Source organism: Halichoerus grypus, chromosome 4 (genome assembly GCF_964656455.1).
Source record: "Halichoerus grypus chromosome 4, mHalGry1.hap1.1, whole genome shotgun sequence".
NCBI lineage: Eukaryota > Metazoa > Chordata > Mammalia > Carnivora > Phocidae > Halichoerus > Halichoerus grypus.
Window position 1 is genome coordinate 125,822,467 of NC_135715.1, and position 110,039 is coordinate 125,932,505.

The window sequence follows — 110,039 nt, forward strand, 5'->3', positions numbered from 1 at the left end:
CCCTTCTAGCCAGGATGTGGTCATGGGACACATATCTGGTCAGCAAGACATGATTGAAAAGCTGGGGATTTTTGAGATGTTTCACTTTTTCAAAACTGTGCATTCATTCTTGATTATTAGTTCTCATTTCCTATATGTCTTATTCTTTTTTTTAAAGCTTTTTTTTTTTTTAAGATTTTATTTATTTATTTGACAGAGAGAGACACAGCGAGAGAGGGAACACATGCAGGGGGAGTGGGAGAGGGAGAAGCAGGCTTCCCGCGGAGTAGGGAGCCTGATGCGGGCTTGATCCCAGGACCCTGGGATCATGACCTGAGCTGAAGGCAGACGATTAACGACTGAGCCACCCAGGTGCCCCTCCTATATGTCTTATTCTTGTTTTCTTCCTCTTCCTCCTCTTTCTCCTCCTACTCTTTTTTCCTCTTCCTCTTCATCTTCCCTGGAAAATGAACAGGAAACTGGGAGGTGGACCAGTCATTATTCAATCTTAAGGTGACCATGGGAGGAAAGCCATTTGTTAATGATGGCAAAGCAGGAGGTTAAAGACTATGTGCTGTTGCTGACATGTTTACTTTTGGACTCCCTGCCTCTGGACTTCTTGTTTTGTAAAAAATATAAACACCTATGTAGCTAACTCTCTGTGACTGGGTTTGTATTACATACAGTTAAACATATACATAACTAATAAATTGAACTTCATTTCTACACTCACATGGCTTCTTCCTTAGCTTTATTTCCCACTGTCATCCCTGAGTTTGCCTCTTGAACTTAAGGGAAGATTAATTTTCTTTGCTTTCGACTTTTGGCATTCCTTTGGGCTTGACTCTCATTCTCTGTCGTATCCTCCCCCTTTCCATTCATCTCAACCACATGACAATTTTCTTAGCTGACTACTTCTCCTTCTTTGTATGAGGACATCCCATGGTTCTGAAGGCTGCTGCTTAACTGGAACATACAGAGATGGTCTCAAGCTTTTGACTCTGATATAATGAGAATACAGTTTCTAAACCAAATTTCAGTTCCAAATGGAGCTTTTTAAGTCATTCATGGGTACATTGGTTCTGGAGTGGTAAAGGCAACAATTTGCATACAAGAAAACATGGTAGACATTCCCCCCATCAGGTCCACAGGCACTTTCAATGCCCCAAGTGCTAAACCCACACCTCCCTCAACTCTGCCTGGTCCCTGGTATGTGCTCCTTAGTGCAGTGTGTGGGAGAGCCAGCTCTGGTAAATGGAGTGCACTCAGAAAATGAAACCAGGGTCTGTGAGCAAGGGAGAAATCACAAACCAGCTGTAGCGCCACCTTTTGGAAAACAAAAGCTAGGTTTTCAGTAGCCAGCCTGGTGAATCTTAAGAACCAGAGAAGACACAAAAGCTTAAGAATTCTTCCACAAGAGGAACTAAGAAGTGTGGAGGGGGTGTGCCCATAGAAGGTCAGAGAAGCCCCTCATATAATAGGACCAATGAACTATATATCCCCCCTGAAGGCAACTAGTAAAAATTTGAGAGTGTGTCTACTACCTCGAATGTGAAAGCAGCAATGCAAAACTCTAAAAGCATGAAGAATCAAGGACACATATCATCACCAAAAGATAATAATCCTCCAATTGTTGAGAACTCAAAGACACAGAATTTTGCAATCTAGATTATAAATTATTCTAAATTGCTGTTTTGAGGTAACTCAATGAGCTACAAGAAAACATGAAAAGACAATTCAACAAAATCAGGAAAGCAATATATGAACAAAATGAGAAATTTAGCAAAGAGATAGAAATCATAAAAAGGACGAAACAGAAATTCTAGAGCTGAAGAATTCAGTGAATGAAATGAAAAATGCAATAGAAAGCATCTACAGAAAAGTAGCTACTACAATTTAACAAATACAAAACATAAAAAAGGTAAATTGTGACATCAAAGATATAAAAGGGGAGGAGTAAAAGGGTAGAGCTTTTGTGTGCAATCGAAGTTATCAAGTTATCGCTATCAAGTTAAAATAGACTGTTCTTTCTATGAGATGTTTTTATATGAGCCTTATGGCAACCACAAAAACCTAGAGTAGATTCACAAAAGATAAAGAAAGGGGAATCAGCAGAAAAAGAGGACGAGCTTTACCTAATCCAGAATGGCTACTCTGATCTTTGTTGTTAAGTAAAATGGTGATCCAGGTACCTGTGTAGCTCCCAAGGATGGGCTTGAATCTGGACTTTAGTCAGAGCCTTAGATGGGAGATTTAGGTTTCAATGCCACATGTTGGCAAAATGTAATGATAGTAGGATACATAATACCCAAATTTCAACAATGGGCAGATTATCCAGACATATAATCAACTAGGAAGGGACTCCTGGGTGGCTCAGGCGGTGAAGCATCTGCCTTTGGCTCAGGTCATGATCCCAGGGTGCTGGGATCGAGTCCCACATCGGGCTCCCTGCTCAGCAGGGAGCCTGCTTCTCCCTCTCCCTCTGCTTGTGCTCTCTTTGTCAAATAAATAAAATCTTAAAAAAAAAACAAAACAACAACAACTAGGAAATGTTGAACTTGAACCATACATTAGACTAAATTGACCTAAGACATTTCTAGAACATTCCATCCAACAGCAGCAGAATATACATTCTTCTCAAGTGCATATGGAACATTTTCCAGAATAGGTCATATAATAGGCCACAAAACAAATATCAGCAAATTTAAGAAGACCAAAACCATATCGACTATAAACTATCCTCTCTGGCATGAAACTAGAAATCAATAACAAGAGGAGAGCTGAAAAATTTACAAGCATGTGGAAACTAAACCACACATTCCTGAACAACCAATAGATCAAAGAAGAAATCAAAAAGGAAATTAAAAAAAAATCATGAAACAAATGAAAATGGAAACACAGCACCCCAAAATGCATGGGATGCTGCAAAGGCAGTTCTTAGAGGGAAGGATAACGTGACAAATGTATATATTGAGAAAATCGAAAGATCTCAAATAAACAACCTAACTTTACATCTCAAGATCTAGAAAAACAAGAACAAAGTAAGCCCGAAGTTGGCAGAAGTAAGGAAAACAAAGATCAGAGTGGAAATAAATGAAATAGAGACCAGAAAAACAATAGAAAGATCAACAAAACTAAGAGCTGTTTTGTTTTCTTTTTTAAGATAAACAAAACTGACTAAGAGCATGTGACTCCTCAGAAGGAGGGAGCTGGTACTTAGCTCCAGAAGAGAGTTGTCTTGTAGCTTTAATATTGCCTGATGATCTATTTTTTTTTAAAGATAAGCCAGAAGTCAATATATTTATATAAAATACATCAATTTTTCAATGTTGGCCCAAAATGTTAAAGCACTGTGCAGCCATTCAAATCATGAAGCCATGTCTGAGCACTAGATTTGGCTCATGGGCTATGAGCTTAGGAAGAAGGGGTGTTTGGAAGGAGTGGGGTCACGAAGAAGGAGAGAAAACAGACAATGGTAAAGAAGCTTGAAAATTTTATTTATCCACCTTTGATATATTGAAAGCGGAGCACTTTTATGACAAACGTTTTAAGAGGAATGTCTTTCCAGTTTTACCACTGTGGCTACTAGTCCTCCCTTATCCTACCATTACAATGCAGATATATTGTGATTGAAATAATTTATATGTACAAATTATACCACAGAAAAATAATTTCATTGTTGATGTAAGCAGGTTAGGGTACTTCATCCAAAATAAGAAAATGAGAGAATTCTGCATTTTCATATTTTAAAGTTGGTATTTTAGCAATATTTTGACAATGGTTTATTCCATGTACAATCTTTGGCTACACAACATTAAAAGAAAATTTATTTATTGGCATGCAAAGCAATATGGTTTCAGAATACACCTCTTAAATTTACAGAACTTAAAATTTCAAATATCCCACGTGGCTGGCAGGTGATGTGAAGATGATGTTGAAGAGTGACATACTTACTTCCTAGAAATTAAAAAAAAAATGGCAGTGATTTAGCATAGCTCTAATACTGAGATGATATAGTTAATTTATCCAGGAAATATTTCAGTGATACACTTTGATAAAACTTGTTTATCCATCTTTTCATCTTACAAATCCCTTAGTCTTTTGAACTCTTCAAACATTTGCATTCAGAGATGACTTATCCTAAAGTCCCCCTATCAAAAATATAAAGTTTATGAATAATTATCAAAAGCATTTATAGCTTATCAAGATAAGTGGTTAAGTTTTGGTGTTTAGATTTTTACTACGATGCTTATTACATTCAGTATCTAATACCGTGCATGCTGGTATTTTACTTTGTGCTACAATGTCAACATATATAGATAGCAATTTTTAATGTGACATTGATATGCGAATGACTTAACATCTCCATGTTTTATTCATATCTGTGTTCCTGATTCCTTGCCCCTTGTTGACACACAGGAAATGTTTTTGGAATAAATGGGTGAATGGAGAAGACTGTAATGGTCAAAAATGAATATAGTAATGTTTTCTTAAACGACTCCTAATTTTGATTATATACCAAGAGACTAAATAAAGACCCTCTCCCCCACATAGGGAACAACCCGTGGCCTGTCTGATACTATTTATGGAAGTTTTGATGGTTTTCAGAATTAACCAAAGTACAGTCACCTCTCGGTAATTTTGGTCTGAAGCAGCCAGTTGATAAAGTCGCGGGTGGCAAGATCATCAAGAACTGTGTTCATCTCATCAGAAAAAGAGCCGTCGGCGTGTCGGCGGCGTAATTCTTCAACAATGGCGACTTCTTCCGGGAAACTGAGGAAAAAGGGGTCAAATGAGTACTTGGTTAAATGTTTTAGGGTAAGTCCTTATTGATTGCCTATCCCTGGTAACTCGCGTGAGGATCACCGAGAAAAGAGTTTCTATTTTCCAGGGTCCTACTAGGAAAAAGCCTCACAGAAACCTGCATGTGGGAAAGGGAACGATTTAGGTCGGAAAGAGCAGAGCTGAGATCTGAAACCAAACCTGTGTAGCTTCATACCCTTTTCAATATTCCAGGCTACTTCGAATGGCAGCACAGATATTATTACTGAGACTTAGTTTGTCTATAATTCAGAAAAATGTATTATGTCTCGTAAAACTAGTGATTATTTGAAGAGCCCTGCAAAGTGCAGTATGAAGGGATTAAAACTTAGTCTATGTAACATTTTCTTTTTGAATGGTTTAGTATAGCAGAATTTTTGGCATTATGTTAAAACACTATAAAATATCCTCAAGTATAAGCGACTATTTTACCATTAGTTTTATCAGTTTGATCATTCATGTTTTAAAAGTCAGCGACAATACTAGTTTCCTTTTGTCTTAAGATCTCTTTAAGTCTCAGTTAGCTTGTTTTAAATCTCACTAAAACAAAACAAACCAGAGTCGAACATGAATTCCCTGCCTCTCATATTTCAAGTGTCAATCAAAATGATCAGGAGAAAATGAGACGGTTCAGGAATCTGTTTGGTTGTGGTAAGTTCCAAGAAAGTCCCAAAAGGCTTTAGCTTCATTTTCAACTTTGACGATTTAGTGGTTGTCTATATGACAGCCCTATTAAAAAATGGGCATATTGTTAAATCGTTGGGTGTTTCCACCTACCCGTACCTTGAGTGGCATTTCATTACACATCTTAAGTTTTGTTCCCTTTTGTCTTCATCACGTTTTTACCTGAATCCTGACACACACATATATGTGATCCTACAGGTAAATATTTACAGTCAGACTTTCAGTTTTCACTGCTATGTCTTCTTTTTCCTTATCTCCAGTTTTCCCAAGACAGTTCCAGTTTAAGCTTGTCGTCCTGGTACAGTTATCAAAAGCATTCTCTTTGTTATCAACAGTGTCCTGGGTTGACAAATGAATACCCTAATTATAACACAACTATACTAGAGGATGATTATTAATTATAAATATTATTAATATTTGCTATCAAAAATAAAACAAGACGACTTTTGTAGACTGTCTCCCACCAATTCAAGTTATTTCCTCACTTTGTGAGACTATACTAATTGCTTCTGTAATCCAGATCCATATATAGATAACTGTAGTCTAAGTTTTCAGCATCATGCAAAAAAAAAAAAAAAAAATGTTAAATAAGAATGTACAGACTTACTCTCGCCTTCCCCGGCCTTTCACCAGCCAAGCAATGAATTCCTTGGCAGCTTGGCCTTCCAAATAAGAACTTACATCACTGGTAAAGGTCCCTTCAGCATGTCTCTCAAATTCATCATGACGTTTGGCAATGTTATTCCTGAAAGAAATGTGAAAGTTAAGTTGAAGATCTGTCTCTTTAGCAATATGGTTCTCACCTTTAAGCAGTGCAGCTTTGGGTTCGGGATCCTATGTAGAAGGGGCTTAGGGAGATCCGGGAGATGAGGGTGGCCAGGGGATCATTTTGAAGCTACATGAATTACCTGGATCCAAGGTTGATGGGACAGGGCTAATAACAATTGAGGAGGCCTAGAGCCCCTCCACTCTACCCAGCACACCAATTTTCGCCTCCCCTGCTTGTCTGTGCCATTGATTATTAAAGCTGCATTTACTTCGGTCTCGATATATGTGGGCTCTGCACTGTGCTGTGCTACTTGCAAGCGAGGCAGCTGTTTGTTATTAGTCCATACGGGGTCAGAGTTAATGGAAATGATTCAGGGGAAAGCAGAGGACTATTTCAAAATATTGTCAAAAGGACCACATGATAATGGATTAAAGGAAATGGGTGATGGGCCGCCATGAAGAAAGCTGAGAAGAGGACTCCATTTCACCTTCAAGCGTGTGCAGAGAGCTTTGTGTAGGGGGTGACCAGCTGCCCTCAGTTTCCCCTACATATATTGCCCCAGAAGGTTGATCTTAAACACCCAACAGAAAACCGCCTGAGAAAAAAATTGTTTCCCGTTAGTTTATCACTTGTGGCATTCCCTTTCTAGAAATGAGGACAGTTGTTTTCATTTTCTCAAACTTGTGATTTCCCACATTTTACCAATGGTCTTATCTGTAGTCCTTGGCAGGGACTTCTCCCAGTGTCTGCTCTGGCCGTGACCGCCATCTTTCCTGCAGCTGTAACTTCCACTTTAAGAACTTTAGGTCAACCACTCTGTCGCTCCTGTTTCTCCTGCTGGCTCTGTTCACTCTCTTGCTCTCACCTCCTCTCTCCCTTCTCTATTCTATCCAGACAAATCTATGCCCTTTTCCTGATTTTTAGATTCCTTTAGCTACTTTGTATGCATAACTCCCTTCCCTTTGTGGGCCACCCTCCAAAGAAATTGTGAAATTCCACCATCTCTGTGAAACCCTTGTGGATGATTTCTTCCAGTAGCCTAGATGTAGCAAAAAACCCAACACTGTCAAAGAAAATCCAACATTAAAATGTATGCCTTACGATAGGCTTGTGTTCTTATTTGCCTTCTTCTCTCTTTATGCTGTGCAGCTAGGCTGTGATTTTAAATGTGTATCTTGGATTGTATTCTACAAGAAAAAGACTGCATCTGTTTCCAGTCCTTACCATGGATTAACTTGGCTAGAGGATACTTTGAATGTGATCACAGTCGTGAGTTTGAACCCTACAAGGGAATGTTGAATTTGCTCTATCTTTTGGTCAGAAATTAGATTCCTAACCTTGCAGGTCCACAGAAGTCAACTTCCGATTTTAAAGGGAAATGGGCCAAGACACAGTTGGGAATATCATTTAAAGTCCATGTCCCATTGGAGGGTGGGTAAGAGGATTGGAGGGGTGGGGGGACATTCAGAGGAATAATACCAAGGATAGCATCACCAACCTTGAAAATCATCAAAGTTGGAAGAGTTTATGGGCATGATTTGATGAGCATGATAAAAAAAAAAAAAGGAGAAATTTAAGACATATTTATGTAGTACATTTGTGTGCAACTTTTGGACCAGGTTCAGACCCTTACTTGTTCCTCTTGGTGCTCATCAACCACTGCACGAAATCCTGAGCACGCCTGGAGTCCAGATACTTGCTGTAGTCACTGGTGAATGTGCCCTGAGAATGGCGCTTGTCTTCATTCATCTGATCCGGATCATTGAGCGGGTCTGTCTGAGGAGCTGGGAATGATCTGTGAAGAACAGTAATTGGTGCAAGTAAATCTCTTCTCAAGAGTAGAATCACTTGAACAGCATCTTCTCTACAAAATACAGCACTTTATGAAGCTGGAAGGCAGGTGCCTTGAGTATTTCAGTGGGTAGTTCAGAGACACCTTTAGCTTGCCATGGGAATTCCACAGTTTTATTGGAATTGAATACACTCTGATTCTGAATTCTAGTAGTAGATTTTTCAACTGGCTTCTTTTTTTCTGAAATGGGACTAAAGAAATTTTTTTTTTCACTTAATGCATCTACTCATGATTATGCTAATAATGACAGAAGAGATCAATATTTTAAAAGAGTAAAACTCTCCACCTCATTTGTTGGGCAGCAGCAGATTTATGTCCCTAATTGTGTTTATGCATATATTAATATAAAGAAGAAGCTCAGTTACCTGGTTATATGGTAGCTAATGGTGGAAGAAAGACAAACACTCAAAGACAAGAATAAGTGTACTTGGTAATTTGAAACTGTATAGTGGATCATATGCATGCCAATAATCAACAGTTGGTTGGCATGGCAAATATGGGGAAATATTCAATGTGATTAATATTCAGAAATAGAAATGAGATACTATTTTTACCTGTCAAATTAGCAAAGATTAAACACTGGGGAGGATAGTGTGAGAGAAGTATTTCTATACTGCTGATGGGAGTGTGTATGTGTGTGACTTTTCTGGAAAGCAAGTTGGCAAGATAATATAAAAAATTTAGACTCATTCAAAACCTTTGACATAGTAATTCTACTACTAGAAATCTATCCTTAGAAAATGGTAAGAGATGTAGGGGGAAAATGTTATTTGCAGCATTCTTTGTGGGAAAACTTGAAGAATTCTTAAGTGTTCAATAAAAGAGGAATAGCTAAGTAAATATTATACATTTATGAGATGAAATAGTATGCAGCCATTAAAGGGTCATACATTTAACAGATATTTTTAATGATGTAAGAAAGAACTAACAATATAATGAAAGAGAAAAAACATAGTATCTGGGATATATTTATATACAGTGCACATAAAATACAGGAAAGTAATACACCAAATTTTAGAATGATGAATAGTTTTCTCTGAATAGTGAAGCTTGAGTACTTGAAAAAATTTTGCATGTTTTAAAATATTTTCTATCATGAACACATATGACTTTCCCAATTAGCAACTAACCATTATTTTTTAAAAGGAGTAAAAGAGACACAAAATTGGTATGAATAATTAAAATAATCTACTCTACAATGTGTAATGAATGGATAAATAGGATCAGCTGAAGATTTAAAGAGCCGTCATTTCCTGTGTAACGGATTTTCAACATTGCCCACCCCTTTGGTTATGAGATAGCACATACTCTGATCTATACTGCAATAAAGACTTTATCACAATGATACCTTAAACATTTGGAAAAACGTACAGAGTATTTTACTGAGACCTAGTCACGATCATAGTTTTTACAGACTCTATTCTAACATTAATGTTATGTTAGTTCAAGCCTAGGGATTGCATACCTGGATTTCTCCTCTGTGTCTTGAAGGGAACGTTGCCAGCTACCTTGTACCAGCATTACAAACAATCCGGCCACAAAGTAAATGCTTTTCATTTTTGCTGCCTGTGGGAACACAGAGTCAGGGTCCGGGGTTGGGGTCAGGGGGGAGGCCAGCAACCATATTAAACCTGTCAGATTAAATTAGTTCGATTTTGACTAAGTAAATATTACAAATAGAATAAGCTAGTCATCGATTTTACTCTGACAATTTTTCCAGCTTAATTTCAAATAGTAGAGTATATCTTTCCCCAGATTTTGTTTGGTGACAAAAAGGATACAAAAGATATGTTCCCCCAATTAAAAAAAAAAAAAAAAAAGATACGTACCACCAGCTAAGCTTTTTTATTAGTGTAGGACACTTGTGTTAATGATTGGAAGGCTCATTTCCAGACTTGAAATTAAAAATGTCCATGATAAACATTTAAAATATCTCCTGTAGATGGTATGCTACATATGGTTGCCTGAATGGCACCTTCCATAATGCCACCCCCTTCACTATCAGTCTGGCTTTCAATTAATAGTCCTCCTCTTCCAAGCATTTACATTATACTGCATTTCAACCATCTTAAAGCAGCCTCAGGCTACAACTTGGCATACCAGCTGTCGGTTCAGATGTATTATTCATTTATATTTTAAATAGTGTAACTTGGTCTAGACTTTGTAATTATAAAGCGACCAACAGATTTGAGGTATTTTAGGGTGCTTTGACCTGTTCTAAATTAAAGGGAAAAATCATTTTAAAGACAAGCAATTTGCAACAAGAACTAATGCTTCTGGCAACTTGAACAATCACAACCAAGAAACTAAGAGATCACTGTCATAAAGAAAATTAACGCTCTCTTCTGAAGTCTTGGAAGTCCCCAGGTTGTTTTATAATTGGACTTAGTCCAGGACATGTCATTCACTGCTACTGACACCCTAGGCCTGGTTGTATGATACACCTGATTGCTTGTCTTCATAGCTCAAGCAGATGCCCTGTGAAGCCACTGGATGCCAAGGACATGATGATGAAGCGTGGATGGGGTGGGGATCAATATGAGTGCGGGGCGGCCACATGCCCCACAGGGCAAGCTCCTCTGTTCACTGCGTGGAAACTTTGCACCCGGTGTTTGTCATGGACTTCTCTCTGCTACTTTCAAGACCAACCGTGTTTACTTTGAGAAGTGGGGAGTTCAATCCAAGTTTGATTATGCTTATCCATAAATAATTTGAATGAATATTTTTAGCACATGGCATTTGGTTTGAAATAGGATTTTACAAACATTATCATTTTAAACTATTAATCTTTTCTTTAACATCCTCGCCATATTTACTATCTGTCTTTGGCACTAAAACGTGGAGACCGTAGTACCTGCAGTGGTATTTTTTTTTCTTTCTTTGAAATAGTGTCTTTGTGGATTAAGTGGTCAATTAGACAAAGCAGCACAGTAGGAATTACATATTTGCCCTTCTTCATTCATCAGTATTAAGTTACTAATTTGACATTTTGCTCTGCTTCAGCTTATCTAGTCGGCAAACTTTGGAAACTTTGTCATATTTGCAGACAGCGTCTTCTGATGATAATTCTCAACTGTAAATTCAGGCTTTGGGGAATTTAAAAAAATTAAAGCAAGCATTTCTTTTTAGGGTTACCTTACTTTTAAAAGGTCAGTTTAGTCCTAAATAATTCCTTCTATGCCAAGTTCCTAAAGATTTGACAGTATTTTCTAGTATGTTCTACGGAGGCAGATTTAGAACAGGTGGGATTCTGCCACTGTGGGAACTAACTGAAAGAGAAGCAACTGTATGGAAGTGAATATTTGAAGTCCTCTACAGGCAATAAAATGAGTGCTACTGCAAAAGGAACTGATTTTTTAAAAATTTCTTTTATTCATTTAGTGGAAGCCTATGGAATTGTGAAAATTTTAAGAATAAGATTAATTGTTTGAAATCCACTACTGAGAAAGCAAATATTTATGTTATTTTAGGTCAAGCTCCTACTCAGTAAGAGAAGAATTTTAATCACCGCCCCCTTTCGGTAGTCTAAGGAGAGAATCTGCAGTTTTTTAAGAACCACACATTTCTACGCAAATTTAAAGGAAAATACCATAACAATAGTATTCTTTGTGTAGGAAGTCCTTTAGGAAGATAAACCTTAGACCTCGGCAAGGTGACATTTTATTATATCCCCAAATATATTGGTGTTGTAGGCCAAAAAGTACTTTTCAAACTGGTTGGCTCATTTCCTCTCATAGGTCCTTCCTATGTGGGGCAGAAACACACCACTTTATCATTTTTCCATTGAGGATCTTTATAAAATTGTTCTTTGTCCTTAAGAACTTAAATAGGTACTTTAGAACATCTGGTTTTTTCTAAAGAGATTTACTAAAATTTCATTTCAGAATGTGTACATTTTAGATATATTATTTATTATTATTGGTCTTTAATACATAGTAAGGAGTTATTAATCTGTGGTTTTACTCCGTTCCATCCAAAGGCTTCCCAATAATTGACTATATTTTTCTCTGCACCAGATATGCTATGTCTCGTTTACAAAGAGCTGATTTCATGGACTTCGATTTTTTTTTGATAGACTTATCAGAAATTTGAATATTTGAAAGATGATGTTGATTCTGCTCTTTTAGAAAACCGTAAGTTTTCATTGGTAAGGAGCAATTGCTGTTATAGCTTCTCTAATGGACACATTTCTGCTGAATTTAAAAGGCGCCTTCTGTTCAAAGTAATATACACATTTATCAAACGCAAGGAAAATATTTATTTTTCAAAATGTTACCACTTAAAAATTCAGTTCTCATAACAGTTAAATCTTGTAACAAGGGCATTGATTCGAATCTTTGTTTTTCTTTCTATTTTATATCTTTGCATTGAATTATTTATCCAATTCACTTTTCAGCATCACTCTGTTGAAATAAATATATGTAAATGCATTTTTTATCACTTTTTCATTTCCATTCTGCCCCTTGAATTATTAGCAATAAGGTATAAGATGAAAGAACAGGACTTCATTCATCATACTTTGCTTCCTTAAAAATACCTAACTGTACCCCAAACAGGATTTACAGTCTTGCAATCCCTCACTAGTAATCTTACCTTCTGACACCGTGACTGGAACAGAGCAGGTGGAGAGAGAGTGAGCCCTCTTTTCGGACCTCTGGATGTGCTTTGTCCTGAGCTCTGTACTCTACAGCAGAGCACACTGCATTTATATACTCTCAGCGTTGTTCAGACTCACAGATATTATGCTGACAATATAAATTTCTCATCTGTAAATAATGAGTTTTTGTTACAAACGATTTCACTCGCCCACTCACTTTGCTCATCCGCATTCTATGCTTATATTGGGTGGGGCCTCTCAGACCAGGAAACTTTTTATTTACTCTCCTGCTTTTTTTTGTTGTTATTGGGAATGGAAAGGGCAGTTTGGAAATTCACCCTTCACTCTCAGTCAGGCATGAAAATCACTTAAGTACTCTAAAGTGAATTCTGATGCCGAAGACAAAAAAAAACCCTTGAAATTACATAGTTCATGGCTAACCCCACTTTGAGCAAGGCCTCATTTGAGGGTCTTACAAATCCTTCCTTTTGCTGTCTAGTTATGATGACTTTATCTGAATGCAATAATTAGTTAATTCTGTCACCTACCCAAATAATAAACCATTCACTGAACACACACTTAATAAGAATCTTCTCATCCCCACCCTATGGAATTAATTTGTATTATTTTGGAGGGGAATTTTAAAAAATATCAATTAAGACCTAATGTATCCTGTTGTAGTAAATTGGATTCAGGCAGAAAGGATAAAGTAAAATGAGGATTAAACATTCAAGATAGGTGATGATAATAAGACAGGGACTAGTATTTCTTTTTTCTTCTAATGGATATATAAAGACTAACTGTGTTGATAAGAGACCCAGACACTAATTCGCAAAAGAACGAATTTGAGGAAAACTCTTGACATGAGATGCATACTGTCACATTTCCTGAGTTTTGTGATCCGTCACTTAGGACTTTAATGATCTATAGGATTTAGCAGATGTGAGTTTGGCCATCTTAGAGAAAGAGAAAAATGCGAAATGACCTGGACAGACAGCATGAGAACAGTGTCAGTGTAATTAGATTTTGGTCTGGCTGCTATCAACAAACTGGGTGACCATGGTCAAGTCACACACTCTCCTTGTGCCTCAGCTTTTTCACCTGCAAAATGAGGGGATTGGTTACATGACTCTTGTAAGATGAAACTGTGATTCCATATGACAAAATCATTGCAATATCTCCTAGCTAGATTCCAGTATTTGAATACCATCAACTGCATGACAAAGCTGATGACTTGTACGGAAGTAAATCATGGAAGCAACCGGAGAAACATTCCTAGTGAACTTAAACTCTTCAATTGTGGATTGGACCCACTGTTGGATGTAGAGCCAGTTAAAGGCCATGGAGATCAGTTCTATGTGAAATTGGGAGACCCCAGGAAGAGGGTTTGTGCTGGTGGTTACTGATGGTGATTCAAAGTGTGGTCCAAAAACCGACATCACCTGGGAGCTTGCTAGGAATGCAGACTTCTCGGGCCCAAGCCCAGACCTACCCAATAAGAATCTGCATTTTACCAAGATCTCCAGGCAATTCATATGCATATTAAAGTCTGAGAAGTATGGTTGCATAAAATCTATACCTCGTTTTCTTCATCTTCTCCCCAGTGCTTGCTGGTATTTTCACCTGAGGATTTCTTCTTAGCACTGCCAGCAGGGGGGGAGAAAGAGCAGAGAAAGGTGGCCTTCCTCAGGACAGTATGGATTAACACTTTTAAATACAGTAATGGCTTGAAAGTGTGGATAAGTTTACTATCGAATTGTTCTTCCCTCTTCCCTCAATCCTCATGAGTATACTGGCTATATTTGTATTAATTGTTTGACATTCAGTTCTATTTTTTCTCTTTGCCTATTTGAATAGATGTCTCTTCACCCCTCTGTGTCTGTCTTCTTTTCAGATGTTATCTGCTTGTGGAGCAGTGCTAAGAGGGGGGCTCTGTGGACGATGTATATAAAGCCCTTAACACAGCACCTGGCTTGGCTCTCCCCCAATATCTTACTACAAAACTTGTTTCCCTCCACTGCACTTGCTTTCTGTTATTTCAGAAGGGACTATTCCAAGTTCTTTGAGAAATTTCCTCTAGCTTCATCTCCAGCCCACCAACACTGATTCTTGGCAGTCCGCAACACCATTAATAATAAGCATTCTGGAAACGCAGAAGCATTCCAAACCTCATTGTACAGAGCACCGTTCTCCTACATAGCAGGGGCAAAGCAGGCTCCTGAATGGACATCGTATTATCAGAAATTGAGGCAAACATCAGTGCAATTGTGGACTTGTGGATCTTCTTCCAAAGACTGTCCCAACACCAGCCTCCACTTGGCCTTCAATTCCCATCATTGTAGTTATTTGGTCATTCAGATATGAGGCAGAGAAAGTGGGGTCCTTGTATTTAAATGACTAGTGTTAAATAGTTTGTTTGGAAGAAGGGAAATTCTGGGATATGTCATCTAGAGTTCTCCCATCAGACTATGGGAGGTATCTGGTGGCTGCCAGGGAGCACTGCCACATAATAGCTATGATACACCTTCTTGAAAGATGAATTTGACTTGATATAAGTAATATAAAACATAATTATTCTATGGAGTAGTACAAAAATGTGCATCAAGTTTTAAGGTAAAATAAGGTGTTTATTCAAAGATTTCTTGCTTTCTTTATGATGCTTAGGACCAGGGATAACTTTTACGGGCTTAAGACCTATGCTGTTACATGAGGCCACATGTTTAGAAGGGACCTGTGCTTGGCTTAATACTCTACTCTGATCATCTTGAAATTCTTAATAACTTTTTTTTTCTTAAAGATTTTATTTATTTGACAGAGAGAGACAGCGAGAGAGGGAACACAAGCAGGGCGAGTGGGAGAGGGAGAAGCAGGCTTCCCGCCGAGGAGGGAGCCCGATGCGGGGCTCGATCCCAGGACCCTGGGATCATGACCTGAGCCGAAGGCAGACGCTTAACGACTAAGCCACCCAGGCGCCCCAGAAATTCTTTTTTTTTTTAAATTTTTTTTTTTTAAAGATTTTATTTATTTATTTGAGAGAGAGAGAATGAGAGACAGAGAGCATGAGAGGGAGGAGGGTCAGAGGGAGAAGCAGACTCCCTGCCGAGCAGGGAGCCTGATGCGGGACTCGATCCCGGTACTCCAGGATCATGACCTGAGCCGAAGGCAGTCGCTTAACCAACTGAGCCACCCGGGCGTCCCAACGCGCCCCAGAAATTCTTAATAACTTTTGAACAAGGGCTCTGCATTTTTGTTTTGCATTTGGCCCCACAAATTATGTAATGGGTTCTTCTTAGGACTTCACCTGACAAAATCATGGAGTATAAGATATTTGCATGTTTATTTTCCTCAGCTGCTCAGAATAGTTGGGTTGAAATGTTTGAGAATGGCAAAGATCACTACACTCTGGTAGTAAGACTATGGACAAGGGGATCTCTCTTGCATTGCTGTTGGGAGTACAACATGTTACAGCATGTTCGGGGGCACAATTTGACAATATTGCAAAATTACAAATACCTATAATCCTTGGCCTCATAAGGCTAAAACACCATTCTGAAAGTTTGTCCCAATTTTATTACTACATATATATGTAATGATGGAGGTACAAGGCTCTTCATTGCAGCATTATGTATAATAGTAACAAGTTGGAGCTAATCCAAAGAACCATCAATAGAGCAGGGTTTAGAAAAAACAACGAAGAAGCTTTTTATTCACCAATATAGAAAGACTCTAAGATATGTTGTTAGGTGAAAATCGGGAGGTGATTATGGATATATATAGTAGGCCACTTTTGTGTTAGGAGAGAGAATGGGACAAATATATGTTTATTTAATCATCACTACATTTAAAATAATTGGAAGAATGCACAAGAAACTAATGAAAGCACTTACTTGCAAGAGGCAGTATGGAACAGTGAGGTAGAGAGAAACAGGGTGCCAAGAATACTTCTCAATATATACTTGTTATACTTTGGGTTTTTTTGTCCACTTGATTTAATTATCTATTCAAAATAACAAAAAAAATATGATATAAAAAGAAGTGACAGCACAACCACTTTGGGAAGAGGTTAAACTTTAAAGCTAAATGAACAACTACCCTTTGACCTAGTAATTTTACCCAAGAGAAATGAAAACATTTATCTACAAAAGGACTCATACAAAAATGTTCACAGCAGCTTTCGAGCTATCACTAAAACTGTAAACAACAGAAAGTAAAATATTAGACAAGTTGCAGTATGGAATTTATACAGTGGAATACTACTAAACCACGATAACAAAAAAAGAATGAAAAACTGGTACTGGCAGCAATGTGGATGAATTTCACAGGTATTGTGCTGAGTGAAAGAAGCTGGACACAAAAACACTGGATACAGTATGAATCCATTTTTAGAAGTTAAAGAACAGGCAAAACTAAGGTTAAAAAATCAGATTCATATAAATTTGATTTATATAAATTTTAGCTAAAAGAAAAAAATTATATAATTTAAAAAGAGGGGGTGCCTGGGTGGTGTAGTCGGTTAAGTGTCCAACTCTTGGTTTCAGCTCAGGTCATGATCTCAGGGTCCTAGGATTGAGCCCTGCATCGGGCTCCTTGCTCAGTGTGGAGGGTGCCTGAGATTCTCTCTCCCCCTCTCTGTCTGCCCCTCCTGCTAAAATAAAATAAATAAATAAATAAATAAATAAATAAATAAATAAATAGGCAAGCAAGTAAGTAAATAAATAAAAGAAAATCTTTAAAAAAAATAAAAAGAGCTGTTGGTGGAAGTATAAATCATACTAGCATGGCTGGATATTTATAATTGTTGAGTTGGCTGATGAGTAAACAGGGTTTATTATGTGATTCTGCTTATACTGTATAAGTATGAAACTTTCCAAAACAATAAGTTAAATGAAAACTGCAATAAAGTAAGTTGTGGGGTGGGGCATTAGCACCAATTAATCAGTTACTTTGAAAGTTAAAGAGTTTGACCCTTTACCCTGTAGGACAACATCACGTGAAATAATATCCACATTATAGTGGTCCCAGAAGAAGAGGAAGAGAGAGAGGGATAGAAAAATTATTTGAAGAAATAATAGCTGAAAATTTCCCTAAACTGGGGAAGGAAACAGACATCCAGCTCCAGAAAGCACAGAGAGTTCTAAAGAAGATGAACCCAAAGAGAGCCACACCAAGAAACGTTATAATGAAACTGTCAAAGTTAAAGAGAGAGATTGAATATTAAAAGCAGTAAGAAAAAAACAACTTGCTATATATGAGGGAACCCCTGTAAGATGATCAGCTGATATTTCAGCAAAATTTTGTAGGCCAGAGGGAGTAGCATGATATATTCAAAGTGCTAAAAAGAAATGTTCCATGTACACTAGAAAAGAATATATATTCTGCTGCTTTGGGATGGAATGTTCTGTATATATATATTAAGTCCATCTGGTCTAATATGTCTTTTAAGGCCAATGTTCCTTATTGCTTCTCTGTCTGGATGATCTATCCATTGATATAAGTGGGGTATTAAAGTCCCCTACTATTATTGCATTGCTGTCCCTTTCACCTTTAAGGCTTGTTAATATTTGCTTTATAGATTTAGGTACTCCTATATTGGGTGAATAAATATTTACAAATGTATATCCTCTTGTTGGATTGACCCCTTTATCATTATGTAATGCCCTTCTTTGTCTTTAATCATAGTCTTTACTTTAAAATCTCTTTTGTCTAATACAAATATAGCTACACCAGCTTTCTTTTTGCTTCCTTTTGCATGGAATACCTTTTTTTTCATCCCTTCACTTTCAGTCTGTGTGTGTTGTTAGATCTGATGTGAGTCTTTTGTAGGTAACACATAGATGGGTCTTGTTTGTTTGTTTTGTCTACTCAGCCTTTTAATTGGAAAATTTAGTCCATTTACAATTACTGACAGGAATGTATTTATTATCATTTTGTTGATTGTTTTCTGGCTGTTTTTGTAGTTCCTCTCTGTTCCTTTCTTCTTGTCTTGTTTTCTTCCCTTGTGGTTTGGTGATTTTCTTTAGTGTTATGTTTGGATTGCTTTCTCATTGTCATTTGTGTATCTACTATAGATTTTTGGTTTGTATGTATGTATAGATTTTTATTTTGTTTCTTAACTAATTATTATACTTATAATTTTACTATTTTCTGTCTTTTAACTTTCATATTAGATTTATAAGTGGTTAATCCACTAACTTTATTAAATATTTGCATTTACCAGTGAGATCTTTACCTTTATATGTAGTTACTAGTTTGTGCTTTTTCTTTTCAGCTTAAAGAAGTCCCTTTACCATTTCTTGTAAGGTCATTTTAGTGATGATAAACTCTTTTATTTTTTTGCAGAATAGATAATATATTAGGTCAGAAAACAAGTCTCAATAAACTTAACAATATTGAAATTATATCAAACATCTTTTCAGACCACAATGGTATAAAACTAAAAATCAATTAAAGGAAGAAAACTGGAAAAATCACAAATATGTGGAGATTAAACAACATGGTACTGAACAACCAATGGTTCAACAAAGAAATCGAAGGAGAAATTAAAAAATACCTGGAGACAAATAAAAATGGAAATACAACAGTCCAAAATCTGTGGAATACAGCAAAAACAGTTTTAAGAGGGAAGTTTAAATATAAGCCTACTTCAACAAACAATAAAAATCTCAAATAAACAGTCTAGCTCTACACCTCAAAGAATTAGAGAAAAAAGAATAAACAAGGCACAAAGTTAGCAGAAGGAAGGAAATAATAAAGATTAGAGAAGAAATAAATGAAATAGAGACTAAAAAGACAATAAAAAAGATCAATAAAACTAAGAGCTGGCCTTTGAAAAGATAAACAGAATTGACAAAACTTTAACTAGATTCACCAAGGGGGAAAAAAAAAGAGGGCTCAAAAAAATAAAATCAGAAATGAAAGAGGAGAAGATGTAAGATACTAAAACAAAAATGAAGATACAAATAAATGGAAAGATATTCTATGCTCATGGACTGGTAGAATTAACATTATTAAAATGTTCATAGTATCCAAAGCAATCTACAGGTTCAATGAAATCCCTATCAAAATTCCAATGGCATTTTTCATAGACCTAGAAGAAATAATTTTAAAATTTGTATGGAACTGTAAATGATTCTGAATAGCCAAAGAAATCTTGAGAAAGAACAAAGCTGGTGATATCATGCTCCCTAATTTCAAACTATACTACAAGACTATAGTAATCAAACAGTATGGTATTGGCATAAAAAATGATAACATAGATCAATGAAACAGAATAGAGTCCAGAAATAAAATCACGCATATACGGTCAATTAATCTATGACAAAGGAGGCAAAAATATACAAATAATGAAAATACAGTCTCTTCAAGAAATGGTGTTGGAAAACTCAATAGCCAAATGCAAAGAATAAAACAGGACCACTATCTTACACCATACATGAAAATTAACTCAAAATGAACTTAAAACTTGAATGTAAGACCTGAAACCATGAAAATCCTAGAAGAAAACACAAGTGGTAAGCCCCAATATCTTGGCAACAAGTTTTTTTGGATCTGACTCCAAAGGCAAGGGCAACAAAAGCAAAAATAAACAAATAAACTAAATAAAACAAATAAAAATAAACTAAAAAGCTTCTGCACGCTGAAGGAAACCATCAACAAAACAAAAAGGCAACTACTAAATGGGAGAAGATATTTGCAAATCATATGTTAATATTCAAAATATACAAACAACTCACACAACTCAACGAAAGAACAACTCGATTTAAAAAATGGGCAGGGGATCTGAATAGACATTTTTCCAAAGAAGACATACAGATATTCAATAGGTACATGGAAACATGTTTGACATCACTAATCATCAGGGAAAAAGAAATCAAAACTATAATGAGATATCACCTCACATCTATCAGACTGGCTATTATCAAAAAGGCAAGAAACAACAAGTTTTGGAGAGGATGTGGGAGAAGGGAACCCTTGTACACTGTTGCTGGGAATGTAAATTAGTGCAGCCACTATGGAAAACAGTACGGAGATTCCTCAAGAAATTAAAAATAGAACCACCATATGATACAGCTATTCCACTTCTGAGTATTTATTCAAAGAGTATGAAAACACTAATTTGAAAACATACATGCACCCCTATGCTGACTATTAGTTACAATAACCAAGATATGGAAACAACCTAAGTGTCCATTGATAAATGAATGGATTCCACACACAGTGGAATACACACACACACACACACACACACACACACACACAATGGAATACTACTCAGCTATAAAAAAAGAAGAAAATCTTGCCATATGCCACAACATGGATGGACTTTCAGGGTATTATACTAAGTGAAACAAGTCAGGTGGAGAGAGCAAATACCATATGATTTCACTTATATGTGAAATCTGAAAAACAAAACAAATGAACAAAGAAAATAAAAACAAATTCACAAATATAGAGATTATATTGGTGATTTTCAGAGGGGGAGGGGATTGGGTTGGGGCAGGCGGAGGAGTGAAGGGGCTCAGTTGTAAGGTAATGGATGGTAACTAGACTTGTGATCACTGTGTAGTGTATACAAATACTGAATTACACTGTTGTACGCTTGAAACTTATATAATGTGAAATACCAATTTAACCTTAAGAAAAAAAAAAAGAGTTTGACCCCTTAGTTCCTAAGTATGAGCTAAGTAAAATAAATGTGGTTTGGAGACAGATGGTAGCAACAAAACCTGGAGGTGAAATGGTAGCACAGGACAGGACCTGGATAACAAACACCTGCAGGGAAGGCAGGGCAAGGGAGCCACCATTCACAGGTAAGGAAATGATGATTACAGCTCCCTCCTCCTCTATCTTCTCCCAGGCCTGTCCTGAGGGTATGTATGCCTCTGCTGTGTTATATAAGACTCAGGAGTGACGGATAAAATTGCCTTGAGTTTGAGGTTCCTTTTTGCTTCTCAGCATATGCCACGCTCTTCCTAGATGAGAACAATCTTTTCCACAACAAGGGTCTTCTGAAAATAGGTGTGAGCCTTCAAAAATAAATAAATAAATAGATAGATAGATAAATAAATAAAGTATACTACATGAGAGAAAAGTTCACATTGATTGAGGTTTTTTTTTAGCTTTGGAAAAAAAAATGTATAGTCATTTGACCATAGCCTTTGAAAATGTAAACATTGAGTACATGGAATGTGATAATCAAATGTCTTTACCTGTTTATGAGTGACTTGATGGGCTCGGGCATCCAGGGGCCGTAAAGGAAGAACTTCCAGGGATGTTCTGAGTTTGCCAGAGGATGTGAGAAGTATCCTTACTGAGGAACATTGAAGAAACAGTTTGTGACCCATCCATCTGGAAGGATTCAGAGGAAGCCTGCTGGGTCAGGGAATATTCAGTAATAAGATCATCGGACAGTCTTCCTGCCCTGAGGCTCGGGGACCCTGTAGAGAGCCCCCGCTCACAAGTCTGAGCAGGGGACTGTGCATACATGGCTTTGCATACATTGATTTTATCTTTTGCTGGATCCCTGGTATAATGAGATGTTTAAAATTGTTCTAAGTTTCAGTTGTTATTTTTATTCATAAAGGGAACAAGAAAGAGAAAGAAAACAAAATCACATTTGTACAAAATAATCTTATCTCATAATTTATAAGCAGAATATATATTTATATGTATAAATACATATATATCATTGAATACATGTGTTATGCTTCTATTTTTCGCATATTGTAGCTATAAAAAACAAACCATATGTCATTACATTTATCCAACCTCTTGCTCATCTGGAAAGACTTTTTTCTTCAAGCTTCTAAGAGTCTTTAATGTGAACCAATTAAAACATTGCAATTTTTCAAAGGCTTCTGTAAAAGAAAGTAAGTTCAGCCATTAGAAAATTAAAATTTGAAATCTGTATCCTAAAAAAATGCATAGAATGCAAAATGGAGTTATAAACACTTTTTTCTATCCATTATGCCTTATAAGCAGACTTGCCCCCTGCCTGAAACTTGCTCAGTGCTGCCAATTCACATTTTATCTGATGTATTGTAAAGATATGCCCTGTTTTTTGGTGATACGAAAATAATAAAATCAGAGTGGAGGATAATTTACAAAGCCCTCTAGGCTATTATCCTATTTTAAAATGAAGTTTTATTTACTTTATTATAATTTGTTGTTTAGCTATTTTATTCTTCAATCACAAAGAATTAATATTTACAATTTCTTTTTATAAGAAATTACCAAAAATAATTTGTTTCTGTGCCTAGAAACAGTTCTATGACCCAGAAGTCTTCAGTACTGTGTTCTAATCCTGACTCTTTCTTGGTGAAAAAGAAATCATTTCTTTGTTGGCACATTATCAGAGGAAGTAAAGACTGGTTTTTTACTTTTACTTTAATGAAAATCTTTTTGTCTTCATAGAGCCTACCAGAGTATTGATAGTGGATGCTTTCTAATGCTGCAGAAAGATGAATTCTCCCCATGTCATAGATCTGGTCCACGATCACTAGTATCCTTCTCCCTAAACACTGATCTGCTAAACTCTGGAAGTGAAAGACCCTGGCTCTTACACCTTTTTTGGGCATCTTTCCTCTCAACACTAGGCACGAGGCATAGCAAAAAAGGGGATTCAATGCTATCTCAAAATTTGGTTTGATTTCTTAAGCACATTAAAAACATTTAATGTTTTGGGTGCCTGGGTAGCTCAGATGGTTAAGCGTCTGCTTTCGGCTCAGGTCATGATCCCAGGGTCCTGGGATCAAGTCCTGCATCGGGCTCCCTGCTGAGCAGGGAGCCTGCTTCTCCCTCTGCCTCTGCCTCTCTCTCTCTCTCTCCGTGTCTCTCATGAATAAATAAATAAAATCTTTAAAAAAGAATCTAATGTTTTTTCTGGGCACTTGTCCTATATAAATGTATCATTTAGGACAGTTGATGTTTATGAAAACAATCAAATATAAATTAATTTCAGGGCTACATTTGACTGAACACGTGAAAGTGTCGCAGCCATTCCTTCCAGTGGTTTACCATGTAGCACCAACCGCCTTATTAGGAGATAACTTTTTTTTTTCATTTTTCACTTGGAATTCATATAGCGTCTTAATTGTAGGCAATCAATTTAGAAAATGACAATACTATGAATGAAATAGAAAATATTTCTATTGTTTAAAGTCAGTATTTTAGACTTGAGAAATGTGGGGCAAGTCCCTTAATATAACAGAAATAGTTGCCATGTACCAAATGCCGACTATGGGCAAAGCTCTCTGAATATATTATTGTCTAATCTTTACAAGACACAGTAAGTTAAATTTGTTTGACTCTGTTTTACAAATAATGAGATGGGGGCTTAGAATAAGCAATCAAGTTGCTTAAAGCCACATCTGGATCTGACTCCAGACCACACTGCCTTTCTAGAGAAAGACTGAAAAGAAGTGGTGGGAGTCCAGGCAAAATCTTGTAACCTCAGCAGAATCTGCCTGGACTGCTGTCTGAAACCATTCACAGCTACCAGGTTGGCTAAAATAGCACGACGTCTAAAGATTAAACAATTGGCAATTCCAGGTATTTTAGAGTTTAGCTTTTAAAGTGTATGAGTCAGTAGTTTTTAGTGCATTCACAGTGTTGTATAACTATCATCACTGTCTACTTCCAGAACTTTTTCATCACCCCCAAAAGAAACCCTGTGCCCATTAGCAGTTGCTCCCATTGTCCCTTTCCCAAATCTTAATGACCACTAATCTATTTTCTATTTATATATTTGCATACTCTGTACATTTCATATAAATGGAGTCACTCAAAATGTGGCCTTTTGCATGTGACTTCTTTTACTGTACTTCAAGATTAATCAACATTCGGGAACCTGGGTGGCTCAGTCAGTGAAGCGTCTGCCTTCAGCTTGGGTCATGATCTCAGTGTCCTGGGATCAAGCCCCACATCGGACTCCCTGCTCCATGGGGAGTCTGCTTCTTCCTCTCCGCTGCCTCTGTGCTCACTCACACTGTCTCTCTCTCTCAAAAAAAAAAAAAATAATAATAAAAAAAGATTAATCAGTGTTGTAGCGTGTGTCAGTATTTCATTCCTTTATACGACTGAATAATATTCCATTAAATCTCTATATTACATTTTGTTTAACTATTTGTCAATTGATGGACATTTGAGTTGTTTCCACTTTTAGCTATTATGAATAATGCTGCTGTAAACATTCAAGTATGCAGTTTTTGTCTGGACTATGTTTTTAATTCTCTTAGGTGAAGCAGAATTCTAGAAGAATTCTAAAGAAGAATTGTAGAAATAAAATTCCTAGGTTATATGATAACTCCATGTTTAATATTTTGAGGGCCTTCCAAACTGATTTCCAAAAAAACTGGACATTCCACTTTTTTAAGAATCAGATCCATAGTTTAGGATATGTCACACAATAGAATTTCACCCTTTCAAAGTGCTGCAGATTTCACTTTCTGATGAAGCTGGGAGTATGAAAAGAGCATGGGATTCAGAGCAAGACATAAGAGTGGGACAGGTCTTGGTAAGGAGAAAAGCCCATTCTTACTGTTTTCCTGAAAACTCATGAGGAGGCAGGAAGGGAGGGACCAAGAAGGTGGCATCCTGAGATTAGGTATTTGAAAATGTTGCTTTGGAAGAGCCGCTGTGCCTAGAGCAGTTGAGCAAGAAGTTGGAAGAACAGAATTTAAAAGTCAGACAAGGGAATTTCTATTATTTGAGAGGTCTAAATGTTTTGATTGCTCGGGGTACCTGGGTGGCTCAGTCGTTAAGCGTCTGCCTTCGGCTCAGGTCATGATCCCAGGGTCCTGGAATCGAACCCCGCATCAGGCTCCCTGCTCCGCAGGGAGCCTGCTTCTCCCTCTCCCACTCCCCCTGCTTGTGTTCCCTCTCTTGCTGTGTCTCTCTCTGTCAAATAAATAAAATCTTAAAAAAAAAGATTATTAAATATTTTGATTGCTCATGAGGTGTAAGGTATGGGTTTGTAATGACTGAGGGTGGTAGTGAATCTTACGGGTTTCCTCTCTTCTGTGTCCAGAGGTGTGGTGGTGCGAATGGCAACTGGTTAAAATAGATTTAACAAATTTTAATTTTTCTTTAATTGAGAATGAAAATATTCCTTGCATTAGCAATGGGGATGGACCAAAATAAATATTCATAAAACACCCAAGAGCCTAGTTTCCTGGAATATCCTCTTCTATCGAAAGCTTGAGTCTACTGATTCTAGAAATGATACCATAATTATTATAAATTACTTATACTGAAAATTATTACAAATGAAGTTTTCCAATTTTAAAAAAATTATTGAGAGGAAATTCACGTAACAAAATCAGATCTTTTATAGTGAATGATTTAGTGGCATTTAGCATATTCACAATGTTGTGCAACTAACCACCTCCATCTAGCACCAAAACTTTGCCATCACTCCAAAATAAAACTCTCTATTATTAAGCAGTTTCTCCTTATTTCCTCCTCTATCCTCTGGCAACCACCAGTCTGCATTTTATCTTTGTGGATTTACCCATTCTGGATATTTCATACAAATAGAATCATACAATAGCCTATTGTGTCTGGCTTCTGTCCCTTAGCATGTTTTTGTGGTTCATTCATGTTTGTAGCATGTATCACTACTTCATTCCTTTTATAACTAAATAGTATTCTATTGTTTATAGCTACCACAATTTGTTCATACATTCACCCACTGATGGACATTTGAGCTGTTTCCCCCTTTGACTGTTGTGAATAGTGCTGCTGTGAATGTGTTTGTACATATATTTGTTTGAGAACTTCAGTTCTTTTGGGTATATACCTAAGAGTGGAATTGCTGGCTTGTACGGTTGTTCTACGTTTAACGTTTTGAAGAGCTGCTAAGCTGTTTTCCACAGCAACTGAACCACCAGCAAAGTGCATCCTTGCCAATGCTTCTTTTCTTTTCTTTCTTTCTTTAATAGTCATCTTTGTTGGTGTGACGTGGTACTTCATTGTGGTTTTGATTTGTATTTCCCTAATGACTAAGGATATTGAGCATCTTTTCATGTGCTTGTTGGCCATTTGTATGTATTTTTTGGAGAAATGTCTATTCAAGTCCTTTGCCCATTTTTAAATTGTTATTGAATTTTAAGAGTTCTTTATATATTCTAGATACTGGACCCTACAAATTGTTATCTACATATATATTGTATTTATATTCAGAGCATATATGTATATATGTATATATTGTGTTTATATATACATATATATGCATATGTATATGTAAACATGTATAGAATACATATAAAACATATATATGTATATAATATATAAAATTCTTTTTCAAAAAAGAGTAAAATTCTGATGAAAAAATTTAAACATTTTAATAAATTACACATCTTAACAATTGCATTCATGGTTTCCATGACTTATTTTCTGGGAAACATGGCACATGGGTGATGTGAATATTGAGTAGCTATTTATAAGTTTTTCCATAAATTTTTAACACTTTGCTAAGGATAAATTCTTAATATTCATGAAGAGGAAATACCATGCAAAAGGGTCTAAGTCTACATCAAAGAACTGATAGGAGGGTTTCCTATAACGGGTTTCACTGGGCATGGCTTTTTCTTCAGAGATTATGTAAACAATATTTTATGGCTCCTGATACTGTATCTTGAAAAAGTAAATAATAAAAGTACTCCAGATATGCTGACAGTGCTTTGGCAACCCGGAAGCACACAGGATTTTTTTTTTTTTTAAAGCATACCATTGATAGCTACCAACTCAAAACAGGGGAGAGATACAAAATACTTATTTTACATGGACTCTTTTAAATTTTACTTTTTGCTTTTCTAAAAACCTAATCTGGAGGAATAAAGCCTTAGGTTTACACGTTCATTGTTCTTTATTTCTGGAGCCTCTGCTTTGGCAGCCTCAGTACTGTTGGCAAGACACAACTGATGCCAACTTGGAGACCATTCTTGTGTGATATTTTAGAAGCTTCCCCATCATCCTGCCCCCTTCTGTAGCTCCGTGGCCATGGTGTGGGAGTTGGTAGGAGAACAGGTGTGGGAAGACACAGAGCAGGGGTAACATTAGAGAAAAGTCATCTAGAGTGGAGACGAGGTGATGGGAAGATTGGAAAGCTAACATCATTCTGAGTCCAGACACGAATTAGATTTACATATTGGATGGCTTGCCTGTACACACACAAAACTTTACGAGGGCCAGAAACAAGATGCAAACCCTGTAGAAGTCACTAAGTTAGAGAGGGAGGCACAGAACTCCATTTTCAAAGCCACCCTGCAAATATTTACTTAAGCAAGCACTTAAAGGCTACTTCATTAACTGCACTTAAATTCTAATAATGACCAGTAAGAGCCCACTACCAGGGTTGTGTTTATTTATACTCTATATTGAACATTTGATTAATGATGGCCATGTTACAAAAGAAAAGGCATTCCACATCCTCCTTCTGGAATGGCGCCGCCCGTATTACATGGAGGTGTGGAAGTGGTAGGGAGACTGTGGTTGAATCCACAGAACCTTGGGTAAGTTCCATAACTTTACCTCATTCTCCGAAACAGAAATGCATATACTTTAATTTCTAATTTACAGGGTTTGGAGATTTAAATGGAATAATGTGTATGGAGTACTTGGTATATAATTGAAATCCAAAAAAAAAGGCAATTAAATTATGACTTAAAATAGAAATTGATATCCATAGGCCAAATCTGGCACACAGATAAGTTTTCTTTACTCATAAATTAGTTGTTAAGGGTTCAAAATTGAGAGGGAGTTTCCATTTAAATACCCTTTTTTTCTGGTTTCTCTTCACAAGAATCAAGCTGGGAAGTAATAGGCCTGTATTTCCACATGGCAACAGTTTGAACCAGTGGTTGTTATGCCTTCAAATGTACTCACCAGCTCGCCAGAGTCCCACCCTTAGGTTCCCAGAGACCTGGCTAACCCCCTCCTTGGTTTGCTTCATTCGTTCTGATGGCCTTGTTGGCCTCAGTGGGTGCATGAGACTGGGGACTCTACTCCAAGGCATCCATTACATTTGTCCAGTACAAGATTCTCAACTATCAATTTAATTCATATAAAATCAGTCTCATCAAAAAAGATGTTGGATGGTAATGGTGATGACAATTCGTTTGAGAATGCTCTCATACCAGCATCGAGCAAGGTATCATGGTGGATCCCTGGTCTCACTTTCACCATCTGAGTCAGGGAGAACTCTTCAGCCACAGTGTTTCTAGGGGATCTAAGATTGTTATTCTACCCCATCTCTAAAAATAGTGCCCAAGAGACCTGTGAGAGAGAACTCTATATTAAACAAATCCTCAGCGTAACCACTACAATCCCAGAAGATGATGAGATACAGAGGAGAAAAGAGTGAATTAAAACGTGGGATTAACTCCTATTATCTGACCTGTGGATCTCAGTTTTTGGAAGATGATTTAGGGCTTAGGAATTACCTTGGCTTATTGCCCACTGGGACACAGAGGAATTCTTAGGGCTTGTGAAGCCATGAATCTAGCCCAGTAAGTGCAGCACACAGAGGGAGTAATGGAATCTCAGGAAGATAAAGAGCTTGCCAAAATCACAAGAATTAGAATTCAATTTCCTTGATTCTGTTTGTCAATTTTGCAGATATATAAAGCTACACTTTGCTGTAACAGTGAGATCCTAGAAAGTTCAGTTCGTCCATGTTGAGTTGTCCACTAGAAAATATGATCTAAAGTGTTCAACTTTTGAAGATATATTTCACTGGCTTATTTTTGATGACTGCAAGTTGATATTCTTGATTTAAAAGAATCAACCAACTTCCAGGGTTTGAACTTATGACCTATCTAACCAGGAGATAGAAACAGTATAAAGCATGGGCATCCTTGTTTTATTATGTGAGAGAAACTATTAGTACTTGAAACATATTTAAGATAAGAAATATTTTATTTATTTATTTTTTTAAAAGATTTTATTTATTTATTTGACAGAGAGAGACATAGTGAGAGAGGGCACACAAGCAGGGGGAGTGGGAGAGGGAGAAGCAGGCTTCCCGTGGAGCAGGGAGCCCAACGTGGGGCTCGATCCCAAGACCCCGGGATCATGACTTGAGCTGAAGGCAGATGCTTAATGACTGAGCCACCCAGGCACCCCAGGATAAGACATATTTTAAAAACTACTGTTTTTTTTTTTTTTTAAATAAAAGCTGCTAGAGTAATCAATAGCAGTCCAGAGAATTGTATGACTTTTTCTGGCTGAACATTTTGTGCCAAATTTCCTCATTCTGCAGTGTCCTGGTCATTGATCTCAAAGCAGTGATATCAGGGGTAGGGCAGTGCAGTGGACTCTGTTCCATTTCGTGACCCAAATTATTTTTGTTTCATAGACCAGCCTCTTTTAGATCTCTGGCTGAGGTGCATGTCTTTCCTAACCCCATTCTCCTGACTGTGCGCTGCTTGGTGCTCAGGGATTTTTCTTTCTCTTTACTTTGAGGGGGATACAGCAAGTTCTTATCACATGCTAAGTTCCAGAAAGGAAGTGATCTGTTTCCATTGTGAGACCACACATAAGAGCGCTGGTTTCATGGGCCCTTCTATCCACAGAACATGGGAACACATTCAGCAAATATTTACCAAGCTCCTCCTACCTTATTCCAGGGCTATCTAGGCCCTGGGTGCAAAGAGGTAAAAAGACAGAGTCACTGCTCAAAGGGAGCTTATATTCAAACGGGAGAAATATATACCAGATGAACACATCCATAAATAAAATAATTTCTGATGCTTATAAGTGCTATCGAGAAAGCAAATTTAGATAATGTAGTTGGAAGTCTCTGGTTATGGTAGAAACAACATTAGATCCAGTGATGAGAGTTCTATTCCAGGCCCTGAAACAGAAATGATATTGGCCCTTACAACAAAACAAAACAAAACAAAAACAAAACAGAAAGGAGACTCGTGGGGCTGGCGTTTGGAGGACAATGGGAGCGTGGTGGAGACAGGACCAGGGTGGAAGGCCTGTGTGGTGCTTTGGAGGCTGTGCATGAAGCTGGGTGAGCAAACCCTTCCTGTCCTTCAACTGCACGTTTCCCAGGCTGTATGTCTTCCCCAACAGTGTTTCCATCACTGCTGGCAAATATTCGACTCCTCAGACAGGTAGTGAGATATGGGGTTGAATGACTCATTCAAGAGAAAGTGCCAAGGTCAATGAGCTTCCTTGGACATTCAGGATTTCTATATTAGTTATTCCCAAAAGGCCACATTGTTTCAGAGAACATAGAGATTCCTTTACAAGTGACTAATGATTCTCACACTTATACTAAATTCACTGATATGGAAAAGAAACTACTGGCTTCTGATTTAGACTATTGATTTCTTTATTTTTTAATTTTAATTCCAGTATAGTTAGCATACAGTGTTAATTTCAGGTGTACAATATAGTGATTCAACAAATCTATACATTTCTCAGTGCTTATCAGGATAAATGTACTCCTAATCCCCATCACCTATTTCACCCATCCCCCTGCCACCCCCTTCTGGTAACCATCAGTGTGTTCTCTATGGTTAAGAGTCTGTTTTTTGGTTTGTCTCTTTTTTCTTTGTTCTTTTGTTTTGTTTCTTAAATTCCACATATGAGTGAAATCATATGGTATTTGTCTTTCTCCGACTGACTTACTTCACTTAGGATTATCCCCTTTAGATCCATCCATGTTGTTGCAAATCGCAAGATTTCATTCTTTTTTTATGGATGAGTAATATTCCGTTATACATACCACATCTTCTTTATCCGTTTATCTATCAATGAATACTTGAGCTGCTTCTATAATTTGGCTATTGTCAATAATGCTGCAATAAACATCATACTATTAATTCCTTGAAAATGAATGAAAATGCCAACTAAAAAGGGGTTTACCTTATGGATCTAGCAAACTCTTAACAAAGTGCTTACTATATGTCAGACACTGTTAGCTCTATGAATAGCAACTAATTTAGACCTCCAAACAACCCTATGGGATAGGGCCTATTATTATCCTCAACTTCATATATAAGGAAGCTCAAGCAGGAAGAACTTATAATGGCTGAGCAACATTACACAGCTAATATGTTCCTGAGTTGGGATTCAAACCAGGTAGTGTACTTTTGGATCTGTGCCCTTACCTATCAAAGCCCACTATCTCTAAAATGAGCTATAATGAACATATTATATTTAAAAGAATTGACATATGAACTGTCTTGTCTTTTATTTGATAGGAAGGAATTTGTAATGTTGCAAAATATTGCTTCAATCTTCAGACAGTAGCATTGTTTCTTTTGGTTATACAACATGCTTGTATATAGTAAAGCATCATTACTTTTTATCATTTCTCAAAGCCTGAAATTCAGCTTAGTGCTGGTGTGATATAAACACATTTTATGACATATTTAATATTTCTATTATGTCCATGAATATTGGAAAGGATGTCTCAATAACAAACAATATGTGTGAATGGATGGTAGTTTTGAACATATGAATGATTTTTCTACCATCTTAAATGTTTCATTAAGACATATATCTCAAAAATTCAGCCCCTGCAACAGTGAGAAAAATTCCTGCCCCCAATAATTAATGGCTAGCAAAGATGCTCCTGTTTTTGCTTGCCAGTGGACAGTACTTAAGAAAGAAGGGAGATGAGTTGTCAAACCATGGCGTCATGCCCTTTGCTTCATTTTTGCTCTCTCTTATTCACAGGATGTAGATTCTGTATAACCACAGTGTGAGGGATGTAATGCTGTACCAACAAATATTTGTTAAAACACATTCTGTCAAAGCAATTTTTTTTAAATAAGTAGAGTAAGTAATGGAATATTAATTAGAGGCCAATAGAGTGAAATTATACTGTGCTAGCCTGTCAAAGATATTACCTGTGTGTCAAAAAGAAGAGTTTATGACTGGCATGTTAGTATTACATGCCAATATTCTGAGCAGGTGGTCATTAGAGATTTTGCTAGGAGCCAGATCGTTTTCCCCATGAATAGCTTGGTAAGGTCCAAGCACTTATTTTTCCCTGAGTTAGAAATCATTCCACTTCAAATTGCCAAGGTACCTGTCCATAATGCCAAGGGAGTTGTTTTAGCAGTTCTCTCACAAGCTGAGAATGATTCACCAAGTTCAGAATTTTTAAATCTGTTTTATTGGATAAACTCAAAATATCTGCTTTATTGGATAAATTTAAAATATCTGTTAGGTGTCTTCTTTCTTCTTTACAAACAGCATAATTGAAAGCATTGTTTTGGTAAAATCGTCTCAGAAGACCACATAATCACCATTTAAATTAGTCCTAATTCATTTTACATTTGCTTATTTTACTGTTAACTTTCCCAGAACTGTAATTTTTTTTTTTTACAATTAGAACATCTGAATTTTAATTACATTACCATCAAGAAGCTCATTAAAGTCACTTAATTGGCAACATTTCCAAAAAAACCTTAGCTGGGTTTAATATATTTTAAAGAGTTACTGTCAAAGTATAATTTCACCATTACAAACAGCTTGGCAACAACATTTGCATAAAGATCTGTCAGTTTCTGAAAAATGCTCAAATGTTGGGAAAATCAGATTCGTTAAGTCGCCTTTACTGAAACAGTCTAGAAATGGAGAAATTGTACATACATTCATCTTTGTAAGACTCTTGTCCCCTGCAGGACCCAGAGTACTGCCAGGCACAGTATAGGTATTCAGAAAATGTTTCTTGAAGGAAATAATTCATACATTTTAGGCTTTGGGGCAGACTTAAAATTTTTTTTAAAGCTTCAATACAAGTTCCTTCATTTATGTTAAATTTAACAAAATACCCATTTTCTTACTACTTTCTTATTCACGTTAGGATATAGGAGATGGTCACTTAGAATTTTGAAACCACTTAAAATAGCTCTAAGGTTAGCATTGCAGGACTAACATTGGAGATTATTTTGAGATGATAACATTTTTTACGGTTTCCCTCTTACCCATATTAGAATCCCACCCCTATATGACTGGTGTCATTTGAATTTGCATTGTAGTTACATTCATTTTTCACCTATACAAGACTTCAAGTTTTGCTTATAGACATGTATTTTGTTTAATATACATGCATTTTGGGGAGGTGGAGGGTCACCTCTAGTACCTAAAACAGTGGCTTATATTTGTCCAATGGACGAATGAAAATCTCAAGTTTGTGAGAGATGAAGCATGATTAATTAGGGTGCTGGGACACCCTCCTCCCCAAATGTCATATGCAAGAATAAAATGCAGTTAAAGGATAGTTATTGTTACAATTTTCCTTCCTACAAATAGAAAAGTCAGATGTTTTTAATCATCCCTTTTGGTTTGGCATTTTTCTATTAAATATTTCCCCTTTGTAATTTATGTATCTTTTATCCTCCATGCCAAAAGAAGAATCTAGTAAAGCGGTACAAAATGTGAACATTTAAAAAAAAAAACAAAAAACTGCCTCTCAAGTTGCTGCCTTGCTCTTCACTATATCCTTAAAGTCTTGCACAGTGTCTGCTATACAGACAGACTCAACAAATACTTGTTGAATGAACGAATAAATACATAAACACATGCTGAATATCTGAGGCGCACCTGGATGACTCTGCCTGAGGAGGTCAGGGGAGGCTTTAGCAACAGTAATGTAGAAAAATGAATCTTCCACAAACACAGATGCATTCACTCATTTATCGATCGCTGAGCTTCTACCATATGCCATGTTCCAAGATATGGTCTGTGAAGATTGCTAGGACAGCACCATCCAATAGCACTGTCTGTGATGATGGGAATGTTCTACATCTAACATCTACAATATTATTTTGTAGACCGTGGAGAAGACTGGAGTTTTTTACCTGGAATAATGGAACATTTCGATTTGTCTTTTAGAAGTTGCCTCTGCAGCAGTGGGAACCAGAGGCGTGAGGCTGGAGACCTCTTATTGCATGCTGATATTAAACAACAGCTTTGCAGAATTCCACAAAGGCAGAAAAGACGTTGAAGGAACAAGATTTTCTTATTATTTTCACTTGCCCTGTTGTACCCCTTGATAGAGGATTAAGAAAGAACTGTTGCTTATTCTCCTCTCCCCAGCTGGAGAGAGTGGATGATGAGAATATTATGAGGACATCTGGACTTGCTTCTGAGGCTGCTCCAGGCAAAACAAAATGGGAAAGAAATAGCTTCTCTCTGCCCCGCAGGACATCGGCAGTTGCATAGATGTGGGGAGGGGGGGCTATGGCCAGCCCTGAATCTGTGTGGGTGCTGCCCAAACTTCCTGACAGAGCACCCCTTCCTGACAGGTGTGGTGGGGCCATGTGGCGTGAGTGGGAGGCATGATTTCAGAAAGCGGTGGTGGAGAGAGCATTGGACAGAGAAATGTCTGACAATTCTAGAGGACGCTGTGGTCTCTGATCTTAGAGGCCCCTTCCTGCCGTAACGCTGCATGCCTGGATGGGTTCTTCTGGCTGTAGAGCATGAGAGATCTGAAGAGAAACCAGAGCATGAGAGAAGGCACGAGGGTCTTCTAGCTGCAACTAGGAAGGATCAAGCTAGGGATGGGAAGAAATCGTCCAGAGCCACCTCGGGCCAGGAAACACATCAATGAAAAGTCCCCTAGGGAGAGGCTTCATGGATACTTCCAACATTCATTTAATAAATATCTTCTGGTGACCTGGGTCTTTTTAATTCGGTGGCAGTTACAGAGATGGAAGTTGCCCATAAGTTTCTAATTGATGGGGACCCTTACTGTCAGAGAGTCACCTTCGGGGTTGCAAGCATTATGGCTTTTTTTTTTTTCTTTTTCAAAATGAGCTCAGTAATGTCAAACTCAAACCCCAGAAAAATCTCATAGATACAACATTTTTCCTTTCTAGCTGTGGATGTCCTTTTTATTTAATTGTTTTGCTTGCTTAGTTTGGTGTGGCTTAGCAATCTGAAGGCAGTTACCATTGCTAATTCTTGAAAGGGATACAAAATAGGAATGTTTCTAAATTTGAAGCATTTATTAAAAGGAGCCTGAATTCAAAATTCTGATTTTATCCTTGTTGAGTGCTTTTGGCTACGTTGAAGAAATCTGGGAGAAATTTCATAAACATTTCTTGGAGGTCCAGCATAGAGTGCAAACATCAGGACGCCTCTATGAAATGCATCTCGAACTTGATTTCTGAACAATGCTTTTTCATACTCTGAGCTATTCATTCCAGCATTTGGAATCCTAATTACAAAAATCCAAACTCTTCTAGATTCTTCTTCTCCATCCCCATCTAACGTGACTCATGTGCTTGCCTAGCACAAGCGTTTATTTTCTGTGATAAAACCGGAAGTTGAAATTAATGCACACAGACAAAATAACAGCACTTTAACTTCTGACTTTATTATTTTCCTCAAATGAACAGGTGATAAAACACTGTGTCCAAAGCAAAAGGCACGGTTCCCTTTTCTCTTCTTTCAGAGAGTGCCAGAAAATGTAAACAATATTTGAGTTGAACTTCTGAGTCTTAATCTTCCGCCAACCTTTAGAACATCATTCATTTGTTTGTTTGTACCAGGATTTAACAGCATAAAGAGTAAAACAAGCAAGTGGTGTGAGGCATTTATACGAAGTGTTCCCACTGTGATACAAGCTTGCGTCTGCGTCCTTTTTAGTCGGACAAAGAAAAACACTGCTTTAGGAAGTGGGTCATGTGGGTGTATAGGTGCTTCGTGGACAGGCCGGATATGCCATGGTTCTGGTCCGAGTACCACTGCAAGGCAGAGAGCAGATGCCGGAGTCACTCCCACAGCCACACAAGGCACCCAGCTTTGACACTCTAATGCTCGCAGGTCCGGACAATTTTTCTAATATTGTGATTGAAATTCTACTTAAGAGCACTTAATAAGATAGCTCACATGCAGACATTTAGAACAGGAAGACAAAAAAAGGTCTTTTATTAACCGGGACTATTCTTTCCCATTCTTTAAGCTTGTATTTTATTTTATTATTTATTTATTTATTTATTTATTTATTTATTTATTTATTTATTTATTTTCAGCTTATATTTTAGATCTCAGTGGCTGAGGTTTCACAATGGCTAGCATCTTGGGGGGTCAGGAGGCAGGTACGTGCTCCAGAGCTGGGTCTATTACTTTGCGCCTCTGGAGCTTGGTTTCCTCATTTGAAAAAATAAGGAGTTTGGATTTGATTTTCTCTAAGGCTTCTGCTAGCTCAAAAACTCTATGAGGCTTGTAGCCTCTGAAATCCAATTCCTCTCTGCTGCAGAAAATCCACAACACATATAACTGTAAACACCTTTCATAGGAGTTAAACATAGTATCATTAAAGTCACCCAGGAAGATGACATTATACATTTAAACTTCATTGTTGGAGAGATGCTGGCGAGATTATTGTTTTTACTGAATAAAGGTGGATAGTGGTCATGATGGAATGCTATACACTTAGAAGGTGAATTTACGTTGGGGGGGGTCACGATTAAAAAAGATCAGAAAAATCTCCCATCCCCCTTTGCAAATTATTTTAAAAAGGCCAATTTCCAAAAGTGGGGGTTTCGTTTTCGAGGTTCTCATTCAGGAAAAGCAAGTGAGGGAGAACTTCTGCTCCCTGAGGAGGGGAAGTTGCTGTCAGGGGTTGTCTCTCTTGCCGTGGTTTTCACCTTCCTTTTCTCTCTGTTGTCATTTCCGAGTCCTCGTGCCACCCACCCGGACTCTCCGGCTAGCTCATTCATTCATTCGCTCGGGGAACACTCCAGTTTCTGTGCTGGGCCAGGCTTGTGTCAGGCACTGAGAACACACGGGTGAAAGGGTTCCCTAACTCTGAGTGGGGCTGCCTGACTTCAGGGAGCCTCTGTGGCCGCTGATAACATTCCCCAGTCGCTCCTTACCGAATACACGGAAGCTTTTCGCTGCTTTGGGACTCCCAGCTTCTGTGAGGACGCTAAGCATGCAGCTACATTATGTAAGCAGGATCACAGAACTATTGGATGTTCGAGCTAGAAGATCATCAATCTCACGGATGTCTTTATTTCAGATAGGACTCAACCGGGATCCCCAGAGGTGACATGGCTCACCTCGTGTCCTTCAGGGAGTTCATGGAAGATCCAAGACCTACTTGCTAATGTTCTGCCTACTCTACCCTACAGCCCGTTTGCCAGGTTTTTGTAAAAAAAAAAAAAATAATAATACTAATGAAAAAATCAGATTCCTCCTTTGAGCTTACGGGTCTAAGGCCGTGAACGGGAGTAAAACGAAATTATGTACCATTGCCTGGAAATCCACTTGTGCATTAACCAGAGCTTTAGCAATCTGTGCTGAGTTTTGAAAGTGCACATTATCTGCAACAAAGAGAGAGAGTTAAAGTGCTGCTAAATACCAGAAAGCATCGAGTGACAATGTACTGCCTGCAAATGAACACCGACAATTATCTAGTCATGCGGTTGACATTGTCAGCAGTGAGTCATCGCACTCATTTGTGGAAATGTCCCTGACTCTTAGGTACTGACCCTGAGCACAGGCATAGGAGGATGCTTAATGTTTCTTAAACAAAGTGATGTTGGCTCAGTATTTTTATGTGTAAGAGTCTTGCTTAAACCTCACCATCTGCTGTTCCGTGGATGAGAAGATAGTCTACATTTCTGAAATATTCTGCTCTTGCCATCACAGTTGAATTCTGGAAAAGAGGAAAAATTAACATTTTAGTTGCTGCAAGTTCTAATAGAAAACTAGCTAAATCATTGTGCGATGGACTTAGCACCAATACTGAAATTATGTATTGCTTTGGTTGATAAATATTTAAGAGTCAGAGCAACACATTTTCATCATCATTTGCATTACTTCCATCTGATTCTTCGTTTGAAAAACGGGAAGTTTATGTGTCATATGTTACATATGAGTGAGACCTTAGGCATAAATGATGCCCGCTCAAGCTGTGTAGGGGTTGGGGGTGGGCAGGAGGATGCGGAAAAGGGAGGTGAGGGAAGGGAGGATGGGGAAAGAAAGAAGAGAATCCTAAGAGAGTAAATGTCTTCCTAGTGAGGTGTTTTGCAGCTAACAAAAGATCAGCGTATTTGCTTGGGGAGCCAGCAAAAGTATAAACTCTGAATGACTGCTTCAAAATTATGTAGCGCGTTTGCAAGAAGTCAATGACCTAAATGAAACAGAAAACGCTTACTTTATAGTGCTTGAGGTTATCGTTCTTTGTTGGGAGGCCCATGAAGCGCTCTGTGTAGATAGATGCTATAAAATATATGAGAATATGTTGTTTACATGTGATATGGGTCATTCCATTAACCAACAAGACCCCCCAGTTTGAGAACTGCTCGTCACCTTCCCCCGTGGAGCTGCTGAGGAAGGTTCCTGCTTGCCTTTACTGTAATGCTCCACCCAAGTCATTTGCTCTGCGATTTGCCTCAACAGGGCTAGAGAAGCAAAGGAGGAGACAGGCACAGCTAACATTAGAAAGGACTGATCTTAAGCTTTTTCTCTTCCACCCTTTGGTGGGGGAGATGTTTAGCTAGGAAAGACCTTATGGAATGACCTCATTGTATTTTTTAAAAAATCACAAATGCAGCCACCTCTTGTACTTTTATTGGTGTCTTAATTAATCTGGGATGGAACTATATGCCCCCAGTCCTCCTCTCCCAACACACACACACACACACACACACACACACACACACACACACATTTTTTTTTTCTGAATAAAGATTGCCTGAGAGTTATAGTTGTCTCATTTCTACCCCAACCCAGGGATGAGGATCTGATGAAAGCTAATTTTTGTGCAATTATTAGAGTTAATTCCAAATAATCATCCTGCATTAATGTGAATCATAAAAATAGGCACCCACGGGAGGTGTACTTCTTAACAAGTTTTTTTGTGGCTCTGGTTTCTGGAGCAATGGACCTGGCGGCTGCAAACTGTGACTTGGAGGTGAATAGTTTGGCTCCGCCTGACTTTGCGTAAAATGTATTTACAGGCCACCCGTGTGCCTGCAAAAACACAGACTCGGCTCTGGTTTTAAAGGTTTGGTGTATCAGGAGGCACCAGGTTTCGGGGAGAGGATCACATACATTGGGTTTTGGAAGAGTCCTCCCTCACTCTTAAGATTTCTTTGATTGTTGCAACATGATTACAATGCATCATATAAACCACCTCGCTTCTAGATTATGCTTTCCCCAGTGAAGCTGGGGTGAATTTTACTGCATAATTTGTTTTCCTAGCAACCTCAAATATAGAGTAATTATGTGTTAAATGTTTTCGCAGCCACAGTTATGAAATGTTTCCATACCGTAATATTCCCAGCTGGAGACAGGAGCCACTGCTATCCCACATTTGAAAAGACCGGTTCCTGAAGCAAGGGCCAGGGATGAAACATAGCCTCCGTAGGACTGTGGAGACATCATTACAAGTCAGTCCCAGATTTGCTTTCAGAAAGTCTCCAACATCGTTTTACAGCAACTCTGCTCACAATAAGTACTGATGGGAGCTGGGGATATGCATGGGGCAGATTAAATGTCTATCTTGTACCCTTGGCAGCAAGCTCCACCTGACACAGCATCATTTCACCCCCAGTAAACTAAAAATACTTGGTGTGCTGATTGGAGCATGGTAGGGGCAGTTGAAGAGATATTTATAATTGCAACTTTTCTGCCCAAATTTTTTTTTCCTCTCTATTTTTCCAATGAGGACCTTGCCAGAGCAAAACCAGGATTTTACTTGAGGGCCTTGCCAGAGCAAAACCAGGATTGTACTTGAAAGAAATGCACAAAGAAAGGAGATTATTCCCCAAATGTAAAAGCGGGATACTTCCCACACTCTGCAAAAGTCCTGTAAGACAATACTCACATCTGTGTATTTACTTATTGGTTTTCATAATAGAACAACAAGGGTAAGACGTAAGAACCTTTTGGATGGTTAAGGACATGGCCAGAGTTTGTGTATAATGTAGTGTTACATATTCTGTTCTGAGGGGGGATTTCTGGCATAGCAGCTCAAAGGAGGAAAAGCCATTGGTGTTTTTAAAAGTCTTACATAGCCCCCCACAAATTGAATGGAAAAACAAAGAAATACAAAAGGAGTCAGGAGTAGGGTTAGCTCTCATCAGTTTTCTTCCCCAAGGAATCAGGGAGATGATTCAGAAATGTGACCCTGATAACAGGAGCTGTCTGCCCATGTCACTTGGAAATTTGAACCTTGTCCTAAAAGTGAAGAAATGAACACAATAAGGTGGCATCTCCCCCGGAAGTGAAATTTGGGCTGTGGAAACATGCTTGAGAGAGAGGCTTCTCCTGGGAATGTGGACTAAACAGTGCTCTGGGTCCTGAACCCCCAAAATGTGTGTGCTAGATCAGGAAGTGATTCTCGGTGCATATTCTTGCCCCAACACAGGAACGTTCCCCACAAGTCACCAGAGGACAGTGGGACTTTCCAACTAGGAATGGGCCTTGTATTTAGGACCTTATTGCCACAAACCTCTGGGAGCCATTTTCCCTTAGGTCAGCAGAGATCATATCACCCTTTGCCACAGAAAAGTCAGTCTTCAGAGAGGGTGAAAGAGTGAGAGGGAGAGTTCACAGAGTGAGAGACAGATAGGCAGACAGAGGACAGACATGCTAATGAGGGCAAATCAGTGGGAGGGCTCTATTCTTAACCCACGAAATACATGGAATGGGGGGATAAGTTAAACAATCTTGCTGAATTCATGAGGTAAAGGAAGAATTTTTTAACTAGTGTACAGTTGTATGTTTCCAGTTCTGGGGAATTTTATTGAGGACCCTTGGTGACAAAACACAGAATAGAAGAAGCAGCTCCAATTATATCATGCCCTCCTTTTATTATACTTAGAGAAGAACTAAAACATGTTCTAATAGGGGAAAATATATTTTAAAAACGGAAGGAACAGTGGGTTTGAAAATCATTTTGGTAAGTGAAAATTTTCACTTATAAAAATGATTTGCTTTGATTCGTAGGTTAGCAATGACTATTACTGAAATGGAAGTCCTCTCCTTCTTTCTTTTAGGTTCAACTGAGAGGAAAGTAAGCTGAGTTAGAAATATTATTGTTTGTGGTTGTGTTGGAAAAGCGTGTTCACTACCAGTAACGACGGTGGGTCCCGCTGAAATAGCATGAAGTGAGATTTGAAATGGAAAGCATTTACACATAGTAAAAAGGGTTTTCAACACTTCTGTGCGAAATCTTACAAATTATTAACCTGTATCTACTCAGTGATTAGAGAGTATTGCTGTCCCTAAATACAATTTCCGTGTTTCCAGGATGAATACGAATTGTCTCTAGGAATTTGTAAGAGCAAAACTAGTGTAGCAACAGCACAACAAAAGTAGGTGTTCTTTAAATTCTCAGGCGGCTTAGAAAAGCGATTCCTATTGTAGAAATGAAGAGGAAATAAAATAAACCCGCGTTGACTTTTTTCTGCTCTCCCATGGGTGGGGCTCCAAGGCAGAGTGGGTGGCTGTCGCAAGAAAGGAACCCACGGAGCAGATTGGCCATGAGAATTCTAGAATTTTGTCCTTTGCACTTAGATGCCTTGCCATTTTGTTTAAACGAAGGATATCTTTAAAAACATTCTTAGAAGGGCACAGAATTTTGAGGGGTTTATAGAACGCTCTTATGTGAGCCATAATGCACACTGGAACATTTTACCTACAGGCAGTTATAATGAATAGCTAATGTTTGTACGGCCAAGGCTCTTGCAACCTTCTTGGAGGACCCACACTCTCTGTTTCCCTTCTCCCTCCTCAGATGTTCCCCTGCTTGTCGGCTCTCCTGATGTTCTCTGGACTCTCCAGGCATGATCTAGCCCCAGGACTTTCACAAATGCTGCCGCCTTCCGCCTAGAACCCTCTTTCCCCAGGATACGGCCATGGCTCGCTTCCTCCCCATTTCAAGTCTTAACCCAGAGAGAGTCGCACCTGTCCTTCTCATCTACGATGCACCAACCCTGCATCATGCTCCTATCTTGTTGTGTTTTGTTTTTCACCAGAGCACTCGTCATCGTTTAACATCCTGTTCATTGTACTTATTTTTCCTGCTTATTGTCTTCCTTCCCAACTGTTCCCAACTCCATAAAGGTAGACATTTTCATCTGCCTGGTTAATGAATGTATCCCCATCACTGACAATGTGGCGTAGAACACAGAGGGGAATAGAATCAATATTTGTCGGGGCGCCTGGGTGGCTCAGTCGTTAAGCGTCTGTCTTCGGCTTAGGTCATGATCCCAGGGTCCTGGGATCGAGCCCCACATCGGGCTCTCTGCTCAGTGGGAAGCCTGCTTCTCCCTCTCCCACCCACCCTGCTTGTGTTCCCTCTCTCGCTGTCTCTCTCTGTCTCTCTCTCTCTGTCAAATGAATAAATAAAATCTTTAAAAAAAAAATCAATATTTGTCAAATATATCACTTTCCTGTTAACTCAGCTCATCCTCACAGGGCCCCGGTCAGGAAATCACGGCTGCCTTTCACGACAAGGAAGCCGTGACTGGAGGGAACTCAGAGGGCTCTGGGAGTCAGGAAGCAGCAGAGCTGGGACTCAAAGCCAGGACACTTGCCTCTACAACCCATGACTTTCCTCTCTGTCCTTGCACTGGGGCAAACCTCGTCGGGGAACTTTAAGTTTGGAGTCTAATGTAGTCTCATTAGAGGTGCATTTGTCCTACTTTTACATCGTTGATCGCACATAGCAATTCAAATTGCTTATAATTAGTCACTGGAAGAGAAAGGAACTAAGATTAAATCATGAACTAATGCTTATTCAACACCACCTGGCTAGGCCTATATTAACAAAGCAAGGCCCACGAATGAGGTTGTTATTCTAATAATTTAGGCAAAACCCCTGCTGCTCTTCAATTGTCAGAATAATTACTTCAATTTTTCTTTGCATAAACCAGGGTTTTGCAACCTCAGCACGGTTGACATTTTGGGCTGGGTAATTCTTTTTTGTGGGGACCTGTCCTGTGCATTGTGGGATATTTAACAGCATCTCTGGCCTCGACTCATTAGCTGCCAGTAGCACTCCCCCAGTTGTGACAACCACAAATGACTCCAGACATTGCCAAATGTCCCCTGAGGTGCAAGATGGCCTGGTGAAGAACCGGCTCTAGCAGACACATCCTAGGCATGGTGCTGGGGGCCTAGTGGATATCTAATAAACAGCCAAGAACAGAGCTACTGCATTTTGGTTTGTGTGAGCCAGAAATATAAAAGGGTAAGATAAAAACGCTTCATTTCCCCTTCTTAATCAGGATTATGGAGGCAAACATAAGATTTGCAGCTTATTTGCCAACTGACTACCAAAAATGTATGGGGTCAGCTTTAGTATATGTCTCAGACTGCTAACCTGCCTAACGCTTCATGGAAACAGATACTTTCTTCCTTGATATGAGACACACTAATGGCTAAGTAATGCTCACGGTCATTCTCAACAGCTTCCTCTTCCACATCTCCAGTTTCCCACAGGTCCCTGTTTATTATACTAGAAAACAACACTTGAAGCTCTGACCTCTTCCCACCTCCTACTTCACTGTTTGAATTCAGGCCCTTGGTATTTGTGGCCAATATTACTGCTCCCTAGATCCTTCGCCCACTCCCTCCCCCACCTCAGACCATCCTTCACCCTGTGGCCAAGAGTATCTTTCTAAGACACCAATTCTATTCCCTATTGACTTCAAGAGCACGTTTCAAAAAAGGATCCACGGAATCAAATACCTTTTGGTAATACTATATTAATCAAAATTTAACAGGATTCTTTACTGTTCTTTCACCAAGCCAATATACACTATTATGTAGAATTCATGATTTACCGTATTATTAGACCCAGAGGACCTTTTCCTGAAAAAGTCCTTGGTATTAATAAGATACATTTGGGGGAACACTGACTTATGGGATTAAATTTAGTTTAAATAACATCATTGGTGTATGGGATGGCCAAGTATTATGCTAAACATTTGAGAAAAAAAATTAAAAAAAAATACAAAGTCCATTCCCTCGGTGAGCTTACATTCTCATGGGAGAAATCAATAGATAGACAAAATAAAACATGATAATTCCTAGAAGAGCAGTATAAAGAACTACTGGAGCACAAAGAAAGTCATATCTGAGTTGGGTTTTAAAGAGTAAGTAGGAGTTTTCCATTTTGGAGGCAGAGGAGCAGAATGGGAGAAGATGGACACATTTCAGGTTGCAGGGAAAAGTCAAATTATTCATAAGGCGTGGGGGAAAAGTGGAAAGAGATGAGGCCAGAAAAGCAGGTTACAGCCAGATTGTCAAGGGCTTTGCATGCAAGGAAATAAGTTTGGGCACCAGGTCAGGGTCAATATGTGGCCTTAGAAAATATATAAGCATATAAGCAGAAAAGCAGCATGGTAAGAATTGTGTTTTAGAATAGCAACTTCATTAGCAACATTGCAGCTTGTGAGGTCAAAGCAGGAAGGCTAGTTAAGAGGCAACTGGAATAGTTAAACTGGTACCACCCAATGGTCCATGGGCCAAAAGAATCAGCATTACCTGGGATCTTGTCAGAAATGCAAATCCTTGGGGCTCACCCTGGACTACTGAATCAGAATCTCTAGTGGTAGGGCCCTGGAAACTGTTTCAACAAGTTCTCCACGTGATGCTTATGTAAGCTAAATTTTGAGAAGGTCTGATCTAAATTACATATGAAGAAACTTGAACTAAAGCACTGGCAGTGGGGATGATGAGACCAGATTTAGATGTTTGAAGGTAGAATTGACAGAACTTACTAAGCAATGGCATGTTGGAGTCAGGGAACAAGAGAAGTTGAAAATAGCTCTGAATTTACTAATTTGGGTGACTAGGTGTGTGGTGAGGTCCTTTAATAAAGATGAGGACTTGTTTTAAGTAGACTATAACAAGTTTAGCTTGTGTAGGTTAGGCTTGAGGCTCCAGTCAGACATTTGGGATAGATGGTCAGTGAGCATTTGGAACATGGAGCTCAGAAGAGAGATGGGGGCTAGTGACAGGGATCTGAGAGTCAGCACCATCTTTGAAATTACATGGGTTTTCCCAAGGAAGTGAAAAACAGTGAGATTCATGGCCAGACCCTGAAAAACACTGACATTTAAAGAATGAATGGAAAATTTAAAAAATAAATAAATACAAAAATAAAGAATAAATGGAGTGTAATGATCATGGAGACATAGAAAAATAGGAGAAATGTGTCACAGATCCATAGATAGAGCCCATTCTCCTTTATGCAGTCTAAAAGGCCTCCTGTTAATCTGGCTAACTCCCTACCCAAATTCCTTTCCTTCACCTTCCTCACTACATGCCTTACATGTCTGAAGTTTCCAGCATCCAGACCAACCACACCTTACTCATTGTTACCTCAGGACCCTGTCAAGGCTGTCTTCATTCTCTGGAATGCACCATTATTGACCTATCTTCACTACCTCATTTCTGAATCTCCCCTTAACTCTCACAGCCAGGATTAACTACTCTGCTCCCTCGTGTTTTCCACCACAAGTTGTATCTGTCTTAACAGTTGGAACATTGCTGAGCAATTGCTTTTTTGCTGTTTTATCTAATAAAGGGCCAGAGCTATAACTTATTCATCTTTTCATCTTCCAAAGAACCTAATATAAGACCTAGTTGAGATCCAATAAAAATTTACTACATTGGTGTAAGAATGCATCAGTCAGTGATCAGATGGATGGATTAAATAAATCATAAAGAATTGATAAAAAAAAAAAAAACAAACCAGTATAGTATTAAGGTCTTTTTCCCTCAGGATCTTCTGGGTCCTGCTGATTTAGGGGCTGCTCGAATGTTGCATCCATTGGCAGTTCACTTATTCCTTCTTCTGTGCATGCTCTCTGGATTTACCTCACAATCACTGCCTTGTTGGAAAGTAAGCAATAAAGGGGACCTAATATACAACCTCTCCTAGAAGCATTTGCATAGACATGGTGAGAATCTCTTATTGAAGAATTTCAGACTGATATGGATGTATTTTGGGGTGCTGAGTGGGTTCTTTAAATCATCCCACATAAATGGTTCTCTACCAAACTAATACCAGGATGTTCTAGAAATGAAATTAAAAGTTCCACTTTATGGTTATTTCAAAGCCTGCAGTAAAAGCAAAGTAAAACTGTAAGAGAAATGTTAATGATTATATGTAAGTGTTCAGCGTGAAATCTGAATCTTTCAAAAATTTACTTTAGGAAATTTCATAAAAATGGATGGTAGAAGAGATCTTATCTGAAATATTTCACTATAAAAATATTTCATTTATTTCCACCCATTTGAATTCCATTCTGTTTAGATATTTAACATTTGATAGTTTTAAGAAGGACCAAATGGCTTGAAGTAACAACTTTCCACAAATTCATAACAGCTCTTCATCTGGTCACTGAGCTGAGAGCTGAGCCGAAGCCTACAGACTCCCTTCAATATTGGGTTTCATTCCCTCCATCTTGTGCAGGCCGCTCTCAGAGAAAACAGCCAAGAAAAACAACCCAAGCACAAACGGCTGCAAATTGACTTGCAAATGTACAAATTCAGACCAAAAAGTGAAACAGGAAATCTTCTTTGAAGGGTAATTATCATAATTTATAATGGGCAAATCTAAACTCTTTCCAATATTTCTCTAAACTTTCCAGTGACTTCATTGCCCATGATTGGGAAGTTTTGCCACTTCCTTTTTATGTGTATTTTGAAAAACTGCTTAGCTCCTCAAATATGGGCAATTATCTCCATGACCTATAACTCAGAAACTAAATTATACTTCTCTCCCATTGGTACAAATTAATATCAGGCCTAGTAAAATAATTTGATTACAAAAAAAAAAAAAAGAAAAGAAAAAAAGGAATCAAAACAGCCAAGATATGCCTGCGGTAAGCTAGGTACTAGGGAATTTATATTTTAAAAGTTCCTGTGATTTCAAATGTTAGCTTAGCTTTTCATAAAAATGAAAGGATGAAATAGAAAAGATATATATTAACTCTAAAATAACAAAAGAAATTACACCTCTGATGAATATAGTTCAGTTCAGTATACTATAATACAAAAAAAAAATAAGTAAAAATGTGTCAATTATGAGTTAGTTTGCTATATGAGGAAGAAACTAAATGATTGGAAAAAAGGAACACTTAAAGCCACCACTTTGAAGCCTAGATTATCCAAATTGACTGTTTCCATTGACAGATTAAATGATGTTGCAACATTAACATTTCATGAGAAACCTTATAAGCACACACTTTAGAAAATTATGATTGCTGAACTGAATAACAGGCATAAAACATATAAAACAACTCACCCAGCCCCATATGGCTATTCTTTTTTCATCAATGAAACCCATTTCTATGAATTTTCTAAAGTAAAAGAAACAAATTTTTAGAATTTTAAGTGTGTACACATGACATTTACTTCATTACACAAGCATATTTAATCCAAAGATTTAATAGAAATGCTCCATTTTCTTTGTTTAAACACATGCATAATAACACTGCACTTACAAATAATTAAAAGAATATTATCGTGTTTTCTGCAAAGGATAAAATGGATCCTTTAGACTCTACTGTACATCTGTTGAGTAGTACTTCTAAGGCTGCAGGTCTAGCATCCTGATTGTGTGAGCGAGTTACTTGGGACTCAGAGAGGTCAAGGCCCAGGCTTACAGTAACACAGGAAGTCATAGCACCACGACTAGGACCAAATTTCCAAATCCCCAGATTTGAGGAAAAAAAGATTTTTGTTGTTGCTGCTTTAAATTTTATCAATCTTAAATGCTTAGATCTTAATGATAATCACCACCTTGTTTTGGCATCCATGGAATAATATCCATCCCTCTCCCATTTCATACTTAGGGACCCTCAATTTATCATGGTATGGATAATTATGCGTGTCTTTTAGGATATGGACATGATTAATTTGAATTCCATCATAGAAGAGCCTTCCTTTGAAAACTATTTTGAAAATAGATACCTTCTTAGGAGCAAGGGACCATGCTGAAGGGCAACCTTTAAAAAGTCATGGGAAGCCCTCAGAAATGCAACTTTGCAAAGCTGGTACGAGATAGGAATGTTTTAGGCTAATTTATCCCAGGCCTCCTTGAGGGTTGGTGTTCTAGAGCAATTGTGATTTATTTTGGGAATGGTTTGATTCCCAAAACTCAGGGAACTCTAAGAAAAACAGAAGCAGTGGAAGAAAAAAAAAATAAGGTGGATGAGCCATTGCAGAGACCCGGATGCGACAGTAGCAGGAAGGAGGGGAGGAGAACAAAGTAACACACAGGGAGCCAGAAAGATACGATTTTTTTGTTCCCTTTAGATATGTTAATGCCCTTTCTCATTCTTCTCTGGAAGTAAAATGGAATGGTTTTATTAGTTGAATAATGGAGTTTCTTATAGGGATTTCACAGCAACCATTTTGCTCGTTGCATTGATTCAACATGCACGTTTCCAATGCACAGAGGAGTTGGGCAAATGCCCGGGACCAACAGATGGGAAGAAGCCCCGTCAGTCACAGCTTACCCTACACCGATTCTGAGGGACACTGAGGAGTCTACGGGGAAGAAATGCAGCAGCAAACGGAGAGTTGTTACCTGTGTGGATGCTGTTCATGGTAAAACAGAGAAAATGTGCAGCAAACTGTGGCATTTCAGCAATTCTTCCATTAACTTCAAAAGCCAAATGAAAGAGGGAAAGGTTCACTTTCTTTGTTAGGAAAAAAAAAATCTTTCCACTACTGCTGGAAGACAGTTCTGAGCCATAAAATCAATTTCGATTTTATGATCTCCCAGAAGCTAGCAATCATATTGCCTTGCACCTGGGGTAAAAGCAAATAGCAGGTGATACATGGGAGCAGGAAATTCTTAACAGCTCCCTTCCTCGCTTTATTCTGGAAGGATGACATTTACAAGAAATGATAGTGCAATAGTTAACATGGAAATGAAACATTAACACTTAACGTGGCAGGACTAGGTTAAAGGTTAGCTAGATAATCTGAGCACTTTGAGGCCAAAAAGGCTCCATAAAATTTACCTCCAAATTCTGAAGCGCTCTCAGAAGGGTTATCAGAAACACCGTTGATAATGTGGTTAAATAAAGAAAAATGTTAGTAACAAATGAAAAAGCATTTTGGAGCCTGGACTGAACTTTACAACTTTTCTCGCATAAGAACGGCCCTAGACCAAAGGTCAATTTGGAATCCTAGGGATCAATTATTATTCTATTTTGGAATTGTTCTTATTGATACCATGTATAACAGTATGACATGATATTTTCTCACCAGCAACCTTCTAGTTATTGTGGGAAATGTGGGAATGTCAAAAAATGCCAAATATACCCCAAATGAGTAGAACTGACCCTATAACTAACAAAGTTTATGGGTCCTACGTATGTACCATTTGCAGGGAAGCCTGATGAAAGCAGTTCCCAGTTTCACTTACGCTTTGACCTCACAAGCATCTCCTTTGAAGCATTCTCTTTTGTGTAGTCAAAGTTGTGAGGTTGTCTGGCTTCTGCTGCTGCTTCTTCTTCTTCTTCTTCTTCTTCTTCTTCTTCTTCTTCTAACCCTGCTTTGCTTTGTTTAAATCTATTTATTGATCCTGACTAGTATTTACTGCTGTTTCCAAATATGCACACATGATTTCTTTTTGGTATGTAAAAAATTTAGCCAGATTGCATTTTATATGAGATTGAAGGGGATACATTTTATTCTTTTGTGGGAAGGTAATTTGAGGGCGACCATAAAGGGATGACAATCCCAATTCCCATGTCAGACATTCAGTGTCTCATTCCTAAAACACTCCTTGGCAGACATGTGGTTGAATTATTCCCAGGATAATCATTATAAATCTATCCTTTTTAGCTTTTGTTTTCTCAAAGCATCGGGTTCCAAGGTGTCCCTTTCACTTTTGCAGAATGATGCTTTCAAGCAAAGCAAGGCCAGCCCCCAGTGCATCTCCACTGCTCTGTATATGCTTTGCATGGGCCACACAGCCTCCCCTGGTTCACCAGGCTGTTTACTAAAAGTCCCATCTGACAGCAATGTCATCCCTTCAGAGTGCGGGGTGTGGGGTGGGGGTGTTAACCCTTTTACGAGGATTGTAAGTGCACTGAAAGTAGAAGTTGTAAGTTGCACAATTTCATGCAGAGTGGATTGCAATGGCATATATTAATATTTGATCTGTTGTTGTTCAATGGCTGAGCAAATGAGTGAACATATGCCTGCTCTATAGCAGGAAGACTTCCTTCAGATTCCATCCTAAAAATGGCTCAGAGAAGGTAAAGGTAGCCAACTACTGCCTCTGGTCTATCTTCAATTTTAAATGCCAAAGACATTTATATTATTGTGAAAATTGGTACAATTTGTGGCTTCATGTCCTATATATTGAACATCAGAAATAACAATTTTCGTTAAGGCCTCTCCATGGGTTTCAGGTTTAAATTTTCATTCCATGCAAGAAACACGATAAGAAGCTATCTGTTCTGTTTCTTGAGGTATTCTTAAATTCAAATGCTGCAATTTGGGTAGTAAATAAGTGCCCTCAAAGGCATGATGATGTATTGTGCTGTTATTAGTAGATTGTGATGATGATGATGATGATGATGATGATAAGTTTGTTTTTCAACCAGTGCCAAAACAAACCACTTTTTAGCTCTACCAACTTTGGAAAAATCCAGTTGAATTACAAATGAGGTGTAATCCACATCTGGCTTTTGATGTAGTCCCACGGTTGCATGCCCTTGGTGTTTATTGCATGGTTTAAGTACAAATAGATGTGACCCACAGTGCCGAAAAAAAAAAAAACCTCCTTAAAGAATTAGGTCCGGGGCGCCTGGGTGGCTCAGTCGTTAAGCACCTGCCTTCAGCTCAGGTCATGATCCCAGGGTCCTGGGATCGAGCCCCACATTGGGCTCCCTGCTCGGCGGGAAGCCTGCTTCTCCCTCTCCCACTCCCCCTGCTTGTGTTCCCTCTCTCGCTGTGTCTCTCTCTGTCAAATAAACAAATAAAATCTTAAAAAAAAAAAAAGAATTAGGTCTATAACACTGACAGCGGTGTTCATATTTCCATCAAGGCACACCACAGTCTTTATGTGAGAAACTGATCTCTTGGTAGATTTTTCTTTGAGCTATCTCTTCTATGCCTCTCCATCAGCAGAAGATTCTCCTAAAAAGGTTAATAGCAGACAGGCCAAAAATCTGGATCAGCAAGAAAGATGGAGCCTCCTAGAAATCAGGCATGAATAATGCCCACAGATTGTGCAGTGTTATTTAATAATCTACTTATTTATTTGTCAGATTTTACTCAAATAGACTGGTTTTAATTGAATATTGTATATAAGTGTGTGTATATTACTGTTCACAGAATGGAAGGAAGATTTGAAAACATATGGGTTATGATTACTTTTCCATTTTTAAAAATAATTACTTGTGAGTCTAAACTCTTCTGCTGTGATTAGAGACAAAAATACAGAAAAGTATTGTCTGGGCCTGGCTCCTAGCTGTCAAATTCAATCTTCATTGAATGTGTTATATTGAAATCAGTAACTATTAATGACATTAAGATGATCAAAGGAATTTACTAATGAATTTTCTAAATTGCTCTTTGCTGTGAAACAGTGTTTGACCTTAGGCCGTTACACACACATATACATCCATGACTAAGGGTGCAACTGGCCTGTGTTAGCTTTTACATTTATAAACTACTGTTCTCTAACTTCACGTATGCACAACATAATAACAGAAACCCAACAACTGTAGAGAAATATCCAGAAGAATCCTGCAGAGTACTTCCAAATAAACAATGATTTTGGTGACTATATTCTTTTTGTTTCAGAAAAGATGGTGGAGACACGAATTATGGTTGAGAATGTAGTTGGATAAGAACTCAGATTATGAGTCTGTCTTTCCTATGAATGTTTGCATAATATAATTTGTATTACATAAAATGAATTTTTTTGTCAAATGAAAACAGGAAAACACTTTCATACTAACACAGCCAAACTTCACAGCTAGCTTAATTACAAAAGAATGCCCAGTATCTATAAGGACAGAGTGTTGATGAAATCTTGAGGCATTTCTAAATTCATGAGCTAGAATCCACAACGCTTGAGCAAATTCAGATGTTTGATTGCCTATAGACCATCCCTAGAGTTATACAATTTTTTGTGTGTGAACCATGTGAATAAATGAAAGGATATCAGAATGACTGAAATATCGAAAGAGAGTTATTTGTCATTTATCAGTATAAATCATGTTTCTACACATTTATTAGCTCTTTTCCATTGGTAATTCTTTTCTCATATTGGGACAAAATATCTCTTTAAGATTAATGGTAACTTCAGATGAAGTGAGGAAAATAGACAAAAAGAATGAAATCATTAAAGATGGAGAAACCCAACAATGATTGCATGACTTTTGTTGCACACCAATTTCTGTTTGAATGAGAAGTGCTCACCTGACAGCTGTGATCTGGTCCTCAACTTCATAAACACCCAGCTTTCGATATACTGCATACAGGAGTCTGTCACCTTGGAAGGCTGTTCCTCGGCCATCCACCAAGGCAATGACTATCCCCTCCTTACTTGCAAGATAAGAAATCCAACTAATAGCGAATACAGACCTTACGCTCTGACTGCAAGGACCACCATACCTAAAGGAAAAAAAAAAACAAAAAACAAAAACACAACAAAAAGAATCTTGGATTCCTTGGTAAAACTCAACTTCACATCATGGCTAAGAATTGCCTTTAGTATTTCCCAGTACATTTGCATGATAAAATTTCAATAACAGTGGCATTAGAACTGGCTCAAAATCAAGAGAGGACCAGGCTTTTCCCAGAGGTTTGCTACAAGGAAGTTGTTTTGGGACACAGCCTCTCCTATTCCCCAAAACGGATACATCTAGGGTTGGCATTTCAAGGAATATGTGTGGGTTTTTCGTCATTTCTGCCACCTGCCACTTGCTAAAAGCAGGCATAAGATATACTAAAAAAAATGCATGGTGTTTTAAGCAAATTGTGTGTAGGTCAGCACTGATTTTGGGTGTGATTCCACTAAATGTATTCCATTCCCTTATTTCATTTCTAACTCACTTACATAAGACATTAAGATGATTTACAATATTTTTTGGCTGCAATTTCTCTATCTCAAAGGTATTCTGACACATTCGGCAATTTGCCATACAAAGGAAATTCAAGACAGCGAATGCAAGCCAGTCCATCTAAAACCCCCAAACTTCCTCAATCTATTTTAAATAGCCATATTTTATTTACTCTGATTAGTTGAGGAATATATAAAAACAGCATCAATAGGAACTGTTACCAAGGAGAATGGTTCATTCTATCTCATAAATGTGTATTTAATTCAACATATTTTCAGTAAATAGTTTTTACACCAAAGAAAATATTACATACACTTGAATTAGCAAGGGATACTTCTTTGATCTGTCAAATTGAGGAGGAAGAATCATCTTGTACCATAAAGCTTAGGGGAAAAAAAAAAGAAAAATCTTCATTCTACTATATTCATAGCATTATTTATTTTCTTTAATAACAAGATAAGATAAAATTAATTCATAACTAGTAAACTGTAAAAAATCAAGACTATATTTTAAGTTGATTTTTATTACATATTTTTGCCAAATTTATAAATTACTAGCAATCTTGAGTTATTGTTTCTCTAGAAGCGCACATTCTAAAATTAAAATTAGATAAACTTTTTAAAAAAAAATATCAGTGTTGAAATGGAGCTACAGCAAAGTATAAGATCAACTCTATTTACAAACATATTAAAGATCTTTTGTGAAACTCTATTGTTACAGTAAGATTGTTTTACTTAAGACCTTTAGTATTATAGGGTTTGGACTATATTTACCCTATACTTTTTTTTTTTAGAAAGGAAGATAAGTGTTCAGTCTCATATTTGTAAATGAGAAGTTTTTAAAAGATCTTACTGATGTCATCCACTTCAAGTTTCTTAATTTCCTCTTTAGGCAGCTGGATATTTTTCAAAGCATTTTCCAATTCTTTGTTTTCTTCCAGGATTCTAATTTCTTTAAAAAAAACAAAATGTTCATTTTCAATTAATAGCATTCCATAAGAAAATTCCTTTCTTAAAATTCTTTTGGGTTTAGTATAGATGAAACAAACTGTATAAAGAACTGTATAAGAAATTTTATATTGACAAGCATATTTTTAACCCAGCCTTTAAAGCAGGTATGAGTTTATGAGGACATTAATCATTGCCTCCTGAACTGATCTTTATGGCATCAAAACACATTTTGAGCAGAATCACAGAGGCAACAATGTTTATTCACCATATTTTCCCATCTCCAGCTTTTCTAACATGAAGCTATGACCTGAGTAGGTGACTATTTTTTATCATCTACTAAGAAAAAAAAAGTAAAATCTATATTGCTGAAACCTCAGATTAAAATAGCGGTGCCTGGGTGGTTCAGTCGGTTAAGCATCCAACTCTTGATTTTGGCTCAGGTCATGACCTCAGGGCAGGCTCAGCAGGCAGTCTACTTGGATTCTCTCTCCCTCTCTTTCTGCTCCCCCACCCTGCCCCTGCTCATGCGTGCACGATCTCTCTTTCTCTTTCAAATAAATAAATAAATCTTTAAAAAATAATTAATTATATAGTCACAAAATTGGTTTTTAAATTTTCAATGTGTAAAGTCAAATATTCTTTCTGTGATGTACTTTTTCTGTGATATATATATGTATACATATAGGATATATATAACTTTTTATAATATATATTAATATAGGACATATATATATATTTTAGAGAGAGGGAAGGAGAGAGAAGGGGGGAGGGGTAGAAGCAGAGAGAGAGAGAGAATCTTAAGCAGACTCTATGTCCCGCGTGGAGCCAGACACAGGGCTCCATCTCACAACCCTGAGATCATGACCTGAGCCGAAAGCAAGTCAGACACTGAACCGACTGAGCCACCCAGGCACCCCAACATATATTTCTTTTTAAATCTTTTCCTGCTGTACTTAATTAATATAGGATATTCTTCCTTTTTTTGGTAATTGAATTATTGCACATCATATCCCTTCAGATCATTTTTGTCAGGGTAGTTATACGTCTTAGTAAAATAACAATATATGCACGCTCTGATCTCTTTCTGCTTTTCACCTTAAAGGATCTTCAAAAAACCTGCTGCTTATATTTGAGCTTAATTATGTTCACACTTGAATCTTTGAAACTGAACAATCCATTGATCTCCTGATGCTGTAGTTCGGTGGTATATGCAAATGGGTTTCTAGCAATTGAGGGTTTTTTTGCAAGTTTTATTTTGAACTAAAATTGATGCTAGTTATCTGCTAGAGAAAAGTTAGACTTTCATGTAACATGTGGAGTTTGTCGATTTATTTTTCTTAAAAGAAGGTCTGGATGACTTCTGAGATATGACAGTTTTTACAAAAGACATCCTGTGAACTTCTTGTTTTTGTGCCTTTTTAAAAGTGGTCCTTGAAGACAGGGAAGTGGAGAGGTACTCGTAACTACAGTAAGTTTGCCAAACCATTTCCCTTGTAACTCTCAGTTTTCATATACTCATGGCATTTTGTTCCAACATGTTATATTTAATCTTAGAACAAGTATAGATGTTTTGGTATGAGTTGTATAAGATACATAATAAATTTCATTTTAACTTTGGATAATCCATCAGGAAAGAGATACTTGTGGCATCTTAAAAGTTAAAACAAAACAAAACAAAAAACCCCAAAAAACAAGACAAAAAAACTGCCACCTAATATACAATTCTAAGTACAATGGAGTCAGCTCTTCATTCTCCTTGTGTGGGTTCTGTGTGTGGAGCTATTACGGATGAAGGGAATCCTGTGTGGAGCAAGTACACAGAGTGACTGCATTATAATTGCTTATTTATTTATTTTCATATTTTACTTATTATTATATTTATTATTTACTTATTTGCTTTTATCATTTTACCAACAGGTACCGGAAGTTGGAGATTATACATAAGTGTTGCCGGGTTGGTTAGACTTTGATTCCTCCATTCTTTCCCTAGCTATTGAACTTTCCTGATTCATGGCTTACTGAAATGCCAAAGTTAATTTATAAGCTTATTAATGCTCTATAGTCCAGAGAAGCATTAGTAAATTAACTTGGCAATTTTCCCACCCCTTGGAGCAAAATGGGATTTCATAGGACTGTCGGCAGTGGGGGTGCCGACTGGGCTTCTCTATGTAGCTTTGCATTAAAAGCATATAACATGGAAGGAGTGCTACCGCCCAGAGCACCTTTCACCTTATTTCACTCATCATTCTATACTCAGTACCTAGCATACTTAGTACCTAGTACACGATATATATGTAGTATATGCTCTCCATTTATTTGCGGACTCTTCATTATGATGAAAGAAAAGAAGAATGATGGATCATGTAAGAATTTTTTGTTTTAATTATATGAACTACTATATGTTACTCACTAATTATATTATGTGAAGAATCTGTGGAAAAGCTGATAAATGAGGTCATTCGATCAGTTGGGTAATTGTAATGAGCACTTGTTGTGCCTGAAGCAACTAAGCCTCTGTTGGGATGTCTATGTCAAGTGCCTACCCTTGTGGGTTTCTAAAGCACCTGGTTCAGGTCCTATGTTATTTTCAAATGACCTTACTCTACTTTGCCGATAAAATGAAGCCATTGCACTGTTTTCTGCAATGTCTACACACTTTCATACCGTTACATTAGTAATTTCTCCGTTCTTGCTCAGCACAATGCCAGAGATGAATCTCCACCTGCCCCTGGACTCCATTTTTTCCCAACTTTTTTGGAGACCTCCCTCCTTTATGTCCCCTTCTGGTCTCCTAATTTCTTCCATCAGCATTTAACCATGCTCAAATGTTTATTATCTTTCAAAAGCAAAACTAAACCTCTATCAACTGCTTCCAGCCATCATCCCACCTCTTTCCTCCACTCCTCAGGCAGACCTATTGAAAATATTCTTTTTACTTATGTCCTATCAAGCCTAAACTTGCTTCCCTCTGGCTCCCACCTCCACTGTTTCTCTGAAACTGGTCTGACCAAGCCGATGGTAATCTCCCTCTTGCTAAATTCATTGATTTAGAGCAGGTGTCACTGCACTCTCTGTAGCACTTGACACAGATGAGTCGTCCCTCCTTCTGAGATCCTCTCCTCCCTGAATTCCATGATACCATACTCTCAAGGTTATCCTCCTTCTGTGCCCCTCTCTGTCTCCTTCATAGGCTCCATTTTTCTCTTCCCATTTCTCATGTTGGTATTCTGCACAGTTTTATTCCTACTCTGTGTTCTTATCCACTTCCACGGTCTTAGTAACCATAGATTTCATAAATTAATGACTTCTTGTTCCTCATCTTCAATCCAATGTCCAGATCCAAAACTCCGTCACTTCGGACAGCTCCACTTGGATATCCCATTGGCACCTCAAGCTCAACATTAAAAACAAAATTCATCATCTCAAACATTCTTTTGGCTATGAATCCCTCCTTCAGTAAAAAGCATCAGTATCAATCCACTTGACCAAGCCAGACAACCAAGCAGCATTAATCCCTCCCTTATATTTGGAGGTTTCCAGTTTGATGTATCTCTCATTAGGAGACATTTCCTAACCCCCATCCCCCAGATACAGTACCCTGCTTATGTGCTTTCCTGCTCTATTTCCCCCATCCTAATCGTGTCCTCACTGTATTACCCACTCACAGGTTTGCATTCCCCATTGATCTATAATCTCTTTGAGGACTTGGACCATATCTAACCCAGTATCTGTTAATTTTAAGGATCTAGTATCTAGCACAGTGTCTGGCTTAATGTGATAGGTGCTTAATAAATACCTATTGAATAAAGATTTCTGGCACCAAATGCAAAGGAAAATGGGTGAAAAAAAAAAAACCCTACAAATAAATAGAAGACCCAGCATCCGCTCTAAAAAGCAGCTTATCTGGGAATTTATTAAAGATTCAGATTCTGTAGCCCAATCTAAGATCCACTGAACTGGAATTTCTGGGGAGGGCCTGAGCATCTGTATTTATAATAAATATCTCTGGAGAATTTCATCACGAGGCGAGTTTGCAGAACTGTGTTCTAAAAAAATCGCATTCTATTCGAGGGTTAGAAAACATATAAATACATATGAGAAATGAGAGTGACATGAGCACTGCACCTATTTTGTAAGTATTGGGTGAAGTAATAACACTTTTGTATGCGGTACCGAAATTGGTATCTGGCAGGAATAGGAGAAGGATAATAAGAAAGTGGAAATTCATGCTCTGAAAAAAGGGAGGCTGACCTTTAGCAGTCATGATAAAATGGGAATCATACAGTTATGGGAATTTCCATTAAAATAAAATCTTTCAGATCTGAATGTAGTATTGCTTTACAATGTCTCTTACTCAAGCCATACTGAGAAATACAATCTTTTATTCTTTAAAGGTATTTCATTATTAGACATGAGGTAAAAAAAAAAAACAAAAAAACAAAAAACAAAAAAAACCCCTTCAAAATGGCACTAAATTCACAGTCCCTGTATTACAATGCCTGTCCTGCCCAGAGCTTCTGAATTGACTGTTTTTTCTCATTACCTTATTTTCACCTATTTTACTTGAGCCATTGAGCTGGCAGTCAAACTAATCCCGGAGCAGTCTCCTGACTTGTCACCAAAGCTGTCTGGGGAGGATCACAGGCACGAGTCCTGAAGTCCCTCATTGTCCCTCGTCACCATCAACTTCAACCCTATAACGTTGTTCAATAGTAAATCAAAGACAACAGGGGAACTGCAGGGAGAGTATGGGGGCAATCACACACTCGGATCACTCTGACGAGAGCAAAGATGGTCATCTTTGATCTGTGAGCTATTTTGAACCAATATCACAGATATGGGATGGAGGAGGACCGTCTTGATAATAGTTGAAAATGGGAAAAGCCTCTAAATTTCAGGGATTTCATTTGTAGCAACAGTGTGATGTAGCTGTTAGAACAAAAAAGCCAGCGTGATAATCAGACACCCTCTGCTTCGAACTGGACTTAGATCTGGAATTTGTCTCTAGTTTGGAATGCTGCAACAAAGCAGGAATTCTTATTTGGGAGGGAGGTTGTACTAAATATCCCGAGTTTCCTTCCAATGCTAAGCTTCTGTGTTTTTTTTAAGGCTGACTGGGGAAGACAGCATGAATCCCTGTGACATAACTCATCTGTGTTATGCCAGGTTCTTACTGCAAATAATTATTAAATTTCAGAGGATCAGGTTTGACTCAAAGAATATCCAAGTCTGTGTGACAAGAAGCTCTATGACCACAGGATTCCATCACCGTTCCCCCTGTTGGTGTGGGGAAACTGTCTTGGTGTCTCTTGTGTAATGTCACCCAGAGCGAGGCCCTATAGCTCAGGGGTTAGAGCACTGGTCTTGTAATGTCACCCAGAGTTCAGGATTTCTTTAGACAACAGCATGCAAGTGAGCGTACCTTGATCAGTGTGGCCATCATGAAGGGTAGAAATGGGGAGGCCTGGGCCTGTGCACAGGATGAAAACAAAAACATGCTTAAGCTTTAAAATAACACTGAGTTTCCAATAAGAAACTGGTCATATTTGTGTCAAGCTCAAGTATATCTTAATTCTACAGCTGTTTTTTTTTTCCCCCATGGAGAAGCAAATACCACATTTTAAGTTACATTTAAACAACACATGAGATCAGAACACAATTGAAGAACAGATGTGAGAGAAGAGTTGCCTGTGCACTTTTCCAGGAGTGATCGGAATAGTCCAGCTCTCATTACACAAACGGCCCCCAGGATCTGCCATGATAAACGGCCCTCTGAGAAGACATCGTGTTGTATGGGCTAGCGTTAGCTGTGTCTTTTTTATCTGATAACCTTCACCAGCACCCAGATGATACTCTCAGTCTGGCTTCTTGGTCCAATGTTCAGTTTATTTTGGTGGGTGGAACCCAGCATCTTTCCCCCCACCCCAGGTAATTAATAGATGCAGAAATAAATTTGTATAGAATCTGTTACCTGTATGCTGTGGCAGGTGACATTCCCTGGGAAACAGACCCAGAAGTTTTGTGGGCCAGAGATTTTTCTGCGGGTAGTATTAGGATGCTCACTTCTGGGAGAGGAAGGATGAGGTGGTAAGGGAAGGTGGGCTTTAGTGCAGTCAAAACACAAACCTCAGCCGGCCCCACAGGGAGCTCTGGATGGCCTGCAGAATGGCCTCCATGTACAGGGCTGGCTTTTATACCCCAGGCTGGAGCAGTCATCGGATGTGGCAGGGGACGAGAGCGATTCCCAGGGTGGGAGCTCAGCTGCGAGCTGTCGGCGGCCACCAGCACTCTCAGCAGCTAGCAAAATGAGGGATTCGGCCCGGAAGTGGGGGGTTCTGGGTGACACACCAGTGTCCACTACATATTACAGCGTGGAACTCAGGTTCTCTGGGCAGAAACTGGCCATTTTAACAAGATCTGCACATAATTACACACTAATTATCTCCAACTCACTTGAACCACAGGATAAAATAATACCTGGAAATATACGTTTTTAAAATTTTTAATTTTTTTTAAGTAGGCTCCACACCCAGTGTGGAGCCCAACGTGGGGCTTGAACTCATGACCCTGAGATCAAGACCTGAGCTGAGATCAAGAGTGGGACGCTTAACTGCCTGAGCCACCCAGGCGCCCCTGGAAATATACTTTTAAAGGATAAATTTGCTCTGACAGTTGATGGGTTAAAAGAAACAACATGGAAGCTGGGGGTAGAGGTTCATTTGTACTCCTGATGCTTCTTCCTTCTTTGTGGAACATAATTAGAGTAGCACCCTAGATCCCAAGCAAGCTGAAGCAAGGGTAACCTTTTTGATGAGTTCTCAGAAGACCTGGATAGAGAGAAGTACTTCCTTCTTCTGCTTTGTTCTTGGCATCTTTCTGCCTGTTCTTGAATGGATCCTCATGCTCTAAGTGGGACAATGCTGGGGCCTGTGGGGGCCGCCAGTGTCTTTCTAGTCGTACCCATATTTGTGTAATTGTAATTCTGAGTAACCTTTACAGGTGATAAAGCTAATATTTTAATTTCCTCCCTGACCCCTCAGGTGAACTTGAGAGTAAGGAGAAGGGATATTATTTATTAGGCTCTCTCAAAAAATAATTCTCTATTGTGTGGAGTTTCAAAATTTTATAGAATTTCATTTTCAGAGATTTTCATTTTGACCAGCTTTTCCTCAAAGTTATTAGAAAGGACAAACACATATTATATTTTTGGTCAGAATGTAAGGAACTGAAACATGAATCTGAATTTCTTGACTTCCGTCAACAAGCATCCACCCTATGGAATTTTCATGGGCATGCAGCTCCAGGAGTGACAACTAGCATATCTGTTTTGGCCAAATTCTGAGACAGACTAATGACTGGCCACCCTGGGTACAAATGGCCTGAGCCTGTGGTCACAGAGGCATCAAAGCACCAGTTGTCTGGAGTCCCTCCTTTGCATTACTTCAGTTCCATCAGCATCAGGAAGAGGATTTTTACCTATTTAATCCTATTATCTGGGATTTACTCACCATCTCTTGGAGAGTTTGAAGTTACATAATGAGGCTTTACTCTTAGTCCTAAAGGGAAAGATTTCAAGGTTTTTCTTATGATGGCTCAGTGACTCATTTTACTGGAGCTTCAAAAACACCAGACGATGTGATGCTTCCCACACAGTATATTTTTTGCTAAATGGGAAATTACCATACTGCCGAGCAAGAGTGAGTGTGGAAAAGTCAGGCGATTCAAGTTCTAGAAAGGACTCTTCCACCAACTTTTGAGGAGAGCTTAGTCTTTGCTTCCTTCTCTTTTCAGTGGGCACTCAGACTCAAGCAAATATTAGGAAGACAAAGTGATATAAAAAGCGGTAGAGTGCTTTCAGAAAGGGTTGAAACATCGTACAAATGCAGAATGTGTATAAACATAAATGAACGTATGCAAGTGTAGGGTCACTGAGGTCTCTATGGGTAAATATGTCAGCATAAGAACAAGTTTTTTGTTAGGCTTTGCAAAAGGCAATAGTGCTTTGATCTTCTTTAGCACCGATGTTCATTTAACAATTACGCCTTATGTGTAATTATTGTGCAGTAGCCATTTTTCTTGGCCTTATGAATGTAAAGATGAAAAGAAAGCAGCCTCTGCCTTCAGGAGAGAAAGACAAACAGATGACTCAGTATAGTTAGTTCAATGATACTATATGCCTGGCATGTAAGCTTTCAATATATGTTGCATAAATACATAGCTTGGGTTGAAGAATGTTGCATATAATTTGAGAAGGACATTTAATATATATCTTTAAGTGACATAACCACAATCAGCACATACAGTCATGAACAACAATCTCTTGGCTTTTCAAAGATGTCACTGACTCAACACACTGTGTTAAAGTAATTGTATCAAACTGACATCTTGTGCCATCTTAAAGGGAGCATTTGGGTTAAAATGTTTATCCACCGCTGCAGTCAATTGAGCCTGGGCTCGGGTTCTGGGGCCAGGTGATTGGGATGAGGACAGTGGAATGACAGGGCAGCCTTCCTTCTGGGAATTAAAGAACCTGGGGTCTTCTGCAACTGGTCAGGGATCTCCATCAGCCAAAGATTCCATTTGTTCTCTGAGCTGCTTTCCACTGGGAGTTGATACTAGAAACAGTAGAGTGGCATGTATTTTGTAATAACATTCTCTGTTTGCTGTTCCTCACCAGGGAGACTCAGGGATTAATTATGGGGGTGGGATAGAGAATGGAAAAGTAGATATTTCTCAAGTCCATTTTCCAAATCTCCACGATGCCTACCAAGACCCCAATATATTTCATTGATCTACTGACACGTAACCAATCTGTTTCATGGCTTGTCATATGTTCAAGATATAGATAAGATGTTATGCACAAAATAAAATTATTTGGATAGAAATTATTAACTAAATGTACACACGGCCTAAAAAACCAGGAAGTATTTGGTGTATTTTATTCCCTATGACTTTTTACTATTTGAATGAATTACTTATGTTATGTTTCCCAAATTTAGAAAGAACATACGAGGTGACAAAAGTTTACTTTCCATCCTCACTGAAACTATCATTCGAAGAAATATTGGCCTCCGAGGGAAGGAGTTCAGGTTTCCAGGACATTATTCTTTCCCCTGGCTGTCGGAGTTTGACATTTCTCCAGGCAAATGGGGCCAAAGTCCAGCAACCGTTTTAACAGAGAATGCTTCTTTCTGTGACACTGCTCGTGTCTTGCTGTGATAGCGAGTAGATGGTGTTTGCATATAACGTTAACCTCACGCTGCTGCAGCACACGGTCGGTACGAGCTTGGGATTGACCGTCAACACATCCCTGCTCCCATCCTGGCTCTGCTGCTTACCAGCAGTGTGGATCCTCTGCAAGTCATTCTATTTCCTCAACTGCAAAATACCGGGATAAAAATGCTCTCCTATCTTCCTTTCATTTTTTTCCCCCATAAACGTTAGATAAGATAACATAGGTAAGATCCTCATATATAACAAGTGTTCGATGACCTGAAGTGTAGGACTGATCAGGGGAAGATGATGATGAGGACACCAACATTGGCAGTGTGGTGGTGGAGCTCGGGGTCCGTTACCTACCATAGCAGACAAGCGCATAGTACTTGGCGTAGTCACTGAAACTTGCTGTGTAATATTGGCACCTTTCTTTCCTTAGATGGCAAGTAATGCACTTTTTGCTTGGAGGATAGCTTCCAATGCTAATTCTAGAGGAAAATGAAAATAAAACTAAGCTGAAATTTTGAGATTGTATTTATCAAAATGTACTACTCCATGTAAAATGACTAATTTACATATTGACATCAAACCCACTCTATTTTTCTCTTGCCAATATCATTTAAAGTGAAGGGGAATTACAGTATTTTGATGTAGCCTGATTTTTCAATCATCTTTGCCTGAAGAGGCACAAGCCTTGAGAGAGAAGCCCTTCGGTTTCTCTGGGGTGGGAGAAATATCTAACACCTTGAATGGGAGTGAGGTAACCACTTCCCATAGCCATTCATCCCTTACATCTTACAGAGTGCTTGGCAATGCATAGTTCTTCATCTTCCCATCTCTCTTATTGTACTCCCATGCAAAACAGGCAAGGAAAATCTGGCAGGCTCACCAAGAAAGGGGTCGCTGTTCTTATCATATATCTGGAAGGGGAAATCAGTCATAAGCAAAGTGGAAATAAAAAAACCATAGTTTTTAAGTGCCTCCTGTGCCTTTCATTCCTTTCTAAAGGAAGTTTAGGGTCAGAGAAGCTCTTCCTGGTAATGCTTGCTCCCCACCACACTCCTACACAAGCCAACCTGTACCTACCACGTCGGACCCACCCTCTCCCCAGCAGAGCCTTCTGCATGGCTTCTGAATGGGGTGATTGGCTTTAATATACAGACTTCCAGACCTGACCCCAAACCCTCAGAATCAGATTCTCATTTGGGCCAGGCTAGATGGTATGATGCCAGGGTAGGGTCAGGGTCAGAGTCTGTTGTGGCTGGTGAAATAATCTGCTGCCGCAGTGTTCCTTCTGCTGCTGCCCCTGACCTTGCCCAGGCCATGGTAGATGGGAACCAGAGACATCGCTAGCACTACAGAGGGATTCTCTCCAATAGATAAGAAGTCACGATCCAGGAGGCAGCAGAGGAATGCAGCAGAGGAAAAATTCCTTATTTCCTTGGTTACAGTTCACATTCACGTTCACATTTTGGTGTAACTCTGGAAATGTTAGGTAGGCAGTTAACAGTAAGGGGGCTAGGTCAGCATGCCCAGGTACAAAATTCTGGCTCTAACAATATCACCTGCCTCCTGAAGTTGTGGGGATTAAATGAAATTACATATGTAAAGTAGATAAAAATGTGCCTGACATATAGCAGACTACCAGCCGATGGTAACTATGACTTTTACTTCTATATCCGGAGAGGGCTGTTGAGGGCACCATTCCAATCACCAAGGGTACAACTGGACCAACTTAAACACTAATTTAGGAACAGAGATGAATTCCTTCCAATAGTAATAGGCTTATGCCAAAGTGAACCATATTAAAAGAAATCACATGATATGGCAATAACCACAATGCCTGGTACACAGTAGGGACTTAATAAGTGGCTCCTAAATGGATGAATGTCCGCAATTACCTCTAAATTTAGTTGAAGTATTTAGTATCATGTTTATATCAGCATTAGAATTTCTTGACTTTTTTTCTGAAAACATTTTGAGTTAGCTAATATTTGGGGGGTGTATATATTTTTTAAAGATTTATTTATTTGAGAGAGAGAGAGAAAGTACGTGTGCATGCATGAGCAGGAGGAGGGGCAGAGAGAGACGGAGAGAGAGAATCTCAAGCAGACTCCCCGCTGAGCATGAAGCCCGAGACAGGGCTCCATCTCACAACCTTGAGATCATGACTTGAGCCAAAACCAAGAATTCGATGCTTAACCACCTGAGCCACCCAGGCACCCCAGGGAAGTGTATATTTTTATACTGATGTGGTGTACAGCATTCTCTCAATGTTTTACCTTGATTCATATATAATTTTTGTTACATTTCAGGCTTTAAAAAATATTCTATATATCCACAGGTCTCTGACAGATTTTCATTCATGTATTAACATATAAAAATATTAGAATGTATTGACATAAATTACCTATAGATATTTCTTCTTCCAGGGTAGCCTTCAAATTCATTGCTAGAATAAAACCTGAAAATATATCCAGAAGTTATTAAATAAGTATTGATAACTAAATAGTGACAGAATTGTTAGTACTAATACTAATAGAATAAACAATATAGTCCAATGTTTGTCTAATGAAACTATATTAATTGGCACTTAGGTTGATAAGTCATTGCTGTTTATAACACTGAATTTTATGTACTTACTCTGACTCTCAAATCATAGGAGAAAGATTAAATTATGCTGAATATTCCTTTTTTTATTATAGGTATATTGATTCATTAGTTATGAGTTACACAAAATAAGGTAGGATATTGATTATTATCACCCTCTTCCTGACAGTTTACTGGTTTCTCTATGCTATATTGATTTTGTCCATGATTCCGAAGACATTTTGAATTTGTTTTACAGAAGCTCTGACAATAGATGAATTTGTTATAAATCCAGAAATGCATCCGCACTATGACACCACACAAAGGGCCATGTTAATTCACCGAGATGCAAAAGAAGTCACAAGAGAACATACTCGTTACTTAAGTATCTGGGTCCCAGTTCTAACCTGTCTTAATATAGCTATGAAGTGGGAAATCCAATTTAGTGGCATGATTTTCACTCCTCTGTGAGTTCATCTGAATATCACGAAGTAACTGTCTTTTTTTTTTTTTCCTTTTTGGAAGAGCATAATGGAGTGTAGAAAGTCGGGTTCGGTTACCCATTTTTAATTGTTAGGACTGTTCAGTGGCCCAGGTGGTTTTATGTCTTCACTGTCATAAACACCTCGTTATCCCCAAGTAGAAAGAAAAGGTAAGAAAATGCAAATCACTCCCAGGATTGACTGTGTCTTCTAAACCAGCAGCCTTCCGCGTGCCTTGACTAACTTCACGTGACTCCGACCGAGGGGACGGTCACTTGCACTTGTCTTCCTCACATCATCTTAAACTACCAGTGAATAAACTACTCCATATCTTTTCCAAGCGGCCCCCCGCAGGTGTCCTGTTCTGTCAGACGCTTCACGGTTGCCTTCCTCTAACCCTGGCAACCGAGTCCACTTTGCCTCTCCTTCCCCTTTTCCTTCAGGACCACGAAGTCAGCAGTCTTGTTCGTCCTCTATCTGTCCTTACGGTCATGTACCCTTCCTCTCATTCATTTAACAAATATTTACTGACTTCCAGCGCTGCATCAGGCACTATGCCAAGCGCTAAGGACACAAGAAAAAGGAGGCATAGCTTCTCCGTCCAAGAGTCCGTATTTCATTGGCACTGTTCTAGTTCAGGTCCCCATCATTGCAGGCTTTGATTAAGACCATCGCTGGGCCTTCCTGCCTTTGGGTTTCCCCTACCTCTGCTTCTACTTCGCAGTATGTGGTAGGAAGTAATTGCTCAAAAAATGATAGCTGTTACAGATAATGATCTTAAATTCATATAACATTGAATCACTACAAAAAAATGTCTGTATCTATGGGCTGCCCTTCATGGACTTTTGAAGCTTGCTCCTTTCTTCAAGTGCTGAAGTGTAAAATTTGTGTTTAGAAGTAGTTGTTATTTTTAAAATTTTATACTTTTAATTTATTATCTACCAGGTATCAGAAGAGACATGACCACTTACTAAATATTCTTTCCTGAAAGAAATCATGTTAGCTAGCTGTTAAAGAATGTGCAATCTTAATGAAACCAGAGCTATCTGCACTAACCTCTAGAGTAAGTAACCAAAAATGCTCTTAACGAAGAGGTGGTACAGTATCATTTGTGTGTCCATCAGTGCTAATTAAAACCTGAATGGTGCATCATGCTTCATGCAATACTTACAGTGAATCCTGTGTTACTCTGAATATATTTATGGCCTCCCACTTGCCACTTGTAATTTGAATAGCATTTTCCTATAAAAAGACAAACATTATGTTGTGTGAAGCTGAGCGTTATTTGAGCAACCTCAAGTGAATGATCTTTGAGGAGATAAATCTTGGAAGGAACATACCACAGTGTCTTTGATATAGTGAATATGTTTGTAGCCATCCTTGTCGCTAAATATTTTGTAGTATGAAATGGCATCGTAGCTGAAAACTGGTGTTGAAACAAAGAACTGAAAGAAATGAACAGAGGTTATGTGCAAAAGACAAACCAAACTAAAACTATAGATTTTTTTAAAAAGCAGTGGATAGTTACGATTATAGGAACCAGAACGCCTTGCCTCCCCTGCCTTCCATCACTCACATCTGAAATCCCATTCTTTCAGATAGACAGCTTTTCTAGGGATTCCAACAGGCATTTGCACATTCCAACTGCTGCTTAATTGCTACTACATACCACTGTGTTTATAATGTTTAATTCCATTGAACGTCTATGGTTGGAGATAGTGTGGTTTGAAAGAGAGTTAAAAGAATCACAAGTGAGTGTTGATATTTAGCCAAGGTCAAACTTCAAAATGTGGTATATGACCAAAGTGTGACTCATGAAGGCTGATAGTTCTGATTTTTGATTTGTCTGATGCCAAGCACCTAATGCCAATGATTCAATGAAGACATTTTAAAGATGAAAACATCACGGCCTGCAAGCCACCATTTTTAACATTGGAAAGAAACTTCTAGAACTTCTAGACTTGAGAGAAAAATGTTTTCCAGGACAAGCTAGTAGGAGGTTTACTCCTTGAGCTCAGGGAGCGAAACAGGCCTCATTGCCTGTCTCTGGCCTCTTCCCAGGGCCCCCACTGGCCACTTGCTGGGAACTGCTGAATGACCCAAGGAGTCTCTGACACTCAGCTTTCCTGCACCCTGGAACAGAGCAAGTTCCATCTCTGTATCCGGAATGGTATAGATAACTCAAATCCTGCAAATATCCTCACATAATTTTTAGCTAGTAGTTTCGCCATTAAAAAAAATTAGCCATTAACTGAACATAATAATAAAAAGACCCCATTCATTTCAACTGAAAAAAAAGAAGACAAAAAAAATAGCCTTATCTTATATTTGTTGGCTTTGTTGTCATTGGGTTGTAAAAGAAAGGCAAAGTGGTAAAATGGCTATAGGAAGAAAGAGCTGCTCTGCATCATGCCCAGTAGAGATTCCCACAAATAATCCCAAACCAGCTGTCTCTGGCCAGAGAAACAAGTTGTTCAACTCCTTCAGAACTGACCAAGGGACAACAACCGAACTACCAGTATCTTTTAGTTGCCATAGGCCTTTTTAGTGATGGCTCCATGTGTGATCTGATAGTTGATGCTTTTTGATAAAAATTTATGGTTATGATTACTTGATATTAAAATGTAACTTATTTGGGTATGGTGTTTGTAGTGGTCTGAATAGCATTCTCCAAAATTCATTTGAACCCAGACCTCCGATGGTAACTATGATGGACTGGGATTGTTTCTATCTCCTCCCAAATTCGTATTTTGAAACTCTAACCCCCACTAGGATGGTATTAAGAGGGGGGACCTTTGGCAGGTGATTAGGATGAGATGAGGTCACAGGTGTAGAGCCCCATGAATGGGATTAATGCCCTTATAAGAATTACCAGAGAGCTTGCTTCCCTTGCTCTGTTCTCTACCACGTGAGGATCCAAGAAGTTGGTGGTCTGCAACCCAGAAGAGAGCTCTCACCAGAACCCAACCAGGCTGGCACCCTGATCTAAGACTTTCCAGCCTCTAGAAGTGTGAGAAATCAACTTCTGTTGTCTCTAAGGCACTCAGGCTATGGCACTTTCTTTTAGCAGCCCAAAGGGGGAAGATAATGACCCTATTTGCAGATATAATCAAGGTAAGAATTGAGATGTGATCCTATTGGATCAGGATGGGCCCTGAATCCAATCTGGCTGGTGTCCTCAACAGAAGAGAGGATACCACCAGACCCAAGGGACATGGGGAAGAAGACTTCGTGATGGTGGAAGCAGAGATTGGAGAGATGCAACTGCGAGCCAAGGAAGTCCAAGGACTGCCAAGAGCCCCTAGTAGCTGGAAGAGGTGAGAAAGAATTCTTCTCTGGAGGCTTCAGAGGGAGCAGGACCCTGCTGACACCTTGACTTTGGACTTACAGCCTCCAGGATGGTGACAGAGTGAATTTCAGTTGTTTCAAGCCACCGAGTTTGCGGTAGTTGTTGCGGTGGTCTCAGGAAACTAGTATGTCCTAAGTCTTATCACTCTGGCACAGAATGCATGTCTTACACCAAATGAAAAATGGAATAAGGAGAATCTATCTCCTTACACAATTCCTTTGTTAGTTTCATTAATCATAAGACCAGCCTCGGTGGGATTTGGGGTATTGAGACTAATGCCTCTAAATGAAATTGAAAGTGAACTGAGTGAAAAAGAGGCCCAGGGAAAAGAAATTCTGGCTTGTAATTTTGTGGATGGAGTTTCATTAGCATAGGTCATCATAACAAGCCATTCTTTCATTTTAGAAGAAAGCTTTGCCTACTTAGGCCAATGATAATATACCTACTTACTAGTAGCCACTTTGCAATGCCTCCCTCTCACTCCTCAGAGTGAAAGACAAAAAACAGAGCTACGTTGTCTTCACTGCTAAAATGGAACCAGGGTCACAAAATATTTTAAGATGCCAGAGTAAAAACATATTCTCCTCATACCTCGGGTTAGTAAGGAACTGTAAAAAAGGTTTTGTTCTAGATGAAGACTTAAAATTTCATTTTCATTGAAAAAAAAATAAGAGGGCAGGGTGTTATGTTTTAAGATATCAGAATCAGGCGAACAGGAAGAATATCTCTGCTAAGCGAAGACTGTTATCTTCTCCCTTTTATTGCACACGGTGAAGACAGCTGCTTTAGATGAACAGGTAACTTGGGTGAGCTAAAGAGAGTGTGAAATATTTCCGCCTTCACTTTCCCAGAGCTGGGTCCATCGTGCATCCTGAGTTAAGTGCTTCTGGCGGCAAGTCACGCCTGGACCTTAGATAAGCACCCATAACTAGGTGGTCCTCAGTTTTAACAAGGCCTTTTCACAGCCCCTTTATCGTGCTTAGATTTTCTGATAAATTACTCACCTCTATGTGCAAAGCCATTTCAAATATTATATTTGGAAGGTAAGATTATTCACCACCTGATAATTTCTTACCATGGTTGGGAAACAACCCTGAGGTCCTACTTAACAAAGGCTGATGCCTGAACGGAGTCCACATTTGGTGAAAAGCACAGACTTCAAGCATTGAGTAGAAAACTCATTTTTCTGGCAACCAAATTCAGCCAGCTTTATTTGTGAAACAAGGAAATAAAGGCTCACTTAAAAGTTAAAAAAAAATACAAACCCAAAACAGCCCTCATTTTTTTGAACAAAGGGATTTTGCCAACGGCTAAGGGAGGTGTAGTGTATTGCTTACTTATTTTTAAAATAATTTAAATGTGGCTTTGCACCCTAAGACGTATGCTTTTAGTTAGTGCTTGTTCTCCAAATTTTACTAACTCAATACTAGATCCTTTGATTGAAGGCTTCTTTTTTTTTTGGTCTGTTCTCTACAGGGTGAGAAGAAATTTGTTTGAAGTGAACTCGTGGTTGTTATTTTTCTGATCAAATACCAAAGGAGATGTTAGGTTATTTCCCCCAAATTAAGACACCGAATATCTCGTGCTGGAGGACAGGAAATGAGAGGTAAAGCTCATAAATGTGCCAGTGCGCTTCCTGCCGCTGACGAGTGCATTGCTTTACACAAGTCATCCAGTCTCACTCCTCTGATTCACAGGCGGTTTCCAAGCGTTTTTCAGTTTAAATTTCCTTAATAAATTCTAAAGGAACAACTTCTCTAAAATTGCTCTCTAATTTTATATTGATATGACTAGCCTGTACACTTCCTCTAAAAACTTCGTAAATATTACTTGAACAAATGTCTGAAAGATATACAAATTTCTAGGTTATTTCTGGGTAATTTTATGAAGGCATTGGTTTGATTATAGGTCAAAGGAAGCTATCCAGAATATTACGACATAGGAGTTATGAGCCTATAAAGTTATGGCCTGACTTTCAAAAGACATGTCAAAACTTATAAAATCTAATGAATGACCTCTTCAAAGCAGCTGCCTTGGGAGAATGTGAGCTTACTCTTGAAAGCTATCACTGCAAAGATTTTTCGATGATACCTCTTCTGGTATTTAGAAATTTACTGATTATTGGGTAAATTTTAGGAGATCGAGATGAGGACATGAAAAAATAATTTTTCCCAATAGAATTCCAGAGCTATAGACATTAAAATGATCTAGCACAAAATCATGTTGAAGATAACGCATTGTTCGCTAGATTTATTTTGGCATGTTTTTTTTAAAAATAATTTTTGATTTCATGTAGGGATCTCATCTTCCCTCAAAGGATATGCATGTGCTTCCACTGAGGGTATTTAAAACAATGTTCTACGGCTTTAGAAGGCAATTAATTAATTAATTGATCCATTCATCCAGCTCATGTTTGCTGAGGTTACAAGGCTGGTGCTATACAGATTGTAAAAACTGATAAGGTACAAATAACTCTAAGATGCTTATAAATAAGAGATTTCAAAAGATGCATTCTAAAATACTTAGGTGTATTTTGAATGCTGGTGGCATTTTCAGAATAAAAGTGTGTGGATTCCTAAAATCATGTCTTTGAGAAGACTGTTGGTATCATTGTTCATCTATTTGTAAAATCATATCATTCATGTCATTCTGTAGTAACTCTCGCTATGTTATCATAATGGAGAACACAACCAAAGGAAGTCTTCAAGTATTCTTCTTTGCTTTCATTCTTTACTGGAAATTTTATAATGGGAGTGAACTCATAGATTAACTTCCCCTTTCCTCAAGTTTTCAAATAATGATCTAGGAATTACCTTTTTGGAAGATGAGCTTCGGATTGACCAACATTTCAAAAATTTAGAAAATCCTGTCCTTTCACTGAATACTCCTGATTTTTCTTGCGTTATTTAGTACAGTGGCAAAGAGTGAACGCAAATAGGACTTGCCCACTTTTTTTTCTCAATTACACACCCATCTTTGTTACCTTGCTACTTTAGAGTATAACTTACACTTAATGTATATAATTAATAAAGTAATAACTATTCTCAAGTTAATGAATAAAACTGAAATATCTTTAACTGAAGACAGAATAAATATATGTAAGCTAATATCGCTAAATCCAGAAAAGTGTACAAAAAAGAGTTTTTAATATCTGATGATTTTTACTTTGTCATTTACCCACCTAAACTTTGAATTTTTATGAGTTATCATCATACAATTGACTCTGAATTCTTTATTGTCCTTGTATCACGGGTTAGTGTGTTAAAGGTACTAAGAGTTTCCTTTTTCTTTGCATGTGCCACTCAGAGAAACTGTGTGTGTGTGTGTGTGTGTGTGTGTTTAAATCCAAATACTAGTTGAATTCAATATGTTTGTAATAAGTGGCAGCATCCACACAACATTCACTTATTCTCTGTCCTATTGTGTATTCTTCATGAGACATTAGACACAATTGATAATTTTGTAAAACATGATTTTTTTACACTAAAAATTCTCACAAATTACTGAATAAACCTATCCCCAAAATTCTACATATAAGTGATCAAAAACCATAACAAAACACATGTTTTCCTATTTGATACCACTTAAAGACTGGAAAAATATATAATTCATTTATTCGTTTCAGTCTATATAAAATTTATTAAGAGGTAGGTTGTCTTTAAATGACTAAGAACACCAGTGTATTTGGTTCTTCTGGCTTCAAATGGTTAATAATTATTATTTTAAGCTGATCAGGAATTGTGATCCCTTTTGAAAAATAATCTTTATTTTATTTGCTTAATAAGATTATTAACTATGAATATCAGAAAGTCAATTAAAAAGCTAAGGTTGGGACATGAGGAATATGATTTGTTCTCAACAGAATTTTAAATATATAGACATTAAAATTGTCTGGCACAAGATTGCTGAAAGGATCACTACCTTTGTGTGTAGTATTTTTTTTTTACCTTGTTATTTTTTCTATGAAACAAGTAGTGTCAACAAGTAGTGTCGGTTTGGATACATTTGAAATAGGTCCTTTGATAGCTGAGAATCTGTCAAATGACATTAAAATACAAGGAAAAGATAGCAAAATCATACTCCACCAGCCCATCCAGTTCTGCTTTCTTCTATATGCTCCTGGGTCTAAAAGAAAGAAAGACCACATCAAGCATACCATTAGGAGAACAGTTTTTTCTAGATATGACCTGGGCATTTGAACCAGTTAAGCTGTTTACTCAAACTGTACTATTGTAATTGAGTAACTTCACACTTGAGTTTCAGATGACCATATGCACAACCTTATACATCAGCCCTACGGCATACACATGAGTAATCTAAGAGCTGGCTCTTATTGCAAACTTTTAAGAATCCTGGTTTAATTTTCCATGAGGCGGTGCCTGGAATTATTACATCTACGGAAGCCTAGCACAACCCCTAAGCACTTGGTGTCAGGTAGTTTAAAAAAGCATTTCACAGTGGAGTTTAGGTTAATTTTTTTCTTTACTCCATCTTATTAAGTAGGTAGGAATCTTAAAATGTGCACTGGATCTTATTTTGATGCCTATTTTTGCATAAGGCAACCAATCACTTATTGAACAAAATTTAGTAAGCCTAAAAGGATGAATAAGCTTTCCTAGACAGATAATTAGAGAAAGAACATTCTAGGTGAAATGAACAACACAGAGACCAGGCCAGCTTAATAGACCACAGGCGTGGTCTACTGAGGGGAGGGTGACTATTGAAAAGAGCTGAAGATGAGGAAAGATGCAGGGGTATCAGAAAGATCCTGGAGAAACTCTAATGCCGCCCTCGGAAGTTTGGACTCCCCCTCTGGGTAAATCCTTTGAAGGATTTCAAAATCACAATTTGGAAAATATAATTGCAAACATGATACAGAAAATGGATTAGAAGTGAGTAAGATAGAAGGAGGCAGAGAGATCAACTGGAAGGCTATTGTAGTTTGGAAAAAAGATGATAAAAGCCTGCATCTAGGTATTGATATTAAGGGCAGACCAGAGAAGATGTAACCAGAGATACTTAAAAGTTCAAATCCTCAGAATAAAGTTGAGGGGCAAATGGTAACCAAAACCTCTGGTATAGATGAAAATCACCTAAAGAGTAAGTTGAGAGTTGTGGCAAAGACTATAAGATTATCAGCAATCTTTTGCTGATGTCTTTTTGCTCGGACTAGCCAGGCTCCATTTCCCAGGCCTCCTTCCTGATTAGGATGTGGTTATGTGATAAGTTCTAACCAATGATGTGTGAGCAGAAGTGACTCATTCCACTTTTAGGCCTAACCTATAAAAAAACCTCTTGAGCATGATCCTCCATTCCCTTTTCCATCCCCCAGCTGGATGTTGGTGGTCAGGTTTGAATGACTTTGGACTAGCCTTGGAAGTCACTAGATAAGAGCAGAAATGCCATCAACCTGAGCACTCCATCTCCCACCCCTCACCATTCCCCACTCACCTGGACTCACTAGTAAGTAGTTACATGAATGTGCAAAACGTTTCTATTGTCTTAACCCACTGAATTACTGGAAGGGTTTTATTGTTGTTATAGCAGTTAGCCTATCTTGCAAATACATTAATTTGGAGAATAATAAGATTTCTAGAGAACAGAAAAAGAAGAGCTGGAAACAAAAAGAACAGCCAGTGAAGAAGAAAGAGAACCATGAGTGAGGGTACTGTCATAAAAAGCAAGGGAATAATAAATCTTAGGCACAGCTTTGTTACTGAACACTTTGTCGTTCTTAAATCTGAAAATGTGTTCCATGTACTTATCAAATTATTTTGAAACTGGGGTTGTTTTGAAATCCTAAGGTTAATTAACCTGGTATTTTAAATTTAATCACTGTTTTGGGCCATTAAACTAAAGCTTATATTCCAAGGAATTCCACATCTCCTCGAATAAGCATCTTATATATTCTGTCAGTTTGGATTAAAGTTGTCCCTGATTTTGATAAATTAGAATTTCAGATTCCAAAGCAATTGCTGTTTTTAAATTCCTTTTTTTTCTGAGAACTAAAAATTGTGTCTAAATGACCGATCTTATAGTTTTAAACTAATAAAATTAAAGCAATAATTCCTCATACCTAGCTTCAATAAAAACAGTCAAGATATATTCCTCCAAAGCTGATTTATCACATGAATGGTTTCTAATTAACTGCCACAATCAAGTTTATTCTTTTCTTCCCCCCATGCTACTGCATTAAAGCCAAAATCTTTCTGTTTTGTATATCAAAATATAAATAAGATAAAAATAAGCTTCTAGCATATTCCATCAAAATTAGTCAAGCTTCTTACAGAGTAGTGATTTAAAAAATATTTTTAGCCCGAGTAATGTTGACTATTATAGTCCTGATATATTTCCAAATAGATTCATATGACTCTTTTCTTGCAAAACATAGTGTCCTAATTTCGAGATGGAATTTAGTGATTTACTTTGATTGCTCTGTGTTTTTTTTCTTACTTTAAAAAATAGGTTTATTCTATATTTGGTTTAATGAAACGTGTCTTCATAATTAGAAGTCTTATGAAATGTATCCATCAAATTTCATATTTAAAGAAAACATTTTGTATTTCTTAGTCTCTAATATGAGTACTTCTGAACAGGCTCATTTTAAAGCTTTTAGATTGCTGAAGTACTTGTCTAACTCATTAATTAAACAGATTATGTTTGATTTGAACAACAGAAACAATTAAAACTCAACAATAAATCTGTGCCTAATTTTCAAGTTTTTTTCTCCCCAAAATTAACACAGTATAGGGTACTCTCAAGGTAACAAGAGAGCAAGATAATTTGATCTGATATTTCATGTCATATTCTCGATTATCTACTGTTAATTTTAAAATGGGAATATTTGGCTTTCTTTTGATAATATCCATTTCCTTTGAAATTTTTATTTTTCAATTTTGACACTGAATAGAACATAGCACCATTTGCATTTTCTCTGTGCTTTTTTTTTTTTTTTTTAAATAGAACACATTTATTTCCATAATAGACCCATCTTATCTTTTCATCCTCCTTATTTTGGGTTTTTTGACTGCCATTCGTACCATCTCAAAAGGATAGATTTCCATCCTAACTCAGAACCAGATGCCTTATTTCTCCAATGTTACATTGTTTCAGTTAGTCTTTTTCTCTACAGAGTACCGGTGCTGAAGTCATTCAAGAAAACAAGGGTATCTTACTTATTTAATAAAAATAAAGGACTGTGAAGAAAGAGGGGTTTTTGTTGCAAAGCAATCAAGAGTTGAATGCGGCAATTCTGGCCTTATAATACAAAACGTTAGCTACAGGTAAGTCTCCCCTCATGTACTTTCATCTTCAGGCATATACCTCTGTGGTTTTAATATAACCTACCTTTGGACAATCCCATGTCTGCCAGCCTTCCCTAAAATCACATATAGACAGAACTGAAACGTTCTGGATTCTTTTTAGCCACTGCAAACATATTCGTTCATCAGTAACCCACGTGAGCCAACTGAAATAATAATCACTGCAAATAGAGCAAAACAGAGAGTCACAACCATAAACCAGTATCACATCAAATAATTTAAGTTCTGTTTTCTAAAGGATGTATTTTATTACTATAAAATATTTATTCCGTAGATAAGGAAGGCAAAGCGTTCCCTTCCCTACAGAGAAAGAAGGCTTAAATGTATCTGCTGAATATTATTTTATTATTTATTTATTTATTTATTTATTTATTTATTTATTTTTGAGAGACAGAGTGCAAGTGAGCCCAGGGCAGGGGAAGAGGTAGAGGGAGAGGAAGGGAGAGAATCTTAGCAGGCTCCACGCCCAGTGCAGAGCTCGATGTGGGGCTCCATATCAAGACCCCGAGATCATGACCTGAGCCAAAATCGAGTCAGATGCGTAACCGACTGAACCACCCAGGCGCCCCATACTTGCTGACTTTTAAAGAATACCTATAAGAGAGCTCATTCATCTAAATGGGATTATTTTATGCTTGAGTTTTCTCCTCATTTTGGATTTGTACATCTTAAGAAACATTTTAAGACATGAGGCCAAAGCTATTGGTCAATCTAGAGGGAAAAAGCATTAAACTGGTGATTTTTCACAGGTAAACTCAAGTTTTCAATTTTTAACTAGCTGAGAGAGAGCCAAGTGTGCTAAATGCCCATCTTTCTCTCCAGGCAAGTTTGTGTTGGAAGCCGAGTTTTAATGGTGACCATGATCAGGGATTGAAATTCAGGTTTACTATAATAATCAGAGGTGATGTATACTAAGTAACTCAAATGATGCTTGGCACGTAGTTGGTGTCAATGAATGCCAGCAATTATTACTTGGCTCTGAGGATGAAGCCTCAGAGAGAGAACATCGATGTAAATAAACCACAGAATTTTGGACATTGATGTAAAAGCAATCCCAGAACTGGAAGGGTCTCTGGCTCAGATTCTGGTTTTACCTCCTACTAGTTGTCCTATTTAAGGCTACTTACTTAACATATCTGTGCCTCCGTTTCTATATAAAATGGGAATAATAATATTACCAAATTTAAAGCTTGCTACAAAATTTGTTGAGAGTGCTTAAAGTTCTTGAGAATTCTGTCTGCTCCGTGGTAAGTGCCGAGAAAAGGTTAGCTCTTACTATTAAACTGTTAGTATTTTACAGACGCCCCAACAAGCCTCTTGACTCCTTCTACAGTACCCTTTCTATCATTCCATTTGCCTCCTCAGGAGAATGACACTTCAAAAGAAAAAAAAAAAGATGTATTTAGTCAAGTTTTCATCCACTAGATTGGGGTTGGGGGAGTAATGGATCATCCAAAAAAATAAAGCCATTTTAAATTATCCATGAGTGGATTCACCTTGGCCGGGCCCAGCAGAGGCCTCTGCTGAGGTTCTTTTCCCTGGTAGTGATCAATCGCTTGGCCCTGGCTGACTCACCTTCATGGGGCAGCAGGAGAGAAGCCAAGCAGTGGCCTGCTGGGTTTGGGAAGTGGTAAGGAGGCCCGCCATGCAGGGCGTAGGGGACCTCTTACCTTTATCTGCTTCAACCAGAATGACCACAGAGGACTGATGGAGGGCTGGAGGGTTGCTATTATCAGGGCTCATCAGCCAGGATCTATATAGGGCACCATGCTGGGGAAGTGAGACTGCTTCATGTCCCTGTCTACCTATAGTTAACCCCAAACAGATAATTGGACAACCAGATAATTGCGGATAGACTGCATCCTAGTAAAAAAAAAAAATGCTAATATTTGGAGAGGGTTGGCTTATCTTCTCTTGTTTGTCATGCATATGTGATCAAGCATGACGTATAAACCCTGGGTTGGAGAGAAAGTAGACCAGAGTTGAGAGAAGCCATGCTGAGAACACATAGGAATTTTACTATTTGCCTACCGATCCCAAGTTTACATTCACACATCTGAGGGAATTATCACTCAGATTGATCACTATGATCATCTTTATATGTGCGAAAGAGGCTAGTATTTTAAAATCGATTTAAGAAATGTATTTGTGATTTTTTAATTTGGTTATGTATTTGGGTTTGCATGCCAATTTTATTTATTTATTTTTGCTTAGAGTATACACATCATAAATTCACTAGAAAGGAAGTGCAAATCCCAATTAAGAAATTTCAGTGTTAGGGGCGCCTGGGTGGCTCAGTCAGTTAAACGTCTGCCTTCGGCTCCGGTCATGATCCCAGGGTCCTGGGATCGAGCCCCGTGTGGGGCTCTCTGCTCAGCAGGGAGCCTGCTTCTCCCTCCCCCTCTGCAGCTCCCCCTGCTTGTGCTCTCTCTCCTCTCTCTCTCTGTCAAATAAATAAAATCTTGGAAAAAGAGAGAAATTTCATTGTTAAAATTCAGTGGGAGGTAGGAAGCAGCTGAGCTTACTATACCTTGATGCTACCATTGCTGGAACTGGTACTTCTCTGGGACCTACATGCTCAGGAGAAGTGGTAGCGATAATAAATAACCGAACAACAGGATTCTTAGCGCCAGCCTGCCAAAAAATTGGAGATTTATAAGCTCATAAAATTCTAATGATCACCAACATATTAAAGACACTTCAGGAATTTAGGCATATTTTTATAAGCTAGTGATATTAAGTATATTACTATTGAAAACATTCTAATTATAACATGACCAGGAATCTCATTTCAATTTTACTTGCAGAGCAATTACAAATATTGTGTCAACCAGAGTGAAAAACACGTATTTTAAGTGATTAATGAGGGAGCTTTGATTCATAGGGAAAAAAATATTTCGGATATGAAAATGCAGTTCTATAATTGATATTCTCTTTTCTGACTTTCAAAACGGGTATTTCCTATTATTATTATTAGGATAAGTATAATAATCATTTCTCCATGTGCTAGAGGGAGTGTAGAGGGGAGGAGAGTGTAAAGAATAAATAATGAAAGATACTTTTTGCTTTGTACCTTGTAATTTGGTCTAGGACAATCATCACTCAATCTCCTAGCTGGTTACATTACTACTGTTATCATCCCCCCCCCCAAATTAGGGAGATGTCACCTCCAAATAAAGTGCCCATGGAATTTGCACTTTTCTTGTTTTGTACTTTCTGTGCTATTATACACCCTAAATGTACATGACAGTGTAGTTCACACCCAGACAGCTTCTTAGAGTTCCTGTTATTTTAACACAGAAAAAGAGAGTCTTATAATTGTTAAACAGTTTAAGTCCACAAAGTTTAGGTTCACAGCCTTAAATGACTCCATGCTATTTGGATTTATCTAAAGAACTGTCCAGGCCCTCCTCTGACCTGTTTCCCTATGAGGTTTAGCTGGGACTTTTGGCTTCTTTCAAGTTGTCTCACCTCTCGGTCTGATGTCAGATGTTTCAACAACTTCGGTCTTCAAGAAAACATGAAAATTTGGGTCCCAACTTCTCAGCCAGTGTCAGTTAGTCCTCAGTTATGGGTTCCTCCTCTCTTCTTTCTCCCTTACACCCTCCTAAAGACCCAAGTTCTTTCACATCTCGGGTCCCAAGTACCACACCTCTCGCTTCCAAATATCTCCAGCTTTCAGACTTTATACCCAGCCATTGAGGGGTCTCCTCCCTAAACATCCTTCTCCTATCCACTGTCTTTTCTCATATGACTTCTAACATAAATTTTAGACTATCTGCTCTTTCTATTTCTCTTACCACAACCACTTAGACTTGCATCAAAAGCCACTTGTGTGTATGCACATCTGTCCATCTTTGTCACATATAGGGACCCACTGGATCCATCCATAACAGTGCTCTCTTTGGCAAGTAAACACTATAGTGACTAAAGAACAAAGAACTATTTTCTAAAAGCACTTCCACTCCTTGTGAGAGAGGAGGATTTATGATTTGATCCCTTTTCAGATTTTTGTCTGAATCAAATCGGGATATGGTGCTTCTCCACTGTGATCTTGCTGTTCTCCTATTACAGACACGGAAGCCCTCTCTTCAGACATGGGACTGAATGAAAAGTGTGTACACTGAGAATTCTAGGATGGTTATACAAGAAACTTTGGGCTCACTCCATGTCTAATTTCCTCAAGGAAGAAACTAGGCTTACAAACTTAACCTACCTTGTATGTCCAGAAAAGATCATAACTCATGCCTGCTTCTACCTGACAGGAACATCAAGTTCAACATTTGTATTTTCCATTCTAGTTTGCATTTACATGAGAATTCAAGAGGGAATTGCAAAACAGAACTTTACCCTGAATTTGGAGCATGAAATATGAAAAATTAAAATTAAGTTAAGCTTGTTTTTCCTCCATAATCTAGACCATATGTTTTTCAAAGATTCTGCGATGGATTTTGCAAAGACTACTTCATCCAGCACAACCAGATGTCCAAAGCAACAGATGTCCACATAAATAATAGAGCACAGTACAATGTTTGCCTTACAATGCACAAGGATAAGAAGCTCTCCAAACTTGTTGATCCCACCTCTATTCATGGTATTGGTTGCTCATTTTGACACCGGAGAAATGGAAGCATCTGCTAAAAGTACTCAACATACCTTTGGGTATGGAATATTTATTGTTCTAGGATATTGTTCATCACCATAATAGGAATATGCAATAACTGGTATCTCTGTATCATTAAATTCTGCATATGCCAAAAATTTTCCATTAGGAGACCACCAGAGAGCATATTTTGTAGCAAGCATTTCCTCTGAAAGATAAATACAAGCATATTAATTACAATTATAACTTACTTTTAAGATCATTGTAAATGCTTCAAAATTCATTGTATCAGCCATTTATCGACTGAAATAATTTATTTAATGTGGATGTGACATGCCAAAATTTGGTTATTCAAAAAGACAATCTGAGTTTAAAGAAATAGTTTAACCTTATACCTCATATCAAACATCAATCAGTCTTCTTAGGAATTGATATTAAATCAGAAATGTAATTATTTAAGTAAATTAATTAAACATTTCAACAATAAATAATTTTTCCCTTTGGGGCAGCTTCTATTTTTTATAGTCACCTAAAGTAGCCCAAACAAGGGGAACTGTAGTTATACTATAGAGTGACGTAAATGTTGGAAGTTGAATTTTCTCCTAGGAATATTAAAAAAAAAAACAACAACGACAATTCAATTATGTATTTTTTAATAAAGGCAAAGACTACAAGACCTTTTAATGTCCAGGTGAGTCCTGGATCCTACATGACCTAGAAAGGGGACGCAATTCACGAAAGCATCAAAAACTAGGAATATTTCCCTGCAAAATTATGTAGACTGCTGTTTCGTTTTGGAAGAAGGCTTATTTCTCAAGAAAAAAGAAACCTGAGGAAATGTACTAACATAGCATCTAAGGACCATATACTACTTGAAATATAACTTATTACTACCACTTTATAATGCTTATGAAAATAAACTCTCCCAGGCCGATTACTAGATTTTGCTCTTTCAGAACAGGCACACCCTGTTCCTAACCTGATTAACAGCTTTCAGAAATGCCACCATTCATCTCAGTAAAATACCACTCATCTCCATTTTACTAAATATATGCAATTATTTTCAATTAAAAGCCTAAAACAGCAACAGTAGAAAAAGAATACAGCTTACCTTCATACACCCAGTCTGGGATTCCATTGAATATTTTATTTTCTTTTCCATTATATGTTATTTGAAAAGGTGGGTCTTCTGGTCTTTGTTTCAAATAGATATTGTTTTGATAGACATATGCCTAGAAGTGGTGGTAAGTTAGTTAATAAGGAGAATTCCATAAGAAATACAATGAAGTCTGTAAATTTGTATTAACTATTTACTTAATACCTGCAAAATGAGTGGTAATCCAGATGCAAAAAAGACTCACAACTAAAGTATCGTTTTAATAGGTCAAAAAACCAACCAACTCACATTAACATCAATTACGATTTTTAAAGTCTATATCAAATAAAGCATAAAGTCTACTATTGTATTTGTTGTTTTATTACCCAAATAAATAATTGTGTATATTAACAGAAAGTCAAATAAATCTTTGAATATTAATAGCTAGCCAGATCTAATCTTTATTTAGAGTCCTTAAATAAGAGCTTGGACAAAATTTCATGTTGTCTGAAGCTAGTCTGGGAAACTTGTGAAAACCATATTTTTCCTCAGCTTTCTGGCACAAAGCATTCTGGCTGAGTATGAGGATAAAGTTTTTGACTGCGATATTTAAAGAAGTCTATCCATGAGCTTGAGATTTTGCGGAATTCTCAGATGAGTTTCAATTTATCAAAACTCTTCCCGTTTTTAACCACTAAAATAGTCATGAATTTTTTTTTTCCTTTCAGGCAGGGAAATTTAACAAAGGCCAAAATCAAATGGCTCCTCTTTTATTTAAATGATTAAACACTTCTATAATTTAAACACTTACTAATTTACTCCCAACAGGCGACCAGCATAAATACTGAATTGGACGAGGAAGCTCATTTCTTCTTATAAACTCTCTAGAAGGAAAAAAAAAAGAAAGAAAAAATAATAATAAACCTTGCTGTTCAATGAAAAAAACATCTTTGTAAACAGAAAAAAGTAAACAACAACAATGAAGAATCATCCTCTGCTTCTTCAAACCTAACAGAAAACAATGGCACTAGACACATTGAGTAGTAGTTAGGGTTCTTTACTAGTTACTTAAGTCACTTAACTTCTCCGCGTCTCAGTTTTCTGACCTTTATAGTGAGGTGAATTAAAGATTTATTAAAGATTTTTAGGCTGCGAAAGGGGGGCCATCTCTAGAAATTATCTAAGGAATCCCCTTGTTTTATAAAAAAGGAACATGAGGTTAAAGAGATATGACTTTTTAAAATCACATTGCTGGTTCTTGGCAGACCCCTAACCAAACTCAAGTCTCTTAACCCTCAGGACTATAAGATTTATACACATCAGGCTGAGATGGTCGATGAAGTGCCTTCCAGCTCTCAAATGCTATAATTGTGCTGAAGTTTAATATGTACTCTTCCACATTCTCATTTACAACCCCCATCTCTGTGAATGCATATGCATTTCAAATTTTTGAAAATAAGATGCCATTTGACAATCTCCCCAGGGATCTGACTTGAAATCAGAAAAGGAAAGGAACATCTGATCTCAAGCTAAACTGAAAAACAGATCATACACTGGGCAGTATGCCTTAAGCTTGCAAAGTTCTCCACCCATGGGGAAATTTCAAATATCTTATTGGGCCAAAATCTCACTTTGATGCCTAGAGTCACCCTGCAAATACTCAATTGACTAACTTGCACTGTGGAGCCTTTGTGGTTCTATAGCAAGAATGTGTTCAGATTTTTATAAGTGCTAAAGAGTCATAGGATGCCATGCTTAAGTTTTGACTATGATCTTCTTAAAGATTGCATCAATGGTTTTGTTAGGAATGCTTTTGTAGAGACACAAAACCAGACCTGCCTCCAATGTATAAATTGGGGAGCCTGAAGAAAGACCCTTTGGCTTCCCCTTCCAAAAACTAACTTCAACCTGGATCTAACATATGCCTGAGATTTCTACTTTTCTCATTCTTTTAAAGTTTGGACACCCGTGAAGCCTTGACTTCTTCGGTCATGCAGCCTGAGGCCCAGCAAACCGTGAGGGAACGTGGGCAGGTCAGTTTTGACTGGGGAAAGAGTAATGCCCCTGGAAAAGAGAGACTATTGGTGCTGCAATGAGAATCTTGCCTGCCAGAGGACAGTTTATGAGCAGCAGGCTCCAGGAAGGGCCAGAATATATTAAAGGACATGAGGGCACAGGCAAAGGAATGATCCAGAAACAAAGACATTCTTCACCTGGTTACAGTTCTCTGTCAAGCCAGGGTTCATGCTACCTTTGACATTGTAACACTGTCTTAGGTTTCGATATGCTGTGGAATCATCTATGCAGGCATGCAGACAGTGCCAAGCTGAAAATCTCAGCACACAGTCTCTTCATGACTGGCAAGTCACTGCAGCTGCCATTTTCTGTTTTCTAAATAACTAACACTATGAGAGAAAGTGGAGGAGGCTGCTTACAAAGGCTGTCATCTCCTCAGTACTCCTTCCCATGCCTGAAACCAGAAGCATCTTCACTTGCTCTGTGGTAGATTTTTATAGACTCTTCAGAGGCACATAGAAAACTTGGAATTAGTGGTATGTGGTCTTGCCTTGAATCTCAACATATTTGTCATCACTCACTTCCTAAATTATGCTATATTTACCTGACCAACAAAAAAAAACCAATCTGGAAAATTAGATAGTTGTGCTTAGAAGAAAGAAAGAAGGGAAAGAAAGAAAGAAAGTGAGTAAGCAATGGTATGACTAAATTCACTGCACAAAAGCTAGATATTTAAAATGATTCTGGTACATAAAGCTTCTACAAGCCATAATTAAAATATTGGTATTGCCATCTTCTTTTGGAATGCTGTTTAATTTGTTGAACCTCAACATAGATAGGACGTGGAGAATTTCAAAATGATTAATAGAAAAATAAGGAAATGTTTAAAGCCTAAGAAATTGCACTGAAAGAGTAAGGTTTTTACTTCACTAGTTTCAAGTTTTCTTGAGAGTAGGGTTAGTGCCTTGAGTTCATGTGTATCTCTCCCATATATGCTTCTCACATAGTAGGTGTTCAATAAATACTTTTTGAATTTGGTGATGATATGGATACAGACAAGAGAAAAACTCAGAGTACATTAGATGAATTCAGATTCTACTTTATGTAGCAGTTCCTATTTTTTAATTTGACAGTTTAAGACCAGAGTTATTCTTTTCTGAACATGTAAAACAAGTAGATTTTTTTTTGAATTTTTGTGCTCTTGCTGGACAAAAGATGAAATAGACCATAAAATTTTCCAATACCTCTTCAAGCCATAAAATTATTTTTCCCTTTTACATAACAGCAATAGGATATCACATTAAGATGAGTAACTAAACCAATTCATTGTCCATACTTAGAGTGATTTTTCTAAACTGTAAATCTGATTATGTCATTTCCCATTTAAAACCCTTCAGTGACTCCCTATTGTCATCAGAACGACATCTAAACTCTTCTTAATGGCTTCCTCATTATTATTTGGCCCCTGCTTCCTGGCCCTAGCTCCTTCCTAACCTTACACCACCTCTCACTAGTCAGCATGCCCTTCTCCAATTTTAACTCAACTGACCTACTTTGAGTTTCTGGAACACTCCATGCTCTCCCTTCCCTATGGGCCTTTACATGTTATTCCTTTTGCCAGGAGTTCTTTCACTAGGTCATTTGCCTACCTACTCACTCTTTTTTTTTTTGCAAATATTTTGAATAGTTAAACATTACAAATAAATAAAGAAAATAATATAATAGAAGACAATTTATCTACAACCTAAATTTAAGAAATACTTACATTTTGCAATTTTAAAAACAATTACTTTTAAAATAATTAATGGAGTATATGTTCAGGTACAACTAGTATTGCATCTCCTTCCCTCTGCTTCCTTCCAATGAGGTAGCTACTCTCCTGAAAGTAGCATCTCATTCCCATTCCTGTGTTTGTACTGTTAGTGCATATGTTTACTTCCATAAATGGTGTATTTATAATTTGGTGTTCTAAAGTAGGGAAAATAAAACTGCATTGTGCATAAAAACACAAAATATTAGTCAAATAAAAAGAGGTAAATATTCCATAACAGTATTTCCTTAAATTTCTTAAGTTTTATGGGTACAAATACACTGTAAAGAAGTAAGAAACTAAGATCAGTAACAAGATAATGTAGTCTTAACTTCAAATCAGAATTTGGATTGAAAAACTATAATAGATGTAAGTAGTATGAATAAATAGACATGAAATCATGAAATTTTACCCATTATTGAGGTTGTAGATGTGATATGTTGCTGTGTAAGAGTATCTCCAGAGCTGTCAGAAAGAAGAGAGACGAAAACAAATTACAATTCTTAAAAAGCTTATGTTAATAATGTATAATCACAAATCATTCAACTCAAGATTCGGAATTATAAAAGGACAATTTTCACAAGGCACTAGGAAGGATATGTTTCAATTCCAAAAGAGTCTTCATTTAAAGAGTTTTACTGTGGACTTTTGTGCTGTTTGTCTAAGTTCCAGAACTAATCTCAGCAGTGATTCAACCCTCACTCCATAAAAAGCATATCCGAAGACATTTCTTAATATAAAAAGCTTTTCTTTGACACACTCTCTCCTAAGAATTTTCCCTTTATGCTTTACCTTGATTGAAGTGAAACCACTATGATCTCCATGGCAGTAAGGATTACCCTACACCTGTGTTCATTACAATGATACCCTCTAAAGTTAGGTAAAGAATTTCATTCAACACAGAGTTTTGTTACAAAATGTTTGCCTTGTTCAAATATGATACTTTTTAAAAATAATAGAAATTGAAAAATAAATAGAAACTATGCAGTTTATAATTCCTCCTGAAAAAAAAAAAACAACTGCTCTTTTTCTCATTAAGTATATTTGTTCGGTGGTTAGTGAATTATACAAGTATTATTTTGGATTTTGTTTCTTAAAAGAGCTTTCAAACTCTTGGCAAAGAAACTCCAACTGGTTGAAACGTGTCTTCCTAAAGATTGCTAGTGACCAGGACCTGGTCCATTGGAAAATAATCAGCAGACAGAACAGCTGGCGAGAGGAAAAATTAACTATTCATTCTGTATATTAAGAGAGTTTTACATCTCACATAGGATATGAAAAATGACAGTTAAAACGTTGTCTATCTAAAAGTAATTACTAGAAGTTTAATTTGATAATAAATTCTTTTGCCTTCTTGCAAAAAAATAAGTATCTTCAAGTTGTATAAGTAGAAAAAATAAGATAATTAACTTCCCTGTACAACTTCAATCAGGAACGGGAAATTAAGTAAGGGTAAGTGGTTTGGTTTGGTGGGGTACTCCCACTCCAGGCTTGTGAACACATAGATTTAAACCCTGGTCTACCACTGCCTGGATATTATCTTACTTGAACAAGTGAGTTAAATAAGCTACACCTTGATTTTCCCATTTTCAATAATAATAAACTTTCACAAAGTTAAAATGTGTGAGAATTAACTAATGGTTTATGAAGTCAAATAGCTTTAGAAATACAAGTATAGTTCTCCCATTTTCGATAAATATCAGCGTCCCAAAATGCAGCCTCCCTCCCCCCAGAGGAAAGTAGTTTCTGCTACTGGGTAATAACCAGACAAGTACACCAAATTCTGAATTATTTGTATATGTTTCAGTTATGTTTTGGGGGCTCATCGAGAACCCACATTAACTTCTTGAATATTTAGATATAAAGATGTACTCTTGCTTCCTCTTACTTTTATAAGCCAAACTGTGGAGTAGTAAGAGATATAGACAGATATACCCAGATTAAATAGTCCATACCTTTGAATAATCACTTTCTAGATATGCAAATTGCCGATCAGGTGATAAGCCATAATTTGAAGCATTCACACTTTTCTGAAATTATAAAGACGTTGATTAGAATACAGAAAAAAAAAATACCCAGAGCCATGTAAATGTGTAGTTCTAAAAGGGTATCATATAACTGATATACTCCTACATACATATGCTTTCGATGCAATTTTTAAAAATGTTTACATGGTGCTTACTGTATACAAAGAAATTTATTAAACACTATGGGAGGGAGATGTGAGAAATAGGACATACTCTGTGATTTCTAGAAGCTTAACATGTTAAACTTGAAAATAAGTAATGTATTGCAAGTTAGAAAGTTCTATTAAAGAGATATAAATACAGCATTGGAAAAGCATTAAAAAAAGAAGTGTTTAAATCCAAATGAGAGGATCATTGATTGCACAGAGGAGGAGAGTATCATCTGAGCTTGATTTAAAACATTAGCCGGCTTTTGAGGGTGGAGAAAGCAGGAGGACTGAGAGCCCGGGAGATAGAACAGCATGCATCTACATTTCATAGCTCTTGTTTATTGAGCATGTATTCCGTGTTAGGCGCCGTCCTACCACATTCAAATGTTACATCACTTACCTCTTACAGTAACCCAGGGAGGGATTATTCTTCCTACTCTTTAGAGAGAGAAAATGAGGCACACCGTGGCTGGCGTAGTGAGGAACCTTATGTAACTTTTCCATAACTAGGGAGTTGACAGAACCCGGAGCCTCAGTTTGCCTCTTGTAAGGACTGAGTTCTTGACTCTTGTTTCTTGCTACACTTTTTCCACAGAGAAAGAAAGATGCTAGGCGATTGAGAGGAGGCAAGGGCAGTTGTCTAATGTGACTAGAAGAGAGAATTTGAGAATTTAGTGGGAGATGGAGCCAAGAAGGCAGATCAGGTCCAGATCAAGTGCTGAGTGTTTGGACTCTGGTCCTTGATCAGTGAAGAGATGGCAAAGTTTTGAGGAGGAAGATGTTGCTGGATACATACCATGGTGACATTACTTAAAATGGTATATGATTCTCCTGTTTCAATATTGTAATATACTATATCATTATCTGTAGACTGATGAAGATATTCTTGTCCTTTAAACAAGAAGGAAAACAAACTTGAAATGATCTCCCTTAATATAAAATACATTTATAAGAAAGAGAAACCTCTCTTATTTCACAGAATTACTTTGTTTTTCTTCCCTGTCCAGGACATTGCTTTGACAGATTTAAAATAATAAATTTGACAGTGGAAGGGAGGAAAGGATGCTCTTTTCCACTCTCCACAAAAATGCCATATTTACTCGTAGCTGCCCTATTATGACCAGTTCAGGGTGCTTGGGGATAAAATTTTCTCTGTGTTACAAAGAAGATAAACAAGTTTAAAATGGTATGTTTGTTTTGCAGTAAAAAAAAAAACTTTACATTTAGGCTGTGTTTGATTTAGTTTAAAACCCATTTGATGTGCATTTTATTTTTTAAAGAGAAAAATTAAAATATTCAGATTTGTTTAGTTGTACTTAGATATAAACTATAATGTCATAAACAACTTAGTTGACCTTACTATTTGTTTGATTAGACTTATTTGACAACACCCTATTTTGGAAACTTATATGAAAATATCAATTTTGTGGCCCGGGAAAGACGTTTTATCAGGGTGGGATTTGTCCATTTCTCAGATTATCCAGATTGACAATGGAATTTCTCTTTTGGTAAAATTCTTATGACCTCTCTTAAATAGGTGCATATCTCCCATTCTGAAGAACCATACAACATACTCAGATTATTCTAGCAATGTACTCTCAACTTTTACTTTCTTGCTGAAACTCCAACTGGCATCATTACTGTTGGGTAAATGCAGTCCAAATGGTTCTGTCAAAGGTGCTTTGGTGGCCATTTGACTTATCTAAATAATTGCTCTTTCTTTCCATTTCAATGGATATGGCTTCGGTTACCATAGAGATGTGTTGGCACTAAAAATAAAAACAACACATATTTTTTTAAAACCCCAAAAGGTAAAGAAATAGTTCACTTACCTGAAATCCAGTTCGGGAAAAATGTTTTATAGGTAAATGTCCCATTTAAAATATCCTTCAGTGTGAGTGCTCTTGTTGTACTTCCTTCAGAGTCATGAACTTTGGGAGAAATGAAAAACATTATTACAAAAAAGATGATTAATAACTTAAATAAATCCTGAGCCTGTCTCTCATCTGTTCTGTCTCATGTCATGAAAAAGAACTGTCCAGGCACCTGGGTGGCTCAGTGGGTTGAGCTACCGACCATTGGTTTCAGCTCAGGTCATGTTCTCAGGGTTGTGAGATCGAGCCCCAGGTGGGACTCTATGCTGAGTGTGAAGCCTGCGTAAGATTCTCTCTGTCCCTCTCTCTCTGCCCCTCCCCCTTGCATGTGTGTGCTCTCTCTCTCTCTTTCTCAAAACAACAAAGAAAAGAAAAGACTTGCCATTGCTAAACACTTGTTTAACTTCTGTCTTAAGATCTGTGTTATCTCCTTAGTAGATAGGCTAATGAAGGCCTGGAGAGGCAGTTTGCTTGCCTGGAAGAAGTATGATGGTGTCCAGGAGCAGCCAGGATGCTATTCAGGCAATGCAGAGTTGTCAGAGAGATGAGATGATGATCCAACAACTCTAGACCTTGCAAAGCAAGCAGACTAACCTAAAAACCTAGTCTTTTAAGCAGTTCATTGCATTTTGTCATAGATGCTTGGCTTCGGTTACTACTGGTTTATCAACGACATATTTTAGCATCCCCTTTGGTCAGAAGCGATCAGCCCAAATCTTTACCTTCAGACATCTCAAGAGAGGAGACATTAATGAACCTAGATAATTTCTTATCCTGACTGGGATTTTTATAAAGAGAAAGTGGGCCAGAAAACCCCCCAACAAAAGCTATATCATCTATGCAGATGATCTTAAAAATTCCAGAAGTAGAGGTTTGCCATATAAAGCCTCACCTAAGGTAGCTCACAGACCACAAGCAAATTTCACCTATATTTGAATCTTCCAAAACAATTGTGTTTTTCAAACATGACTCTATTCTCAGAACACATTCATTATAGAGCTCCTAAACAGTCAGATACGCCAGATGGATAGTATGGCAACCAACTTCCAATCCTCCTTCATATCCATATTGCCATTCTCCATCCCTCCCACCCTACCTCTTCTCCAGGCCATCACTTACAGAACCAAAACTTAGAAAAATGTCCTATACCTTGAATAGCATTTGTGAATCTGGTATTTGCCCATGCAAAAATAAAACTGTTGAAGATGAGAGCTATAACTTTATCCTCCTGCTAAACTCTCTCATAGTTTTCCATAACTCTTGAGACAAAGACCAAAAATGTTTGTCCGACCTGTAGGCCCTAGCTGGTCTGGGATGGCCCTCCTGGCTCTTCTTGCCTCTCTCTCATTACTTTTTAGAATCCAAACATACAGGGTTTTCTGTTATTCAGATACTCATTTCTTTCTCCAGGGCTTCTCCTCCTTTTTCCATCTTCTCCCCTCTCATTGCTTCTATTCAGGCTCTAATGCTTAATATAAAAGACACTCCTCTGGGAAACCCCTTCTGACCCCCTGGTTTAGATCTGGTTCCCTTATTATACATTACCACAAACCACATTCTTTTTTAAAAAAGGCATTTGCCTTGATTTGCAATCTTGTATGTATTTGAGTGATTATTTTATTAATATTTCTCCATCTTCCATGGTATTCTCAAAATAGTCACTGTAAGGCCAGGGACCGTGTCTAGTTTTGCTCACCATCACATCCCTAGTATCTAGAACATAATAGGCATTTAATTACTGCTTGTTGAATGAATGAATACATGAAATGAAGAATGGATGGATGGATGGATGAATGGAGGGTGGTTGGGTGAGATTTATGCCCTCTTTTTTGCAGGATCATTCTGCTACTAATATCCTGTAGGGCTTTAGTAAGTCAATCCTTGTCATCACAGCTTGCTCACCTGTACTATTATAAAGGACTGGACTAGAGAATGGTGATAATACTTCCAGTCCTACCACACTGGCTTTTGAAATTCGAGACTCAACATGCTCTATGAGTTTGTAATTACATAAATGTACAGCCGTGTGGCAAGAGTTAATTGACCAACTGGATAATAGCATCTTCAGCTATTTTAACTGATTCACACTGAAGTATATATGCTCCATATGCTTAATTAAGACCCTGAATTATTTTCTTCATTTACTAAATATTGTTCTGGTGGCTATAAGAATTCTGCTGGCTGGTGAACCCTTTTGCAACTATAGACTAAATAATAACACTAAGTTATTCTGTTTTTTAAGATATTCATCTTCTTACATTTTCTTTGAATTCTAAGTAAGGTTATACATGCCATACAATTATTCATAATAAAAGTTTTTCTTTTTAATTAAATGTTCTTGTGTAAAATATGTACCAGTGATTTTATAATTGCTATTCAATGAATAAAAGACCATTTTACTACAATAACATTAGAATACTTGTGAAGTATTTTAATTAAATTTTATTTAACTCTTCTAAAAGTAAATTGCAATCTGTTTCTAATATAGTTAAGGGGAAATTCTAACACTATTTGCAGTGGAAATTACTTTCCTTTGAGATACATTTATGTCTACACAATCCTGAACATACAGATGAAAAAAATTTTCGATTTAGTGAATACCAAAAAAAAACCTTCTTAGATAATTTCTTTTTAGAAAACTTTTTTTATATTAATTCGATAAATAAATATAACCTTGGTGGTTTATTTATTTGCTTTTATTTATTTACTTTTTTGTCTAGCATAAGTTATGCTTTGATTATGGCTAATGAGTTACATAATAGATTTTCCTCTTTAAATATCCTTGCGTATAATTTTCCTTACTTGCAATTATGCTTAATTGAGAAATTCATAGCAGTTAATCTTCATTCCTATAGAAGGTTAAATTAAGTGAGCTAATTGAAATGAAACATTAAGCTCTATGCTTGGCACATGGTAATCAGTGAATAAATGTTAGCTTTTGCTATTATCATAACTTATCAGTATTCTTTCCATATTTTTTCCTTTTTAAAAAATCTGAATATAGTTGACATACAATGTTACATTAGTTTCAGGTGTACAGCATAGTGATTCAACAAGTGTGTACATTCATTATGCTATGTTCACCACAAGCGTAGTTACCATCTGTCCCCATACATCGCTATTACAGTATCACTACGTTCCTTATGCTGTGCCTTTTACTCCTGTGACTTATTCATTCTATAACTGGAAGCTTGTATCTCCTACTCTCTTTCACCCATTTTGCCCAACCTCCTACCAAATAAATATTCTTGATCAATGTTTCCCAAACTAATTTGACCACTGGAACTGTTTTTGTTTTTAAATATCTACTCAAATCACAGTAAGGAGGGGCGCCTGGGTGGCTCAGTCGGTTAAGCGTCTGCCTTCGGCTCAGGTCATGATCCCAGGGTCCTGGGATTGAGTGCCGAGTCAGGCTCCCTGCTCGGTGGGGAGCCTGCTTCTCCCTCTCCCTCTGCCTGCTGCTCCCCCTGCGTGTGGGTGCTCTCTCTGTCAAATAAATAAATAAAATCTTTTTAAAAAACAATAAAATAAAATCACAGTAAGGGAAATGGTGTTTCAGATTAGACTATTAGTATATATAATTAATGTTCACTTTCATTTTACTATCATGAAATTCATCAGTTGTGCTTGAACATTTTGGTCATCTTAGAGCTCCATAACCGAAATATCACAATTATGATCATAAATAGACTTAGTACTAATATCACACATATAGATAAATGAAATTTATAAAACAACAAGAGTTTCAAATTATTTTTAGAATACCTACTCATTTTCCTTTTCATATCATTAAAAATCATGCTGATTCTTGTCAGATTTCTCAAAAAGATTTTAGGGATTTGTTATTTACTCTGTTAGAACTTCTAATTCAGATTATCCGGGAAAGTTACATTAAAGTGTATTTACTATTACTTCTTAGTTAGTCATTTATTTTAAATGGGTGCATAGTAGCTAATAAATGCCAATAATCTATATATAGAACTTAGCATATGTCCTATTATGACTCAAAATATCTGAAAAGCAATTTTAAACATGTATTTATTATACTACTAATTACTATAATGATAATAAGCCCCAGCAGCACCCAAGAAGAGATGAGTGGATGTACAGAAAACATATCCAGAGGAGCCAGCTATATTGATATGGAAATAAGTAAGGTTCATGGCATAGATTTAGGGTAGGCAATTGCTCTTAACCTCCCATGTGGTATAGCCAAGGCTCGGAAGCTGTGATTATACCAGAGCCAGGCTGGGATCAGAGTAATACCAAATCAAATTGGAAGAATTTAAATTAGGCATTCTTTTCTTTCTCCTGAAAATGACCGAATGTTCATCAATGCAATGGAGTAATGCATCTGTTCTGAGAAGCTACATTAGGTCACATATTATGAGTTATGAAACATGAAGTTTACTCAGAAATTCCAATCCAGGCTTTGGTTCTTTGACATCTAGAAAGGCCATAAAAATAATTACGTTTCACTACACTATCAGTGTTAATCCCTATATCAGCTACCAGCAGAAATGACCTTCCATTGGGCTCTATGAAAATGTCATTGGCTTATTGCTATCTCAATACTTACCTGAATTTATTGTACATGAACCGTTTTCATCTCTATATTTATGCAAGTTGTATAAGGCCTAGGTCTTTACCGATGACAGTAGTCTGTATTTGGTTTTTCTCACTACTATATGCCCAGTAGCCAGGACAGTACTTGGCATAGAGTGGGACCATGATAAATACTTGTTGAATGAAGAAATAAATCAACTGAACAGATTTTATGTTAACTTACTTTCATTAATTCTCCCACAAAAATATGCCTGCCCTTACTCTTTACCTTCCTGTCCATGTTGTGAATTTCAAATATACACTCTTCTACCTGGACATGTCTTCATTTACAGAATGTATAAAAAATTTAGTCCTTGGAGTCACTTGGAGTGTTTTTGAAAAACAGATTCCTAGTCTTTATCCCAAACCTATTGGTTTGGAATCTCTAGGCCTTGAGGCCCTGGTAGCTTTTATTTTTACCAAGCCCTCCAGTGGATGATTCTGCAATTTAGTGATTTCATTCCATCTACTTGTTTCAGTGAACTCCTGTGCCTATCAGTGAAATCGCTCCTTGCCTATAAACTCCTGGTACGTGGGTGGGGCTGGCCTGCATACCAATCCATAGATACCCTACAACCAAGTGTGGATCCTGGCTTTCAAGGAATGTTAATGGTCTTCCTTAACATTTATGCCCCTATTCAGTCTTCTTGCTCATTGTTTTGAGGCTATGTCCAAATGGACTCTTCTTTAGGTATGTTCCCTCTGCTGATCCTTGAAGAATGAAGGAAAGGTAAGGAGACTGATTCTGCCCCAGATTAGATTAAAGGAAGATTGCAGGGAAAGCATGGAGGTCATTGTTTTCTAATGGTGTGAGTGTGTGTGTATGTGTCTAAATCAGTATAAAGTGCCACTCCATGACATCAATCACACTAAACAAGTTCCAGTCACTTGAAAAATATTCCACTAATAGTTATGGAATGAATAAATAGATTTTCATGCTTTTTTCCAAATAATGTTTTAATTTTGAAATATAATCTTCTGATTATTTTGGAAGTTTAGTTTTGACATCCATAATTTTAAAACTTTAAATAATTGAGCAGAAGCACAAATGAATTCTGAAAGCATATCTCTTCTATACGTAACTGACACTCACTTGATTAACACTGAATTCCTGACAGTGCCCTTAAATTCATTTTGGCCTATCTTTGGCACAAGTTACTCATACATTGCTTAAACACTCTAATTAACTGTACTTTAATTATTTGCATTTTCAACTTACTAAAGCAAAGCTGAAAATTATTTCAATTACAAATCCAAGAAATTACAATTCACAAAAATGATTCATAAGTAGTGATTCACTATTTTCGTAATTCTTTCTTAAAACTTTGTGTATTCATTATTAGGATTCTGTTTCTATTTCTGCCATTTAATTTTCCAGTCCTGAAAAATTAAGAATAAGTGTCAGAGTGGAGACATCTGATGTTAGCTCTAATATTCATCATAAACTAAATGAGAAAATATGGTTTATTAGGTGGGCACACAAATAGGTGGCAGCTCATTTTGTTCTCACTCCCGAACTTGATTTGGAAGTGTTGCTTATGAGCCACCTCAAGGAAAGTGACCAGCGCTCCCAGGCACACACACCCGTGTTTCTGTGGGCTCTGCAGACTGTCTGGGAGGAGGCGTCACCTCCAGACATCACTTCATATGGAGTGAGCACCGCGAGGGCGAGTGTAGAAAATACTAGCGTGTGAGATACACTATTTACAAACTAATATTATATTTCAGCAAAGGCTGACAACTCTGAAAAAAAAAATAGATCTGAGGCAGCTTTAGACCAGTAATAATTTACTAAGTTCTTATAAGTAACAAGCACGCTACACGCGTTGGTCCCATTAAATACTCACAGCAACTCTTGGACATAAGTCCTATTATTAACACCATTTTACTGATTAGGAAGTGGAAATCAGAGAAGTAAAGTAGCTTGCCTAATACATAACAGAGATGGAGTTTAAATCAACTCCATCTGATCTGAGAGGCTGGCATTTTATTATTATACTATGATTTAAAGTGAAAGCACACGTCAGAGCAACAACAACAGAACAAAACAAACACAGAAATAAGGCCAAGAACCAAGCAACACACAAGAGGTTAGAATAATTATACCTCAAAATGTAGGTTGAGAGAAAATGAGGCAATTTGAGCTTCGTCAAAGCAAAGAGGTCACTGAAGAACGTAGTAGCTCCCAGTTTCTGAAAGCAATTTTCCATGGTTCTCTCTACAAATAACACTGTACAACGTAAGTCAAAGGAATTGTCAGGGTTTTTTTAAGTCCATTTGTGTATTATATGATTGTCGTGCTATGTTATTTTAATTAGGGCATTTTTTCATGATCTCTAAAGCTTTGAAGATCAGAAGATATGATCAACATAATGTATAAGAACAGGAACAGTAGATGCCATTTGGGTGACCCTGAAGGTGAAAGCAAACCTTGTCTATTTTTTCTTTTAATTTTATTATGTTATGTTAATCACCATACATTATATCATTAGTTTTTGATGTAGTGTTCCGTGATTCATTGTTTGCGTATAACACCCAGTGCTCCATGCAGAACGTGCCCTCTTTAATACCCATCACCAGGCTTGTCTATTTTTGAAGGCTCATTCAGTCTCCTTTGCCAGCTCAGCTTCCTCTAGTCTCTACTTCCGATTTTGGTGTGGCTCATATTGGTGTTCCTTGGGGTCTGAGGAAGAACTACTTTCCTCAGCCATTTCATTCTCCCAGGATTTCTATTCCATATCCTTGGGCTGACTCACTGCCACTATCGCTCCCACACCTGACCTCCAGTGGATTTCTTCTCTGGATTCCAGACCTGTCTATTAAACCTCCTCCTTAACATCTCTGCTTGCACGTCTCTCGGGCATTTCAAAATCAAAATGTTGAAAGCTAAGAATAAAAGAATTCCATGCTGTCCCTCCAGACTTCTCTAAGTTAATAGCAGTATCATCCATAGGGTTCCTCAACTCAAATACCTGGGAGATATCCTTGACCCCCCCTTTCCTTATTGCCTTTGTCCGACACCCAAGCCTGATAACTCAGTCTCCAAAATCTCTCTCTCTCTGTCTGCTTTTCTCCATTTCTATTGCACCCCCAAGGCCAAGCCATTTCTCAATAGATAGACTATAATGGATGCCAAATTGTTCCACCTACAACTTCATTCCTGGTATTTCATTCAGGTTTTAATTTACATTTTCCTAATGGCTAATGATGCTAAATATCTTTTCATGTGCTTATTGGTCATTTGTATACCTTTTTTGGGGGGGATGTTTATCCTTTGTCCATTTTTAAATTGGGTTATTTGCCTTTTTATTATTGATTTTTAAGAGTTCTTTATGCATTCTGGATGCAAGTTCCTTATCAGGTATATGATTTGCAAACATTTTTTCCCATTTTGTGGGTAGTCTTTGCACTTTCTTGATGGTATCCTTTGTAACCCCAAAGCATTAAATTTCAATGAAGTTCAATATATATACTTTTTCTTTTGTTGCTTGTGTTTTTGGTCTTATCTAAGAAACCATTGACTAATCCAAGAACATGAAGATTCATTCCTATGTTTTGTTTTAAGACTTTTATAGATTTAGGGGCACTCGGGTGGTTCAGTAGGTTAAGTATCTGCCTTTGGCTCAGGTCATGATCCCGGAGTTCCAGGATCAAACCCCACATTGGGCTCCCTGCTCAGCAGGGAGTCTGCTTCTCCCTTTGCCCCTCACCCCACTCATGCTCTCTCTTTCTCTCTCTCTCTCAAATAAATAAATAAAATCTTTAAAAAAGACTTTTATAGATTTAGCTTTTACATTTAAGTCTCTGATCCATTTTGAGTTAATTTTTATGTATTGTGTGAGGAAGGAAGTCCAGCCTGGTTTTTTTGTTGTTGTTGTTGTTTTTGCATCTGGATATCCAGTTGTCTCAATACCATTTGTTGAAAAAACTTTCTCCATTAAATTGTTATGGCACCCTTACCAAAAAATCAATGAAATATATATATATATATATATATATATATATATATATATATATGTGACTTAGTTTTGGACTCTAAATTATATTCCGTTGATCTATATGTGTATCCTTATGCAGGCATCACACTATTTTGATTATGTAAGTTTTGTAGTAAGTTTTGAAATAAGCAAGTGTGATTCCTCCAACTTTGTTCTTTTTCAAGATAGCTATTCTGGGTCCTTTTCATTTCCGTATGAATTTTAGGTTCAGCTTGTCAATTTCTGCAAGTTATTGGGATTTGGATAAGAATTACATTTAAGAATTATACTTAAGCCGTAGATAAATTTAGGGAGTATTGCCATTTTAAAAATATTTAGTTTTCTGATTATTAAGTTTACGTAAGATGTCTTTCCATTATTTAGATCTTTTTGTATCGTTTATCGCTAATGTATAGAAATGCAGTTGATTTTTATATATTGATCTTGTGTCTTGCAACTTTTCTAAAGTTATTAGTTTGAATAGTTTTTTGGTGAATTCCTTGAGATTTTCTATAAACCAGATTATGTCATCTGCAAATAGAAATAGATTTACTTCTTCCTTTCCAGTCTGAATACTTTTTATTTCTTCTCCTTACCTAATTGCTCTGGTACAACCACCAAAAAATATTGAACAGAAGCGGCTGAGAGCAGAAATGCTGTGTTGTTCTCAGTATTAGGGGGAAAGCACTGAATCTTTTATCACTGTGATGTTAGCTGTGAGTTTTTTGTAGATGTCCTTTATCAGAAAGAGGAAATTCCTCCTATTTTTAGTCTGCTGAGTGTTTTCATAATGAAAGGGTGCTAGATTTCGTTAAATCCCTTTTCTGTGTCTGTTGAGATAATCATGTGGTTTTTGTCCTTTCTCCTATTAATGCAGTTTATTATAGTAATTGATTTTTGGATGTTAAACCAATCTTGTATTCTTTGGATAAATTCCACATGGTAATGGTATACAATCCTTTAGATGTTGCTGAATTTGGTTTGCTAGTATTTTGTTGAGGATTTTTTCATCTATATTCATAAGATATATTGGTCTGTAATTTTTTTTCTTGTGACATCTTTGTAGCATAATACCCTCTAGCTCCATCCATGTTGTTACAAATGGCAAGATTTCATTCTTTTTGATGGCTGAGTAATATTCCATTGTATATCTATCCTGTTCCTTTAACCAACTGAGCCACCCAGGTGCCCAATCCTGTTCCTTTAAAGAGTTCTATCACATCAGGTTTTCTACCAAGTATAAAATCATAATCTGTACGAAAAAATTTAATTTAGATACTAAGCAATCATATTCTTCTTATGACTAATAGAAATAAAGATTAATAACAGCTGTAAGTTATTCTGTTTTTACTACATAGTTTTTATTATTTTGCAAGGATACTGAAATGAAAAATAAGTTTTTTCCTCTACATATAAATAGGGAATAAATTTTAAACAAAAGACTGATTAGTATTTGATTATCTTATGGAAAGATCATTTCAATTTGTGCCTACTGTGTTAACTATTACAATATATTTTAAATCTCATTTTGACTGTCTCTGGCTCTTAAAAACTTTTATCCCAGATTACACATCCCCGATTTGAGCTTTAGAACTTTTTTTTTTTTTCAAGGTGTGTCTATGGCTAGATGTTCTTGTGTAAGTTGTAACACAATTCGCTTTGGAAATCAGAGACAGGTAAACTCCTCTGCATTATGGGATTCATCCAAAGACTGGGATTATTTTCTATATTATTTAGAATTTGGCAAAACTTGGAGAAAGTTTGCCAAGATTCATCTTCTGTGATTTTAAAATCCAAGTGCAAATTACGGAAATATAATCTGCAAAGTTGATTTATTTACACTCAACTCAAAAGCTCCTTTATGTCTGTGAACTTTCTGAACCTTTTCTTCAACCCTTCAGACTTCCCCAGATTTCCTCCAAAAGAACAGTGAAAAAATAAGCTTAAAACCCTTAAGATGTTTGAGGGAGTCTGTTTCACAGTTCTGAATGTTGATACTGGGAAAATTTCAAGCCTTAAAAACATATTCACTTCTCCTTTGAAGACGATTTTGTCTCGCATGTATCTTATTTTACAAAAAAGTGATGACTGAGGTTATAGTAGTAATAATAATCATAACAACAACAATAGATTTCTGCCTAACATGCAGACATTCTAAATTATATTTCTTCTTGCAAAATATTGATTTCTGTTCTATCTAAATTGTCTATGGTTTCAGATAGCTCCTGAAAAGAATTGTATAGAGCATTACCTAGCTAAGTAAGCAATCACTATACATTTTTTATATGTGTGTATAATTGTAAATACATATGTATATACATATTTTCCTGTGTTAACTTGTTTATGTAACTCGACCTCACAGCTATCATTCTCTTTTTGGCTCCTTGAATTCACTTTCCTGCCTCAGGGACTTTGTGCCTGCATTTTCCTCTGCATTGAGAATTTATCCCTGCATTAAGGATTCTGTCCTCTCTGTCCTTAAGGTCTCAGCTCAAATATCACCTCAGAGAAGCCTCATGGACAAGCTTCATTACAGACTGAATTGTGTCCCCCAAATTCAAAGACTGAAGCTCTAACCATCAGTGTGACTGTGTTTGGAGACAGTGCCCTTAAGGAGGCACATAATTAAGATTATATAAAATATAATAGTGGAGCCCTAATCCAGTATAACTGGTGTCCTTATAAGAAGAGGAAGAGGCACCAGGAGTATGTGTGCATAGAGAAAAGGCCATGTGAGGACACAGAGAGAAGGCAGGCATCTACAAGCAAAGGAGGGAAGCTTCCAAAAAAACCAAACCTGTCTGCACCCTGATCCTGGACTTCTAGCTTCCAGAACTGGGAGAAAATAAATGTCAGCTGTTGAAGCCACCCAGTCTGTGGTATTCTGTTCTGGCAGCCTTAGAGGTCTAACACAACCCTCACTCTACTTGTTCTATGTAACACTTTAAGGAATTTGAAATATCTTACATATTTGTTTACTTGCTTATTATCAGACTGCTCTTTCCTAAGGGTGGAGACCTTGTTATTCATGCCCTAGACCAGTGGCAATTTTTTGGAAGGTGCTTAACAAATAATTGTTGGACAAATAATCGACATGTCTAGGAACCACAGTGGACTGGACATTGGGGATATTGGATAACTGTGGGCTGTTCATCTCAGGCTTTTCATATTCAGTAGATTGTTATTTTTAATCCAGGAGGAACCATATACCTCTTCCAGTCCAAGGGTTAAAAATCAAACTGTTTCAGGGCGCCTGCATGGCTCAGTCGGTTAAGCATCTGCCTTCGGCTCAGGTCATGATCCCAGGGTCCTGGGATCGAGCCCCACATCGGGCTCCTAGCTCAGCGGGGAGCCTGCTTCTCCCTCTCCCTCTGCCCCTCCCTCCTGCTTGTGCTCTCTCTCTATCTGTACCTCAAATAAATAAATAAAATCTTTAAAAAAAATCCAACTTTTTCTAGAAATCAGGTAGATATTGTAAATGAATGTGGTAGCTTGAGCACAATAAAACACAAAGTTGTAGGGTCTGTGGCAGGCTGGAGAATGCATTGCCCATCTAAAGATAGCACGTACTTCTCAACTAACTATTACCCTGGGCCCAATGCTGCCAGATCTAATATTTAAAGAGGAGTCAAGAATCTAAGATTTTTATGTGAAATCTGCCAATTTTTAAAAACTAGCAACTATACAAATTTGTATAAAACACTGCACACCCAAAACAACAGAAAAGGCAAAACGTTTAAAGGTAGACAAAGGATTTCAGGGAGATCTGAGGCTGGCCTTACAGTGGTTCTCCTTTCATTGGGCGGTCTAGAGGCACCGCCCAGGAGAACTTCCAATTCCTCTCCACTGCATTTCCCCCCTCTTCTTTTTTTTTTTCCTTCAACTTTATCCTCTACCCCCATCTCCAGCCTCCTTTATCTTCTCACTTTTTTCTCTCTTGCTTTTGCGTCAGAGCTGCCAGTGTCCTGTATGAGTGCCTTGCACGCAAAAGTTTCTGAAAAATATTTGTTTTTGAGCCAAGGTGGTGGGGGTTAGGAACAGGACTGATACCCAGGGGTAAAGACTCCATACTCTCAGAATTGAGAACATTGTTGAAATTGGAATACATCACACAGTAGGGCCTACTTGCCATCTTTGTGTTATATGTATAGTAGGATGAAGACCACAATAAAATTCTAGCTGTCATTATTTCAGCAGCTACTTATGTTAAATTGTAGAAAAATAATAGCTAATATCTATGGAACATTTGCTTATCCTCATGTGGGAAGCTCTACACTCAATAGAAGTCAAGGGGAGTGCAGTTCATGCCTACCCGTCCCTTCACACACAAATTTCACAAACTCAGGTCCAGGAATTCAGAGATTGTAAATTGTGAGGCAAGGCCATATAGAATTTACTTTTGAAATTCTGGAACATTTATCACTTTCCAATTCCAATTTTTTGTGTGTTTGTGTTTATCTCAGGAAATCTCTTGAAACAAGATCTGTGCATTTGTCTTTGGGGTTGGCAAAAATGAGGGGAAGGTGTGGAGGTTAGTTTCTGTTCTTGGCCTGGTTGCATCTTCACAGGGGAAGTGGAGTGATGCTTCGGAAGAAAAGAGGAAGTGAATAGAGGCAGGAGAATAGAAAGGGCAGCCATGGAACAGGGGTAGACTGAGGCAAAAGGGGATGGCCTGGGACTAAGGAATAGAAACCCATGTGTGTTTCCCATTTGGTGCAAATAAAAATAGGAAATTTTGGAAGTTTCCAAAAAAGTTGTCCCTTATGTGGGTGAACTAAATGGATCTTTTTCATTTCACCACTACATTTTCCTATTTGTTCCTAAAATCCTGCCTAATTCCTCCACAGCTCTTTTATGAACTGAAGCTGGTGTTTCTGGGACCTTCTCCCTTTGTGGACAAGCCCATATCTCCCCTTCTTTCACTGGGACCTGGTGGGGATGGACCAGCAGAAATCCCTTTGGTGGTGATGACCATGCTTCCATGGGGGGTTTTTACCTTGTCTTTCACAAGGAAATCTAGACCACTGCACCTTTGTTTCCCCGGCAACTGGCACAATGATGGGTAGGTCATTGGTGGGATTTACTTCGATAATAAATAAATAAGTGAACCCAGGTTTCTTAAGCAGGTCTTTAAGTTTCTCAAAGGAAGACTATTTATACGCTGGCGCAGAGATCCTGGGCTAAGAATATGAGGCCACCTCAGGCCAATGTGAGGTAATGGGATTTCTGAGGAAGTGTGAGAAGGCTAACTGGAAGCTAACTTGGCGTTGAGTTCTCTGTTCCTCCTTCCCTTCTCCTGCCTTAGTACCTTAGATGCTACTCTCACCAGGCACTGGGCAGAGGTGAGAGGGAAGCTCCAGACCTGGGGTGATTAAGGAGTGGGGTGAGAAGTCAGGAGGGGAGGTCAGAAGGATGCACTGAGCATCAGGGCTGCCTGTACACAGATGTGTGGGAAGGAGGGCTTTGACCCTGGTCCTGCTCAGGAAATGGGGCAATGAGTAGTCCCATGTACAAATTATTTGAGTGGCATTCTGAGAAGTTCTTCAGCCAACTTAGAATAGACAGAGAATATTATAGATAGAAAAGATACAGTTCTCAGCTTTTTTATGATTTTTCTGTTGCTCAGAGTAATAAAATTTCATCTAAAGTTTAATTTGATTATTTGACTCTTTTAGGAAATTACTTTGCCCTGAGAATAATCTTGTTGGTTGAAACAGAAAACTGTTATAAATGACAGACATTTTATACTATATGTAGTTTATAACATATATTTATGGGTATAAGATACATGTCTAAACTTGGGAAGAAAGTAAGGATTGAGATTGTGTATAATTGCACAAATTTCTATGTGTCGTATACTTACATACTTTTTATAAATGTGTAACTATAGTATGTTGCTCATGAAAAATTATGGCTTAAATTCCAAAGTGCCATTGCAATCCAGTCTTGCCTGTGGACATGAGGTAAGCTCACAATAATTTCCATACACTTTTGTTCTCAGAACATTAATTTTTGAGGGAGCAAAATGTTAATTTCAAGTATTGGTGATTTTCTTTCCAAAGAAGGAGTTAATTTTGAATGGATTAGCATTCAATAGGCCAATTGGACTTAATCTGCCATCTGACAGTTACTCATATGAGGGAAATATGGCCCAAAACCATTGAGGTGAGACACTGGTCTGAAAAAAATTTTAACCTGAAAAACCATGAAAAATATGGACGCGCACACACATCTCAGCATCCTAAGAGTAATCAAATGCCAGCAGATAGCAGAAATAAGGACTAAAGATTAACACTGAAGATATAAGAACACTGTTTTCATCTTATTGATTAACTTCTCCATTTTGTAATTCTGTGAAAATCCCACTAGCATGTTGAACTTTTCAAAATATTTTTCTATATTTCATTTTTTAGAACAACAGATCATTTTTTAGCTAAAGGCTTACCATTGGTCTTCCTTTACTGTCAGTTAATCTGTAACCAAAAATATTTCCCATCTTAGCTATCATAAGCTTTTTTTTTTAACATTTATTAGTACAAACTTTCCCCCTTCCCCTAGACCCCAAGACACAAGACCTGTTTTTGTTGTAATTTTTCCTGTTTTAGAATTTGAGCTTCTCTTCATCAACCATTTCCTAAGAACATATTCCCCTAATATCACTGGGTTATTTGTGGACAGAGTCTTAATTTAAATTCAAACTAGCCCCAGTATCAGTTCATAGTATCTTCCATCTTACAGCAAACTGAAATCAATGTTAATCTTCTAAAAGGATTGATTTATCACTTAATGCTTTCTTGATAATAGTCTTCTAATCTGATTTTTCATTGCTACTGCATCTAGAGCAACAATTTCACCTTTTCTGTAGCTATTCCTGGGATCTCTATTTGCTGCTGCCTCCCTACGTTTTTGGAAAGTCTCATAATACAAAACTCCATAGGTTCTGTTTTGACTTTTCCATTCTTACTTATCTTTACAATAATGAAAAGAAATGTTAGTTAAAAATATTTTCTCTAAAGGCCTGTCCAGACTTGTAATTTAGCAGATATTGTGGGGGGTGTGGGGGTGATACGGAATAGTGCTTAGGTTTTTCTATTGCTGAAGTAATCCTGGGAATCTCTTCCTACTCGTGCCTTAAATTCCTCAGTATTTCTGGTTGCTCAACAACATATCTGTGAGCTTATATGTCTTCTTAGAAATAACAGACTTACTTTGGGAAATAAGCACTTAAGAAATGTTCAATCACTTGTGACCATGCATTAGTGCACTTTCCGAGCTATCCTAGGCAGATAGAGCAAATCAGAGAAAATTCTTACCTCTTGAAGGACGTAAGACAATGCACATCACCAATAAAGCAAGCACAGCAGAAGTGGCAACTCCAAATACAATTTTTAACCATGTCTACATAAAATATAGAAAATTGACATATACACAGATTCTGTTAAATAGTAGAAATGGCAAGATTTTGTTTACACCGAAACCCTATTTCTCCCTCCCCACAAAGCCTTTGATTGTTTTCCACTGATCTGGCTATAATTGCTGGAATTCTCCCAGCTCTGTAAGGACAAATGTTTCTACAGTATATTTAGAACAATCTCCCAATCCCAACCCACTCCAGGAAGTACATACTTATGTACAAATCCTCACCTTCTAAACAATAGAAAACTGTGATCGAACTCAACTCAGCCAGTCCTCCTTCTTTAGCAACACCTGAGGCTGCATATACTAACCTTCATTTTTCCAGATGTTTTTGAAAGTTAGCTAATTCTGACTTCAGAGCGTAGGTCACCGGATCTGTGAAAACCGTTGAAAGAAGCAAGTCTGTCTTCAGAGTTGGAAGCTGAAGCTAGGACAAGGTTTTTTTCTTTCCACGGACTTTTGAATACCGGGCCAAATTTCAAAAGATTTCTGTAAAATTAGAAACAGATTTTGGGGGCGTTCTTGGCCTTGAAATGAACTGTGAGTGGCTCAAGGGAGGTTTTATAGCCTTCTCATCCTTGTAAATTCTACACCAACATCTGCTTACGTTGACATACAGAGGTTTTAGTTGTCTTTTTTTTTTTTTTTTAACAAGGTTGGGTTTATGTTTCATTTTCTTCTAGAAATCACTTACGGATCACTTTGGCAAGCGATCACATTTTGTGTAACCATTTTATTTGCAACCAAAAGAAGAATTTAAAATAGTACAACCTCCAGGTACACACAATACACATATATCTATTTTTTAGCAGAGAAAGAAAATTAAAGCCATATAAGATTTTGTGAGACATACACCACATAAGTGCACATTTTTATTCCTCTGGGAAATTATGAGGTACTTGCGGACAGAAATGTTTTTCTTTCAGCACAATTTCTTTGTCCATATAGCACCATATGCACTTTCAGTAAATACAGAAGTTTAAAAATTCAACTGTCTAAACCCACGACTGCTTTACTTTAAAGAAATAAAATGCCATCTGGTGAAATTTAGTATGGGTTAGGTGTGTATGCACAGGCCAGAAAGATGGAAAGATCAGTAAGAATAATTTACCAACAGACCTTTGGAAGAATGGAAATGGCTTTGCAAAAGTGATATTTTTGCTTCCATCTCAGAATATATTCTGAGAGAGAAGACCATTCAGTAATTATAAAGCCTCTAAAACAAATAAAAAAGCATTTGAAAACAGAGGTAAGTCTTAAGTACAATTTCATTTTGGCTAAATCCATACAATTGCAAAGCAATTGGTCAACCTGACAGATTAGAAAAAAAGGTTGACTGAATTTTTAAAAAATACATACATACAACAGTTTCTTGGAGTATTCTGGCTGGTTCAGTGCAAGACACTCGGATAGATTGTGGTTCCACATAAACACAATTGTTAACCTACTGTGTCTTTAGTTTTTCCACTAATGATTTTCTTTTCTGGAAGTTTATGATGTTCTCACAATGACTAAAACAAACTTCATGGTGACATCTCCAGGGTTGTTCATGAAAGGTAATGAGGAAACAATACTGAAATCTGTTGCTGTTTGCTTTAATCAACTGGTCTGGCTACCATAGGAGGCTTTCTCCAGCAAACAGCAGGACAGTGGCTTGCGAACTTCCTTTCAGACATTCTCCAGACAACCCTCCCTGAATTCCAGTCTTATGAAAATTCTGTTGAGGAAAATGAGTCATTAAGCACTTACTGGCAGAGAGATGTAGCCACCCGGATTCTAGATGAGCCTCCCTCTTTGGCAGTTGATGGGACCAGCTCTTTACAAACTGAAGCAATGATTAAAAGTAATATCCAGGGTATGCTCTAAACTTGCATGTCTATTGATTGTGAGATCCTCAAATCCAAGATAAAAGCCACCAGCTAGGTTCCAAATGAACAGCTCCCATGTATGTCCTCTCAGATTGATTGCCTCCTTTGGAAAATTCACACAGCATGTTCTCAGAAGTTCTGTCCCAGCCTGCCAAAGCCCCAGAGTCCACAAGTACTTTTTAGTGTGTTATTTCCAAGACTTCACATTCTGAAGAGTGACTGTAATAAATGATGAGGGTGTAATTAAAATGGATACTATTTGCTTTAGCAATTAAAAATGCACTGACATGTGTCTGGTCTGAGTACCATTTAGGATTGCAGCCAAGTGTGGGTGTCCACAAGAGACTCATTTGATAAGTTTTACAGAGAAATTGGGGTGCTTTAAGAGGAACAGATTTAAGTTGAAACTGTTAGTGAGTGGGGGAAATTTTGAGGCTGAAATATGTTTACTTAGTTTTGTTTATTTTTTCCTTGGAAGGTTGGTGATTCAAATTCAACTTCTGGAAAATTCTTACTGGTTTAAACTGTTTTTAGAAAAATGGGGCTAACTACAGAAGTAAAGATGTCAAGAGTTTTTCCATGTGATTCCATAGGTTAGGGACATGTTGCTTTAATAGAGCTTCACATGTCCCTCCCTCTGAGATACTGTGTAAGTGTTCTAGCTTTCATCCAAACAGAGACTCCCACAAAAACTTGGATGCTTTTAATATTATAACATCTTTACTGGCTTTTTCTTCTTTCAGATTGAATACAAAAATGCTTATGCTAACATTTTTTTTAAACATTAAGGAAACTGACTACCATTCTTATTTTATACAGTGAATCAACATCCAATCAGTTTGTCTGTCAGGAAAACACATAGGAATAAGCCTCAGCCTGTGTCCTCAGGGAGCTTACTTTCTAGTACAAGCAGGGCAGGGAAGTTCTTACATATTTGTTTCTTTTC

At 37.6% G+C, this 110,039-nt stretch overlaps 2 protein-coding genes across 10 annotated transcripts; both read right to left on the reverse strand.

Annotated features, from left to right (window-relative positions):
- Positions 1 to 3,455: 3,455 nt before the first annotated feature.
- On the reverse strand, positions 3,456 to 22,175 carry GCG (glucagon). Of its 4 annotated transcripts, XM_078069982.1 has the most exons (10): positions 21,912 to 22,175; positions 21,627 to 21,728; positions 16,590 to 16,699; positions 14,282 to 14,345; positions 12,699 to 12,871; positions 9,571 to 9,671; positions 7,887 to 8,048; positions 6,092 to 6,229; positions 4,609 to 4,752; positions 3,456 to 3,936 (listed from the first exon to the last, which is right to left on the reverse strand). In XM_078069982.1, exons 6-10 carry the CDS (start codon positions 9,660 to 9,662, stop codon positions 3,930 to 3,932), a joined length of 543 nt encoding a protein of 180 aa, XP_077926108.1. In that variant the 5' UTR covers positions 9,663 to 9,671; positions 12,699 to 12,871; positions 14,282 to 14,345; positions 16,590 to 16,699; positions 21,627 to 21,728; positions 21,912 to 22,175; the 3' UTR covers positions 3,456 to 3,929. The 4 variants fall into 4 exon arrangements, with proteins under 4 accessions (XP_077926108.1, XP_077926107.1, XP_035924694.1 ...); XM_078069981.1 differs by lacking the exon at positions 14,282 to 14,345; XM_078069983.1 differs by lacking the exons at positions 3,456 to 3,936; positions 14,282 to 14,345 and having other exon boundaries at positions 4,605 to 4,752.
- A 13,853-nt stretch (positions 22,176 to 36,028) lies between these two features.
- Positions 36,029 to 107,711, reverse strand: FAP (fibroblast activation protein alpha). 6 transcript variants are annotated; one of them, XM_036068793.2, is made up of 26 exons: positions 107,537 to 107,700; positions 107,123 to 107,207; positions 91,186 to 91,284; positions 90,150 to 90,244; positions 89,133 to 89,207; positions 87,590 to 87,642; positions 84,163 to 84,235; positions 83,367 to 83,487; positions 82,309 to 82,463; positions 80,183 to 80,286; positions 77,678 to 77,813; positions 74,411 to 74,455; positions 68,322 to 68,426; positions 68,153 to 68,223; positions 66,321 to 66,374; positions 64,274 to 64,398; positions 60,117 to 60,164; positions 54,597 to 54,695; positions 54,058 to 54,127; positions 53,101 to 53,295; positions 47,954 to 48,008; positions 39,957 to 40,056; positions 38,840 to 38,904; positions 38,266 to 38,338; positions 37,930 to 38,003; positions 36,029 to 36,419 (listed from the first exon to the last, which is right to left on the reverse strand). In XM_036068793.2, exons 1-26 carry the CDS (start codon positions 107,540 to 107,542, stop codon positions 36,318 to 36,320), a joined length of 2,283 nt encoding a protein of 760 aa, XP_035924686.1. In that variant the 5' UTR covers positions 107,543 to 107,700; the 3' UTR covers positions 36,029 to 36,317. The 6 variants fall into 6 exon arrangements, 2 of the variants coding, with proteins under 2 accessions (XP_035924686.1, XP_077927013.1); XM_078070887.1 differs by having other exon boundaries at positions 107,454 to 107,700; XR_013447157.1 differs by lacking the exon at positions 36,029 to 36,419 and adding an exon at positions 38,995 to 39,086 and having other exon boundaries at positions 107,537 to 107,709.
- Positions 107,712 to 110,039: the final 2,328 nt, after the last annotated feature.

Bases quoted from the DNA above. Each gene is read 5' to 3' on its own strand.
- GCG (XM_036068801.2), bottom strand. From the start codon at position 9,662: ATGAAAAGCATTTACTTTGTGGCCGGATTGTTTGTAATGCTGGTACAA. The intron at 8,049-9,570 runs GTATGCAATCCC...TGTTCTTCACAG, and splicing joins GACACAGAGGAGAAATCCAG to ATCATTCCCAGCTCCTCAGA. The intron at 6,230-7,886 runs GTAAGGGTCTGA...CATTTCTTTCAG, and splicing joins ATGAGCACCAAGAGGAACAA to GAATAACATTGCCAAACGTC.
- FAP (XM_036068793.2), bottom strand. The intron at 90,245-91,185 runs GTAAGTGAACTA...TCTTGTTTAAAG, and splicing joins TTTCCCGAACTGGATTTCAG to GACAAGAATATCTTCATCAG. The intron at 54,696-60,116 runs GTACGCTCACTT...TTTTTTTTAAAG, and splicing joins TGATGGCCACACTGATCAAG to AAATTAGAATCCTGGAAGAA.